This window comes from Rhinolophus hipposideros (assembly GCF_964194185.1).
Source record: "Rhinolophus hipposideros genome assembly, chromosome: 11".
Classification (NCBI taxonomy): domain Eukaryota; kingdom Metazoa; phylum Chordata; class Mammalia; order Chiroptera; family Rhinolophidae; genus Rhinolophus; species Rhinolophus hipposideros.
The window spans coordinates 136,044-257,939 of record NC_138057.1 but is presented as its reverse complement, the minus strand read 5'-3'; the positions used below and the strand labels follow the sequence as shown (position 1 = coordinate 257,939).

General features: G+C 39.3%; 2 protein-coding genes and 1 pseudogene across 4 annotated transcripts; 2 read left to right on the top strand and 1 right to left on the bottom strand.

Moving 5' to 3' along the window:
* Positions 1-617: 617 nt before the first annotated feature.
* Positions 618-99,985, bottom strand: MFSD14B (major facilitator superfamily domain containing 14B). 2 transcript variants are annotated; one of them, XM_081067018.1, is made up of 12 exons: positions 99,559-99,985; positions 80,190-80,285; positions 43,206-43,268; positions 27,353-27,480; positions 25,184-25,298; positions 12,467-12,685; positions 10,687-10,800; positions 8,574-8,645; positions 7,052-7,164; positions 5,500-5,597; positions 3,193-3,335; positions 618-2,500 (listed from the first exon to the last, which is right to left on the bottom strand). In XM_081067018.1, exons 1-12 carry the CDS (start codon positions 99,652-99,654, stop codon positions 2,249-2,251), a joined length of 1,509 nt encoding a protein of 502 aa, XP_080923144.1. In that variant the 5' UTR covers positions 99,655-99,985; the 3' UTR covers positions 618-2,248. The 2 variants fall into 2 exon arrangements, with proteins under 2 accessions (XP_080923144.1, XP_080923145.1); XM_081067019.1 differs by having other exon boundaries at positions 99,637-99,966.
* LOC308505212 (large ribosomal subunit protein uL15-like) lies at positions 77,046-79,295 on the top strand (the record flags this gene model as incomplete). Its single annotated transcript, XM_081067020.1, has 1 exon — positions 77,046-79,295. The coding sequence occupies exon 1, from the start codon at positions 78,849-78,851 to the stop codon at positions 79,293-79,295; it is 447 nt and encodes a 148-aa protein (XP_080923146.1). The 5' UTR covers positions 77,046-78,848.
* LOC308504909 lies at positions 88,677-89,324 on the top strand (annotated as a pseudogene). The gene has a single exon. The product of its transcript is annotated as an uncharacterized misc_RNA (transcript).
* Positions 99,986-121,896: the final 21,911 nt, after the last annotated feature.

The window sequence follows — 121,896 nt, the reverse complement described above, 5'->3', positions numbered from 1 at the left end:
TGCTTTCTTAAGAAAATAAAAAACAGTTATGATCTGTTTTTGAAGGGAGATTTTGAAAGAAGTTTGTTAAATGTTAAGTGAAATAAGTCAGAAAGAGAAAGACAAGTACCATATGATCTCACTTATATGCGGAATCTAAAGAAAAGAATAAGTGAATGAACTAATCAGAAACAGTTCTGGGGACAAAGAGGAAAAACTGAGGGTTGTTAGATGGGTGGGGTATGGGGATAAGGGGTAAGGTAAGGGGTTTGGAAAATAGTCGGTAACCACAAGATGGCCACGGGGTTTTGAAAATTAATTTGGGGAACGTAATCAATAATGTTGTAAAGATTTTGTCGGGTATCTGATGGACACGTGTCCCATTTGGGAGACCACCTCAGGGATGCTGTAGATGCCTGATCACGGCACTGTACACCTGAAGCTGAACAATAATGAATGCCAACTATAATTTTATATACATAATGTGATGGCTCGGTGCGATGTCGGAGGGATAGTGGATGGGGGGATGGGGGGTGGGGGGTCCACAGTGCGAGGGATATAAATGATGAACGTCTAAGTATTACCGTGTCTTGTGCACCTAAAAGTAATAAAAAAAAACCCAACATATACTTTGCATTAGCTCAAGGATTAGCCACTTATTTTAGTTCAAAGCCACCCAAAAGAGAACCCAAAGATCAATGGTACTATATGGTTTAAAGAAACACAAAAGATATAAAAGTATCCATTGCAAATTTATTTTGCATTATTATGCATTAGGAAGCTTAACTTAAAAACCAACTGCATATTAAAAAGATATGTTATCTCTGTTCATAGCAGAACAGGTTTCAAAATATATTTTCTTTTAAATGTATTCAGTCAGTACATAATCTTTTATAAAAGTTGTATATATATTTTTTCTGTCAACACCTTCATTATATTTATAAATACAAGATTTACACAGCACTCCATCAAAAAACAATTAAAACTCCTTACAAATATCTACATATATTTCATACCTATAAAACTTCCAAAGGAGTGCTCTGTTAAAGGTAGGCCTTAGTTAATGGTTCATTTACTGGTGCAGCAAAATACATATAAATCTGTAAAGTTTTCTTTGTCCATAAAACATCTCGAAAAATTAGCAAGACACTTGTGAAACTGAGCTTCCTAAACCACCATATGTTAGATAAGAATTTGATATGCATATTTCCATGAGATTCAAAAATCAGACAGATAGTAGAAATAAAGACCTACTGAAAACAAACGCATACTACACAGAGCAGTTAAGGCAGGAGTATGATGAATGAGAAAAATTGAGAAGTAGGATACAGGAGATGTGGAAGGAAAAAATAGTAATAATGCATTACGAGAGTCTGAACTTGGGTATAAACCCCACTGGCATCCAGTTAGGAACCCTCATCCTTACTTAGGAATGTTCACATTGTTGAAAACTTTCTCAGACATGCCCTCCCAGTTCCATGTTGCCACCAGAATGCTTGATGTGTTTTCTTCGGTAAAATCACCTTGGATAAGACTAAAACACTAGGTCTAAATCTGAATTGCTAGTTCTTCATGATTTAAATTTATAAGAAAGATTTCTCTCCCTGGTAAAGGTTATCACTGATCAATATTATTAATATCCAGAGGTATATATGCTGAATTTCATTCTAGCCAAGACTATTAAGACAAGTAAAGGAAAGTAAAACTAGGTTTTTGTTTGACTTTTGAACAAAGGTAATAGATCCCTGATACTGAGTGACTTTTGGAGCAGCCACTCATAAATACTTATGGGCTAAGTGGGCACTTTTCAGAGAAACAGGAAGGAAGAAAAGAAGAAAGGATTCTTTATCTCAAATCTTGCCAGAGACGAGTCTTACTACAGTCCAGCACCTTCTACTGAAAAGGACATAAGAAGACTGCTGTCACTCTTACTCTAGAAGTATTAAAGGAAAGCTATCCTTTCTAGCAGAGAGATGACTTTTTCTATTTATGCGTTTCAAAATTTGGACTCCAATAACTTTGAGAGTTGCATACTGCTTGCAGGAACATATTTCAAATCTTACCTTGTTCTAATATACAAACCGGAAGAAAAAGAATGGAAGAAAAGGAATAGGAGGAGGAAGAGGAGGGAGGCAGAGGGTTGTTTATCAAGGTTGGCCCTGAGAGGTACCACTAGCATCTCCCCTTCAGCACCAGAGAGTCTCCATGTGGTGTGGCTCCCCAACGGCTCTCAGAGACGGCATGCGCAGCATCTCCTTTTCTGTCAAGTTCATAGCTCAGTGCACTGGTTCCCAGGCTCCTCGAAGGAAGTGAGCTCCCAGATGCTGTTGTCTCGCAGCAGTGGCTCAATGTCCTCATCAGTGCCCTGTTCTGGGCTGTTGGTCAGGTTGCAGCTGATGCTGTTGCTATGTTTTTGAATTCCACCACCTTTAGTGTATTCAGGGATGAATAATGCAACCAGAAAAGACATAAGAACTATACATGCCCCAAATAAAAACGGCGGGCCTGGGACGACAGCTCCCTTAAGGATGCAGGAAACAAATGCAGATGAATTTGGTTAGTCTTTTCAATCCAACATTAGTTCTGAAGGACATAAAAACCATACCACCTCAAAGTGAATCATTTTCTCATAAGCAAATGTTTCATTTGGTGTCAAGGCAAATTCTTCTAGGGTCTAGTGTTTACAACATGACAGAGGACAACTAATCACTGCTTTTTTTTTTTTTTAACCACTTTTCAAGTTTCACCAAACCTGTAAATAACAGTTGTTTACCTCTAATCTCATAATGTGTCTTCAAATCATGTATTCTGCACAATAACATTAATTACAATTTTGTACAGAAATCTACACTAAAAATCACTTGGAAGGAGGGAAGAAATACCAAAAAAACAATAGAAAAAGAACTCTTATCTAGCTCAATTTCTACTTGGAATCTTAGGTCATTTTGTCTTTTATTTGGCTTGGGTTTTATCAGAGTAAATTGTGTAGGTGAAAAGAGAATCTGAACAGAGTTAAGACAAATCTTTTACATAAGGTATTAAATCATTGAAATGATCCCTCTCCAATCCCAGGAAGCACACTGAACACGCACTTATTACTGTCAAATACAATAGTAATATTATACAAATAAGAACATTCTCCAAATTTAAGGTCAGATTTTGCTATAGTCAGACATAATCACTGTTATGAAACTAGACTCATCCCCAGCTTACCTGCAGGGCAACGTTGTTAGAACTCAATTTTGGTTCCAACTCAGTCAGCTCCACGTGAAACATGTAGAATATGAAGCCGTACAGCGCTGGCCCCAGGCCATTACACAGTCCTCTTATTCCAGTTATGATCCCTTGGGCAACTCCTATGTTAGAACAAAGAACAAAGCCAGTCTTCTCTGAAAAGCATCTCAAGACTGGACTTAACAGTACTTTCTTGTGATACACTGATTCAGCGGGGCTAGGTAGTCCATGCTAAGGAAAGTAGGTCAGGGATTTCACCCATCATATTTTCACTCACTGCACAAATAGTTTTTTGGTTTTACTGTGTCCTTTAAATGTTGTCACTCTGCCCTAACATCTGCAAGGAGGTGAAGTGACAGTACTGTTTCTGAAATCCCTTAGGGGCTGAATTCCTCCCGTAACAGCTAGATCTTCCTATAAATGGGGAATAACATGAAAAACTTTTAATATTTTCCATTTACAGGCAGTTTCCACTTTTCTGTGGATCAAGATTTTCCCACTCTACTCATTTAATGGCACTTTTACAAAACCAATTTGCCCTTTGCCTCCTCAGTCCCTGTGAGCCCACAGCAGTCCTGGTGCTTTGGTCTCAGCGCCTGCAGACTCTGTCCCTCATGGTGACCTCTGCACGATGACGTGATGCATCTTCCTGCAGACTTGCCATGAAAAATCCCACAAGTGCCAATTTCTAGATAGCTCTGGTTTCTAACATGGCAGGTAAAAAATTAGCTTGAACCATATGAAGTACATGTTTGTAAGTCAAAGATGGTCAGAGATAATTCAACCTAATACAGTGTGTTGTAATAAGTTTGTATGCTGACATTTAGAAACATCTGTATTAACATGTAATACGCATAAAAAGAGTAATGAAAATTTACGCCATGAAAGACAGGACAGTATTTGTCTGATACCAAGTAGTGCCCCTCCTCCACAGATGGCCTGCCTTCACTTCAGTCACCACACCTCCCCAAGGACGTGCAGCCAGCTGAGTTACCACAGCCAGGGTGACACACAGAATTTGTGGTCAAGTGACATTATTTTAAAATGTGGATATGAATAAGATGGCTAATTTCTGATGTGGAAAAACAGCTGCAATGAATAAACTGTCTTTTCCAATCTAGTTTTTTATCGAAACTTTTTAAAGGGCTCTAAGGCATTTAAATATTTTTTCCTTCTAAAATTCACTATTTCCTGACTACAGTAAGTTGAGCCATTAAGAGATGAAGAAGGAAAAGGATTAATTCTGGTAGTGAGAACTGCCTGATAGGGAAGCCAGAGGCACAGAAGGATGAAGAGTATAGAGTAGAGTGCTATTCCCCACAGTCATCTTAATTTTGTCTTCACTCTGCATCCAATTATCAATAACTACACAAATTTACTTTTTCTTTTATTTTTTTTCAATTAAAGTTTATTAGGGTGACAATTGTTAGTAAAGTTACATAGATTTCAGATGTACAATTCTGTAATACATTATCTATATATCACATTGTGTGTTCACCACCCAGAGTCAGTTCTCTTTCCATCACCATATATTAGACCCCGTTTACCCTCTTTCTAGAGCCCTCTCCCCCTTTAACCTCTGGTAACCACTAAGCTATTGTCTGTGTCTATGAGTTTTTGTTCCTTCATTTGTCTGTCTAGTTCTTTTGTTGTTTTCAGTTTTATATAACACATATCAGTGAAATCACATGGTTCTCTGCTTTTTCTGTCTGACTTATTCTGCTTAGCATTATAATCTCAAGATCCACCCATGTTGTCACAAATGGTACTATTTCATCTTTTCGTACCACTGAATAGTATTCCATTGTGTATATATACCACAACTTCTTTTTCTTTATCCTCTGAAAGAATCATTTCCTAAATTAAGCTAATGGACTTTGAGTGATTCCAAATTAAAGAAATTTTAGTGATTATAGTGATTAAATAGAGAGCTCATTGTTTTACTAACTAATCTATCATTATTTAACAGACAACTGTTAAAATTTGATAATAGTCTAGCTAATTCTAATGGTATCAAAGGAGTCAAAACTGAAAGAATAAAATAGATTCTAATTCTCAGTATTCTGAACTGTTGAGTCCAGATTTTAAAAATAGGAGTATAAGATCAGAGCAGAAGTAAAACAGAATTTTCCTACTATTTGCCAAAGCAAATAGGTATGACTATTGGGAAGGGACCACATGGCTGCCACCTCCTGTTGTGCTGATGGGAAGAAAGGCTCAGAATTGCTCGTGCGTTTGGCCGGTATGTCTCAGCTGAAGGAGGAAATGAGGGAACAGTGAGCTCACCTTGCTGGTCTGACTCCGCATTCCGAGAGATGAGGGCACTGACTGCTGGAAACGTGATACTGGACATGGCGGCCACGGTCCCCGCTGCCCACATCATCCTGCAATGATAGGACAAGTGGCAATTCCATGGCAGGCCAGTCCCACGGAGCTTGCTGCTCAGAGTACAATCAGTGGCAAAAGACAACATGCTTTCGGTTTTCTACATGTTAAGTTGTATTTAATTTTTCCTCTTTAAAAAATTGATTTTTTTTTAAACGTGGAAGGTTATAAATCACCCTATTAATAGTGACTACTTCATAGGCTGGGAAAGTTTCATATCTTTATTTTATCTTTCCTTTTTCAAATTTGTTTTTCTTCCTGGCTTCCCTGTTACTATCTTTAGATGTAAGCTTAATGAAGTTTAAAAGGATTTCTTGTTTCTATAAACACCGCATTTTCCTCAGCAATTTCCCAGTTTCTCTTTGTACTTCTCAAAGGCTCACCCCCCCATTACCTATGTGCTACCCCTCAACAAAGCGTCATGTGCCATCAATAGAAAAACACACACAACAGAAACCTGAAATGCAGGAGACTTCCTGCAGACTTCTAAGCCTGATTCCTTTAGACTTTTGTCCTTTTCTCAATGAAAGAGACTTAAGTGTGTGTCAGTATTAAATGAGCGTGAGGAAAGTGAGGCCCCTCCTCAGGGATAGCTGACATGTACATCCTTACTGAAAAGGAAAAACTTCTCAGGTTGATAAAATCTTTTTAACCTAGTACAAGCTTGACAGAATCAGCTATTGAATCAAATTCATAGAACCAAAATCTTAAAGAACAAGAATAAGCCACCGACCTCTAAAGCATTTCTAGTTTCTCTAAATTATGTCATGTATGCCAAACGAGGACCAACTCTAATATTTAAAATGAAGATGTGAACTTTGGTATTTGGTGACCAGACACATAGGGAAACCTGCCACATAACAAAACAGCACTCAGGATTCTTTTTTATTTCTTCTGATTCCAGGGTTTATTTGGCCCTTCCGGTTTATGGGAATCCAATATGCTAGCAGTAGTAACTGCCTCAGGGTACACACGATTTTGGATGAGATCTTAGGATTCATCTAAGACCCGTTAGATGAATAAAGACCTCTTAGATGAATAAAGGTCATGTCACAGGCACGAGGTCTCTCAGCTAATTACAGCAGTGAACCCTTCTGTCATTTTTCCCCTTGTCTTTTTGTTGTTTTTGACTATATATGATGTCCCCCAAAACTGACAATGTTTCAAAAGGTAGACATAAAACTTTTGTTTTGGGGGGTTCGCAGGAGGAAGCACATACATTTAATTAAGTAACAACTCACTGAAAGCTGCTGAAGTGAAGACAATCTTTACAAATAACCCTAAATTACCTAGCTCTGCCATTCCCCAAATTAAGTCTAAACAGTTTTTGAAATGTCGTATGCAGCAAAGCAGTAAAATAACCCTTGCTTCCTTCACATCTCTCAACCCACTTGAGCTCCTCTAAAATATGCATCTGTCTGTTAGTTCATGAGAATCCATGGGAGAAACTTACCAGGCCTGAGATCCAAAACCATACCAGGCTAATTGGAACATCTGAAAACCCAAGCCAAGAAGGACGGTGTTCTTATTCCCTAATGATTTCATTAAGATGGTAAGAAAGACTGTCTGCAAAGCAAGGGAGACAATCCTGAGTAACCACGTGAACACACAGATTTGATGACAGCTCTGTGAAGGAAGCCCACCGTTGGTCACCAGGGACCAGTAAGAGTGCACGGCCTGACTCGTGACACTGGAAACTGTGCAGTACTGAGGTAACACTAAAGCAGTGGAACTTCAGGGGCTTTCGAACTGGCCTGGAGCACAGGGTCTTCAGCCTCCTCCCCCAAAACTTGTTTATCTGGTGCTTTGCTAGCACTTCCCCAAAAAGGTCACCACACATAGCTGTTCACGCGTTATTGTGATTGAGAGGGACATGGCCTCTGTTCCTTCGGAGAACCACCGATCACCTAACTACCAGTAAAGAGCAAGCCCCTGCTGAATATTTATAGGATATGTGGGATTTTTCTGGAGGTTAGCAAATTAAGTAACTTGGATTGATATAAATTTGATTACAAATACCATATACTTTGCTAAAAAAAAACTAGTTGAGATAGTCTGAGAAGGCATAGGATAAAAGATGAGTCTGGACTAACTGACTAACTGGAGTTAATATAAAAACCCCAAATGACAAGCAACTTGAAAGTTTAACATAATTTACATTTGCTGATACTGTTTAATAAAAGAAAGAAAAGTTCTTTGCCCTGATGCATTTCTATGAGCCTTGTCAATTCTAACATTTAGGCAAAACAGTTCTGTAGGATTCTCACTTCTCCTAAGAGTTATCACAGAAGAGAGCTTCATTTGGCCTCCAAGCTTTAAAGTAGCACATACAGCCTCTAGGCAGTTGCATATCATATAGTGAATGTATTTAAGCATGTCAGTGAATTAATTTAAAGACATATAACCTGCCTTTTGTGGTCCTGTATTTTAATAGATGAGGAAATGTTTAATGTTCTTTACTCATTACATATATGCTAATACACTGATTTACCATATATTTCTTCAGTCCTGGGAATAACAGAGGTTGGAACAGTTACTGATTTGCATTTTTGCTTTTTACTTCTACTTACTTTTTAACATTAAAATAATATTGAAACATTCTCCTGGTTAAGTAAATTGTGCATTATCTGGAGTGAGTTAGATTATTGTTGGAGGTTATAAAAGCAAGTATTTGCTGAATAGACCCAGGAGAGGTAACAATAAGCATTCCAAAAAGTACTGAAAGGTTGTATTAAATTCCTAACTCATAACCTCAACATTCTATTAAACATGGAATAGTTCATTGGACCACATCCGCAGCTCACTGGGTTTGATACTGTACCATAGACGTGCAAGATGTGGCTGTGGCAAGGGAGGAGGGGGCGACTAAGCTAGGGTGCAGGGGATGTTCGTGACTATTTCCTTGCAGCTTCCTGTGACCTACAGAATAAAAATGTTAAAAAAAAAAAAAAAGGGATGAGTAAAGTGCCACTCACCTGAGCCACAATAGATAGAATTCCTACCATAGCTATGAATGCTACAATTTTAACAGATCCGAAACCTATGACCTGTGGAATAGAAAACAAACAAGAACACTTTTATAATGTAGGTACTATAAAACTAATAAATGTTATATTCTAGTAAAGCTATAGGATAAAATAGTTGAAGAAAGTTCATAACACCTTGACAATGACAAATTAAGGCAGTGCTGAAAGTTGAACCTATTTAACCAGTAAGTTAAAAGAAATCATTACAAGAAGGCACAATTTAACAAATTTTTAAGATAGTATTTTTCATTATAGGCCTATCTATTGCTTCATATCCCTCACCATCCCCAACTCACCAAAAAACAAATATAGAGGGTGCCAAAAAAAATGTATATACATTTTAAGAAAGGAAAAATCTGTATTAAAATTATGCTGATGGTAACCACTTTGAATACCGCTTGTAATTGCAGAAGACAAACAGTGACTTGTATTCATCTTTCGTTATCTGTATATATTGAGTTTCACAATTTTAATACAGCTTTTTCCTTTCTTAAAATGTAATACATTTTCTTGGCATTCTCTGTATAATGTTATTAAGCATTAGAATAGAGAAAAAACAATCTGACTTTTGAAACTGCCTATACAGAATTTGCTCATTAGCAAAGTCAGTGACTCTCAACTTTGGCTGCACATTAAAGTCATGTGGGCAACAGAGAAGAAGCGAGGAGGGGAATGGGGAGGGGAGCAATAAGACTCTGGAACCCATTAGTTCAATTAAATTAGACTCTGGGCCAAAACACAGATATGTTTTAAAAAACTTCCATTGTTATTCTAATGAGCAGCCAAAATTAGACGGCAATAATTTCTAAACTTCTTACCTTAACAACAGTTCTGAAATGCTGAAAACTCTTAGTTTCAAATATCAAGTTTTTAAAAAAGTTAAATTATTTTTCCCTCTATTGAAATTCTATGAGATTTAGAAAAAAAACCTTAAAAATTATTAATAAAACAGACTAAAAAGACAATAGAAAACATCAAGGAAACTAAGAGTTTGTTCTTTGAAAAGATAAACAAAATTGACACACCTTTAGTTAGACTCACCAAGAGAAAAAGAAAATGGACTCAAATAAAATCAGAAATTAAAGAGATGTTACAACTGGCACCATACAAAGGTTCTAATACGCCAGCAAACTGGATAACCCAGAAGAAATGGATAAATTCCTAGAACCATACAACTTACCAAGACTGAATGATGATGAAATAGAAAATCTGCACAGACCAATTATTAGCAAGGAGTTTGAATCAGTTATCAAAAATCTCCCAACAAACAAAAGTCTAGGTGCAGATGGCTTCACTGGTGTCACACTCTCAGGAAAACTATGAGAACGGTGAACTTAACAAATTTCATTTAAAAATATCTCCAGAAATAGAGGAATTTATCTGAGGAGGAGGCCTGTCTGTCAAAGTGGAGTAAACCATTAGAAAGACTTCCAGTGAAATCAGGAACAGACCAGGGCAGAATTGCTATGGAAGGCAACTCAGGTCTCGGCAATCTCAGAGACATGAAACAACAGCTGGAGAAAGGACCTAAAAAAACAACAACGATAAAAACCCCCAAAACATCCCCTTAAGTCAACTGTCTTTTGGGGGAACATAGTAAAGTGTAAATTTTTAAAGAGACAAAAAGCAGAGGAGAGAAAAGGGTATTCTGATTATTGCCTGAGATCTCCGTGGCATCCAGTGATGACGAGCTATGGCCTACCGCAGATGGCTCAGCAAGCTGGCTGTGGCCTGGCCCCGGGCCAGGGCGTTTTGGAGTAAACCTTCCCTGTCTGAAATGTGATGGATACTATTAAAGATTTAAAACATGATAAATTCTGTTTCTGCTAGTTTTCTTTCTTCTCAAGGAAGTTTTTTCAGAACAAACATTTCACTGTATTTTAAAACATCAGTGCATTAGAGGTTTCCTGACTACTAATTATATGTTAGCACCTATATTTATAACTTGAAGCAAGTTCACACACTTTTTTTCTACACATTGTTTTTCCCAAAATACCTTTAGACAGATGCCAATTTTTTATTTTCCTCATGTTCAAAAGTTAGTTAGGTACCTACTACCCACCTGCCTGAGATAGAGAAAAAAACTTGAATACTGTCCAGCTTCAGGAAGGTAAGAAAGAAACACGGTGATACAGATTAGTAAGACAGTAGAATCTTTTCCAACTTTCTTCAGTGACTAGGAAAAAGCACAAAGAGAAACGCATAAAAAGCAAATAGACACTAATGTCACTGATATTCTGATACTGGCATTATTGTTTTGATCTATTAAGGTACGTAACAGAAGTTGAATGGATCATAAAAGAAGTGAACCTTAACATTAAATCTATCACCATATCTCTACGGAAGGTAGAAGTTCGAATTTCTGAGATATTTGCTTCAAAAATTACAGCTTAAAATACACACACACACACACACACACACACACACACATGCACACGTAACAATACTGGTTTACAACCTGTAACAGACCTTAAACATCCTACGAACAGACCCTGAAAACACATTGCTCCAGAACCTTTAATTTCATATCTCTGTTTCATTCATAATATAACTTCTTGAAAGCCATAAATAGTATAGGGTTTTCATTACACATAAATTCACTCTACTCTTTAAAATGTTAATATGCAATTTCCAGTAAACTGGTCAACAAATTAAGTATGCTCTAGCCATGGGGTCAGTGAGAAGATTCTCTAACCAGCAACAACTTTTTGAATACTATAACCTTGTCCAAAAATCCTTCTTACATTCCTTTCCACACAGGATTTCTGAGCAGACCAAAATGTGCACTGTTGTCTAACAAGTGGAGAGTGCTGCAGTGCATTCCAGGTCATCAGAACCTTTAACAGTAGCAAAAAGTGCTAATGTCTATTGAGAACTTGCTACGCACCAGACACAAGACTATCTAATTTGCATACCTTCACTGTAATCCTCACAACAGCCCTGAAAAGTAAGCCACAGTAGTTTCACTTCACAGAGGAGTTTCCGTGTGTAAGCTGACCACTACGTGACAAGAAGGTGGGAGGCCTGACCAGCTCCCAGATGTCCACCTGGTTTCCTTCTTTCCTGATGTGGCACAAACAGCTGTGGCACAAACAGAATGGGCAGGGTCCCCAGGTCATGCCCTCAGGGGGCTTTGTTGAAAAGAATTTCTGATTAGTTTTATTACATGTATTTTTCCTAAAGGTAAACTTGGGGGATAAAAATCAAAAATCAAACTCTGGTTAATTTTTTCCTGCATGTATTTTCTTCAAGAACAATTTCAAACCAGATAAGGTGGGAGGAGATAAGATTCTTCTTCTAAGTACTTTTCCTAGTTGTTAATGGGATATCCCCCATATCAAAACTCCCCATAATTATAGAAAACAAAGAACCTACTCAATCTGCAATATACAAGTTCAGCCTCTGGTCCAAATGGATATATATTAACAACTTAGAAAATAAACACTTTAATAAGGCCAAATCCTTTTGTCCTTTTTGAATTTAAGTGAATAAAAACAACCACTTCAAATAGATACCTTCATTTATTTTATTAAAAAACATATAAAAAGCACCAAGCAGAAAGAAAAAAAAGATACTTCCCTCCCTCATTAGGGATTAACTGGACAGTTTTTCTCTCTTCCCTTATAGTAGCCACATGCTTGATTTGAGAAATATCAATTCTCTATGTTCCTTGGTGCGCAGTCTACATCAGTCCCTTCCTTGCCATTAAATGTTTTCCATTTTTACTGGAGAAAGAAATGGATCAAAAATTGCTGGGATGCTTAAGGTTGCAGAAATGTTCTTTGATTAGCGTGGCTTAGAAAAATACTTAGGAAAGCGAAAGTTTTCTTATTTTTATTTACCACAAATGGGTCTGCTTGTTTCCAAGAAATCTGAACTCCCCAGGAGAGTGGTCTCATTTTCTCTGGGAAAGATTCTGGAACAGCAAATAAGATGAAGCAGATGTCCAGAAGAGCCACCACTGTGGCCACTAGCACAACGAGGCTGTCTCCGTAACTGGCGGAGAGGTAAGCTCCAATGGCCGGGCTGCTGACCAGACTGGCTGCAAAGGTGGCTGAGACCTGTGGAAAAAGCACACTGTCACCCAGGGTTCCATCTGCTGCAGGTACACACCTACAGCCATTCTTCCCTGGCTTTAAAACAAGACAAAAGGAATGTGTTGCACACACATTTCAAGAAAGAGAATTAAAGTAATTTTGTTTTAAGAATTTGTGCAACAATTATTAACTAACTGGAAAGCTACAAGAGTGAAATATAATAATGTTATTAAACTTAAAAATTGTGATAACACTCCTCATAAATAAAACTTACATGCTTTATTTAGTCTCCTTTAATTGGGGAACGGGGATGTGGGAAGACAGGTATAAAAAAAATTCCTGCAGCGTTTAGGATAAAATTCTACAAATTACTCAGGAACTGTGCTTGATTTCATCTCCCCAAAACATGCACTGTTTGAGCTTCTGGTCAAGATGGCAGAGTAGGTAAACGCTGTACTCTCCTCCTCCCAGGACCACATAAAAATTACAATTAAATTACAGAACCACCTAAAGACTACCTGAACAGAAGTCCTATAACTAAGGATATAAAGGAGAAGCCATGACAAGACTGGTAGGAGGAGTGGAGACACAAAATGGGCTTGTCCCACACCCACATGCGGCAATTAAAAATCAAGAGAGATATTTCAGCTGTGGTCATCCCCCCGAGAATCAATGGGTCTCAACCCCACACCAGGCTCCCCAGCCGAGGATTCCAGTGCCGGGTAAAGAAGTCCCCATAACTTCTGGCTGTGGAAACCAGAGCGAATGCAGCTGAGTGAGACAGAGGGCTGCTAGAGTCGCAGGCGTTCCTCTTAAAAGTCTGGCAAACAGACTTACTCACTGACAGACTCCCTCTGAGCTCTAGCGCTGGGGCAGCAGCTACAAAAGTGAAAAGAACATAATGGGAGTTAATGAATCATTGGCTTAAGGGCAAGGGCTGGATGGGCAATTTTTTCCTGACAGAAGTGCTCACAGACTCCACTGTTCCTTTGTTGAGCCCTCCGCGCACCCAACTTACAGGCACAGGCAGAGTGAAGTCTGGGTCTCCAGCAACCTGGCTAATGCCATTCGCCCCACCCTGATGATTCTCTGATAACTCACCCCACCCAAACAAGGGTTCTGCCCAAGTGACTTCCAGTGGCTGGCTTTTCCAAACAAAGGAACGGCATAGACTCCAGCTGTAGACTTTCCTAAAATTTCTGAAAGGTTCAAAAACATCAAACAGGCAACATCTGGACTTGGTGTGTCCTGTACCTCTTGCTAAGTGTGACACTAGTGACAGTCGGCCTTGGTTCACAGCTTTGACTCTCCCAGGTGCCGCGACCTCATCACAGGCAGCAACCTTCTGCAAATCATTTTGTAGCTCCTACCAGGTGGTCCCAGGCACAGGCAGACCTGACCTCGGCCTGTACCAGTGCCCTTCCCAAGATGCCCCGTAACCAACACACTCAGTGGAGGCCAGCTTCAGACCACACCAGAGCACCACCCAACCACCTCCACAAATGGTTCACCCAGCTCACTGGCTGTAGTCCCGGCCTTCCCTCACAGCCAATCATCCTGAGGGCCAATCCCTTCCAACAACAATCAAGGCTCAACCACAACAAGAGGGCACACACAATCCACACAAGATATAAATGTGGAGCACCCAGCTCAACTGACCAGGGAGACTGTGCCACTAGGTCCCACAAGACACCTACTAGACAAGGCCACTGTACCAAAACCAGGAAACACCAGACTACCAGCACATGGAAACAAACATAAGGAGTGAGCCTAAATGAGGAGATGAAAAAGCATGTCCCAAATGAAAAAAACAGGACAAAACTCTAGAAAAAAAACTAAACAAAATGGAGACAGCAATCCACCAGATGCAAAGTTCAAAACACCAGTTGTAAGGATGCTCAGTGAACTTAGAGGAATAATAGATAACTCACTGTGAATTTTAACAAAAAGCTAGAAAATATAAAAATGGGATAATAAAAACATAAAAAATAACCAGTCATAAATGAAGAATACATTAGAGGAAATCAACAGATTAGATGATGCATAGGCTACAATAAGCAATTCGGAAGACAGGGTAGTGGAAAACACCTAATCAGAACAGAACAAAAAAAAGAAAGGAAAAATAATGACAGTTTAAGGGAGCTCTGGGACAACATCAAGCATAACAACATTTGCATCATAAAGAGAAAGAGAAAAACACTTATTTACCTAAAAGGGAGCTCCCATAACCTGTCAGCAGATTTCTCAACAGAAACTTTGCAGGTCTGAACAGATTGGCAGTAAAAATTCAAAGTGAAGAAAACTAATGACCTACAACCAAGACGACTCCACCCAGCAAGGCTATCATTTAGCATTGAAGGAGAGATAAAGAGCTTCCCAGTTGAGAAAAAGCTAAAGGAGTTCATCACTACCAAAGCAGTACTAGAAGACACGTTAAAAAGACTTCTTTAAGAGGAAGAAGACAAAAGAACATAAATGTGAATAAAATGGAAATAATAACATATCTATTAATAATCAGTTCAAATGTAAATGGATTAAATGCTCCGATTAAAAGATATAGGTTGGCTGAATTGATGAAACAAGACTCATACATGTGCTGTCTACAAGAGGTCCATTACAGATTGAAACACAGACTGAAAGTAAAGGGATGGAAAAGATATTTCATGCAAATGGAAATGAAAAAAAGCTAGGGTAGCAATACTTGTATCAGATAAAATAGACTTTCAAACAATGGTAGTAACAGGAGACAAAGAGGAACATTTCATAATGATAAAAAGATCAACCCAAGAAGAGGACATAACCCTTGTAAACATTTACACACCCAACCTAAATATATAAAGCAAATATTGGTGAACATAAAGACACAGAGATCAATAGTAATATAATAATTGTAGGGGACTGTAACACCCCATTGACATCAATAGATAGATTATTCAGACAGAAAATCAACAATGAAATAGCGGCCTTAAATAACACATTATATCAGATGGATTTAATTGATATTTGTAGAACGTTTCACTGTAAAGCTGCAGAATATACATTCTTTTCAAGGGCTCATGGAACACTCTCCAGGAAAGACCACGTTAGGCCACAAAGCAAGTCTCAACAAATTAAAGATGACTGAAATCATATCAAGCATTTTCTCTGACCACAGTGGTTTGAAACTGGATGAATTAGAAGAAGAAAATTGAAAAGCACACAAACACATATAGGTTAAATAAACAATGAATGGGTTAACAATGAGATCAAGAAAGAAATCAAAAGATACCTTGAGAAGAATGATAATGAAAACACAATGACCCACAATCTATGGACACAGCCAAAGCAGTCCTAAGAGGGAAATTCATAGCAATACATGCATACCTCAAGAAATGAAAAATGTCACAATATCTTTCCAAAGGAACTAGAAAAAGAACAACAAACAAAGCCCAAAGTGAGTAGAAGGAAGGAAATAAAAAAGAGTAGAATGGAAATAAATGAAATAGTCTTTAAAAAGTACAAAAGATCAATGAAACCAAGAGCTATCTTTTTAAAAAGATAAATAAAATTGACAAACCTTTAACCAGACTCATCAATAAAAAGACAGGACACAAATAAATAAAATAAGAAATGAAAGAGGAGAAGTGACAAATGACATCACAGAAATACAAAGGATTACAAGAAAATACAATCAACAATTATATGCTAACAAACTGGTCAACCTAAAAGAAAGGATGACTTCCTAGAATAATACATCCAAGACACGAAAAAACAAAATCTGAACAGACCGATAACTAGTAACAAAATCGAATCAGTAATCAAAAAATGCCCAACAAACAACAGTAAATTTTAACAAACATTCACAGATGAATTAACACCTATCCTTCTCAGACTAGTCCAAAAAATTCAAGAGGAGGGAAGGTTCCAAAGCTCACTTTACAAGGGCAGAATTACCGATTCCAAAACCGAAAAAGATATTGAGAGAGAGAGAGAGAGAGACAGAGAGAGAGAGAGAGAGACAGAGAGAGAGAGAGACAGACAGACAGAGGTTGAAATACAGTCCAATATTCCCAATAAATATAGATGAAAAAATCCTCAAGAAAATATTAGCAAACTGAGTTCAGCAATACATTTAAAAGATCATACACCACGATTTATTCCTGAAATGCAAGGTTGGTTCAATATCCACACAATATCAATTAATGTCATACACCACATAATCAAAACATTATGAAAGATTATGAAAGATAAAAATCATATGATCATATCCACAGATGCAGAAAAAGCATTTGATAAAATGCAGTATCCATTTATGATTAAAAAAAAAAATAATCTCTCCGGGAATTAGGGGAACATACCTCAACATAATAAAGGCCACATATGACAAGCCCACAGCTAACATCATACACAACAATGAAAAGCTGAAAGCGCTTTCCTTAAGATCAGGAATAAGACAAGAATATCCATTTTCACCACTTTTATTCAACATAGTATTGGAAGTCCTAGCCACTACAAACAAACAAACAAAGAAATAAAAGGCATTCAAATTGGAAAGGAAGAAGTAAAGCTGTCATTATTTGCAGATGACATGATACTATATATGGAGAACCCTAAAGACTCCATCAAAAAAAGTATTAGAACTGATAAATTTAACCAAGTAGGTAAAAGACCTCTCTACTTGGAAAATTATGACACTGAAGAAAGAAACTGAAGAAATTACAAATAATAGAAGCACATACCCTGCTCATGGGACAGGAAGAATTAACAGTTAAAATGTCTACACCACCCAAAGCAATCTACCGATTCAATGTAATACCTATCAATATACCAGTGGCATTTGTTACATAAGTAGAACAAATCACCCTAAAATTTATATGGAACCACAAGAGACTCTGAATAGCTAAAGCAGTCTTGAGAAAGAATAAAGTTGAAGGTATCACGCCACCTGATTTCCAACAATACTGTAAGGTGATAGTAATCAAAACAGTAAGGTAGTGGCATAAAAACAGACAAATAGATCAATGGAACACAACAGAGAACACTGAAATAAACTCACATTAATCTATGACAAAGGAGTAAGAATATACAACATGAATAGACAATCTCTTCAATAAATGGTACTGGGAAAACTGTACAGACACATGCAAAAGAATGAAACTGGATCACTTTCTTACACCATATACAAGAATAAACTCAAAATGGAGTAAAGACTTAAATATAAGACTCGAAACCATAAAATTCCTAGAAGAAAACAGGCAGTAAACTCTTTGACATACTTCTTAGTAATATTTTTTGGATATGTCTCCTCAGGCAAGGGAAACAAACAAAAAAAGTAAACAAATGGGACTACATCAAACTAAAGAGTTTTTGTACAGTGAAGGAAACAAACAACCTACTGAGTGGGAAAAGATATTCACCAATAATACATGTAATAAGGGATCAGTATCCAAAATATATGAGGAACTCATAACTTAACACCAAAAAAAAAAATCTGATTAAAAAATGGACAAAGGACTTAACAGGCCTCTCCAAAGAAGACATACACATGGCCAATAGACACATAAAAAGATACTCAACATCACTAATCATCAGGGAAATGCAAATTAAAACCACAGTGTGATAACACCTCAGAATGGATGTCATCAATAAATCAGTAAACAACCAAGGCTGGCAAGGAAGTGAAGAAAAGGGAACCCTCATGCACTGTTGATGGGACTGTAAATTGGTGTAGTCACTATGGAAAACAGTAGAAAGGGTCCTCAAAAAATAAAAAACAGAGCTACTATATGACCCAGCAATTCAATTCCACTTCTGGGTATTTATCCACAGAAACCCGAAACACTAATTCAAAAAGACATATACAACCCTACGTGCACTGCACCATTATTTACAATAGCCAAGAAATGGAATCAATCTAAGTGTCCACTAACAGACGAAAGGATAAAGAAGATGTGGTTCATATATACAATGGAGTATTACTTGGTCATAAAAAAGAATGAAATCTTACCATTTGCAACAACATGGATGGACCTAGAGGGTATTATGCTAAGTGAAATGAGTCGGAGAAAGACAAATACTATATGATTTCACTTACGTGTAGAATCTGAAAAACAAATAAATGAATGAAACAGAAACAAACTCATAGATACAGAGAACATTTTGATGGTTGTTAGATAGGAGTGGGGTTGGGGAAATCGCTGAAAAACGGGAAGGGATAAAGATGTGCAAATTGCCAGTTATAAAAACAGGCATGCCATATAAAGTACAGCACAGGGAAACAGTAATATTGTAGTAACTTTTTAAAAAAATAACTATGTATGGTGTCAGATGGGCATGAGATTTATCGGAGTGATCACTGTGTAAGTTATATAAACGTCTTACCAGTATGCTGTACACCTGAAACTAAAATAACACTGTACGTCAACTGTAATTGAAGAAATAAAAAATTACTTTTAAAATATGCACTGTTTCCCAATTTTATTATTTGGTGATCATCTCATTAGCACTGAGAGGGAGGAAAATCCCTTGCATTCTTCTTTAGTTTTTTTACAATAACACACACACTCACACACACAAAGATTTTTTAAGAGAGAAGTCAAAGCTTTTTAAACAGACAGATCCCTGGGCTGTGGATTTCTGTCACGTTGTCACCCCCAACCTCCAGATAATACCAGAGACCACAGAGTCAACTGATTACACTTGTAACTTGAATTGATGTGGAGCCTCTTCATACTGCTTCCCTGTAAGTATGTAGAATGCTCCTTTTATTTTGGAATGTCATCTGAATGCTCAGAAGCTTAAATGGCAGCTTGAAAATTATAACCAAACTGAGTGTCAAAAGTATATTTATAAGTTGGTTACCTGAATGTCTAATGGATTTTAATAGAAACCACAAAAATCATTATCTATGATTAAAATACACTCCTGGTTAGCAATCACATTCTTCCTTACCCAACTGAAATAAAAAATACAATGTATTTGAAATTGCAATTATACTAAAAATAGTATAAAAGCCAAAAGTGAAATAAAATCATTACTAGGGAAAAGAAAGGTGTAGAAAATTCCAATTTCGGGAACAGAAATTTCATGGTTCAGTATTTATTAACTATCTACCATGTAGCACATGAATAAGAATACGGAGCTCCTATCTTTCAGGTCTTTCTACATTTCAAAAGATCCAGGCACTCACGTAACTCTATTATAAATTGCAATGACATGCAAACAGCTAAGAGAACATTACTGCAGTGTCCGCAGGTGCACAAAGTATCTGCACAAAATGGGTCATTCATTTATTCCTAAGTTTCCCATTATCTTAATCCTTTCTGCATTTTTGTATGTAAATCAAGAAGATACTCTATTATATAATGCACAAATAAACAGCAATAAAAAAGTTAAATAACTATCTTAAGTTAAAAAAGAACTTAACAAGAACTAGAACTAGAAGCCATTTTCCAATCTCTCAAATTAATCTTTCCCACTAAAATGTAGTCAAACTTACAGCTGCTAAATTTCAGCTGAAACTGCTTTTTCAAATTCCTCAGCATACCAAGTGTAAAGAATCTAAAGATCAGATTTTGTTGGGTATCCGATGGACATGTGTCCTATTTGGGAGACCACCTCAGGGATACTGTGGATGCCTGATCATGGCACTGTACATCAGAAGCTAAACAATAATGAATGCCAACTATAATTTTATATATATAATGTGATGGCTCGGTGTGAGATCGGAGGGATAGTGGATGGGGGTAGGGGGGTTCACAGTGTGAGGGATATAAATGATGAACGTCTTAAGTATTACCTTGTCTTGTACACCTGAAACTAATAAATTAAAATTAAAAAAAAGAATCTAAAGATCAGAGTACACAGGAAAACTCAATCATTTATTTCATTATTTGCCAAAAAGGCATTTCTAATTCTGCTATCATAACTGTCTTATAGCCAACTAGACATATTCTAAAATATTCTAAAATAAAGATTGCTCAGTAACTTAAGATTTGGTCATTAAGAGCAACGGAATTAAATTATTATCTATATAACAATGATTAAATATGTAAGAATACATTTGATATATGAATACTGAATAGAAAATGACTGCCTTTTAGAAGCCCTCCACCCCTGCAATCTGAAAAGGATACAGTAGCTACTTCAGATGCCAAGGAGCAGAAAGAAATACTGATGATGAGATGAATGCTTATTATTTAATGCTGCCCTCCAAACCACTGTAAACTGTTAAATTCAGCTTTCCCACCTACGTGATGCACATTGCAACACTGCTCGGAGGAAGTGCTCTGATTATTTGCTGTTATTTCCATAATTTAAATATTTATATATTGCCATGGAGAAAACTGGAAATTAGCAAAGGCTGAAATCTTGATGAGATTTTTTTCTTTTAAGTCTTGCAAAACAGAGAAGAGACGAGCATTATTATTTACAAGTCTATGTACATTATTATTTACAAGTCTATGTATCTGAAGTGCCCAAAGCCACATAACCAACTTAGATGGCACAGCAGGTCGGGTGCTCTCGGACAGAGGGGCAGGCCCACCCTACTCCTAACACAGCTGATATCAGGTTCTTCAGGGCTCAAGATTCCCTCCTGTCATGTCTCCCTCTTACTGCACACTTATCCTAATCTTCCTTCCTGCATTCCCTAAGTAGATGTGCATTGAGGCACCTGGGAGATCAGTTTATTTTCTTCAAACACACATATATATATATATATATTTCTTCAAAAATAAATAAATATGTATTACAGCATATATATAGACACTTTGCTCAGCGTTGCCCAAGCAGTACTTCACTGTAATCAGAAGTGTCTGGACGCTGACGGGAACCACTTTGAGCACCTCTTGTAATCGCAGAAGTCAAGTGTAACTTGTATCATCTTTTGTTATCGGTATATATTGAGTATTACAATTTTAATACAGTTTTTCCTTTCTTAAAATGTGCACACATTTTTCTGTATGAATGTATGTATGTATGTACATATACAGCAATAGTGAGAAAAATAGAAATTCAACGGGGAAATCTCTGCTTAATATTGAACTATATAATAGTGAATATTCTGGGAGCCAATTTAATCATGTGGAGTAGGGAAATAAAAGTAAAAAGGTTAGTTACCAAATTTCAAATCTTACATGGGGGTAGAGAGCAGCAGTGGTTTCCTAATTGTTCTATTTGATCATATATACGAATATTACTCTCAAAGAGTTGATGCTCAGTAAGTATTTGTTGGATAAATAAATGAGCTCCTGAGATCTATGACCCCATCAAATTCTATGCAAAATGCTTAACACTCTTTCACTTAACACTCAATATGACTCTAAAGGTAAAGAAATCTAAAGGATGATTTCACCACAACAATCTCAATGAGCATTCATTAGTTAAGGTGACTATTCATTGCTGTGGTCTTGGGTTTACTGGAGGAGTTTCTGTAGGGTAAGGTACACATTTTTTTTTTTTTAAATTAGGGAATATTGGGGAACAGTGTGTTTTTCCAGGACCCATCAGCTCCAAGTCAAGTCGTTGTTTTCAATCTAGTTGTAGAGGGCGGAGCTCACAGTGACCCACATGGGAATCGAACCGATGACCTTGGTGTTATGAGCACTGTGCTCTAACCAACTGAGCCAACTGGCCGCCCCCACATTTTATATATTAACAAATTTCAAATCGCTCCTTAGAACCTCAGCTAGACTTGGTTGATATCTTGTATTAATTGGCAATAAATCCTCCTACATTTCTAAGATAGGTAGCCTGCAAGCTTTTTCTTTTTCTCTTGTTTTTCAGTTTTGTCATCTGAACATCTAAAATGTAAAGGAGTAAATATAAAGATTCCTGGGGCTATTTTCCTTTTATGGTATCTCACCTTAGACTTTGGAGTCAGACAGAACTGGGTATACTCCTAGTCCTGGGACCTTTGAATAATTACATAACTTTTCCAAATCTCAATTTCTTTCTCCATAAAATGAGGGTAAAAATATCTACATTATTGGGATGTTAGGGATAAATTAGACAAGTAAAACACCTGGCAAAGTTAGTTCATGGAATATAGTAGTGTTTAACACATATCAACTTCCTTCCTGCTTTTTGTTCTGTTCAGACTTTCAACTGATTGAATGAGAACATTCCACATTATGAATCACAGTCTGCAATCTGCTTCACCCCAAATTCACCAATTTAAATGGTAATCTCATCCAAAAACACAAGCCAAGACCCTGAGTCCCATGACCAAGTCCAGATAGCCTGATACTTGTGCCAGCAGCTTCTCTTACTGACTCCTCTCAACACCCTGATAAGCAGGCATTATCATAACTGCAATTAACAGATAAAGAACTGAGCTAGTGAGGGGTGCTACGTTATGGTCACTGGTTCCAGAACTCACTCTCTCAAATCTTTCTTTAAAGCCCTACTGCTCAGCACAACAGCATTTGTGAATGATTTTTCTACTAAAAGCAAGGAACAAAAATCTAATAAAATTGGAGAGAAACGAGTATCCCAATGGGTATTTCCTGCGATGTAAAGTTGCACAAGTGTGATAATCGAGGCTTTTGGCACCTCTCAACTCTCTGTTGACTAACCCTTAAGAGCCCACCTTGAACACCCAGCTTCCATGGAGGCTTCTAAAACGGACATCTCCAGAGTACTCTCTGTGCTCTTCCACAGTACTCTGGAGATGTCCATTTTAGGACATGGCATGAGAGACATTCAGGGGAGGAGGAAAGAAGGGAGACCAGGAGAGAGCAGGTAGTAGTAGCTAGAGGGGAAGTGAGGTCGAGGAGGAAGTTTTTAAACTACTGATGTCTCAAGTCAACAAAGTAAAAATTGCTGTTCTGATTTGTGGAACAGCAGTAATGACATATATATATATATATATATATATATATATATATATATATGTCCATCATTGATTTGTGCAATTATTCATTCAATCAGTCAACAAGGAATGACTACTTACTATCTTTCAAGAACTGGGATTTAAAAGAAAACGTAAGACTTGGGAAAGAAGAGAAGTAATCTGGGTTTCTGGCATTCAATTCCCCTCTGACCTATTCAACCTTCTACTGCAAACATTTTTCTTCTACGTTCTTACTGTAAACATTGTCAAAAACAGGAATGTGGAGTGAAGAGCACAATATACAATGGGAGGGCAGCATATAACACCCAAAACTGTGCCACTTCTGCATGTGGATTGTTTTAAGCTGAAGGCAATTAAAACCCAGAAGACTCAGGAAAAGCTTTATACTTCTCCTTTAACAGCCTAAAAATTTTTTAGGTATGAGAGCCTATGCCACAAAGAACTACGGTGTTTTCCTGAAAATAAGACCAGGTCTTATATTAATTTTTGCTCCCAAGACACATTAGGGTGTATTTTCAGAGGATGTCTTATTTTTTTCATGTACAACAATCTACATTTATTCAAATACAGTCATGTCATCTTCTGGAACATCGTCATAACGTACTAAACACATATGTCTGGCTGACGATCTTAACTGGGGCTTATTTTCGGGGTAGGTCTTATTTTTGGGGAAACACAGTATTACCAAAGACAACTTTTTATATCAGAAAAACTCATCTGCACAGCAGAGCAAATATTTGTTTACCAAACATTTGCTCTTTTAAACTTTCTGTGAATTGTCTTCTATTCCTCTGAAGCCCCAGAACCCTACCCCCTTTTCTCCTTAGCTCAGGATGGCACATAAGCCTCATGAGCCTGACTACCTTTGACTTGCTTATATCTCTGTGGGGCTCCTGTATGTATAAAATGAAATTTGTTCTTCTCTTGTTAATCTGCCCCATGTCAATTTAATTATTAGGCCAGCCAAAGAACCTAGAAGATGAGAAGGGGAAATTTTTCCTCTCCAACAACATCAACAGGTTCACGCAATGAACGCATGCCCTCTTTCTCCCCTGAACCAGTTGAGTAGCTCTCAAGATCTGACCTAAAAAACCTTCAGCCTGCTCTCTTCTCCTACATGACCACAATGCCATTATCATGCCTAGGAAAATTAGAAATGAGTGTCTAACACTCAATTATCCAAAAAAAGAGGTCTCCTATAACTTTTTGAATGCATTCAACAACTGCTTGCTGAATGAGTGTAGTCCCTTTTTTGCAGTACCATGTCCCAAATAAGTGACTGAGACACACAACCAGCAATATAACAACAATGGATTAAAATGGCTGACATTCTAACACCTCTGCAATTCGAATTAGGTGCACAGTCTTCTAATCTTAGCACATGTTTACTGTTTAGGGTTTGTCAAGAGATCGACTAACAGAAATAAATCAAATCAACTTTTTAAAAACTTAGGAAGTAACAACTCAGACATTCCTGCCAATTTCCAACCCTAAAACCAGAGAATAAATTACTAGAAATTTCGATCTTGCTATTTTTAACTTTTTGTAAGTCTTTTTTATTTCAATTGCTTCAGATTTTCTTTGATCTAAGTCAATATTTACTACTTATTTTAAACCTCAGTTTTCAGTGAATTTTTAATAGAATGTTAATTATTTTTCTGGTTAAAAAACCAAATCTATTATCTTACCCATCCATAAGCAGTACTTCGTTCTTGTTCCTGAGTTACATCAGCGACATATGCAAATATCACAGAGAACGTGACTGAGAAGACTCCAGAAACGGAAATCATTGCAAAATACCACCTATAAAAAGATTATTTTAATTACCCACAAGAGAGGTAGTGTACATACATTAATAGAACCAGAGCCAAACATATGTAGATTATAAACCAAGAAATAAATTGAAAAATATGCATGTATAACTATATTTAAGGACATAAAGAATAATTTTAAAAATTATAATCAAGATGGAGAGCAAGAAGTAGAAACATACTAATTTTGTCATTGCTCAAAGGGTGCCAGAACATGCAATTTAAAAAATGAGAGAGATGGGCCAGCCCAGTGGCTCAGGAAGTTGGAGCGTTGTGCTCCTCATCCCAGAAGGCCGCCAGTTCGATTCCCACTTGGGCCAGTGAGCTGCGCCCTCTACAGCTAAGACTGTGAACAATAGCTCTCCCTGGAGCTGGGCTGCCGTGAATAGCCAGAGCTCGGTGGGCTGGCGTGAGTGGCCAGCAGTCATCGTGAGTGACTGGCAGCCGGGTGGAGCACAAGGCTCATAATACCAGCATGGGCCAGGGAGCTGTGCCCTACAACTAGACTGAGAAACAATGGCTTAAAAACCGGGGAGGGTGGACAGGGACAAAAAAAAAGAGAGAGCAAGTAATAGTTTTAAAGAAAGCAAAAAACAAGAGGAATAAAAACCTTCTACATTTTTCCTAGCTTTAGTTATGTAAAAGACATATATAGCAAATGACTTTACAAGAGCCACACAAAAGCAGAAAGCATAACAAAAAATATTAATGTAATTAAGACCAAAAATTTCTATCATATGCAGAGATGATTTTTTAAAAATCTAGTTAAAATACTAGCAAACAGAACGTCACAGAACAAAAAGTAGGTTTTATCCCAGGACTTAACGATGTTTCAATATGAGAAAACCTACTAATGTAATTCATTATAGTAACAGATCTAAGGAGAACAATCAAATGATCTCCATTGATGCAAAAGGCATCTAATAAAATTTGACATCCAATCTTGATTTTAAAAAAGAAATCTCTAGATATAATAGGAATGAGTATTTTTTCAACCTAAAAGCTAGTTTAACACTTACTGATAAAACATTACATTTCCTTTATGAAGAAAAGTCCACAATCATCACTTTTATTTAACATTATTCATTAGCCAATACAAGTAGCAAAAGCAGCAGCAAGAAAATTGGAAGGGAAGACATGAAATCATTTAACAATCTAAAGAGAATAATTTCAAGGTATTCAGAGGACATAAAAAAAGCCTAATTCATTGAAAAAGCATAACCTGTTCTTGGACAGAAAAACTCAATACCAAAAAGTATTTTATAAAAATTCATCATCTGAGAGAAAATAAATGATCCATTACGGGTACCTAACAAATGTGACAAACGTGGACATAAAATTCTGATCAGATAATCAAATGAGAATATTTTCACATGAATCCCTCCCCCCATGTTTTAATTGCATTGAAAACAAACCCTTCCATTCTAAGGTGTGTTCTTCACATTGCTAAGATCAGCAACATGAATTTTGGCCAAACTACATCCTCCGGACTCTTGCAAAACAACTAAGTTACAGCTCAGGTACAAATTCCAACCCATCTTTAGTAACTAAATAGACTTGGTTACATGCTAAATAGTCTCTTCCTATTCATCATGAAAAACTGAGATCAAATTAAAATTCACATGATTTATAACAGGCTATTGGCCTTACTCGAGTACACATAAAAGTACTCCTGCCTATTGATATAAACTATGTTCATATCAGTGCCCTAGACCAATGGGCTGACAAAAACAATAAATTTGCAAAGTCAACTGAGCGACAGCAGTGAGTAACTGACCAATCCTGTAACTGACCTCATGGCAACAACACCTTTTATTTCTATTTCTTCACCTCAGTAACTTATCTTAGACTTAATTCTATAATCTCTTCATTTCCCCATTTATAAAATAAGCACGATGGTAACTGCCCAATCTGGCTTTCAGTATTACCAAAGAGATCAAATGAAAACACAGATACAACTGCTTTGAAGTGGTTCAGTGCTCTACAGATGGATTATCTGTATGTGACACCAGGCAGGCAGTCATGATGAGAAGCTGAGCTACTTACCACGGACTGATTCTCATCAGTGGTATTGGGAAGCAGGTAAAGAAGACGGTGCAAAGGAGAAAGGGCTTCCGCCCCCACACATCAGACAGAGCGCCTATGAGCGGGGCACTCAGAAAAGAGAGCAGGCCCTGGAGAAGAAAAAGGAAGCAAAGGTCAGATTTATGATGTGATCCCCCAATACTTATAATTCTCATTTTCTAAATGAATTTCTAAATGCTCCAGTTCATTGTACTGGCTCCAAAACAAAATAATTTGAAACATTAAGTATAAACTGTCATTCAAAAAAATTCTAACAAAATTTCTAAACATACTGTTAACAAAGGGAAAAAAGGGGTAAGAGCTTGTTTTCTGGGAGAAACTGGAAAACAGAGGTGATATGAAATACATATATGCACAGTTGGCCCTTAAAATGGACATACACCAAGCATATGGGAGAAGCCAGAAACTTAATTCATTTTAATGAATATGGATAGCATATCTATTATATGCAAAGCTCTGAATTAACTGATGCAATGGAGATACCCAAATGAATACACACCTACTCTCAAAGCACCTATAAGCAAATAGGGATAGACAGGGGAAATATACATACAACAAATGTCCATAAGAAAAGTTAAAGTTCTATCTGCCTGGTGAACTTAGGAAGGAGATAATGCAACTAGACAACAGAACTGAGGCCAAGGGTCAGAACACCACACATAGGCAACGTCAGTAAAGAAACTCACATTTAGTACTTCCCCACTATTTGCCAGTCAGGCTTTTGGCTGGCCATGCTCATATCAATTTCCTGTTTCACCTCAGGGCCCTCTGAGGTGGCCACACACCTGACCCTCAGACCCTGTGGGTGCCACAGTCCTCACTTTACATGCTCTGTCTGCACACACAACCACCACCACCTTTATTACCAACAGCTTTCCAATCTCTGTCTTCTGAGCTCTGTGCCTACAGCCAAATAGACTTCTTTACTTGGACATTTAACATGCACAGGGGTCCCTTTACAGTAGTCCCTCCCTCATCCATCCGGGATGTCTGAAACCACAGATAATACTGAACAATGGATATACCATGTTTTCTCCTATACTCACATAACCATGATAAAGTTTAATTCATAAATTAGGCACAGTAAGAGACTAATAAGAATAAATAATAAAATAGAATTATTACAAAAATATACTGTAATAAAACCTATGTGAATGTGATCTCTTTTTGTTAAAATATCTTATTGTACATTGTGGATATTCTTGACAAAGGGATAATGCATGTGCCAGGTGGGACAGCACATGATTTCATCACGATACTCAGAATGGTGCGTAATTTAAAACTTATGAATTGTTTACTTCTAAAATATTTCATTTAATATATTCAGATTGTGTTTGGCCACAGAACTGAAACTGAAGAGAAACTGCAGATAAGACAGGACTACTGTAAACCTGACCACACCCTCACACTTCCCACTGTGGCTAAGAAGCCCTCCAAAGCTTTTTCTCCATCCCTCCACTCCCCAAGACTATTTTCCAGATCATTCCCTCTTAATAACTTCTCTTTGTCCATCTCTTGCTGTGACACACTTCAGCACTGCTTACCTGGATTAAAATAAAGCCATCTCCTTCCTCACTGGCCCCGACACTGGTCCTACTTCCCCCTACTATGTCCTCCACATTGCCCAAACAGCAGCCTTGATTAGTGGCAAACCTGAGCAATTTGAACCCTTGTTTAAAATCCTGCTAAGGTCTCCATTGCGTAGAGTTTAAATTTTTCAGCATGTACTTATCTATCGGTAAAATAATGAGTGTCTGAATTTTGCTTTTAAATACTACAGATAAAAATGGGTGGGAGAAAACTGGGATACATGAGACAAGGGTGGGAAAATGATAAATAATGAAACTGTGTGATGAGTACATGGGTATTCATTATTTTCTACCTCTATGTATTGAAATTTTCATGTTTTAAAAATTCTTCAGCATAACATATAAATAGGACCCTACAGAATCTGGCACCTAACACACACCCTATACTTTGCTATATGCAATGCCTGCATGCACTTCCCACACTTTGACCTGGTAAACTACTAGTCATCATTTTTATTTTCTTAAAAACTCTTATTAAAAATATAGTTAGAATGTAATATTAGTTTCAGGTGTACATAATATTCAACATTTATATATGTATTTAAAGAAGTGATCACTGTAAGTCCAACAACCATCTGACACTGTACCACACTATCACAATATTATTGACTATATTCCCTATGCTGTACATTACATCCCCATGACCTATTTGTTTTATACCTGGAAATTTGAACCTCTTATTCCCCTTTACCTTCCCCCCTTCAAAATTTTTTAGTTACAGTTGACATTCAATATTTTATATTAATTTCAGGTGAAAAGCACATGGTTAAACATTTATATAATTTAAGAAGTGATCCTCTTGATTAGTCTAGTACCCACCTGGCATTATAATAATTATTACCATATTATTGACTATATTCCCTATGCTTTACTTTACATCCGCATGACTATTTTGTAACTACAAATTTGTACTACTTAATCCCTTCACCTTTTTCTCTCACCTCCTCAACCCCCCTCTCATCTGACAATCATCAAAATGTTCTCTGTAGCTACTGTGTTTCCCTGAAAATAAGATAGGGTCTTGTATTAAGTTTTGCTCCAAAAGACACATTAAGGCTTGTGTTCAGGGGATGTCATCCTGAAAAATCATGCTAGAGCTTATTTTCTGGGTTAGGTCTTATTTTCAGGGAAAGATGGTATGAGTCTGTTTACGTTTGTTTGTTTTGTTCTTTAGATTCCACATATAAGCAAAACCACATTGCATCTGTTTGTTACTGTCTAAGATACTCCATTCAGCACAATACCCTCCAGGTCTATCCATGCCGCCACAGATGGCAAGAACCCATTCCCTTCCGTGGCCAAGCAATTATCTATTGTATATACATACCACCTACTCTCTACCCATTCACCCACTGATGACACCCAGGCTGCCTCCACATCTTGGCCATTGCAAACAATGCTGCAATGAACATATGGACGCACAGGTCCCTTCGAAGTAGCGTTTTGGGTTTCTTTGGATAAATACCAAGAAGTGGGATTATAGGGTCCTTCTTTCTCTTGTGTTACGGCCTTTGTTTTAAAGTCTATTTTGTCTGGTATAAGTACTGCTACCCCAGTTTTGTTTTTTTCTCAGTTCCATTTTCATGAGATAATTTTTCTATCCTTTTACTTTCAGTCTGTGTGTGTCTTTCAATCTGGAGTGAGCCTCTTGTAGACAGCATATGTGAGGGTTGTTTTCTTATCAATTCAGCCACCTATGTTTCTGATTGGAGTATTTAATCCACTTATATTGAAAGCAATTGCTGATAGATATGTAGTTATTGCCATTTTATTATTCATGTTTATCTTTTTTTTTTTTTCATCTTAAAGCAGTACCTCTAACATTCCTTATAATACTGGTTTGGTGGTGATAAACTTTAGCTCTTTCTTGTCTGGGAAGCTCTTTACCTGTCCTTCAATTTTAAATGATAGCCTTGCCGGGTACAGTACCCTTGGTTGTAGATCTTTGCTTTTCATCACTTTGAATATGTGCCAAACCCCTCTGGCCTGCAAAGTTTCTGTTGAGAAATCAGCTGACAGTCTTATGGGAGCTCCTTTGTAGGTAACTATTAATAACTGCTTTTCTCTTGCTGCTTTTAGGAGTCTCTCTGCTTTTAACCTTTGGCATTTTAATTATGATGTGTCTTGGTGTGGGCCTCTTTGGGTTCATCTTGTTTTGAACTCTGCGCTTCCTGGGTTTGTATGTCTATTTGCTTCATCAAGTTAGGAAAGTTGTCAGTTGTAATTTTTTCAAATAGATTCTCAATCCCTTGTTTTGTCTCTTCACCTTCTGGTGCCCCTATAATTCAAATGTTGTTATGCTTAATGTCCTAGAGGTCTCTTAAATTATCCTCATTTTTTTGAATTCTGTTTTCTTTTCTCTGTTCCGATTGGGTGTTTTCTGCTACCTTGTCTTCTAAATTGTTGATTCAATCCTCTGCTTCATCTAGTCTGCTGGTGATTCCTTCTAGTGCATTCTCCATTTCACTTAAGATATTCTTCACTTCTGACTTGTTCTTTTTTATGTTTTCTGTGTCCTTTTTTTATGCTTGTTATTTGTTTGTTGAAGTTCTCACTAAATTCCGTGAGCATCCTTATAACCACTGTTTTGAATTCCGTGTCTGGTAGGTGCTTGGCTCCATTATGTTTAGTTCTTTTTCTGGAGTTTTCTCCTGTTCTTTCACTTGGGATGTATTTCTTTGTTACCTCATTTTGGCTGCCTGTCTGTGCTTGTTTCTATGTATTAGACAGAGCTGTTATATCTCCAAGTCTTGCCAGGTGGACTTAAGTAGTAGGGATCCTATGGGGCCCAGTGGCACAGTGTCTCTGGTCACCTGAGCTGGATGCTCCAGGAGTGTTCCTAGTATGGATTGTGTGTGCCCTCCTGATTGATATAGTTGAGACTTGATTGATGTTGGCATGTCAGTGGGTGGTATTTACCCTCATGGCTGACTGGCTTTGGGATTTGGCCACATCCACAGCTTATGGGCTGCAGTGTGGGGGGCTTACCCAGTGAAGCAGGATTCACCCCAGTGGGCTGGTTCCTGTTGAGCCCACCCTTTGTGTGTGCCACTTATGGGGCTAATTGGGTGGTGCTCTGCTGTGATCGGAAGCCAACCTCCAAGTATGGTGGTTCTGGGGCCTCCTGGGAGGGGCTCCAGTGCAAGGCCAGGTCAGCCTGTGACTGGCTGGGGACTCCCTGGTAGGAGCTACAAAACAATCCACGGTTGGTCACTGCCTGTGCTATACCTGGAGGTGCACAGGAGAGGCCACACTGTGAACAGAGCACAGCTCCCACCAGTACCAGGACTGGGGTAGCTCCACAAAAAGCCAGGACACTCTGAGGCCTGCTGCTACCTGCCAGCTCCTGTAAGGTTCAGTTGCTCAATGAGTCAGCAGTGGGGAGCAGCAGCTCTTACCAAGCCAATCAGATTCAGGTTTGGCCTGTGGAGGAGAGCTCAACACAGGAAAGATGGTGCCTGCCTGCTCACTACACAGGAAGAGGGCCCTACACAGGGAAAATGGGAATGAATTGTCTCTCTAGTCCTCACCCCAAAGTTACACAACTCAGTCTCTACCCATATGTCTTTAAAGCCCCCAGCATTACCATCCCTCTGCTAGAGCCCAGGATGAGTACCTGCCCCGGCCCTTTAAGAGGTTGCCTGGGTTTCTCACTGCCAGAAGTTGTGGGGGCTCCTCCTTCTGACACCTGTACACCAGACTGGGGAGCCTGGTGTCGGGGGCTGGAGTCTCTTGCTCCTTCACGGGGAACCTGTGTGGCTGAGATGTCTCTCCTGATTTTCAACCATGAGTGTGGGCCCAGCCCATTTCACATCTCCATCCCTCCTACCAGTCGCAGTGTGGCTGCTTCTTTACATTCTTAGTCAGAAAACTTCTGTTCAGCTAAACTTCAGATGGTTCTCCAGGTCGATTGTTCTACAATTTAGTTGTAATTTTGAAGTGTTCACGGGGTGAGGCAAGCACAGTGTTTATCTACTCTGCCATCTTAAATCTCCTCCCCCTTCTCTCTAGTCATTCTTCACAACTCTAGGGAGAAGCATCTCCACCTCTATATACTCTTAGATACATAGAATTAAACACACCAGTTTTGGGGGAGCACAAGACAAACTTCCCCACACCTGGTGTATGTCACTTCTATTGTAATTGTAATAACTCCATTGCAATTATTTGTTTTTTGTCTATCTTCTCCTTTCGATTAAAAACTGAGATTAAGGTCAAAGGAATGGTTTCTTTTCATCTCTGTACCCTTGGGGCCTATCACAGGGCCTGGTAAATATGGGCTTTCATTTGGTGAAATGAATAGAACTTTTATGAGCAAATCAACTCACAGTAGTTTCCATAGTTGGGAAGAAATGAAATAGGGTTCCAATCCTCACCAGCCACCAGTACACCCGGAGCCCATGGCCAGCAGGCATGTAAAGTGAAGTAAGGGGAGTGAGAGACTCAGTGGAGGGCATGCAGGCTGAAGAGAAAAGCTTTGTGGCCCCTCTGAAATAAAATATTAATCCTTGTAATTTCTAAGCCACAGTGGATTTCCATGACATTCAGTATGTTCTTATGTCAAGAGAGTAACAGATCAGGCTGGTGGCTCAGGTGGTTGGAGAACTGTGCTCCTAACACTGAGGTCACCAGTTCGACTTCCACATGAGCCAGTGAGCTGCGCCCTCCATAGCTAAGATTGTAAACAACAGCTCTCCCTGGAGCTGGGCTGCCATGAGCAACCAGAGGTTGGTGTGTGCTATCGCGTGCGCGAGCTGTTGTGTGCTGCTACGGGCTACCACGTGCCGCCATGAGTAGCTGGCAGCCAGCGTGAGCTGTCACGAGCTGCTGTGGCCAACCGGCGACCGACTGCCTCAGTAGGGGGGAGTGCAAGGCTCAAAATACCAGCATGGGCCAGGGAACTGTGTCCTACACAACTAGACTGAGAAACAACAGCTTGAACCGGAATGTGGGGGGGAGGCAGATGAAGGGGGAAAAAAGAGTAACAGATCAAGAATTAAATTACTTCCTTTAACTAAGAAAGAGCTAAATGACTACAGAAGCAGGGCTCAAATTCAGGACCTGTGACTATCAGTTTCATGAAATTTAGAAAGGAAAAAGTTTTATATTGCTTCAAAATTCTCTAAAAATATCAAATACCTGAGTACCTGGGTAGTACAGAATGGGTCAAGAAAAATTTTTAAAGAAATTTAAGAGGACAAAGCTGTAGAAATTACCACCACCACCACCAAAAAAAAAAAAAAAAAAAAAAAGCAGCAACAAAATTTTTCAAACACAAAGAGCCCTGGGGAAGTTTTGGACAGTTCTGATCAGATTTTACACAATGCTTTAAAATATGGAATGTACACCATTTTTAAACAAAGAATATGAGAAGGACAACCATTAAAATTATATTTAAAACAATGCACTTTTTACAGAAAAAAATATTGTCTTCTAGATTAGAGATTTAAATTGTAATTTAATCCATTCATTAAATAATATTACTTAAATCAAATTCTTAGTGACCATAATAGATACTGAACATACCCTCTGGAAAAATGTACATTTATAGTAAGATGCTAAAATATTCTTTGGAAAACTGAAAAATCAAAGATTTTCTTCTGTCTCAGAGTTACTTCTTCACTACCCAATCTGGTCCTAGATCCTATCAGAGTTATATTATTACAGCAGTAGATTGAGAAGGACATTTGTACTTTGATTGATTGGGCAAGTACATCAAGCCTAAACATGCAGAGCACAATTAACAAATGAGAACAAAATGTTTAAGAATTAAAACCAGACTAACATCAAAGCTCTATACTTTATCAGAAATACAGTCAATTCTCATTATTCACAGTAGTTTATGCTCTATAAGGTTACCACAAACACCAAATTAGCAAATTCAATGCACCTGGAAAAACACAAAACTCTGGTCACATATTTTCATCAACCAATTAATACATAACCTTGGTTTATGTGTTTGTATTTAAAGGTATCTTGTTTAATATTTATTAACATTCAACTCTCAGACAATAGCACTATGACTCATGCCTAAATGAGGCTTATCTACAGTAACAGTATTTTTTCCATAAGGTACACCACAGTCCTCTTGCACTTAGAAATATTAGATAGCACTTCAGTACTACACTGGGGGACACCTTAAATAGCAAAATCAGCAACAAAAGGCACAAAAATGCAAAAAATGTAACACTAAATACAACAGAAAAAGGACACATGTTTACAGTATGAAATCTGAAATAAGAAGACAGAAGGTTGCCTTCAACCTCTGCTTGGGAATGTGTGGTTGGGCAACTCAAATTCCTCCCTTATCTCATGTATGAATGACCACAAAAGCACTGTATTGATTCCGTCCCATGACAAATTTTCAGTATTCCTTAATAAGCAATGAGGAACTTGCAACGTGTTACCCCCAAATTAGATTCATTCATTTTGATTTTTCACACAGTATTTTACTTATAACTTTTATCTCCTCATTTCTTAAAAGTAGATCAGAGAGAAAATCTCACAACAATGGAACTGTAGTTTTTAGTTCAATAACTGAAAAACACAAATCTTTTCACATAGAAACAATATTAAAACAGGGGCCATCTTCCTGACCTAGAACCCACTGAGACCCTGCACAGTACACAGCTTCCCTTTCCAGGGTGCATACCAATCCGTCCAACAGGGCAAATGTGAAATGTGACACATAAAGTAATTTAACTAAAATCTGGGAAACCAGGTTTGTGAAGCAAGAGGAGGGTGAAAGAACAGCTAGTAACAGAGACTTAAAGGAAAGAACAATATAGACAAGAGGACTGGGTGTTTTTATTTTTATTTTTGAGGTGGGGAGAGAAGTAAACAAGATTCAGTGAAAGAAACAAGCAGATAAGAGAGCAATTACATTTATTTAATTAAAATATAACAGGCAGATTTCCAGTCAAGATGGTGGAGTAGGTAAATGCTGTGTTCACCTGCTCTTAGGACCACATCAATTACAACTAAATCACGGGACAACCATTATTGAGAAGCACATGAGGTCTAGCTAAACTGAAGCCCTACAACTAGAGACATACAAAAGAAGCCACCTAGTAGGAGGAGTAGACATATGGAATGGGTTGGTCCCACACCCGCATGTGACCTTTAAAAATTCGTAGGATATCTCATCTGCAAAGTCCCCCCAGGAGGAGGAACGGGTCCTAAACACTCCCCAGCCCAAGGTTCCAGTGCTGGGGAGAGAAGTTCCCATAACTTCTAGTTGTGAAAACCAGCAGAGATTGTGGTTGGAGTCCCAGGTGCTCCTCTTAAAGGGCCCGTGCATAGACTTACTCGCTGATGGACTCTGAGCTCCAGTTCTGGGGCAGCAGCTCGAACGGCGCCAGGGACATATGGGGGGGAAGTGAGTTGTGTGGCTTTAGGGTGAGGGTTGGAGGCGCAGCTTTCTCTTGGATAAAGAAGCTGGCAAAAACCATTGTTTCTTTGAGTCTTCCCTCTCCCTGTGTGCAGACACAGGCAGATGCCATATCTCAGTTTCCATCAAACTGGTTATCACCTTTTGTCTGCCCCACCCTAGTGATTCCCTGAAACCACATCCCACCTGACTTTCGGGCACACCAAACTGCTTCTGATAGCTTTTCCGTATAAACAGCTGGCCTTGGCTCACGCTGAAGACTTTTCTAAAATCTTTCAAAGGTTCACAGAACCCAAACAAGCAGCACATGGCTTCAGCATGTCCTGTACCTCTGGCTAATCAGCCCTAAGCTCGGTGGTAGTGACAGCTGGCCCTGCTTCACAGCTTGGCCTCTCAAGGCACCTCCAAGCATAATAGTGCAAGTGGTGGCCATTTCTGGACAGCTTTGTGGCTTCTGCCAGGTGGCTCAGACAGGGCACAAGTTCAGACTGTGCTGAACTTGGCCTGCAGTGGGTCCCCTCCCAGGAAGCCCTGGGGTTAGCAGGCCCAGGGGACAGCTTCAGACTGACCTGGAGCATCAACTAGCCGCCTCCACGGATGATGCACCTAAAGGGAAGACTGGGCAGGCACCAGAGCCCCATTAAAGTAAACCTTGCTCCATAGCTCCTCCACTGTAGTCACAGCCAGTCCTTACAACCAATGAGCCTACGGGTCACTCCTTCCCGTTGACATGCAAACAGCAACCAAGGCTCAACTATAAGAGGAGGGTACACAGAACCCACACAAGGGACACACCTGGAGCACCTGGCACTGGTGACCAGGAAGACTGCACCATTGGGTCCCATGGGACACTTTCTTCATAAGGGCACTCTACTAAGACAAGGAGACATAGCAGCCCTACATAGAAACAAACAGAGGGAGGCAGCCAAAATGGGGACACAAAGAAACGTTTCCCAAGTAAAAAAACAGAATAAAGCTCCAGAAAAAGAACTAAACAAAATCTACCAGATGCAGAGTTCCAAACACTGGTTATAAGGATGCTCAATGATCTCAAGGAGAACTTCAGCAAAGAGATAGGAAACATAAAAATTGAGGTAGAAAACATAAAAATGAACCAGTCAGAAATAAAGAATAACTGAAATGAAAAATACATTAGAGGGAATCAACAGATTACACGAAGCAGAGAATCGAATCAGCAATTAGAAGACAAAGTAGCAGAAAACACCTAATTAGAACAGCAAAAAGAAAGAAGAATTAAAAAAAATTAAAATTTTAAGTGGCTTCTGGAACAACACAAGCATACAAACATTCACATCATAGGGGTACCAGGAGGGGGAGAGAGCAAGGAATTGAAAAACGATTTGAAGAAATAATGACTGAAAACGTCCCTACCCTGGTGAAGGAAATAGATATCAGCCCAGGAAGCACAGAGAGTCCCAAATAGATGAATCCAAAGAAGCCTACACCAAGACACATCGTAATTAAAATGCCAAAGGTTTAAGTCAAAGAGAGAATCTTAAAAGCAGCAAGAGAAAAGCCGTTAGTTACCTACAAGGGAGCTCCCATAAGACTGTCAGCTGATTTCTCAACAGAAACTTTGCAGGCCAGAGGGATTGGAAGGAAATATTCAAAGTGATGAAAAGCAAGGACCTACAACTAAGATTACTCTATCTGGCAAGGATATAACTTAAAATAGAGGGATAGATAAAGAGCTTCCTAGACAAGAAAAAGCCAAAGGAGTTCCTCACCACCAAACCAGTATTACAAGGAATCTTAGAGGGACTTCTTTAAGACAAAGAATAAATAAAAATATGAATAATAAACGGCAATAACTACATATCTATCAACAATTACTTTAAACATAAAGGGATTAAATGCTCTAATCAAAAGATATGCTGACTGAATGGATAAGAAAACAAAACCCTTACGTATGCTGCCTACCAGAGACTCACACACAGACTGAAAGTAAAGGGATGGAAAAAGATATTTCATGAAAATGGAAACAAACAAAAAAAGCTAGGGTAGCAATACTTATACCAGACAAAACAGACTTTAAAACAAAGGCTATAACAAGAAACAAAGAAGGACCCAGTAATCCCACTTGTTGATATTTATCCGAAGGAACCCAAAACGCTGCTTCAAGGGGACGTGTGCATCCATATGTTCATTGCAGCATTGTTTACAATGACCAGGATATGTAGACAGTCTGGGTGTCAGTCGATGGATGAATGGATAAAGAGGAGGTGGTACATAAATACAATGGAATACTGTTTGGCCAGGGAAAGGAATTGGTTCTTGTCATCTGCATGGACGGACCTGAAGGATATTGCGGTGAGGGGAGTGTCAGACATAGCAAGTTGCAATGTGATTTCACTTGTATGTGGAGTCTACATTAAACAAAACAAACAAGCAAAACAGAAACAAACTCATAGATACAGAGAACATTTTCATAGTTGCCAGACAGGAGGGAGATTGGGAATAGGTAAACGGGGAGAAAGGATTAAGTTCAAATTGGTTGTTAAAAAGTAGTCATGGGGATGTAGGATACAGCAAAAGGAATATACTGTAGTCAATATTGTCATAACTATCCCTATGTGTGGTGTCAGATGGGTACTAGATTTGTTGGGGTGATAGGTGGGAGGGGTTGGGGGTCAAGGTGAAGGGATTAAGAAACACAAATTGGTAGTTACAAAATAATCATGGGGATGTAAAGCACAGGTTTTACAATATAGCCTGTGCTATACATAGGCAATGATATAGTAATAACTATGTATAGTGCCAGGTGGATACTAGAATAATCAGGGGGATCACTTCTTAAATTATATAAATGTCTAACCACTATGCTGTACACCTGATATTAATATAATATCAAATGTCAATTGTAATTGAAAAATTAAAAAAGGAGGGGAAAAGGTGAAGGGGAATAAGAGGTTCAAATTTCCAGGTATAAAATAAATAAGTCATGGGGATGTAATATACAGCACAGGGAATATAGTCAATAATATTGTGATAGCATGGTACAGTGTTAGATGGTTGTTGGACTTATCACGGTGATCACTTCTTAGGTATATAAATGTTGCCCAACTTTTGTGTGTACCTGAAACTAATATAATATTGTATGTTAGCTATATTTTAATGAAAAATCTTATAAATATATAAATAGCCTTTTCCTTATACTTCAAAGTACCAGTGCCACTACTTCAAATTGATTCCAAGAAAGCTCAACATGAATTTTAAAGTAATAATAACAGCTAGCATTCACATATGCCAATTGTTTATGCTTTCACACGAATATCTTACCCTTTGAGGTAGGTACTGTTAAGAGTAACTAACTAACCTACGGCCCTGGGTTCATAAGCAACAGAGGCAGGATTCAGCTCCGGTGTGAGACAGTTCTAGCACCTGAGAAGATGTACTTAAACCTTAGAACTAACTTCTCTCAAGTAGGTTGTTTTAACAATTTTATTTACAGATAATAAAAAGGACAGTCTTTATCTTTCTGTCCAAATTAAGAAAGCAAGAAAAGCAAGAATTATCCTCTCTCTCTCTCTCTCTCTCTCTCTCTCTCTCTCTCTGCGTCCGTGTGTGTGTGTGTGTGTGTGTGTGTGTTAGAGAGAGAGAGAGAGAGAGAGAGAGAGAGAGGAGCATTTTTTTGTATTTGCTAATCCCAAAGAGTAACCACGAGGGGACATTAAAGGTATCTTGTATTTTTGTTTTGTTTTGTTTTGTTTTTAATTCTTAAAAACATCAACCAACAATTTCTGTGTATGCTTATGCTAAGCAGCTACTATGCTAAACACTGCTTGATGATTTAATTCATTTAAATAGCACGATGGACAGTTCAGCAGCAACTCCTCAGACTATAGACTACAGAAACTCTTGACGTATTAAATGTCCCTGGAAGAACGTCCTGGAAGAGAATCCACGTGGTCCTCTCCTTGGTCAGACTTGATGGTCAAATCTAGCTTATGAAGCACCATATCTGCATGTGAACCCCTGTGGCCAAGTCCTGAGCTGGCTCACTGGGTCTTCTACTTTCTCCCTTTTTCCAAAGCCTCACTGTGATATCAAAACTAGACAATATTAAGACTGCCTATTTTAGAGCACCCTCTTTATACTGGTCACTCCAGGCATAAATCAACCCTGGACATCCTGCCCACTTAATTTTAGTTAGTTTGGGACACTGATGAAGATACCTAATCGTGTAATAAATATTACCCAGTGGTCAATCAAACCACAGTATCTCAATATGTCTGACAAAGTGGAGCCAAACTTCTATGGTGGTTAGTTTTATGTGTCAGCTTGGTTAGGCTACAGTACCTAGTTATTTAATCAAACTCTAGCGTGGGTGTTACTGTGAAAGTGTTTTGTGGATGTGAATAACAACTGCAACAGTTGACTTTAAAGGTAGCATTACCCTTAATAGTATGGGAGCCTTGTCCAATCAGATGATGGTTTTAAGAGCAAAATCTGAGATTTCCAGCCTGTCTGCAAGCCTGCCCTACAGTATTTCAGACTTGCTGACCCTACAATCATGTGAGCCAATTCCTGGAGAACCCTGACTGATACAACTTCTTACTGATATTCATGTAACAATGTCTACCACATGTTTCAATTCCACAAAAGTAAAAATTGCGTAGAAAAGTGATGGAAAGGTAAGACTTTGGGAATCTGAGAAGCGGGATGAAGTCTAAGGGTTTTTTCCTTTATAATTGTTAAGATAAACTGGTACTAAATTAATAATCATTAAAATATGAGGGGATTATTATAAAATAAAGTACATTCTTTAGAAATACTCAAACAACCTTTATTAAAAAAAATAAACAAGAAACTTGAAGTAGCCAGCAAATATATGTAAAAATACCCAAACTTACTTGTAATCAAAGAAATATTAATATGTATTAATATTATAAAATTAACAGTGAGACATCATTTTCAAGCTACCAGACTAGTGAAGATCTGAGAAGTAATACTTGTGTGAGAGCACGGTGACACAAGACACACACACTGCTGGTGAGAGTGTGAAATGGCACAATTGCTTTAGGAGATAATGTGGTATTATATATGCAAGACCTTTAAAAATGCCCAAACCTTTTTACTCAAGAGTATCACCTTATGAGGGGTGTAAATGTCTAACTATTACTTTGCCATTTGTCTTTTTAATTTTGATGATGATTTTGACTTACCAAAGTTAAAATATTTATGTAAATGACTCAATCTTTTCCTTTATGAATTCTTACCCTAAAAAAAGAAAATCTTTCCCCAAACCAGTACGAGAAATAGTCACCAAGATTTCCTTTCAATAGTTTTTGGTTTTCACATACTTTTCTTTGTAACATGCACCGGATTTAGCATACGAAGGTACTTTGCTAATAGCTATACATATGGCTCATTCAATCCTCATAATCACCCTATTAGAAAGATTTTTATCCTCACTTCAGGAATAATGAAACTGAGGCTAGGGAGGTTAAATTACAAGACTAAGGTAACATGGTTAGTACGGTGCGGAGCAGAGAAATAAAGCTAAAGCAATTTGAAGCCATATTCATTTCACTGTACTCACATGCATATTAAGATATCTTAATATAGCTATGCTTTGCTGTAGGATTATTATTGTACCCCCACCTCTGAAATAATGACCAATTACTAAAGTGTATTAATATAAGTCTTTGTTAAAATTTAGTAAGTTGAAGTTCAACCGTTATTGAAGTTGAGTAAGTCTTGTCCAAGCTTTTGAATCAATCCAAAACCCTTCTGTTTTATGCTTTTTTTAGAATAACACTGTAAATGTCTCTAAGTGAAAGTGTAGTATGCTGCTCGCCTTTAGGATGTAGACCTAATTGGTTTTATTTTGCATAATGAGACCAGAATATATTTTATTAGCTAGTCTACAAGACAATAGATCTATGGGGTAACTTTTCCAACAATCTATTGTAAGGATAATCTTACGTTATATTTTTATGAATGCTCACTCTCATGGGTTTAGTTTTTCTTTTTATTTACACTGCTTATAAACTACTGCCTAAACAACCACACACCGGATTCTTGATAACATTCCTCTTTCTTTCAATGAGTATTAAAAAACTTATTGTTTCATCCTTAATTTAAATTGCCTTGTTTTGCTTATGTTATCGTAAGCATTCTAAAATTCTTTTTGAAAATAGGCAAAGAATAGTGTTCCTTACAATTACATTGCTCAAAGCTGTGAATTCAATTCAGCAAATTATCAGAACATAATTTTTTTTTAAATTGAAGTTTACTGAGGTGACAATTGTTAGTAGACGCTATAGCCGTATGCTTTATGTTAATTTGGGACTGGACATACACTGTATTTTAACATTATATTTAAATTTTTAAAATGTATTGATTTTTTAATAAATAGCACATTAAAATTTAAACAAGAAATTAAGGTTAATTAAGTTAAGGGGTTGAGAGCTCAGAACGTTGTAGCTAGAATACCAGTCTTGCCAAAAGACTATGTACCCAACTAAATCTTGGTACTTCCTTTTTCTTCAATCTCAAAGTATATCTCAAAAGAAGACTTCTCAAAAGAAGAATTTTTATCTGTTGATAGGTGGAACAATTAGAAGTTAATAAAATTAAACCCTTTAAAAACTGCTGTCTACACGTTAATAAAAAGAAAGTACTGCTTTAACCAGTAAATCATTTTATGCCTGATGGATTTTTATTTTGACTCTGATAATCTAGCTAAAAATTTAGAGTTGGGTCTCCAGAACGAAAAGTACTTGTTTTTCTAAATCCCTTAAACTTCCAGAGTTAAACTAATAAGGATTCTTGGCTTCATTCACAAAAAAACATAAAAAATTGTTCTTACCTTTACACCTTGAATGAGACCATTCATGAGGAATGTGTGTTGAGGAAATGTTTCATGTAGAACCTACAAAAAAAGCAAACAAACGTCAAGACAAATTCAAAAGCAAATTAAAGGGAAAGATTTCCGCCTCTGTTAATGGCAGACTAGATAAATAAGATGAAACCCTGCAATGAAAAAATCTTAAGTATCAATGAAATATGAAAAATATCCTAAAAGTATGAAAAGATAACAAGATAGTAAGGCAGAAATCTAAGTAAGGCAAGAACGTAAAAAGATAATCTCAGCATTCAGTTGCGTTTGCTACAAAAGTATTTGCAGCAAAAATAAATTGTTAATTGGCTACCCACTCAACCACCAATTCTAAACAGGTCCACAAGGGTTATACACAACCAGATATGGCCCTGCAGCCCAGTTTTTATGCCACCTAGTGGCATAAAATGACCCTGAAGAGAAGGCAGAGAGGCCAAAAGGATTAGAACCGCAGCATGAGGGCCCATCTCTTCACCTGCAGCACATCACTTTCTGTTATGACCAGAGATTAATTCTCTCAGGATTAATCTCAGAATAAATCTTTCTTTTTTGTTAAAAAAAAATGTTGTCCAGGAAACGTTAAGCCTTAAATTTGGATTATTGTGATTCCATATTCCAGATGTCTAAAAGAAAAAAAATCTAAAAGAACTGCTTCAAATCTGTTAGGCTTCAATCTACCATGCATACATTGTTTTTCAAATATAATGACGAGCACATAATCAAAGGTGTAGTCGTACAACAGCCTAGCCAACTGTCCCTTCATGTCTTTCCTTAAGGAAAGAGTTTGTGAAATTGTGCCTTTCTGGGACTCTGTTCCATCCTTGTATTTACACCTTATGTCTCTCTGTCTGGTCCCCAAAAGATGGTTTGCAGCCAAAGACGGGTAAGATATCTCACGGGAGATACAACCTAAGCCAGGCAGAACCCAGTGGGGACCCCAAATGAGGTGCCTTGGACAGGTATGGGAAGGGGCCTTGCCTCCCCTTCCCCCTGCTTGGGAAAGTCTATTAACGGCTCTGGCTTTCCCCTTGCACCTGTTTCCACTTCTCTCAACAGAGTTGTTACAATGTGAAAGACTTGATCCTGAAAAGGTACATACTTTAGGTACAAAACATCCTGAGACCTTGTGCTTCAGCTGTTTACAGACAAAGGATGATTGGAATAAACATTTTCTGTTATGAAGTCTGAGCCTCACAGACGGTGTAAGAAACAATGTTGCTTTCTTGTAGTTGTAGACCCATCAATAAAAACCTCCAGCCAAGCTTTATTCTGGGCTCCAGTCCTGAGACCGAGAGACCCCTGGCCTTCTGAGAGATTTAACTGCAGTAAGTCTCTGTTTGTTTCTTGCTTAAAACTTAACCCAAACGGCCCCTTCTCGCAACCTTACTGTCCTTGTTGCGTGGGAGGCGACAAAAGGTAATCAGATACAAAAGGAAATGGGCAAAAATAGCAACAAACAAAAACAAAGACTCTCAAAGACTTCACATTTTGGAATTACCTAACACAAACTTTAAAATGAATATGCTTACTATGTTCCAAGACATAAAAAACAAGTTTGAAACTTTCAAACTAGAAACTGTAAAAAAGACCACAGCACATTGAAAAATAAATTTCCAGAATGGGAATAACATATTAACTTAAAGGAACTCAATGGATATGTTTAAAAAGATTAGACATAACTGAAAAGTGAATTACTGAACCCAAAAGTAGGTCAAAAGAAGTTATCTGGAAATACAAAAAGTTATCATGGAAATACAGAAAGACATAATATAAAAGAAAAAGCTAAGAGACAAAGAGGATCCAATAAAAATTATTTTAGGAACCAATGGCTGAGAATGTACTAGAACCAATGACATACATCAATGGAGAAATTAAAGTGGCCTAACAAATTCTAAGCAGTATAAAAGGAAATCCACACTCCAATCAAATTAAAACGACTGAAAATCAAAGAAAAAAATTTAAAAAGCAGCCAGAAAAATACAGACAGATTGCCTTCAAAGTAACAGTCTAACAGATGGTTTTGTAACAGTAACAATGGAACTCAGACAAGAAGCACGCTGTCCTATAATCTACGTGATGAGAAAACAAAACAAATGCCAATGTGAAACTGTATACTCAGTTAAAATGTCCTTTGAGGACAAAGTTAAATATATACATTTTTTTGACCTAGCAAAAACTATATTATAATTTACTATTTATAGTAATGAGTTTACTAACTTACAGACTCCAACTAATGAAATACAAAACCGGATACTTTTGGCAGAAGGAAGATAATCCTTTTTCCAAAAGAAGATGTAAGGTCCAAAAGTCAGAATAAAATAAAAAACAAAGTAAATGGGAAATATAAATGAACAGTGAGTGATGTTACAAAAGAAAAAGTTACAAACTTCCAGTTATAAAATAAATAAGTCACAGAGATGTAATGGAAAGCTTGGTGACTATAGTTAATAATACTGTATTGCATATTTGAAAGCTGCTGAAAGTACATGCAAGTTCTCATCACAAGAAAAAATATTTTTGTTAACTAGTATGTATGACGACGAATGTTAACTAGATCTATAATGGTGATAATTTCTCAATATAAAAATATCAAATCATTATGTTCTATATCCAAAACTAATGTTTCATGTCAATTATACCTAAATTTTTAAAAAATGAACATATTATGAATAACTTTATGCCACTAAACTTATACATTTAGTGAAGAAACTTGAAAAACATAAAACAGATACTAGAAGAAATAGAAAATCTAGTCAAATCTCATTTTAAAAAATTAAATGTAATTAAAAATCGTGGCAAAAATGAAAAACTTCAGCCCCAGTGAATTTTCCCAAATATTTAAATAAAAAAATATCAGTAATCTCATTCAAACTTTTGCAGAGAATAGAGACATTTTTAAAAATGTTAAAGACTTTTTATTTAAAAATATAGCTAACATACATTATGTCAGTTTCAGGTATATACCTTAGTTGCTCAACATTTGTATACCTAAAACAGTGATCACCAAGGTAAGTCCAGCAACCATCTGACACCATACCACGCTGTCACAATATTGACTGTATTCCCTATGCTGCATGTTACATTCCCATGACTTGTTTTATGCCCAGAAATTTGAACCACTACTTACCCTTCTCCTTCCCCCCTTTGTAATATTTCAATTATAGTTGCCATTCAATATTATTTTCTTTAATACAGCATAGAGGTTAGACATTTGTATAACTTAAGAAATGATTTCCGTCTCTAGTCTAGTACTCACTGGTCACTATACAGTTATGACCATATTATTAATTATATTCAGTACACTTTACATCCCCATGACTATTTGGTAACTACCAACTCGTCTAGTACCCATCTGACAAAAGACATAGTTATTACCATATTATTAATTATATTCCTTATACTTTACATCCCCATGACTACTTTGTAACAACCAATCTGTTCTTAACTCCTTCTCTTTTACCTACCCCCAACTCCCCTTCTGTATGGCAACTATCAAAATCTTCTCTGTACCTATGAGTTTGTTTCTCTTTTGTTTGTTTAATTTGTCCTTTAGATTCCACATGTAAGCAAAATCGCACTGCATCTGTTTCACTCTGTATGACATATTCCACTCGGCACAATACCCTCCAGGTCCACCCATGCCGCAGCAGATGGCAAGAACCCATTCCCTTCCCTGGCTGAGCAGTATTCCATTGTACGAGTGTATATGAGGTGTGATTAAAAAAAAATACAGTGAATGTTTAAATTAAAAAGAAATTTTACTACAGCAAAATGTGCTATATGTTTTATTTTCAATTTTACAGAATTAAACTACTTATCAGTTTAAGCATAAATGAGGTAAATATACATTTTATATTTTAAAGTGTTTAAATTCATTTACCTCAGTTATGCTAACACTATTATTCTGGATGAGGAAAAAGATATTGATTAATATTAGACTTTGATAAGTTTGCTTGTAATGCCATGGTAACCTCAAAAATGACAGGAATAGAACACTTCTAACAGGAGAAAAATTACCATAACTACTCAAAGAAGGCAAAAAAGAAAAAAAAGGAAAAAGAAAAACAACTTACAGACTCCATTTGTATTTCATTAGTTGGAGTCTGTCAACTTAGAACTATGGTACAAAGAATAAAATAATGCTGAATTCTAATATACTAAAAAGACACATTTCAATTAAACCCCCTCAAAATACTCTCCCTCACTTCAAACATACTTACACCATTATTCCTGCCACTAACTGGTGTATACTAAATACACCAGTTAAAAGGCAAAGAAATGTCCTCTAAGTGGGATTACTAGGTCCTCCTTTGTCTTTTGTTATAGCCTTTGTTTGAAGTCTATTTTGTCTGGTATTAAGTATTGCTACCCCAGATTCCCCACCCCCCACCCATGAAATTAAATTTTTCCATCCCTTTACTTTTAGTTTGTGTGTCTTTCAATCTTGAGACTCTTGTAGACAGCATATGTAAGGGTTTTGTTTTCTCATCCATTCAACCACCCTGTTATTGAATGAAGCATTTAACCCATTTACATTTAAAGTAATTATTGATAGATATGTAGTTATGGCCATTTTATTATTTATATTTTTGATTTTTTTTTTTTTGTCTTAAGTCCCTCTAAGATTCCTTGCTTGTAATATTGTTTTGTGGTCATGAACTCCTTTAGCTTTTTCTTGCCTGGAAAGCTATCTGTCCTTCGATTTTAAATGATAGCTTTGCTGGGTAGAGTACCGTTGGTTGTAGGTCCTTGCTTTTCATCACTTTGAATATTTTCTGCCAATCCCTTCTGGTCTGCAAAGTTTCTGTTCAGAAATCAGCTTGCAGTCTCATGGGAGCTCACTTGTAGCTTACTAACTAAGTGCTTTTCTCTTGCTGCTTTTAGGAGTCTCTCTTTGTCTTTAACAGTTGGCGTTTTAATTATGATGTGTCTTGGTGTGGGCCTCTTTGAGTTCATCTTTTTTGGGACTCTGCACTTCCTGGAACATTGTATGTCTATTTCCTTTGTGAGGTTAGGAAAGTTTTGCATCACATTTTTTTCAAATAGAGTTTCAATACCTTGCCTTCTCTCTTCTCCTCTGGTACCCCTATGATGCAAATGCTGGTATGCTTGATGTTGTCCCAGAGGTCTCTTAAACTATCCTCATTTTTCTGGATTCTTTTTCTTCTGTTCCAATTGGGTGTTTTCTGCTACTCAGTCATCCAAATCACCAATTCGATCTTTTGCTTCATCTAGTTTGCTGGTGATTCCTTCTAGTGCATTCTTCATTTCAGTTATTATATTCACTTCTGATTGGTTCTTTATTATAGTTTCTATGTCATTCTTTATGCTTGCTATCTCTTTGTCGAAGGTCTCATTAAGTTCCTTAAGCAGTTTTTTAACCATTGTTTTTAACTCTGTATCTGGTAGGTTGCTTGCCTCCATTTTGTTTAGTTCTTTTTCTGGAGTTTTCTCCCGTTCTTTCACTTGGGACATATTTCTTTGTTTCCTCAATTTGGCTGCCCCTCTCTGTTTGTTTCTATGTATTATGTATATCTGCTACGTCTCCCAATCTTGCTAGGTGACCTTAGGTATTAGGTGCCCTGTGGGTCCCAGTGGCACAATCTCCCTGGTCACGGCAGCTGGGTGCTCCAGGAGTGTCTACTCTGTGGGTTGGGTGGGGCCATCAGTTATAATTGGACCTTGATTGCTGTTGACATGTCAGTGGGTGGTACTGACCCTCAGTCACACTGGCTGTGGAGTTTCGCCACGTCCACAGCTTATGGACTGCTATGCAGGGGGCTTACCCCACTTAGGGGAATTCACCCCAGTAGGCTCTGGTACCTGTTGAGATCACACGTTGGGTGGGCCACTTGTGAGACTAACTGGGTGGTGCTCTGCTGTGATCTGAAGCCAACCTCCAAGTATGCTGGTTCTGGGGCATCTTAGGAGGGGCTCCAGTGCAGGGCCAGGTCAGCCATTGCCTGTGACCAGCCACGGACTCCCTGGCAGGAGCTACAAAACAATCCACGGTTGGTCACTGCCTGCACTGTACCTGGAGGTGCATAGGAGAGGCTATGCTGCAAACCGAGGATGGCTGCCACCAGTAATGGGTCTGGGGTAGCTGCACAAAAAGCCAGGATATTCCAAGGCCTCCTGCATCCTGCTGGCTCCTGTAAGGTTTAGTAGCTCAGTGAGTCAGCAGGGGGGAGCCTCACAGTTCACCGGGCCAATCAGATTCAGATTTGGCCTGCGGGGAATGGACTCAACACAGAAAAGATGGTAGCCGCCGGCCAGCTGCACGGGAGGAAGGCCCCACATGGATAAAGTGGTGACTGTCCCTCCAGTCCTCACCCTGAAGTTACACAACTCAGCCTCTCTCCATGTCTCCGATGCCCACGCAGGTCACAGTCCCTCTGCCGGAGCCCAGGGTGAGTGCCCGCTCGGGCCCTTTAAGAGGACGCAAGAGTTTCCCACAGCCTTTCATCCCATCCAGACAGTCAGAATCCCCACTGTTTTTCATAGCCATTTGTTGTAGGGGCTCCTCTTCCCGGCTCCAGTCTGGGCTAGAGAGCCTGGTGTGCAGCTGCAGTCCCTCGCTACTCCATGGGGAACCTCTGTGGCTGAGCTATCTCTCTCAATTTTCAACTGCCACATGTGGGTGTGGGCCCAGCCTGTTCTGCATCTCAGCCCCTCCTACCAGGCTCAACATGGCTTCTTCTTTGTATCTTTAGTAATAAAATTTCTGTCCAGCTAGACTTTAGATGGTTCTCCAGGTTGATTGTTCTATAATCTAGTTGTAATTTTGATGTGTTCACAGGATAAGGCAAGCACAGTGTTTATCTACTCTATCATCTTGACTCTCCCTCAAATTAATTTTTACAAAGCCAACAAAATCTTAATACTAAAACATGATGAAAACATTACAAGGAAATTACACACTAATCTCTCTTATGACCATAAATGCAAAGACACTAACAAAATACTAGTAAATGATACCCAACGATATATATAAGAAAAATGTATATGTACTTGGAGTGCCAAAAAAATGTATACACAGTTTAAGAGACATTATCTATGAATTACTTTTGGAAATTAAATTGAATTACAATAGCACTGTGTGGTATGATGTTCGCTCAAAAGATGGCATTAATAAAACGAATGCTCATGTCACCACGTGACACGCAGGACAGTTCAAGAAAACCACATTAGTACAGTTGTCAAGTAAGGAGTTCAAGACCATTTTGACGTGGTATTTGAAATTCGAGACCGCCGTGGAAGTAAACGACAATGGAGGTGTGAGTATGCAGCAGATCCTCCAACACGTCTAACAATTGCATGCATTTGTGATGTTTCAGACGCGTGGTACTGTGAAGAAATTGACACACTATGCACAGTGATACAAGTGGACACTTTGGTCAACATTGCTCAAGCAGTAGTTCGCCATAATCAGAAATGTCTGGACGCTGATGGTAACCACTTTGAGCACCTCTTTTAATTGCAGAAAGTAAACGTGACTTGTATTCATCTTTTGTCATTGGTATTTGAGGTCTGGCAATTAAGTTCACGCACTCATCCTAGAAAAAGTGCTACATATCTCATTGCTGAATATCACTATGGTCACCTTCAAAGTCCTCCCCTTGGGAAGCTATGCACCGAGGCCAGGGCCTAGTCCACCCTTCAAAGCAATTTTGGAACTCTTTCTGGAATGGCCATCAGAGTTGTTGTCGTATTACCCTTGATGTCCTGAATGTCATGAAAATGTCTTCCTTTCAGTATGTCCTTTATCTTCGGATAAAGAAAGAAGTCATTGGGGATGGGGGGCAGATCAAGTGAATAGAGAGGGTGTTCCAATACAGTTATTTGTTTATTGTCTAAAAACTCCCTCACAGACAGTGCCAGGTGAGATGGTGCATTGTCATGATGCAAGAGCCATGAATTGTTGGCACAAAGTTCAGGTCGTTTTTTTTTAAAGATTTTATTGGGGAAGGGGAACAGGACTTTATTGGGGAACAGTGTGTATTTCCAGGACTTTTTTCCAAGTTGTCCTTTCAATCTTAGTTGTGGAGGGCACAGCTCAGCTCCAGGTCCAGTTGCCGTTGCTAGTTGCAGGGGGCGCAGCCCACCATCCTTTGCAGGAATCGAACCGGCAACCTTGTGGTTGAGAAGCCCCGCGCTCCAACCAACTGAGCCATCCGGGAGGCAGCTCAGCTCAAGGTGCCATACTCAATCTTAGTTGCAGGGGGCAGAGCCCACCATCCCTTGCGGGACTCGAGGAATTGAACTGGCAATCTTGTGGTTGAGAGCCCACTGGCCCATGTGGGAATCGAACAGGCAGCCTTTGGAGTTAGGAGCATGGAGCTCTAACCGCCTGAGCCACCGGGCCAGCCCCTCAGGTCGTTTTTGTCTAACTTTTTCAAGCAGTCTTTTCAGCACTTCAAAATCGTAAATTTGGTTAACTGTCCAGTTGGTATAAATTCATTATGAATAATCTCTCTGATATCAAAAAAGGTTAACAACATCATTTTGACTCTTGATTTGGACTGACGAAACTCTTTTGGTCGTGGACAACTGGCTGACTTCCCTTGTGCACTTTGATGCTTTGTTTCAGGGTCATAGTGGTACACCCAAGTTTCATCGACCAACTGGCTGACTTCCCTTGTGCACTTTGATGCTTTGTTTCAGGGTCATATTGGTACACCCAAGTTTCATAACCAGTGATAACATGGCCCAAAATCATCCTGCCTCTCCCGAAGGTCTGAGCAAACTTCGACTCTCCTTTGCTTTTGTTCATCTGTGAGTTCTTTTGGGACCACTTTTGCACACACCTTTCTCATGCTAAGATTTTCAGTTAAGATTTTCCTGTTTCACCCTTGATGTTTACTTGGTCTACTATATTTCTCACAGTAAGGCGAAGATTTTGACACCCAGTTTGATGAATTTTTGCCATGTTTTCATCAGTTCTGCTCGTTACAGGCTGCCCTGACCCCTCTTCAGTGATGCGTTCTCTCCCTTCAGAAAAACAATCCATTTGTACACTGCCGTTTTCTTCATGGCATTATCATCAAACTTGGACTAACATGTCCCTAATTTCACTTTCACTCTTGCTAAGTTCAACAAGAAATTTAATATTTATTTGTTGCTCTAATTCAAGCTCAGACATTCTCGTGACAGTACACAAGAACACACAACAATAATAATGAACGCCACTCAGCAAGACAGCATCACACATCGACACAAAAACAGCTGTGAGATTGAGACACTGACATATCAAGGTTATGAAATCTTACCAAGCTGTTTGTACAGTGCTACTAATATAAGGGCAGTGGAAAGTTCGTGAACTTAATTGTCAGACCTCATATATTACAATTTTAATACAATTTTTCCCTTTCTTAAAAGGCGTATACATTTTTTGGCACCCTCTGTATATGTACATATGTGTGTATATATGTACATATACATATATGCATGTATACATATGTATATACATCCATATATGTGCATGTACATATGTATATATATACAAAACAAATGAGTGAGATTTATTCCAAGAATGCAAAGGTGGCTTAACATTAAAAAATCAATATAACTGACCACATAAGCAGAATAAAGGGAAAAAAATCTAATTATTATGCAGAAACTTCATTTGATAAAATTTAACACTTATTCGTAACAACTTTAACAATCATAACAACTCTAAGCAAAACAGTAACACTAAGAAACAACATTTCTCTGAAAAAGAATATCTACAAAAACAAATCTATAGCAAACATCATACTAAGTGATGAATTTTAGATTGCTTTCTATCACACATCATCTATCAGATAAGGATGTTGATTATGATTGCTTCTATTCAATGCTGTACTGGATGTCACAGTCAATGCAACGAGGAAAGGGGACAAAAAAAGGGCTGAAGGAGTTAAAAACTGTTATCATTCACAAAAGACATGACTGTGCATATAAAAACCTACAGATTAATCCTAAAACTATTAGGATTAATAAATGAATTTAGGAAAATCTATTGACACAAGGCAAAAACAGTTTTATGCATCAGCAACAAACGGAAAGTTAAATCTTTAAAACTACATTATTTACAACAGCAGGAAAAAACATCAAATACCTAGGAATAAATCTAGTGAAAATCTCTGCACTCAGCAATATAAAACATTATTTCAAGAAATTTTTAAAGAATAGATAAGAGATACAGGACGTAGATTAGAAGTCTCATTATTGTAAAGATGTCAGTTCTCCCCCAATTAATCCATAGTTAATGCAATCAGTCAAAATCCCCAGCAAGTTATTTTACATTATTATATTATATTGAAAACCTGATTATGGAGACGTCATCAACATGGTGGCGCCTCTGTAAAGCTGCCCTGGAATTTACAACTAATCAAACAACAATAACTCCACAAAGGACTCCCTGCACAGCAGACAGACAAGACGAAGAGGCCCACTACTGAATTCACCTATAGGTGGGAGAATCATGTGAGAAGGGGAGGAGGGAAGAAGGAAGTGCGGAGATGGAGCTGCGTGGGCACAGGACACAGACCTAGCTCAGTGCTCCGAGCTCGCTGCATCCCAGAACTACTGCAGCTGCAGGAGAGGGAAGAACTCGGACTGCTAGGGCTCCACTTATGGCGCACAGGGCTGAGGAGGCAGCATATAACACGGCTGAACCCAACGCTCATGGCAGAGACCTCAGAGAAAAGACTGAGGGAAGAAGGCTGAAAAAGGTGGTTTAAGCCCTCACTGCCGAGCAGAGAACGGAAGGCTAAGGCACTGAGACTAGCCGCCCCCTCCCTACCCTCCCAGAGCCCGCCCCGCCCCAACCTGCCCGGTGCTAGAAGCGGAACAGTAGCTGTGTCAGATCAAACGGATAGAATATTTGCTGTTCTGAGAACTGTGGTCCGCAGACACAGATTCGTAGCCCAACTAGTTCCAACAAAGGGGAGGGTGCTACAGAAGCGGGACCGGCTGTGGTGGTGGTCGGTGGTCGCCACAATTGCTCTGGGCCACCTCTCACAACTCACCCCGCCCCTGGCCCCACCTATCTGGGCGGATCCCTGCAGGAGTAAACAGAACTGCTGAAACATACGAGCTCTGAATCTGGTGCAGAAAGAGCTTTGGAACTTCAAAAGCTCTCCGCACCGAACAGGGACGTGGCGCCCTATAACCCAGGAGAACTGTTAACAGAGGAGAAGCCCGTTTCCCAGGGAATCCCCCCATTGTGTGAGAAGCTGGAATAGTGCAAAGAAAACATAGCACTACTGTATGAGAGAGGAAAAAAAAAGGCTGCAGTCGGAGAGAAAATATAACATTCTACCAACAAGTATTGGAAAACAAAAGAAAGACCTCCTCCTATCAACCTGTTGCAGAAACCACTCCTGTAGATGTCTAGGAAGAGAAATAATAAATCACTAATTGCCATGAATAACCAAGGCAACAAGACAGCGCAGCAAGGGAAAAGTCTCCAGAAAAGGAACTTAAAGATATGGAAATATGTGACTTAAATGACATAGAATTGAAGATTGCAGTTCTGAAAAAACTCAACGAGATGCAAGAAACACACAAAAAGGCAATTTAGCTCAGAAACGCAGTCAAACAACAACATGAGCATTTTACGAAAGAGATTAAAATTTTAAAAAAGAACCAAATGAAATTTGTGGAGATTAAGAACTCAATAGAAGAAATTAAAAATGAAATAACCAGCTTAGGTAGTACAGTTGACCACATGAAGGAAAGAATCAGGGACATCGAAGATAGAAACCTGGAAAATACACAGATGGAAGAAGAAAGAAACTTGAGACTTAAAAGAAATGAAAGAACTCTACAAGAACTTTCTGACTCTATCAAAAAGAGCAATATAAGAATAATGGGCATACCAGAAGGAGAAGAAAGAGAGAAGGGAACAGAGAACATATTCAAACAAATTGTTGATGAGAACTTCCCAAACTTGTGGAAAGAACTGGATCCTCGAATCCAAAAAGCAAATAGATCACGTAATTACCTCAATCTCAACAGGCCTTCTCCAAGGCACATTGTATTGAAGCTGTCGAAAATCAAAGACAAAGAAAGAATCCTCAAGGCAGCCAGAGAAAGAAGACAGTAACCTACAAAGGAAAGCCCATTAGATTATCATCAGATTTTTCAGCAGAAAGTCTACAAGCCAGAAGAGAGTGGAACCAAATATTCAAACTATTGAAAGAGAGAAACTATCAGCCAAGAATAATATATCCAGCAAAGATATCCTTTAGATATGAAGGAGGAATAAAGACCTTTCCAGACATACAGAATCTGAGGGAATTTTCTAATACACGACCTGCACTACAAGAAATACTAAATGAGGCCATTCGACCACCATCAACAGGGACAATTTGAGGCAACATAAAAAGAGGGAGAGTAAAGGCCTGAACCGGAATATGGGAATGGAGAAAGTAAGCGTGCTGAAGAAAATGGAATACTCTAAGTATCAAACTCTTTTTTTACATAAACTTAAGATTAACCACTCGAAAAAATTCCAGGACTGAAATATATACTGCAATAAAAGAAGAAACAGAGGGAAACATCATAGAATACCACCACACAGAAATAAAGACAACAAAAAAAAAGAGAAACAATGGAGACACAGCCTTACCAGAAAACTAAAGATAGAATGACAGGAAATCTTCACGTACCAATAATCACCCTAAATGTCAATGGACTAAACTCACCAATAAAAAGGTACAGAGTAGCAGATTGGATCAAAAAACTAAACCCAACCATATGCTGTCTTCAGGAGACACATCTCAGCTACAAGGACAAGCATAGACTCAAAGTGAAAGGGTGGAAATTGACACTCCAAGCAAATGGTACCCAGAGAAAAACAGGTGTAGCCATAATGATTTCCGATGAAACAGACTTCAGGGTGAAAAAGGTAACAAGAGACAAAGATGGACATTTCATAATGGTAAAGGGGACTATACAACAAGAAGACATAACTGTCATCAATATTTATGCCCCCATTAGGGAGCACCAAAATATTCCAAGCAACTACTAACAGAACTAAAGGGAGAAATTGACCAAAACACATTTATACCAGGGGACTTAAATATATCATTGATAGGTATGGATAGATCATCCAAACAGAAAATAATGAAATAGCAGCCCGAAATGACACATTAGATGAAATGGACATAATTGACATATATAGAGCACTTCCTCCTAAAACATCAGACTACACATTCTTTTCTAGTGTACATGGAACATTCTCAAGGATAGACCATATATTGGGACATAAAATCAGCCACGGCAAATTTAAGAAGATTGAAATCATACCAAGCATATTCTCTGATCACAAGGCTTTGAAATTGGATTATCAACTGCGAAAAGAAAGCAGGAAAAAACACAAATACATGGAGATTAAACAACATACTTTTAAAGAACAACTGGGTCAAAGACGAAATTAGAGGAGCAATCAAAAGATACATGGAAACAAATGACAATGAAAATACATCCTACCAAAATTTTTGGGATGCAGCGAAAGCAGTTTTAAGAGGGAAATTTATATCATTACAGGCCTATCTCAAGGAACACGAAAAATCCCAAATAAACAACCTCATGTTATACCTTAAAGAACTAGAAAAAGAAGAACAAGTGAAACCCAAGGTCAGCAGAAAAAAGGAAATAACAAAAATCAGAGCAGAACTAAATGAAATAGAGAACAAAAAGACAATAGAAAAAATTAGTGTGACAGAGAGCTGGTTCTTTGAAAACATTAACAAAATCGACAAACCCTTGGCTAGACTCACGAAGATAAAAAGAGAGAAGACACTAATTAATAAAATCAGAAATGAAAAAGGAAAAGTTGTCACGGACACCACAGAAATACAAAGGATCATGCAAGAATACTATGAAGGACTATATGCCACCAAATTTAATAACCTAGAAGAAATGGACAAGTTCTTAGAAACATATAGCCTTCCAAGGCTGAACCATGAAGAACTGGAAAATCTAAAGAGACCGATCACCAGTAACAAAATTGAATCAGTCATCCAAAACCTTCCCAAAAGCAAAAGTCCGGGACCAGATGGCTTCACCAGTGAATTCTACCAAACCTTCAAAGAGGATCTAATACCAATCCTGCTGAAACTCTTCCAAAAAATTGTAGAAGAGACAGTACTCTCTAACTCATTTTATGAGGTCAACATTACCCTGATACCAAAACCTGGTAGGGACAACACAAAAAAAGAAAACTACAGACCAATATCTCTGATGAATACAGATGCTAAAATCCTAAACAAAATTCTAGCAAATCGAATACAACAATGCATTAAAAAGATTATTCATCAGGACGAAGTGGGGTTCATCCCCGGAGCACAAGGATGGTTCAACATCTGCAAATCCATCAATGTGATACATCACATAAACAAAATAAAGGACAAAAATCTTTTGATTATATCAATTGATGCAGAAAAAGCATTTGACAAGATACAACATCCATTTATGATTAAAACACTTAATAAAATAGGTATAGAAGGAAAATACCTTAACATAACAAAAGCCATATATGACAAGCCCTCAGCTAATCTCATAATTAATGATGAAAAACTGAAGCCCTTTTCTCTACGTTCAGGAACACGACAGGGCTGTCCCCTATCACCTCTGCTTTTCAACATAGTGTTGGAAGTCCTTGCCAGAGCAATCAGACAGAGAAAGAAATAAAAGGCATCCAAATTGGGAATGAAGAAGTTAAATTATCACTCTTTGCAGATGACATGATGCTATATATAGAAAACCCTAAAGACTCTACCAAAAAGCTGTTAGAAACAATCAACGAATACAGTAAAGTTACTGGCTACAAAATCAACGTACAAAATTCCATTGCATTCCTATATACTAACAATGAAATCTCAGAAAAAGAAATACAAAAAACAATTCCCTTTGCAATTGCAGCAAAAAGAATAAAATACCTAGGAATAAACTTAACCAAGGATGTGAAGGACCTATATGCTGAAAACATTAAGACATTTTTGAAAGAAATTGAAGAAGACACAAAGAAATGGAAAGACATTCCGTGCTCACGGATTGGAAGAATCAACATAGTTAAAATGGCCATATTACTCAAAGCAATATACAGATTTAATGCAATCCCCATCAAAATCCCAATGGCATTTTTAAAAGAAATAGAACAAAAAATCATCAGATTTGTTTGGAACCACAAAAGACCCCAAATAGCCAAAGCAATCTTAAGAAAAAATACTGGAGGTATCGCACTCCCTGACTTTAGCTTGTACTACAGGGCTACAATAATCAAAACAGTATGGTACTGGCAGAAAAACAGACACATAGACCAATGGAATAGAATTGAGAACCCAGAAATAAAACAACATAAATATGGACAGATATTTTTTGACAAAGAAACTAAAAACACACAATGGAGGAAAGACTGCCTCTTCAATAAATGGTGCTGGGAGAATTGGATAGCCACGTGGAAAAGAATGAAACTGGACTGCTATCTGTCACCATGTACCAAACTTAATTCCAAATGGATCAAAGACTTAAGCATAAGACCTGACACAATAAACTGCATAGAAGAAAACATAGGTACTAAACTTATGGACCTTGGGTTCAAAGAGCATTTTATGAATTTGACTCCAAAGGCAATGGAAGTAAAAGCTAAAATAAACAAATGGGACTATATGAAACTTAAAAGTTTCTGCACAGCAAAAGAAACCATTGACAAAATAAAGTGGCAACCGACTGAATTGGAGAAGATTTTTGCAAACAATGCCTCCGATAAGGGTCTAATATCCAAAATATACTAGGAACTCATAAAGCTCAACAACAAAAAAAACCAAACAACCCAACTGAAAAATGGGCAGAGGACCTGAAGAGACATTTCTCCAAAGAGGACATACAAATGGCAAATGAACATACGAAAAAATGCTCAACATCACTAATCATCAGAGAAATGCAAATAAAAAGCACAATGAGATATCACCTCACCCCAGTTAGAATGGCTATCATCAACAAAACAAATAGTAACAAGTGTTGGAGAGGCTGTGGAGAAAAAGGAACCCTCATACACTGTTGGTGGGAATGCAGACTGGTGCAGCCGTTATGGAAGGCAGTGTGGAGGTTCCTCAAAAAATTACGAATAGAATTACCATATGACCCAGCAATCCCTCTTCTGGGTATCTACCCCAAAATCTGAAAACATTTATCCATAAAGACACGTGTGCTCCAATGTTCATTGCAGCTTTGTTTACGGTGGCCAAGACATGGAAACAACCATAATGTCCTTCAATAGATGAATGGATAAAGAAGTTGTGGTATATATACATAATGGAATACTATTCGGCAATAAGAAAAGGTGATATAGGAACATTTGTGACAACACGGATGGATCCTGAGAGTATAATGCTAAGCGAAATAAGTCAGACAGAAAAAGCAGAGAACCGTATGATTTCACTGATATGTAGTATATAAACCAAAAACAACAAAAGAACAAGACAAACAAATGAGAAACAAAACCTCATAGACACAGACAATAGTTTAGTGGTTACCAGAGGGTAAGGGGTTGAGGGGAGGGTGATGAGGGTAAGGGGGATCAAATATATGGTGATGGAAGGAGAACTGACTCTGGGTGGTGAACACACAGTGGGATTTATAGACGATGTAATACAGAATTGTACACCTGAAATCTATGTAATTTCACTAACAATTATCACCCAAATAAATTAAAAAAAAGAAAAAGAAAAGCTGATTATAAAATGCATATGCATACAGAAAAGGCCTAGAATAGCCAAGTTAATATTGAGGAAAAAGAAACCAATGTATATAAGTTTTAGAAGATATTAAGATATTGCTATAGACTTTAACACAGCATGGTATTGACACAGGACTTAAACACAAATAACATACTAAAACCCAAAAACAAATCCGTACTAAAACCCAAAAACAAATCCATATGTATATGGCTGACTCACGACAAAGTTGACACATACAGCGGAGAAAGGAAGGTTTTTTTCAATAAATGATGCTGGTTCAACTATATATTCACATGGAACCAAAATGAGTCTTGATCTCTACCAAACACAATGATTTTTTTTCTAGATGGATGGTAGATCTCTGTGTTAAAAATAAATCAATAAAACTTTGGGGAAGAAAAAAGTTTCTTAAACAAGATTTTAAGAAAATACTGACCATAAGGAAAAAAATTAATAATTGAACTACATAAAAATTATAAACTTCTATTCATCAAGACAGTACTAAGGAGTAAAAGATAATAGTAATAAATATGTGTCTTTACACACACACATACATATATGTAAAAAAAGAACTTGTACACAGAACATATAAAGAGGTTTTACAAATAGCAAGAAAAGAACAGACAACCCAATTATTTAAAATGGATGAAACGCTTGAATTGACACTTTATAAAGGTATTTACATGGCCAATAAACATATGTAAAGAGGGTTAACTTCATTGATCACTAGGAAGACAACAAATTACAACCACATTGTACGCATCAGAATGGTTAAAATGAAATACCAATTGCCAGTGAAGATGTGAAGCCTGGCTGGTTGGAGCATAAATTGTTTCAACCACTCTGGAAAATGTTTGGAAGTGTATACTGAAGTTGAATGAAACCCTGCAGTTTTACTCCTAGCTGTATATTATAAGAAACATGCATACAGTGGTACCTGGGTTTTCAAACGTAATCTGTTCCGGAAGACTGTTTGAGCTCTGAAACATTTGAAAACAGCTAACAGTTAGGCCTCAGGATCTTGCACTCAGTGGAAACCACGTGATATGTTCGACTTCTGAGGCGTGTTGGAAACCCGAAGCATTTACTTCTGGGTTTATGGCCTTGGTAAATCGAAATGTTCGTCAATGGAGATGTTCAAAAACCGAGGTACTACTGTACACATTCACCAGAAGACATATACAAGGAATATCACAATAGCAATATTTGAAATAGGCAAAAAGTGGAAACCCAAATGTCCATCAACAATAGAATGGATTTCAATTGGTATGCTGAAAGGTTTCACAGGACTCAGAAACTGTTACACTCAGTTACAATTTATTACAGCAGAAGGATACAGCTCAGAACCACAAACTTTGCCTGAGTTCTGTAGTGCAATGAATAAATGCTTCTCAAGTTTGTTGTATGCATTTGGTTGAATTCCAGAGCACTGAAATGGTTATTTTTGACTGTTTTGCTGAGCTTTATTAGGAAAGACTACCTTATACTGTCATGTAAAAAGTCAGTCAAAAGTCTGACAACAATATTTTGAAAAAAAGAAACATATGAATTTTGCCTCAGAGACCTCTGAGACATTATCAAGTGTAAAAAACATATATATAATGGAAGTCCCAAAAGGAAAGACAGAAAGGGCAGCAAAAATATTTGAAGAATGTCCTCTTTGGAGAAATGTCTATTAAGGTCCTCTGCCCATTTTTTAATCGGATTGTTGGGTTCTTTGTTGTTTTTTAAAAACTAAGTTTTATTGGGGAATATTGGGGAACAACAGTGTGTTTCTATAGGGCCCATCAGCTCCAAGTCATTGTCCTTCAATCTAGTTGAGAGAACATCTCACCTCCAAGTCCAGTTACTGTTTTCAATCTTTAGTTGCAGGGGGCGCAGCCCACCATCCCAAGTGGGAATTGAACCGGCAACCTTGTTAAGAGCTTGTGCTCTAACCACCTGAGCCACCTGGCCGCCCCTGTTGGGGGATTTTTTGTTGAGTCGTATGAGTTCCTTATATATTTTGAATATTAGTCCCTTATTGAAGGCATTACTTCTCCCACTTGGTTGGTTGTCTCTTTTATTTTGTCGATGGTTTCTTTTACTGTGCAGAAGCTTTTTAGTTTGATATGGTCCAATTCATTTATTTTAGCTTTTACTTCCCTTACTTTTGAAGTCAAATTTAAAAAATCCTTATTGAACCCAAGGTCCCTAATTTTGGTACCTATGATTTCTTCTATATAGTTTTATTGTTTCAGATCTTATGTTTAGGTCTTTGATCCATTTTGAGTTAATTTTGGACACAAATGGCTAATAGACATATGAAAAAATTCTCAACATCACTAATCACCAGAGAAATGCACATAAAAACCACAATGCGATATCACCTCACACCAGTTAGAATGGCTATCATCAACAAGACAAATAGTAACAAGTGTTGGAGAGGCTGTGGAGAAAAAAGAACCCTCATACACTGTGGGTGGGAATGCAGATTGGTGCAGCCACTATGGAAGGTAGTATGGAGGTTCCTCAAAAAAATTAAGAATAGAATTACCATATAACCCAGCAATCCTTCTCCTGGGTATCTACCAAAAAAACTTGAAAACATTTATCTGTAAAGACGTATGTGCTCCAATGTTCACTGTAGCTTTATTTATGGTGGCCAAGACATGGAAACAACCAAAGAGTCCTTCAATAGATGATTAGGTAAAGAAGATGTGGTATATATACACAATGGAATACTATCTGGCCATAAGAAAAGATGAAATAGTGCCATTTGCGACAACATGGATGGATCTTGTTATTATTATGCTCAGTGAAATAAGTCAGACAGAAAAAGTCGAGAACCATGTGATTTCATTGATATGTGGCATATGAAAAAGAATAAGACAAACAAATGAAAAAAAACACTCATAGACACAGACAATAGTTTAGTAGTTACCACAAGGTAAGAGGGAGGGGGATGAGGGATCAAATATATGACGATGGAAAGAGAACTGACTCTGGGTGGTGAACACACAATGTGATATGTAGATGATATATTACAGAATTGTACACCTGAAACCTATGTAAATTTAGTAACAATTGTCACCCCAATAAACTTTAATTTGAAAAAATATATATTTGAAGAAATAATGGCCCCAAACTTCCCATATTTCATTTAAAAAGTATTAATTAGATCCCAGAAGCTAAACAAACCCCAAGTAAAAGTAACACAAAGAGAGCCCACACTAGGCGGCCTGGGCCGGCCGGTGGCTCAGGCAGTTGGTGGAGCATTGTGCTCTTAACCCCGAAAGCCGGTTCTATTCCCACAAGGGTCAGTGAACTGCGCCCTCTACAGCCAAGACTGTGAACAATGGCTCTCCCTGGAGCTGGGCTGCTGTTCAGCTCTGCCGTGAACAGCCAGAGCTCGGTGTGAGCTGCTGTGTGCTGCCGTGAGCTGCTGTATGCTGCCACCGGCTTCTGTGTGCTGACGTGTACTACCACAAGAGGCTGGCAGCCATGAGTGGCTGGCAGCTGTGAGTGGCTGGCAGACCGCATGTGGCCAGCAGTCGGCATGAGTGGCTGGCAACCATCGTGAGCAGCCGGAAGCCTACCAGAACTGCTGTGAGAGGACGACCAATGACCAGCGACCGACTGCCTCAGCCGGGTGAAATGCAAGGCTCATAATACCAGCATGGGCTGCACCCTACAGCTAGACTGAGAAACAATGGCTTAAAAAAAACGGGAGGGGGGGGAGGAAAAAGGTGGCGGGGGGCAAAAAAGAAAAAAGATCTACACTTAGCCACATTATGGCATAGTCAAATCATTGAATGACAGAAAATCTCTCAAGCAGCAAGAAAAAAAATGAAATCACTATGTACAGCAGAACTAACAAACAAACTTATTCTGTAAAGGGACATACAGTATATAGTAAACATTTTAGGGTACATGGTCTGTGTTGCAACTACTCAACTCCTACTCAACTCTGTCACTGTAGCACAAAAAAACCCCCTATTCAATGGGGTATTTTCGTGATCCAACAAAATTTTACTTATGGATACTTACATTTGAATTTCACATAATTTTCATGTGTCACGAAATACCCTTTTGATTTTTTCCAACCATTTAAAATTGTAAAAACCATTCTTAGTGCACAGACCACATAAAAACAGGCAGTAGGCTAGATTAGGCCTTGTGGGCCCTATTTTTCAGACCCCTGATATAAAAAAAAACAACAATACTTATTAACAGTTGACTTCCCATCAGATACAATGGATACCAGAAAGCAATATGACATATGAAAAGTGCTAAAAAATCTATTAAAAAAATCAGTATGCACAGCAAATGTTTTATATACCAAATTTTTAGACAGAGACCCACCAATTATTACCTTATATTTCCATGTCAACTCTTATTATTATTGTATTAAGTAGGAAATCAGCATTGTCTTTTGTGAGCCTTCACAAGTTAACTGATATGAAAGTATGCTACAGAATACAACATAACAACAACACACAAAAATAGAACTAAAATAAATGCCAAGCAAAGGTCATTTCATCCACTTAGTTAATACTCATTATCCCAGAAGTGCCAAAAAAAATGTATACAAGTGGGAAGGAACCAAAATGGCACAGTAGGTAAATGCTACGTTTACCCTTTCTCACAACCATATCAAAATTACAACTAACCTACAAAACAACCATTATTGAGAATCACCTAAAACCAAGCTGAACTGAAGCCTTTCAACTAAGGACGTGCAGAACAAGCCACCTCCAGACTGCTAGGAAGGTCAGAGACGTGGAATGGGCTGGTCCCACACCTGCGTGTGGCCATTAAAGATTGGGAGGGCTATTTTCGCTGTGGGGGTCTCTCACGATTCCTTAGAAGGGCAAGAGATCCCAGCCCCACTCCAGCCCAGGGTTCCAGTGCCGGGAAGAGAAGTTCCCATAACCTCAGGCATGAAAACCAGTGTAGAGTGTGACTAAGTGAGACTGAATATAGCTGCACTCGCAGGTGCTCCTCTTAAAGGGATTACACGCAAACTTAGCCACCAACGGAATCACTGGCTCTGAGCTCCAGCGCTGGGGCAGCAGCTGGAAAGATGGCAGGGACAAATGGTGGGGAACTGAGTTGTCTGACTTGGGTCGGGGGCTGGAGAGGCAGCTTTCTCCTGGACAGGGGAGCTGGTGGAGGCCACTGTTTCTTTGTTGAGTCCTCTCCCTTCCCAGCGTGTGAACACAGGCACCACCATATCTGAATCTCCGCAGTTCATTTTCCACACCCTGGCGATTTGAGACCCCAACTTTCGGGCAAATCCAGACCGCTTCCAGTGGCTTTTTCATGCAGACCTCCTCCATTGCTTAAGCTGCAGGCATTCCTAGGTTCTCAAAGGTTCCCGGAACCCAGACAAGCAGCATCTGGCTTGTGCGTGTCCTGTACCTCTGGCAGCCCTAAGCCGGCACAAGCAACAGCCGGCCCAGGTTCATGGCTTGGCCTCTCAGGCACTTCCAAGTACAGCATGGGCGGCAGCCATCTGCGGATTTCTTTCTGACTCCTGCTGGGGGGCCCCAGGTGGGGAACGGGTTGTGGCTGAAGAAGACCTACAGTGGATTCCCTCCAAGGTAGTCCTGGGGCTGGCACCCCCAGTTGCCAGCTTCAAAACTAGCTGGAGCTGTAGGGTCATCCCCTGCACAACAATTCTTCCACTATAGTCTAGACCAGTCCTCCCAATCAGTGAGCCCAAGGGTCAATCCCTCACATTGATGTGGAGTTGTCAACCAAGGCTCAACTACAAAAGGGGGGCACACACAACCCACACAAAAGACACATGTGGAGCACTTGACTCGGGACCAGAAATACTGTGCCACTGAACCCTACAGCACACGTACTACATAAGGCCTACTACTAAGACCGGAGAACAAAACAGCCCTACCTAATACATAGAAACAAACACAGGGAGGCAGCTGAAATAGGGAAACAAAGAAACGTGCCCCAAATAAAAGATTAGAACAAAGTTCCAGAAAAAGAACTAAGCAAAATGGAGATAAGCAATCAGACGCAGAGTTCCAAACACTGGTTATAAGAAAGCTCAATGATCTCAGGAAAAACTTCAACAGAGAGATAGGAAGCATAAAAATGGAAATGGAAACCATGAAAAAGAACCCGTCAAAAATAAATATACAATAATGGAAATGAAGAATATATTACAGGGAATCAATAGTAGATTAGATGAAGCAGAGTATTCAACCAGAGATGTAGAAGATAAGGTAGCAGAAAATACCCAACCAGAACAGCAAAAAGAAAAAAGAGTCTAAAAAATTAAGGAGAGTTTAAGGGGCCTCCGGAACAAATTCAAGCGTGCCAACGTTTGCATTATAAGGGTACCAGAAGGAGAAGAGAGAAAGCAAGGAACTGAAAACCTATTTGAAAAAATAATGATAGAAAACTTCCCTAGCCTGGTGAAAGAAATAGATATTCAAGCCCGGGAAGCACACAGAGCCCCAAACAAGATGAACCCAAAGAGGCCAACACCAAGACACATCATAATTAAAATGTCAAAGGTCAAATACAAAGAGAGAATCTTAAATGCAGCAAGAGAAAAGCAGTTAGTTACCTACAAGGGAGCTCTCATAAGACTGTCAGCCGATTTCTCAACAGAAACTTTGCAGGTAAGGGAGTGGCAGGATTATTCCAAGTAATGAAAAGCAATGGCATACAACCAAGATTGCTCTATCCAGCAAGTCTGTCATTTAGAACGGAAGGACAGATAAGGAGCTTCCCAGACGAGAAAAAGCTGAAGGAGTTTGTAATGCAGGGTCTCTGCTCCCACTCCCCACACAAGAACGCAGGATATGGTGAGACCAAAAAGGAACAACAATGGAGCTATAGATAAAGGAGTCATACCACTATATTCTCGATGGCAGCTGGTCAAGACACAAAGGCAAACATCCGCCAATACCCCAACGAGGGGTCTCCCTGCACCCCCATCTCTCTGGCAGCGAGTCAAGACACAGGAAGTAGGATCAACACAATCCACAATCCACTTGCTAACCGCACTTGCTAGCCGCAATCCGCAATCTGCTTCTCTGCCAACCAATCCACCCCTCTGCTAACCACAATCTGTGCTTGCTAACTTAGCCACGGCAGTATTATCAGTGTCTAATGGCTAACTAGTAACAACTGATGGCCCCCCAGCCACAGTGGATGGCCATCTGATTACAGCTGATGGCCATCTAATAACCGAGCCAGCACCTTTCCACATGAGGCTGACAGCCTGGAAACTGCTCTCTGGGACTTTGTCCCCACACTCCACCCCTCCAGGGTCTTGCCTCACAATCTATGCAACAAGCATCTTTCGCCAGGGGCCCTGTGCCAGGAACCCAGCTCATGAGGAAAAGCTTCAGTCGAGTTCAAGTAATGTCCCAGGGGGTGTCCCTCAATGTCCACCTACTTTTTAGGCACAGTCAGGGTTTCTCAGGGTACCATGCTGGAACAACAGTGGCTCACAACCAAAGTGCTTACATATTCTCAATGGCGGCCAGTCGAGACAGGAAGCAAACATCCGCTTGCACCCCAACAAGGGGTCTTCCTGCACCACAGTCTCGCTGGCGGCCAGGCGAGATGCAGAAAGCAAACATCCGCCAGTTCCACTACATGGTGGTACGTTCCGAAGCAAACAGTCATGGGGTCCATCAAATCAGGGATGGAAGGCAATCCCCCATAGTCCACAGTCATTCACCAGGGCTGTGTGTTGGCCTCACAACGTGTGCCCTCTCCACAGGGCGAGGAATCCAAGTCTTCCCCAATCTGGGGGTGAGGGACAACCATGACCTCACCTGCATCCTCCACTAAGGACTCAGCAATTGTTTCCTCCTGGACTACAAGTCCCGCACATGGGCTGCTTCAGCAAGTACTTCCCATCCCACATGGCTGCAACAACCTTCGCTTTCTCTGGCCTATGCTCGTTGGAGAACCATCCATGTCTTCCCACCCCTCCACGGGGGTCCAGCTCTCTGGCAACTGCATGGCTTCTATGCTGGTCAGAGAATCGTCCACGTCTTCCAACCCCTCCACGGGGGTCCAGCTCTCTGGCAGCTGCACGGTTCTTTCTATGCTAGTCAGAAAGCCTTCCACATCTTCCAACCCTCCATGGGGGTCCAACTCCTGAGAACAGTGGCCACCAGGCACCACACACTCTGTGTGTGTGTGTGTGTGTGTGTGTGTGTGTGAGAGAGAGAGAGAGCCACATGTCCTCCTGCCCAGAGTCAGACACCATTCCTACCTGGCCAGAATCCTGCTCGCCATGCCAGGTATCTGAGTGGGTGGTGGCCCCGGAATAAGATGTCCGCAACCCTCGGAGCCTACAGGAGCAGCAGACTACCAAAAAGCAGGTGACGCCTGCTATGGCCAACAGGGCAGCGTGCCATCCAGAGGCTCAAGAGGACCACCAATTCACCGAGGGGTCATGCTTCTCCCAGGCATATTTCGTTTCCTGCTCCTCATGGGCTTCCAGAGACTGAATTTTCATATGCATAAAATGCTCCACCACCCTTCGGAGAGTTTTGGCCGGCACTGTACCCTGCTCGCTGCACCATGTGTCATGCAGGGTCTCAGCTCCCACTCCAGGAGGATGGACACAGAGTAAGGTGAGGCCAAAAAGGACCAACAACAGAGTCATAGATAGGGGAGTTATACCACTATATTCTCAATAGCGGCTGGTAGAGACACAAAAGCAAACATCCACCAGTACCCCAACGAGGGGTCTTCCTGCACCCCCGTCTCGCTGGTGGCCAGGCGAGACACAGGAAGTAGGATCAACACAATCCGCAATCTACAACCTGCTTGCTAGCCGCAGTCTGCACTTGCTAACTGCACTTGCTAGCTGCAATCCGCTTCTCTGCCAACCAACCCACCCCCATGCTAACTGTAATCCGCAGTTGCTAGTTTAGCCATGGCAGTTATTATCAGTGGCCAGTAGCTAACTGGTAACAGCTGATGGCCACCCAGCCACAGTGGATGGCCATCTGATTACAGCTGATGGCCATCTAATAACTGAGCCAGCACCTTTCCATGTGAGACCAAGAGCCTGGAAACTGCTCTCTGGGACTCTGTCCCCACAGAGTTCATCACCACCATACCAGTATTACAAGGACTCTTAGAGGGACTTTTTTTAAGATAGGAGGGGGTTAAGGACGGGTGAAAGGAGAAGGGATTAAGAAGTATAAATTGGTTGTTACCCAGTCGTCATGGGGATGTAGGGCATAGTATAAGGAATATACTCAATAATATTGTAATAACTAGGTATGTGCCAGATAGGTACTAGATCTATCAGGGTGATAGTTGGGAATGGGGTTAGGGATAGGGTGAAAAAGGTGAAGGCATTAAGAAATACAAATTGGTAGTTAATACAGTATGGGGAATATAATCAACAATGTTATACAGATCACGTAAAGTGCCCGATGGGCACTGGACTTATCAGGGGGATCACATCATAGACTGTGTAGACAGATGTCTGACCAATGCACTACATGACAAGCTGAAGTAGAATAATACTGAATGTCAACTATAACTAAATATATAGGTATATATAGTCACAGGATGTGGAGTACAACATAGGGAAGATAGTCGATGGTATTGTAACAGCTATATAAGATGTCAGAGGAGTAGTAGCTTGAGGGAGGGAGTTATCACTTTACGACGAGTTAAAATGTTTAAGTATTGTGTTGCTTTGTACACCTGAAACTAATTTTAAAAAATGGAATAAAATAAATAAATAAATAGATAAATAAATAAAAATATATACAAGTGGACACTTTGGTCAAAGTTGCTCAAGCAGTAGCTTGCCATAATCAGAAGTGTCTGGATGCTGATGGTAACCAATTTGAGCATCTCTTGTAATTGCAGAAGTCTAACGTGACTTGCATTCATCTTTTGTTAATGGTATATATTGAGTATTACATTTTTAATAGTTGTTTTTCTCTCTTAAAATGTGTATACATTTTTTTGGCACCTTGTGTATATATCATAACAGTAAACCGTGTAAGGGAAAGCAAAGATTTAATACATTGTGATCATATATTATAGATACTTTTAGTGAGTGTTACACACCTCATTTTAATAATTATAAGGCACATAAGAGAGCAGGTTCTGGTACGTTGGTCAAAACACCATTAGAAAACTATCAAAACCGTAAGAATTTGTGATTCCAGAAAACAAGATATTCTCCATGTGATGACAGAACTTCACTTCCTTTTCAAGTGGAGAGCAAACCACCCCCCAAAAAAGATGATGTATTATTCCAGGAATGCCTGGCAAATAGTCATATCCCTACTGACCTCAATTCCTAAGAGGAAACACTCATTAAGTGAAAAAGTTAAAGGACTGAACTGCAGAGCAAATAAGAGGCTGACAAGATAGAATGAATATGTGTTTGTTGAATGGGTACACATTTTGAGATAAGGAATAAGAGATAGGAAAACGACTGTAGCAAGAAAGTGTTTAAAGAGCATTCTTAGATTACTAGATCACCACATAAAGAGGATAGCATAGTGGGAAATATTGAGTCCTTCAATTTCTAGCAGGATTTCAAAAAGGTCAACTTGCAAAAGAAAATCTGCAAATTGCAAGAATAAAATCCTTCATTAACAGGAACTAACATTAAGTATATCTTTATTGAAATAAGTGCTTTACTTACACATATCTGAAGACATTTAAATTAGTTTAATAAGATTACAGGTACTTTATTTAATTAAAATAAGATCAGGCTCTCTAAGAGGATGTGTTTTTGACTAGAGGCAGGGATGTAAGACAAGAGAGAGGTCATTTTCACGTACAAACTACTACTAAAAGGTAAGGCCACTGTGTGAGGTCAATTTTACAAAACTGCTTCAAAAGCCCCAAGAATTTTAACTGACTGGATGGAGGTTTTCAAATTTCTGAAAGGGTATCAGAAATATTATTCTTCATTTCCATTTGAATTCTTACTAAATAAAGAATGATTACACAATTACTTCTTTATTGAGAAACCTGCTAAACCACAACAGATTATAAGCAACTGGTTGCATGAGAAAAATACTATTTGAATTTTGACTTTTTATTTTTACCTGCAAGAATCACTTTCTTGAACTATGAAAGTATTCAGATATTATACCCTAGAGGGGGTGAGGATCTTTTCAATTACAGCTGACATTCAATATTATTTTATACTAGATTTAGCTATACAGCATAATGGCCAGACCTTTATATAACTTATGAAGTGATCACCTCAATAACTCGAGTATCAACCTGGCACCATATACAGTTATTACAATATTAACTACATTCCCTCTGCTGTACTGTACATCTCTGTGACTATTCTGTAATTACCAATTGTACTTCTTACACCCTTCAAGTTTTCCACCTAGCCACTGAACCCCATCCCATCTGATAACCCTCAGTTTAGTTTGTTCTCTGTATCTATGTATCTGCTTGTTTTGTTTGTTCATTTTTGTTTTTTAGATACCACATGTAAGTAAAATCATATATTTTTCTTTCTCTGTCTGACTTATTTTACTTAGTATAATACATCTAGGTCAATCCATACTGTTGCAAATGTAAGATTTCATTCTTTTTTATGGCTAATATTCCATTGTGTGTGTGTGCGCGCGCGCGCGTGCAGGGGTTATGAACACATCATATCTTCTTTATCCAATTGCCTGTTTATGGACACTAAGGTTGCTTCCATATCTTGGCTATTGTAAATAACGCTGCAATGAAAACAGGGGTGCACATATCTTTTCCAATTCGTGTTTTGGATTTCTTGGGATAAATACCCAGAAATGGAACTGCTGGCTCATAATGTAGTTCTATTTTTAGTTTTTTGAAAAACCTCCATACTGTTTCAATGGTGGCTATACCAATTTGCAATTCCACGAACAGTGCACGAGGGTTCCTTTTTCTCCACAACCTTGCTAACCTTTGTTGTTTGCTGATTTATTGATGATAGCCATCCTAACAGGTGTGAGGTGATATTTCATTGTGGTTTTAATTTGTATTTCTCTGATGATTAGTGACACTGAGCATCTTTTCATATGTCTATTGGTCATATGTATGTCATCTTTGGAGAAATGTTTATTCACGTCCTCTGACCATTTTTTAATTGAATTGTTTGTTTGTTTTGGTGTTAAGTTGTATGACTTTATCAATTTTGGATATTAATCCCTTATTGGATGTATCATTAGTGAATATCTTCTCTCATTTGGTAGGATGTCTTTTTGTTTTGTTGGTGGATTCCTTTGCTGTGCAAAACCTTTTTAGTTTGATGTAGTTCCGTTCGTTTATTTTTTCTTTTGTTTCCCTTGACAGAAAAATATTACTAAGAGCAATGTCAGTGTACTGCCTATGTTTTCTTCTAGGAATTTTATGGTTTCAGGTCTTACATTTAAGTCTTTAATCCATTTTGAGTTTATCCTTGTATATAGTGTAAGAAGGTGATCTAGTTTCATTTTTTGCATGTCTATGTCCAGTTTTGCCAACACCATTTATTGAAGAGACTGTCTTTGATTAACTGACCATATAGACATGGGTTTATTTCTGGGCTCTCTATTCTGTTTCATTGATCTATGTGTCTCTTTCTATGTCAGTACCATGCCGTTTTTATTACTGTAGCCTTGTAGTATACTATGATACCAGGTAGCATGATACCTCCAACTTTGTTCTTTCTCAAAATTGCTGAAGCTATTGGGGGTCTTTTGTGGTTCTATATAAATTTTAGAGTTATTTGTTCTACTCCTGTGAAAAATACCATTAGTATTGTGATAGGGATTACAATAAATCTATAGATTGCTTTGGACAGTATGGACATTTTAACGATGTTAATACTCCCTATTCATGAGCACAGTATGTACTCCCATTTTTTGTACCTTCTTCAATGTCTTATAATGGTCTCAGTACAGGTCTTTTACCTACTTGGTTAAATTTATTCCTAGATATTTTTAAATGCAATTATAAATGGGATTGTTTTCTTAATTTCTCTTTCTGATAGTTCATTATTGGTGTATAAAAATACGTCCAGTTTCTAAATGTTAATTTTGTATCCTGTTACTTTACTGAATTCATTTATCAGCGCCAATAAGTTTTTTGATGGAGTCTTTAGGGTTCTCTCTATATAGTATCATGTCATCTGAAAATAATGACAGTTTTACTTCTTCCTTTCCAACTTGGATGCCTTTTACTACTTTTCTTGTTTGATTCCCATGGTTAGGACTTCCGATTCTACATTGAATAAATATAGACATCCTTGTTTTGTTTAATTTGTGGATATTGAGCCAATTTTAATTTGTGGATATTGAGCCAAACTTGCATCCCAAAAATGAATCCCACTTGATCATGGTTTATGATGTTTTTAATGTATTGCTGAATTCGGTTTGCTAGTATCTTGTTGAGCATTTTTGCATCCATGTTCATCAAGGGTATTGGCCTTTAATTTACTTGTTTTTCCTTTTCTTTATTTTTTTAATTAAAGTTTATTGGGGTGACAATTGTTAGTCAATTTACATAGATTTCAGGTGTACACTTCTGTATTATATCATCTACAAATCCCATTGTGTGTTCACCACCGAGTCAGTTCTCCTTCCATCACCATATATTTGATCCCCTTTACCCTCATCTACTACCTTCCCCCCTTTCATTTCTTTCTTTCTGTTTTCTTTTTTTCTTTTTTGTAGTATCTTTGTCTGGTTTTGGAATCAGGATAATGCCAGTCTCATAAAATTAGCTTGGGAGTCATCCCTCCTCTTGAATATTTTGGAAAAGTTTGAGAAGGATAGTGTTAATTATTCTTTAGATGGTTGGTAAAACTCACCCGTGAAGCCATCAGGTACAGGATTTTAGTTTGATGGGCATTTGTGATTACTGATTTGATTCTGTTAGTAGTAATCGGTCTGTTAGTAGTAATCGGTCTGTTCAGACTTTGTTTCTTCTTGACTCAAGACTGGAAGACTGTTCTAGTAATGTATCCATTTCTCCCAGGTTGTCCAATTTGTTGGCATATAAATGTTAGAATTTTCTTAAAATCCTTTGTATTTCTGTGGTATCAGCTGTCACTTCTCTTTCATTTCTAATTTATTTATTTGGGTCCTTCCTCTTTTTTTCCTCGATGAGTCTGGCTAACGGTTTCTCAATTTGGTTCATCTTTTCATAGAAGCAGCTCTTGGTTTCATTGATCTTTTGAAATTTTATTTTTTATTCTATTGCATTTATTTTCACTCTTATATTTACTATTTCTTTCCTTCTACTCACTCTGCGCTTTGTTTGTTCTTTTATTATTTATTTTAGGTGTAAGGTTATAGTTTATTTGAAATGTTTGTTTCTTGAGGTAGGCTTGTATTGCTATGAGTTTCCTTCTTAAGACTGCTTTCGCTGTGTCCCACAGATCTTAGGTCATTGTGTTTCCGTTTTCATTTGTTTCAAGGTATCTTTTGATTTCTTCCTTGATTTCATTATTAACCCATACATCGTCTAGTAGTATGTTAATTAATCTCCACATGTTTGTGTGTTTTTCAGCTGTCTTCTTGTAATTCATTTCTAATTTCCTACCATTGTGGTTGAAGGAGATGCTTGATAGGATTTCAGTCTTCTTAAATTTACTGAGACTTTTATGAATTTGACTCCAAAGGCAAGGGAAGTAAAAGCTAAAATAAATGAATGGGACCATATCAAACTTAAAAGCTTCTGAACAGCAAAAAAACAAAACAAAACAAAACCATCAACAAAATAAAGAGGCAACTAACCGAATGGAAAAAGATTTTTGCAAACATTGCCTCCGATAAGGGGCTAATATCCAAAATATACAAGGAACTCATGCAACTCAACAACAAAAAAAAACAACCCAACTGAAAAACGGGCAGAGGACCTGAAGAGACATTTCTCCAAAGAGGACATACAAATGACAAATAGATATATGAAATAATGCCCAACATCACTAATCATCAGAGAAATGCAAATAAAAACCACAATGAGATATCACCTCACCCCAGTTAAAATGGCTATCATCAACAAGACAAATAGTAACAAGTGTTGAAGAGGCTGTGGACAAAAAGGAACCCTCATACACTGTTTTGGTGGGAATGCAGACTGGTGCAGCCGCTATGGAAGGCAGTGTGGAGGTTCCTTAAAAAATTACAAATAGAATTACCATATGACCCAGCAATCCCTTTTCTGGTTATCTACCAAAAAAATATGAAAACATTTATCCATAAAGACAAGTTTGCTCCAATGTTCACTGCCAAGACATGGAAACAACCAAAATGTCCTTCGACAGATGAATGGATGAAGAAGTTGTGGTATATATACACAATGGAATACTATTCGGCAGTCAGAAAAGATGAAATAGGACCATTTGTGACAACATGGATGGATCTTGAGATTATAATGCTAAGTGAAATAAGTCAGACAGAAAAAGCAGAGAAGCATATTATTTCACTGATATGTGGTATATAAACCAAAAACAACAAAAGAACAAGACAAACGAGAAACAAAACCTCATAGACACAGACAATAGTTTAGTGGTTACCAGAGGGTAATGGGGTAGGAGTGTGGTAGATGAGGGCAAAGGGGATCAAATATATGGTGATGGAAGGAGAACTGACTCTGGGTGGTGAACACGCAATACAATCTATAGATGATGTAATACAGAATTGTACACCTGAAATCTATATAATTTTACTAACAATTGTCATCCCAATAAACTTTAATTGAAAAAAAAATTTACTGAGACTTGTTTTTGGCCAAACATGTGGTCTATCCTGGATAATGTTTCACATGCTCTTGAAAAAAATATGTATTCTGCTGCTTTGGTGTGACCTGCTCTTAAAATATCAACGAAATCCATCTAGTCTAAAATGTCATTTAATATTGCTGTTTCCTTATGAATTTTCTTTCTGGATGATCTGTCCATTGATATTAGTGGGGGTGTTAATGTTCCCTACCATGATTGTATTACAATGGATCTCTCCCTTTATGTTGGTCAATATTTGTTTTATATATTTAGGTGCTCCTTCATTGGGTGCATAAATATTTACAAGGGTTATATTCTCTTGTTGAATTGATCCCTTTATCATTATGAAGTGTCTTTGTCTCTTGTTATAGCCTTTGTTAATGTCCATTTTGTCTGACATATGTATTGCTATCCCAGTTTTTTTTTTAATTAAATTTATTGGGGTGACAATTGTTAGTAAATTTACATAGATTTCAGGTGTACAATTCTGTATTACATCATCTATAAATCCCATTGTGTGTTCACCCAGAGTCAGTTCTCCTTCCATCACCATATATTTGATCCCCCTTACCCTCATCACCCACCCCCTTATCCCAGTTTTTTTTTCATTTCCATTTGCATGAAATCTTTTCCATCTCTTCACTTTCAGTCTGTGCCTGTCTTTCAATCTGAAGTTGGTTATTGTAGACAGCATTATGTAGGGATCTTGTTTTTTTATCCAGTCAGCCATCCTGTCCTTTGACTGGAGCATTTAATCCATTTACATTTGAAGTGATTATTGATAGGTATGTAGTTACTGCCATTTTATTATTCATATCTATGTTATTTTGTTTCCTTGTTCTTAAAAAGTCTAACATTTCTTATAATACTGATTTGGTGGTGATAAACTCCTTAAGCTTCTTCTTGTCTGGGAAACTCTTTATCACTCCTTGGATTCTAAATGATAGCCTTGCTTGATAGAGTAGTCTTGGTTGCTTTTCATCACTTTGAATATGTGCCAAACCCCTCTGGCCTGTAAAGTTTCTGTTGAGAAATCAGCTGACATCTTAAGGGAGCTCCCTTGTAGGTAACTAATTGCTTTGCTCTTGCTGCTTTTAAACTGCGGTTGCCTTTAACCTTTGGTAATTGAATTATGATGTGTAGGCCTCTTTGGAATCACTTGTTTGGGACTCTGCACTTCTGGGGCTTTTATGCCTATTTTCTTCACTAGATTAGGGACGTTTTCAATCATTATTTCATCAAATAGGTTTTCATTCCCTTGCTCTCTGTTTTCTCTTTCTGGTACTCGTAGGATGTAAATGTTGGTACATTTGATGTTTTCCCAGAGGTCCCTTTTTTAAATTCTTTTTTCTCTTTGAAATTCTGATTGGGTGTTTTCCACTATCTTGTCTTCTAAGTAGCTGATTCAATCCTCTGCTTCATCTAATCTACTGTTGATTCCTTCTAGTGTATCCTTCATTTCAGTTATTGTATTCTTCATTTCTGACTGGTTCTTTTTTGTTTACTATCTCTTGTTGAAGTTCTCACTGAGAATCACAAGTAGTTGATCTATTCTTCCCCTAAGTTCATTGAGCACCCTTATAACCAGTGTTTTGAACTCTGTATCTGATGGATGGCTTCCCTCCATTTCATTTAGTTTTTTCTGGTTTTGCTCTGTTTTTTCATTTAGGACATGTTTGTCTCCTCCTTTTGGCTGCCTCACTGTTTGCTTCTATGTATTAGGTAGATCTGCTACTACATCTCCCAGTCTTGGCAGGGTGGCCTCAGGCAACAGTTGATTTGTGGGGCACAGTCGCACAGTCTCCCTGTTCACCTGATTCAGGTGCTGCGGAAGTGTCACTTGTGTGGATATTGTGTGCTCCCTTGTTGTAGTTGACCTTTGACTGCTGTTGGCTCGTCCATGGGTGGGGCTGACCCTCGGACTGTCTGGCTGTAGAGCACTGGCTATGAATACAGCAGTGGCTAACTCCCACAAAGCAGGATTCACCCAGCAGGGCTCTGGTGCCTGCAGAGATCATTCTTTGGGAGTGCTGTTTGTGGAGCTAATCAGATGGTTGGTTCTCTGTTGTGGTCTGAGATGGGCCACTGGGTGTGTCGAAACTGGAGCCTCTTGGGAAGGGATCCAGCATAGGCGGAGGGCAGCCGCTGTCTGCCTGGCCCAGGGCCACCTGGTAGGAGCTACAAACGATCCATGGTTGGCAGCTGCCTGTGGTGGGCCTGGTGGTGCATGGGTGAGGCCATGCTGTAACAAGGCCGTCTGCCACCTACACCGGCCACAACCAAGACCAGCTGCAGCCTGCCAGGGACCTTGGAGAGTTTTTAAGAAAGCTTTCAGTGCAGACTGAGGATACCCATAAGACATACCTGCTGAAGTAACGAAGGGCAGTGCAAAAATTGGCTGGAATTGGGTATCAGGGAGTGGACTAGCAGTGTTCACCAGGTAAATGCAGATTCAGATTTGGTGTTCACCTGCCCCTGCAAGCTGTGTGGGGGGAATGTTCAACATAGGGACAATGGCAACATTCACTCTGAAAACACACAAATCGGTTTCTCCCTGTATGTCATATCTGGTGTCTTTCAAGCTGCTGTCCCTTCGCTGGAGCTTAGGGAGAATGACTGTGAGTGTGTCTATGCGTGGGCTCTTTAAGAAGATGCCTGTGTTTCCAGCAGCCCTCCGTCTCACCAGACCAGACAGAATTGCCACTGTTGTGGGAACTATTCTTCCTGGCACTGGATCTCTGGGCTGGAGTGCCCATTGTGGGGCTGGGATCCCTTGCTCCTTGGTGGGGACTTCTGCAGCTTTATACAGCTTAGCTATCCCCCACCCCCAGTTCTCAACTGAAACACGTGGTTATAGAACAGCTGATTTTGTATCTCTGCCCCTCCTACCGGTCTCAATGTGGCCTCTTCTTTATAACCTTAGTTATAAGAGTTCCATTCAGCTAGTCTTCAGGTGGTTCTCCTGGTTGACTGTTCTACAATTTAGTTGTAATTTTGATGCGGTCACGGGAGCAGGCACGCACAGTGCTAACCTACTCCACCATCATGACTTGCTTCTGGGTGAGGATTTTAACCACCAATGATACTTGAAGAACAATTTAAGACTGCTGAAACTTAAGGCCAATTAAAAAATATCTTTATTCTTTTTTCGTCTCGGCTATCGACATGCCCTCCAGACTGAGGAAGACCCGGAAACTTAGGGGCCACGTGAGCCACGGCCATGGCCGCATCGGCAAGCACCGGAAGCACCCAGGAGGCCGCGGTAATGCTGGTGGCTTGCATCACCACAGGATCAACTTTGACAAATATCACCCAAGTTACTTTGGGAAAGTTGGTATGAGGCATTACCACTTAAAGAGGAACCAGAGCTTCTGCCCAACTGTCAACCTTGATAAACTGTGGACCTTGGTCAGTGAGCAGACACGGGTAAATGCTGCCAAAAACAAGACTGGAGCTGCTCCTATCATTGATGTGGTCCGATCGGGCTACTACAAAGTTCTGGGGAAGGGAAAGCTCCCAAAGCAGCCTGTCATCGTGAAGGCCAAATTCTTCAGCAGAAAAGCTGAAGAGAAGATTACGGGTGTTGGAGGGGCCTGTGTCCTGGTAGCTTGAAACCACACAGGAAGTTCATTAAAACATCGATGTTTTTCTCAAAAAAAAATATATATATATATACCTTTATTAAAATTAAGTGTTAGATAGTTACTAGGCACCTAAAATCTATACCCCAATCTTTCTTTAGCATCTTCTTTCCTCCAATCACACCATATATCAAAGATCTAAGTTCTTTCTAAGAAATTCAATATAGTCTCTGCAAAGAGATAGCTGTAGGTAAGCCACCCAAAATGAAAATTTGGACAGTCTTACATGAATTATCACTTTCATTGTTACACAGTACTTACCAATCTCCTACTTACTATGTTCTTAATTCAAAGGCCATACACCCATATAAAGTAATTTATGAACTTCAACAAAGCTTTATGATAATTTCTGCCTAAGGTATCTTAATGACCTTCCTAAATGTCATGTTTCCCCGAAAATAAGACTTACCCTGAAAATAAGCCTCAGTTAAGATCGTCAGCCAGACAGACGCATTTAGTACGTTATGACAATGTTCCAGAAGACATCATGACTGTATTTGAATAAATGTAGATTGTTGTACATGAAAAAAATAAGACATATCCTGAAAATATGTCCTAATGCATCTTTTGGAGCAAAAATTAATATACAACCTGGGAAACATGGTATATATAGTTCATTCATTCTGAACCAAGATTCTGGTTCAGTGGGAGTGCCTTACTACCAGGAATATTTAATGAGCAACTCAAGTGTTTTGTTGCAGGTGGTTATGTCCACACAGTGGAAACAAACCAATGGAATAAGCAGTCTTAAATCACTATCAAGAGCTACTCTCAAACACATACTTAGACATGTAGCCCTATGGACATATGCTTAAGAACTTCTCTTTGACTCTCATAAACTATGACCCAGTTTAATAATACTTACAGTTAACATTGGAGTTGTCAATAGGCCCCATGCAAAAAATTCAAGGAAGATGACAATAGCAGCATGGTATACACTTGGTCGGCCAAAACCTTGTAGCTAAAAAAAAAGAAAGTTATTATGAAAAATAATGCAAAGATTTAAAAAAATCCGTTATCCTAAAATGGTAGGTAACACACCCACTAAGACACACACACAGTATAAACTTAGGATCTATCTTTAATAGTTGAGATAAAATTTCATTCTATTGTATCCTTGACTCTTTCGTCTTCCCTAATTATAGAAAGTACCAAGATTATAGACTTTCTACTCAGCCCATCAATACAAATCACTGGAGCTTTAGTAAAATATCACCTGGGTCCTTAAAGGTGTCAATATCCAGCTGTCTGTTTCTGTTTTAAGACAGTGCCTATTCTGCTGGTTTTCTGCAGTTTGTGACTTCTGGAGATGAAATCTAAAATTCCCCTTAATTTAATGGTTTTGACTCTGTGACAATGCTTATTACAAGATAAGGTACTCTGCTAGCATTTGGTAGAAATAGAAATAATACTTACAAAACTTTGTAAAACTCGCACCATTCTTATGTTTATGTGAGTATTTTTAAGTCATCAAAAGGTAAAAGTACATCTGCATGGTTTAATTAGAATCTAATCAGGAGTAAATGATCAAACAAATTCAGACTATGGGCCATTCTACAGGACTAGTCTGTTTAGGGAGACAAGAGTCATAACCAAGTGGGGGACTGAATCCTGGATGCAAAGGGAACAACAGGAAAAAAACTTGAGTATGGACTATATATTAGATAATCACTAGTACTGGTACCAAATTCTCTGGATGGTCTTGATGTCTGCAAGTTACTGTTAAATGGATTGGCAAGAAAAAGATAATAATTAGTACATATGTATTTTCTGAAGCAAATGTTACAAAATGCTAATTGCTGACTTTAGAAGAGAATATGATAGCTCATTTTATTATTCTTTTAAGTTTTTGTAGTTCTGAAATTTTTCAGAAAGAACCAAGAATAATTTTAAATGCCATTCAATGAGACATTTGCAAAACAAAGGCATTTTACAAGGTTTAAAAGAAAAAAGAAACACAGGCACCTAACAACTCAAAAAACAAAAAAAAATCAAAAGGCCTTTAACATAATACAACCTTCAAAGAGCACGTTTTCAATAGCCCTTTACCAAAAGAATAGTGAATGGAGATGGTTAGTCACTATTCAGCCTCAGCCTATGACTAAGCCTATTAGACCTAGTGTCAGTCCTTCCAGCAGATGGATCCAGAAACCTTGCCAAATGTCCTTGGCCATGCTCTTGCTTTCTGGTTCTCCCCCATGGAATCCTCTATCATCTCTTAACACGATCACAGGGGAACTTGCCAGAGTGCCCCATTTAACTGTAAATCAGATCATGTTGCTCCTTTGCTCCATCTTCCACGACTCTGACTGTATTTAGCCACACATCATCTTACACATCCACCAAGGTCGTACACATCCCTATCTCCATGTTATCCCCTATTGTTTTCTAGAGGATTTCTAACAAACTTTATGATTCCTTTTATTGTCTACCTCTCCAGGAGTGGAAATGTAAATGCCATGAAGGAAAGGATTTTTGTTTTGTTCAATGCTGTATCCCAAATAGCTTTTCTCTCACCCCACCACAGTAATAAGCACTCAACAAAATATATGTGAGATGGAAAAAGGCACTCTTCTGGGACTAATGTCTTTCCTCTGGTCTTTTAAACAGCAAAACCCAGAACATAGAAAAAAATTTGAAACAAAGAAGCCAGTTTTTTCAACAAAAGAAATGATATAGGTAAAGAGAAAGAAGGGAGAGAGAGCTATGTTAGTATATACATTCAAAGAAATTTAAGAAATACTAACCTTGTGGGCTTTGGGTTTTGACTCAGATAAACTAACGGAAAAAAGGCAATTTTGAGTCAATCATGGAAATTTGAAAATGGACTGGGTATTAAATGATAACAAAAGTAGAAAAAGTGGTGGGAAAATAAATCTTAAAAAGTAAACAGGAAATAAATGTTATGGTTTATGGACCTTTTTTCACTCTTCTAGGGACATAACAAAACATTACTGTTTCCAGTTTGGAGGTGTTGTTGTGTAAGAATGTGATACTTACTGTTGTCAACCACCTTAAGATCAGAAGAGGTCAATCCTGAAAGACCAAAATGCAGTATACAGGGAAGAGCAGAGCACATGAATATAATGAGCCCACCAGATCCTTCGTTATATTAAACTGCTAAACTAAGCTCACTATTTCTGGTCTTCCGATTGTGAGCAATAATAAGTCCCCTCATCATCAAGTACATCGTTACATCATGCACAATGTTAACCTATTGAAAATGAAATATCTTAGTTTGAATTTTATGGGTAAGCTAAGGAACCAAAACTATAACTGTGTAAAGTGATGGCTCTATTATACTGCTAAGCAGAAAGAGAATTTTTAAAAATATTCTAATTGAAAACTAGTACTCCACAGTTGGAAAGTGCAGCCACAAGATTCAGTCATCACTACAAACACATATGTGAAAAGCATGTTTCACTATAAGCTCTCAATATTTTAATAATTCACACATTTTCTACTTTATACCTACATCATTTATATCAACCTGGGTAGTAAAATATTCCATCAAAAATAAAGCTTTCAGAAAGTTTCTAATATAAACACAAGAATGAAGAAGACAAAAAGTTTTAAAAACCAAATAAATGACTATACCGGAAAGCTTTGCTTCTCTTCCTCCAAACAATATTGGAATATAAGTAGGAAAAACAATTTTATTGCTTATTTCTCCAGGTAAATAACCTCTCCACAAAAATTATAAAATTTTTTTCAGCAGAACATTAAATAATTAGATAAATGAGATGGCTTTCATGTTGGACTGACTAAGCATTCATTAAATATTCGTAAAATAACTGTTTTTCACTCAACTTTTCAAACCCTTCATTTACCAGCCACCACCCACTTAAAGCAAAACAAGGCACCAAGAACTTTTTCAAAAATATTCTTATCTCTATCAACATTCTTTAAGAATGAAAATAGTCAACTCCGACTAATTAATTCAACACATATTTGTTGAGCTCTACTATATGGCAGCTAGATGCTGGGAACCATGGTAGCAATAGAAGAAACTATCCCTAATGCCATTTCATGGAATGTAAAATTAAGAATGGAAATAAACACTCTGAAGGACAAGGACAGTCTATTATGAAGGATCCTGAGCTATACCCAAGCAAATATTATTCTGTAACAGCAAGAGAAAAAGTGGCAAGCACTGATCAAAGCGCATTACACATACTATGTATCATTTTATCCTCACTATAATCTTATCTTTTGAGATATTATTATCCCCACTTTTCCAGACGACAAACCTCAGATGCGGCTGTGCACCACCTTGGTGGCAGCCTTGATCAGCACACCGCACAGCTAGTACTGCATCACCAAGGGCCCTGTCGGCTACTGAGTGGCCGGCCCTGCCCCACGAGCTGCAGCGCAGAGGGGCCTGCAGCAGCCCTGGCAACTACTGCTGGTGAGCAGCGAGCCACACACTGCACTGCAGCCTCTCTTGGATGGCTCTCAGGGACCTGCAGGCCTGAGGAAACTGGTGACTGGCGGTAGTGTTCTCAGTGTGTTTTAGCAAAGTGGTCACAGACCCAGCACCTGTGCAAAGAACCAAAAGTGCATTAACTTTGTAAAAATCACCAGCTACACCCTGTAACTCCCAGTAACTCAGCCCCACCCACCTAGGGCTGCACTGCCAGGGGCACTTTCAACACCAAGTCAACCAGTCTTGCCTGCGTACCTAAGGAGGCTCCTTCAATGCCTGGGCCTTATGGGCAGCCGCAGGTGGCAGCAGACATAGGGGGCCCTGGGCCTTTTGCTAAGCTGCCCCAGGCACAATATTGGTGGCCTCACTTCACAGCAAGGCCACCCACACATGCCTACAAGTCCAGCAAAGGCAGCAACCAACCACATATACCATGTTTCCCTGAAAATAAGACCTAACCGGAAAATAAGCCCTAGCATGATTTTTCAGGATGACATTCCCTGAATATAGGCCCTAGTGCGTCTTTTGGAGCAAAATTGAATATAAGACCTGGTCTTATTTTCGGGGAAACATGGTAGCAGCATAGCTCCTATCAGGTAATTCTGGGCCAGTCACAGGCAAGGCTAAAACAGGCTTGCAAGGGAGCCCCTCCCAAGAGACACCAGAGACAACATGCCCAGAGGCCGGCTTTACACCACACCACAGCACTACCTGGTTAGCCCCACAAACAGCACACACAAAGGGTGAACTCAACAGGTACAACAGCCAGCATGAGCTAATCCCACTCGGAGGGCTCAGCTCCCACACAGCAGCTTGTAGTCAATCCTCAGTCAGCCTGGGAGTCAATCCCACCAATGTGCCAAAAACAATCTAGGCTCAACTACAATAGGAGAATACACACAACACAACAAGATACACTCCTGAAACACACGCACAAAAGACCAGATAGATGGTGCCACTGGACCACACAGGACACATAGTACATAAGGCCACCCAACAGAGACTGAGAGATAGATATAGGATAACTACCTAATACATAGAAGCAAACACAAAGCAGCAGCCCAAATGAGAAAACAAAGAAACATGTCCCAAACAAAAGAACAGGAGAAAATTCCAGAAATAAAACTAATTGAAATGGAGGCAACTAACCTATCAGAGACAAGAGTCTAAAACACTGATCGTAAGAATGCTTAAGGAGTTCAATGAGAATTTGAACAAAGAGATAGCAAGCATAAAGGGCATAGAAACCATAAAAAAAAACCCAGTCATAAATAACGAATACAATAACTGAAATAAAGACTACACTAGAGGTGTCTCTTTGATAAGAGCACTAATCTCATTTATGAGGGCTCCACCCTCATCACCTAAGCACCCCCAAAGACCTCACCTCCTAACCCCATCACATTAGGTATTAGGGTTTCAACATATAAATTTCAGGGGGAGAGACACAAACATTTAGACCATACCAAAAGCTTTACACTTTTTTTGGAAAAATTTGAACACCACAGTTCAAATATGTATTTAGTCTTGTCTACATAATTGGAGTATATGCTCTTCTAGAGAATGATGGGGACTTACCTCACTCCGTCCAAAGGACCTTGTACATATGAATGTTAATAAACATGTATTAAACTCCAAAAAACCCATAAAAAACCACATACTAGAAGGAATCACCAGCAGATTAGATGAAGCAGAGGATCGAATCAGCGATTTAGAAGACAAGGTAGCAGAATACACCCAATTGAAATAAAAATAAAATAAAATAAAAGCCAATGAATACAGCTGAAGGGAACTTTGGGACATCATGTATAATAATACTTGCATCACAGGGGTACCAGAAGGAGAAGAAAAGGAGCAAGGGCTTGAGAACCAATTTGAACAAATAATGACTGAAAAACTTCCCTAACCTGGTGAAGGAAATTGGCATACAAGCAAGCCCAGGAAGTGTAGAGTCACAAACAACATGAACCCACACAGGCCCACACCAAGACACAACACAGTCAAAATGACAAACGTTAAGACAAAGAGATAATCCTAAAAGTTGCAAGAGAAAGACATCTAGTTACTCAAAAGGGAGCTCCCATAAGACTATCAGCAGATTTCTCAACAGAAACTTTGTAGGCCAGAGGGAGTGGCAGGAGATATTCAAAGTGATGGAAAATAAGGGCCTAGAATCAAGACAACTCTACCCAGCAAGGCTATTGTTTAAAATTGAAGGAGCGATAGGAGCTTCCCAGACGAGAAAAAGCTGAAGGAATTCATTACCACCAAGCCAGTGTTACAAGAAATGTTAAAAGGATTTCTTTAAGCAGAGGAAGAGAAAAAAAACAACCAAACAAAATTAAAAATATGATTAATAAAATGTCAATAACTATGTAACTATCAATAATCATTTTAAATGTAAATGGATTAAATGCTCCAATAAAAAGACATAGGGTAGCTGAGTGGACAAGAAAACAAGACCCATGCATATGCTGTCTACAAGACACCCATCTCAGATCAAAAGACACACACAGACTGAAAATAAAGGGATGGAAAAAGGTATTTCACAAAAATGCAAACAAGAAAAAATCTGGGATAGCAATACTTACATCTGACAAAAAAAAAGACTTTAAAACGAAGACTATAATAAGGGACAAAGGACATTACATAATAACAAAGGGATCAATCAAACAAGAGGACATAACTCTAGTAAACATCTATGAACTGAACATAGGAGTACCTAAATGTCAAACAAATATTGACCAACATAAAGAGAGAGATCAACAGTAAAACAATCATAGTAGAGCTTTAACACCCCACCACACCAATGTACAGATCTTCCAGATAGAAAATCAACATGGAAACAGAGGCCTTAAATGACGACACTAGACCAGACGTAATTAATTGGTATTTTCAGAGCATTTCACCTCAAAGTAGCAGAACATAAATTCTTTTCAAGTGAACATAGAATATTTTCCAAGATAGACCACATGTTAGGCCACAAAACAAGTCTCAATAAATTTAGGAAGACTGAAATTACATCAAGTGTCTTCTCTAACCACGATCGTATGAAACTAGAAATCAATTACAAGAAATGACTGAAAAAACACACAGACACGTGGAGACTAAATAACATGCTACAAATTAATGAGTGAGTCAACAACGAGATCAAGGAAGAAATAAAGATACCGTGAGACAAATGAAAATGAAAACACAGGACTTAAAATTTGTGGGACAGCAAAAGCAGTCCTAAGAGGGAAATTCATAGCAATGCAGGCCTAACGAAACACACAAAAACTCCAATCAACAGTTTATCTTTACATCTAACTGGGAAAAGAACAGCAAACAAAGCCCAAAGAGAATACAAGGAATGAAATAACAAAGATTGCAGCAGAAATAAATCAAACAGAGACTAAAAAAGCAATACTAAAGATCAATGAAACCAAGAGCTGTTTTTCTTGAAAAGATAAACAAAATTAACAAACCTTTAACCAGACTCAAGAAAACAAGAGAGAGGACCCAAATAAATAAAATCAGAAATGAAAGAGGAGAAGTGACAACTGACACCACAGAAACACAAAAAGTTTTAAGAAAATACTATGAGCAGCTACACACCAACAAATTGAACAATGTGGAAGAAATGGACAAATTCCTAGAAGCATACTATCTTCCAAAGATTAATCAAGAAGAAACAGAAAATCTGAACAGACTGATTACTACCAACAAAATTGAATCAGTAATCAATAAGCTCCGAACAAACAAAAGTCCTGGACCAGATGGCTTCACAGGTGAATATTACCAAACATTCAAAAAAGAATTAACACCTATTCTCCTGAAACTATTCCAAAACACCCAGGAGGAGGTAAGGCTCCCAAACTCATTTTATGAGGCCACCATTACCCTGATTCCAAAACCAGACAAACACATTACAAAAAAAGAAAATTATAGGCTGATATTCCTGATAAACATAGATGCAAAAATCCTCAACAAAATATTAGCAAACCAAATTCAGCAATAGAATTAAAAGATCATACATCACAATCAAGTGGGATTCATTCCTGGTATGCAAGGTTAGTTCATATCTGCAAATCAATTAATGTGATACATCACATAAACAAAATGAAAAATAAAAGTCATATAATCATATCACTAAATGCAGAAAAAGCATTTGACAAAATCCAGCATCCATTTATGATAAAAACTCTCAGCATAGCTGGAATAGAGGGAATATATCTCAACATAATAAAAGTCATATATGACCAACCCACACCTAATATTATACTCAATGGGGAAAAGCTAAAAGCATTCCTCTTAAGATCAGGAATAAGACAAAGGTGCCTACTTTCATCACTTTTATTCAACATAGTACTGAAGTTCTAGCCACAGCAATCAGACAACAAAAAGAAATAAAAGACATCCAAATTACAAAGGAAGAATAACATTGTCATTATTTCAGATGACATACTATATACATGGAGAACCCCAAAGATTCCATCAAAAAGTTATTACAACTGATAAATGAATTTAGTAAAGTAGCAGGATACAAAACTAATATTCAAAAATTGGTTGCATTTTTATGCACCAACAATGAACTATCAAAAAGAAAAATTAAGAAAACAATCCAATTTACAATTGCACCAAAAAAAAAAAAATACTTAGGAATAAATTTAACCAAGGAAGCGAAAGACCTGTATTCAGAAAATTATCATACATTGAAGAGAGAAATTAAAGAAGATACAAATAACCTCCGCTGCCATCGGACCAAAGAAGATACAAACAACCTCCGCTGCCGTCGGACCCTGAGCCATCTGCAAGCTCCTAACTATTGCTCCAGGTTCTTTCGGGTCTGCGTGTCTGTTGTTCTCAGTACTCGGCTAGCCTAGAAAAGGAGGAGGAAGCTATCCAGAAATCCCGCAGGACAGGAAAAGGAGGGGATATCTAAACATGGAAAACTTCTGCAATTAAAATGAAGCAGCGCCTGAGAAGCAAGTAAAGATGGAAAACCAAGAAGAGCCACAGGATGAGGGAAAGCTAGTAGCAGCTCGCACTCTGGAAGATAAGGAGAAGTCAGAAAATGAGGAAAAGAGAAAACAAGGGAAAAAGAGAAAAAGAAAACAAGGGAAAGACAGAAGATGAGGAAATACTTAAAGATAAAGAAAAGCCAGAGGAGGGAAAGACAAAAGAAGAGGGAAAGTCAGAGAACGAGGAAAAACCAAAAGAAGGAGGAAAACCAGAGAATGAGGGAAAGCCAAAAGAAGGAAAACGAGCCACGGAACCAAAGACTGCAGGAAAGTGCCCAGCTGGGGATGATGTACCCAGAAAAACCAAAAGAAAAGCCAACAGGGGCTGGCGCAGTGCCTCAAGGAATACAAAGAGGACACTCATGATATGCATTTGAGCAATGAGGAGATAAGAGAATTTGACAAGATGGCTAGGGTAGAGGTTGAGGTGAAGAAAACCAGACAGAAATTGGGGAGGTTTATGCAGTTGCAAAAAAGTTTACAGGACCCCTTCCACTCGAGGGGCCCAAGGAAACTCAGGGGTTGGCTGCAGGCCCCACAAAGGGGCTTTGAAGACATTCTTTTTGTGTAGTGTTCCGGCAGGCATTTGCCAGGCCCTGGGCTTTAACCTTTTGCTAATACTGTGCTTTAGGTGTCACTCTCATTATCCAGCTGCAGCCCTCTGTTACAGTAGCAGATTTTCATCCGTTGCATGGAAAAATGTCTATGGTGCATTGTAAAATTAAAAAATTTGCAGAACCATAAAAAAAGATAGAAACATATATCACACTCATGAATAAGAATATATTTAAAATGTCCACACTACCCAAAGGAATCTATAGATTCAATGCAATCCCTATCAAAATACCAATGGCATTTTTCACAGAACTAGAACAAATACTTCTAAAATTTATATGGAACCATAAAAGACCTAAACTAAATAGTCATGGCAATCCTGAAAAAGAAGAACCAAGCTGGAGGTATCATACCACCTGATATCAAATTATACTACAAGGCCATAGTAATCAAAACACCGTAATATTAGCATAAAAACAGACACATAGATCAATGGAACAAAATAGAGAGCCCAGAAATAAATCCATCCCTGTATGGTCATTATTTAATCTACGACAAAGGAAGCAAGAATTTACACTGGGAAAAGGCAGTCTATTCAATAAATGGTGCTGAGAAAACTGGACAGATACACGCAAAAAAATAAAAATAAAACTGACCATCCTCTTACACCATATATAAAAATAAACTTAAAATGGTTTAAACTTAAATGTAAGTCCAGAAACCACAAAACTAGAAGAAAATATAGGAAGTAAATTCTCAGACATTACTTTTAGTAATATTTTTACTGATATATATCCTTGATCAAGAGAGACAAAAACAAACAAACAAACAAGTGGGACAACCTCAAACTACAGTTTTTCACAGCAAAGATAAAATTCAACAAAACAAAAAGACATTCTACTGAATGGGAGAAGATATTTGCCAATGATACATGTGATAAGGAGCTAATATCCAAAATTAATAATAAACAACACCGATAAAACAATCCAATTTACAAAATGGGCAGAGGACCTGAACAGACATTTCTCCAAAGAGGACATACAGATGACCAATAAACATATGAAACGATACTCAACATCACTAATCATCACAGAAATGCAAATAAAAACCACAATGAGATACCACCTCAATCCTGTCAAAATGGCTATCAATAAAACAACAAACAAATGTTGGCAAGGATGTGGAGAAAAGGGAAGCCTCATGCACTGTTTGCAGGATTGCAAATTGGTGCAGCCACTATGGAAAACAGTATGGAGGGTCTTCAAAAAATTAAAAATAGAACTACATTATGACCCTGCAATTCCAGTCCTGGGTATTTATCCAAAGAAACCCAAAATGCTAATTCAAAATAATATATGCACCCCTATGTTTACTGTAGTGCTATTCACAATAGCCAAGATATAGAAACAACCCAAATGCCCATCAATAGATGATTGGATAAAGAAATTGTGGTACATTTCCTCTGGCTGAGCAGCCCGAAGCCGGCACTAGTGGCGGCTGGCCTTGGTTCGTGACTTGGCCTCTCAAAGCGCTTCCAAGCACAGCACGGGCAGCAGCCACCTGCAGATTTCTTTGTGGCTCCTGCTGGGTGGCCCTGGGTGGGACACCGGCTGTGGTTGAACTTGATCTACAGTGGATCCCCTCAAAGGTGGTCCTGGGGTTGGCTCCCCCAGGGGCCAGCGTCAAAACAAACTGGAGCATCACCCAGCCACCTCCTAGAATGACACACCCAAGGGGTGGATTAGGCAGATACGAGTCCTGCTGCGGCAGATCCCGCTCCATAGGATCAGCCCCTGCACCACAAGGGTCAGTCCCTCCTATTGATGAGCAATTATCACCAAGGCTCAACTACAAGAGGGCACACACAACCCACACAATGGACATACCTGGATTGTGTGGCTCAGGGGACCAGAAAGACTGCACCACTGAACCCCTCAGCACACTTACTTCATAAGGCCACTCTACCATGACCGGAAGACATAGCAGCCCTACCTAATACATAGAAACAAACACAGGGAGGCAGCCAAAATGGGGAGAGAAAGAAACACGTCCCAAATAAAAGAACAAAACAAAGCTCCAGAAAAAGAACTCAGTGAAATGGAGATAAGCAGACACAGAGTTCCAAACACTGGTTATAAGGAATGGTCAGTGACCTCAGGGAGAACTTTAACAGAGATATAGGAAGCATAAAAATGGAGATGGAAACCATGAAAAAGAACCCGTCAAAAATAAATATACAATAATGGAAATGAAGAATAAATTACAAGGAATCAGAAGTAGATTAGATGAAGCAGTGGATTCAACCAGTGATGTAAAAGATAAGGTAGCAGAAAACACCCAACCAGAACAGCAAAAAGAAAAAAAGAATCCAAAAAAATTGAGGAGAGTTTAAGGGGCCTCTGGGACAATATCAAGCGTGCCAATGTTCACATTATAGGAGGACCAGAAGGAGAAAAGAGAGAGCAAGGAATTGAAAACCTATTTGAAGAAATAATGACAGAAAACTTCCCTAACCTGGTGAAAGAAATAGACATTCAAGCCCAGGAAGCACATAGAGCCCCAAACAAGATAAACCCCAAGAGGCCAACACCAAGACACATCACAATTAAAATGCCAAAGGTTAAAGACAAAGAGAGAATCTTAAAAGCAGCAAGAAGAAAGCAGTTAGTTACCTACGAGGGAGCCCCCATAAGACTGTCAGCTGATTTCTCAACAGAAACTTTGCAGGCAAGAAGGGAGTGGCAGGAAATATTCCAAGTGATGAAAAGCAACGACACACAACGAAGATTACTCTACCCAGCAAAGCTATCATTTAGAATTGAAGGACAGATAAGGAGCTCCCCAGACAAGAAAAAGCTGAAGGAGTTCAACACCACCAAAACAGTATTACAAGGACTCTTAGAGGGACTTCTTTAAGACGGGCAGGGGTTAAGGATGGGTGAAAGGGGAAGGGATTAAGAAGTACAAATTGGTTGTTACACAATAGTCATGGGGATGTAGGGTACAGTATAAGGAATACAGTCAATGATATTGTAGTAACTATGTATGGTGTCAGATGGGTACTAGATCTATCAGGGTGATAGTTGGAAAAGGGATTTGGGGCAGGGTGTAAAAGGTGAAGGCATTAAGAAATACAAATTGGTAGTTAATACAGTATGGGGAATATAATCAACAATGTTGTAAAGATCATGTAAGGTGCCAGATGGGCACTGGACTTATCAAGCACTTCACAGACTATGTAGATGCCTGACCAATATGCTACATACTTGAAGCTGAAGTAGAATAATATTGAATGCCATCTATAACTAAATACATATATATATATGGCCACGAGAGGTGGAGTACAATATAGGGAAGATAGTCAATGGTATTGTAACAGCTATATAAGATGTCAGAGGGGTAGTAACTTGGGGGGGTAATTATGAGGGGTTTAAATGTCTATTATGTTGTTTTGTATACCTGAAACTAATTAAAAAAAAAAGAAATTGTGTTACATTTATACAACGGAGTATTACTCTGCCATAAAAAGGAATGAAATCTTACCATTTGCAAAAATATGGATGGCCCTAGAAGATATAAAGTTAAGTGAAATAAGTCAGACTGAGAAAGACAAATACTGTATGATCTCATTTATATGTGGAATCTAAACAACAGAACAAACAAACAAACAAAACAGAAATAGACTACCTGTATTTGCCGGCGTATAAGACGATTTTTTGGCCCCGAAAAATATGCCTCCAAGTGGGGGGGGTCGTCTTATACGCCAGGTACACTTCAGATAGACTGCCCATAGTGCTTGCCCCGTGCCATAGTGGCCTCCTGATGCCCGCCCACTTCATTCCACATACCGTTCAGGCATCAACAGCGCTGCTGGGTGTATGCTCGGCTGTTATGCGATTTTGCTGTTATGCGATTTTACCACACTCGCAAAATCGCACACAGCCGAGCATACACCCAGTATGATAGTGCAAAATCGCGAATCGCGATACCATACTGGGTGTATGGTCGGCTGTGTGCGATTTTGCGAGTGTGGTAAATTCGGGTTACCGTATATTTCTTTACATATGCATTGAAGATTCGCGATTTTGCGCTATCATGGTGCCTGTTAGAATGTTGAAGAGCTCGCACTTGCGCACTAGTGAGGTCCCAGGGAGATGCTGATGCAAGGGTGGACCAGACTGCTATAGTGACAGGGCGGGCAAACAGGGAGCAGGGACCAATCAAATCAGGCTTTGTATACAGCCAACAGCCAACCACAATACTGCACCATTGTACAGTACAGCATAGAAAATGTCGACCAGTCAAACCCCTATCATCCCTATCATGGCACCAGCCAAAAGAAAGAAGTATGATGCAAATTTTAAACTGAAAGTTATTTGGTGTGTGGAAGGTGTGCGGAAGAGGGGGTAGTCTTATACGGCGAGTATATAACAAACTCTGTATTTTGAGTGGAAATGTTAGGGGGTCGTCTTATAGGCCCAGTCGTCTTATACGCCGGCAAATACGGTAATAGAGAACGGATGGTTGCTAGATGGAACAGCGGTTGGGGCGAATGGGTGAGAAAGGTGAAGGGAATAGGAAGCATAAATTGGTAGTCACAAAATAGTCACAGGGAAGTGAAGTACAGAATGTGGGAGATAGTCAATAATGTTGCAAAAGCTATGTATGGTGTCAGATGGGTACTAGATTTATGGGGGAGGGAATCACTTCATAAATTATATAAATCCTAACCACTGCACTGTACACCTACAATTAATATAAAATAATATTGAATGCTACTATACACACATGGTTACGGGATGTAAAGATGTAAAGTACAGCATAGGGAACATAGTCAATGGTATTGTAATAGATATATACGATGTCAGAAGGGCAATAGATTGGGGAGGCGGTTATCACTTTGTGAGGAGTGTAAATGTCTAATCATTATGTTGTTTTGTACACCTGAAACTAATAAAAAATAAAAATAAAAAGTTATAACTAAAAAAAATTGAAAGTAAAAGATACCTTTCAAAAACAAAAAAAAACCCACCTTGGATGAATATAATTTAATTAATTTGCCTAAGTCAAATGCTTAAGCTGGTATTTGACCTGCCTGAGTAACTGCCTAAGCTGGTATTCCTATTCCATCTAGAGAGTCACATACCTCCAGAGTGGGTGTTACTAACCACTGTATTACTTACATTGCCTTTGTTAGAGAGCCCCAATTTCTCAACAAATAGAATTAGCACAGATATGTTTCTGGCAGGTAGCCTGAACTGTAGCAACCTGAGTAAGAGGTAAAAGGAGTCAACTGTAGACAGTTCCTCGGGCAAAGCAAAGTGCAGACGTTTACTTACTCATCCATTCCTCTCCCCACACTAAGGAGACTGGCCTGGCTTGTGTGCACCTGGGCAAAAGGACAATCTCTACTAACCCCCGCAGCTGCTTTCTCAATCTGACCTGAAAAGTTCAGATGAATTAGAGCATATGGCTTTTGTCAATCAGGTCATCTGCTGTCAACTGGAAAAAGATAAAGTTGAAAGTTACCAGTTGTCCCACACATGATCCCAACAGTCAGTGACTTGCCAACATAGAAGCAAAAGACAGAGAGAGATTGTCACATACGTCAACTGAATAGAATTGAGAGTCCACAAATAAACTGATTATATCCAACTGATTTTTGGCAACAGCGCCAAATCTATTCAATGGGGAAAGAACAGTCTCATCAACAAATAGTGCTGAGACAACTGAATTTCTACATATAAAGAATAAATTTGGAACCCTACCTCACACCATATAAAAAAATTGACTCAAATGGATGAATGAGTTCAGCTAAGACAATAAAACAAACTCCTAGAAGAAAACACAGAAGTAAATCTTGGATTTAGTAATGGATTCTTACACATGACTCCAAAACTATCAGCAACAAAAGAAAAAATAGATATCGGGCTTCATCAAAATTACAAACTTTAAGTTGGACTTTATTATAATTTAAAACTTCTATGTATTAAAGGACACAATCAACAGAGTGAAAAGACAATCTGTGGAGAAAATATTTGTAAAGCATGTACCTGATAAGGAGCTAATATCCAAAATATATAAGGAACTTCTGCAACTCAACAACAAAAAATCCAAATAACCCAATTTAACAATGGGCAAAGGACTTGAATAGACATTTCTCCAAAGAGGATATACAAATGGCCAACACGCATATGAAAAACGCTCAACATCAGTAATTATTAGATGAATGCAAAATCAAAATCATGAGATATCACCTCACACCCATCAGGATGGCTACAATCCAAAACAAAAACATAACCAAAAATAAAACAACAGAAAATAACAAGGATGGTGAGGATGTGGAGAAATTAGAAGCCTTATGCACTGTTGGCGGGAATGTAAAATGGTGCAGACATTATAGGAAACAGAACGGTGGTTCCCGAAATAATTAAAAATAGAATTACCCAGTGATGCCACAATTCGATTTCTGGGTAGATATCCAAAAGAATTGAAAACAGGGTCTCAAAGACGTTATCTGTACACTTACGCCAGCAACATCGTTCACCATAGCCAAAAGACAGAAGCAACACAAGTGCTCATCAACAGATAAATGGAGGAAATGTGGCATATACATAAAATGAAATATTCAATCTTAAAGGAAGGAAATCCTGACGCATGCCACACATGCCTTCAACAGCCTTGAAGACAACATGTGTCAACAACAACAACCTCAAGGATATCATGTCTAAGTGAAATAAGCCAGTCACAAAAAGATAAAGTCTGTGATTTCACTTACATGAGTTATCTAGAGTAGTCAACCTCAGAAACTGAAAGCAGAACGGTGGTTACTAGAGTGGTAGTTATTAAGGATCGAGTAAATAGGGAGTAGCCGTTTAATAGATACAGTTTCAGTTTCACAAGATGAAAATGTTCTAGAGATTGGCTGTACGCAATGTAAATATACTTAATACTAATGAACTGTACACTTAGAATGGTTAAAATTGTAAATTATGTTACGTGTATAATATAACAATTAAAACTTTCTTAAATCAACTGTATTTACAAATATTGGCAACAATTGTGAATTTAAGTTTTCTTAAGAATTCACACTTACCTTACATTTACATTACATGTATAATAGAATCAAAAAATATGAAGTAGGGAATAATCGGACAGACGATGTGAAAGAACTGTATACTGAAAACTACAAAACACTGCTTAGAGGAATTAAAGAAGATCTAAAACTAATGGAGAGATGGAGAGACACCTTGTTCCTGGATAAGAAGACTTGACAGTGTTTTCAATTCTTCCCAAACTCACATTCAGTGTCAATACAACCCCAATGAACACACCAGCCGGCTTTTTTTTTTTTTTTGTAGAAACTGACAAGCTGATCCTATAATTCTAAAATGCAAAGGACCCAGAATAGCCAAAACAATTTTGAAAGAGAAGAACAAGAATAAGCCTTGTTTCAAGTCTTATTATGAACCTCCAGTAACAGAGATTGAGTGAGTGGCATTGATGCAAAGATAAACAAATAGATCAATGAAATATAATAGAGAATCCAGAAAAGACTGACACATATATGGATAACTGGATTTTGACAAAGCTACAAAAGAAATTCAGTGAATAGAAAAGATTTTTCAACAAATGATGCAACAATTGGTTATGTATATGCAAAAAAATAACTTCCATCCATATGTTGCATCACATAAAAAATTAATCTACACCTCCCTTTACCAGAAGGCAATAATCCCTTGGAGTAAATACTTGACTCCCTTTTGTTATTTAGGTTGATACATCTTTTTGACAATGTCTTTTTCAGGTCAATAACATCTCTGCCAAAAAGTTAGGAAAAACGTGTCAGCCAATTTCCTGTACATGGGCAGTCTTCCCCTAGATTAGTATCATCTAAAAACCTGAAACAATGAAATCAAGCTTTAAGGAAATTCCAACACATTAAAATGAAATCAAGTCCTAGGGACTGGAGAAAATAGCACCTGGAAGTGATACTACCCAGAAACTGCAAGCAGGAAAGATGCATAATCTGAGGGTACTGGCTTATGACGTGAACATACATGGTTAAAAAGCATTCACTACCTTCACAGCCACCACACATTCCAAATAGCACCAGTGACTGGACTCTGCCACCTGCCCATACTAGTCATCTCACTAAGTACAGCAAGCACCAAGAAAACTCATTTTCAGTATTCACTGTAGTTTATTAATACTGACTTTATGCACCTTCACAGACAAGGAAAGATTGGACAGGAAATCTACTTGTGCCCTAATTAGCATCAGGAGCCACAGAAGAAATCGGGAATAAATTGTCTAGGTTTCTTTGAGTAAACATCCCTTTAAAGTTCCTGCTTTAAACACATAAAATCAGCAATTTTAATTTTTCGGTTGGGTTCCAGTTCCAGTATAGATAAATGAATGGGAGAGAAGTGGTCACTTATACATTCTAACCAATCATTCTTGCCAAAAATATTGAGAAATAAGAACAATAACAGCTAATATTTATTGAGGACTTATTAGATGTTAGGTTTCAGTAACCCTCACAATCCTCTGAGGCAAACACTTATTAATTCAGGGAGAGATTATGTAACTTGCCCAAAGTTATACAGGTAATAATTGGTGGGAACTGGGATTCCAAGCATGCTCATCTAATCACTGTGCTATCACGCTTCAACCTACCAGGTTATTTTTCTATCCTGTAAGCCAAGGGGAGCCAATGAAAAAAATTAAGGACAGCAGTAATGATCATATTTACATGTTAGCTCACACTAATCTACACTGTGGAGGGCAGACCAATTGTGAGATAAGAAAGAGTCTCAAGAGACAGTAAAAAACTAGGTCAATAATGCTGAGGAACTGAACCACAGGAATGTAGAGAGAATAAAACCTTAACTGGTAAACTTAGCTAGACTGAGTAATGCACTGGATGTGGTAGATATGAGAAGGGATGAAGGAGGCTACCTTTCAGATTATCAGCTTGGGCCACTGATTATTGATTACTGTTTATCAATTCAAAGAAGACAGAAGGAGGAGCTGTCAGTTTGGTTTTGTTGGGATCGAAGTCTACCTTTTACCCAATCAGAAACAAAAGGAAAAGTTCAATTCTAAAGAATTTCCCTCCCCTCACCAACACAAACTTCCCATTTTCCAGAAATCTTATCTTTGAAATGAAGACCCCTAATGCTTTTGCAAAAATAAGGAGTCACTTGGGCAGGGAGGGGGCCTTCAACCTTACTAAACCTTCTTTTTACACATTAGGCATTGAGTGGCAAGGCTGTGTCAGTACCCTGCCTGATGCAGACCGGTTCTGGTAGAACCTGGATTATAAACCAGCTCTGCTGGCTCCTTCTACTTCACCTGTCCTCCCATTTCTACTAATGGGGACTCACTTCACCAAATACAATCATTTAGTATTCGTTAAAAGCAAATTTTGATGTCAGCTAAAAATATGAGGCCTACTGCATATATTTAATTTTCCTGAAATTTCTTTTTTTTTGAAAAAGTTTCCTTAGTGTTAGAGTTCCTATTCATTTCAACGTTTCTATATTTCCTGTTCTAAATCGACCAAAAATGAGGGTCTTTAAGAAATGACAACGAAGCTTAGCGTTCTACCATAAAAAAATTATAGCGCCACTGACAAAACCTGTTCTGCCGAACCGAGGCCAATTAAATTAGGGCTTTAGACGCCATCTGAATCTCACGTGAAACTGGAAAAAGAGACCGGCCTGAACATGCTCCTCAGCCGGGCCCTGGGATCGACAGCCTCCTCGGAAATCCTGTCCCGAGACCGCTTAGCAATGAGGAAGGAGTAGGGAGGCTCTACCCAGCCTCCACCAGCAACTTCCCTGTGGAGCGCCGAACGCCGGTTCTAAAGGCTTCCCACACATCTAAGTAGGTTTGGCCACAAATTGCACCACGAGAACGGCATCGACTGTCTCTTTCAGAAACAACTAAATTACTTACATTCACGGCCCCCTGTCTGGCGACAAGCAGCGCTAGGAAAGCCCAGTAGATGAATTCGGCTGGCTCACCCGGAAAAAGACGGGCTTTCCAAGAGCGGGAGCCTCTGCCCCCGAGCCGACGCGCACGGTCAGCGTCTTCCGCACCCCCCGGGCGCCAGAGTCCGGGCCCCAGAGTCCGGGCCCGGCAGCAAGGCGGCCTCGGATCCTGACAGCGACCCCGCCCAACCTCCCGACTCGAGACCTCGAGCTGCGCCGAGCAACACCGAGGCACCCCGCGCCCGCGCTCACCGAGCTGCCGCTCGCGGCCTGCGCGGCCCCGCGCTTCTCCGGCATGGCTCCCGCCTCGGGCTCTGATGCCGCCCTCACCTCCGGCTCGGCGCTCATGCCGCGGCCCTGCCCACGGCGGCTAGGGGCGCTCCGGGACGACCGCGGAGCGGCAGAAGCGGTGGCGGGGCTCGCGCCCTCATGAGCTCCGCGGCGGCCGGAGGGTCGGGCGGCCGAGGGTGGAACCGGGGAAGAGGCGAGAAGAGGAGAGAAGCTGTAGGGCCTGCCAGTCGCAGCTCCCCGCGATGTCAACGACGGCCTCCGGAGGTCTAGAGGGTGCACCTCGCACCGCAGCTCCCGCCTTAAGCTCCGCGTCGGAGACCGAAAGCAGCCAGCAGCGGCCTGCCCACCTCAGACCCCGCCTCCACGTCTGCTCGCCGGCGTGGCGTGCGAGCTCCGCAGCGCCGGAAGTACGTCATTTGCCAGGGACCAGCCCTGCTCTCTTTTCTGACACAGAATCGAGTCGGGCCAACCCGGAGTCTTAGATGTACGTGGGTTTGGTAGTGACGGCTCCTCTGGTTTTGATTTGTCGCCGAATTGCCAAACGAATGATTCCTGATGTCCCCATTAAGTCTATAGGTGGGCACGTTCTAACACGGAAAGAGAGCCTCCCTCTCCCGGTCTGGAATCCCGAACTGGGGAAGTGCCAACCACGATATTCTGCTCCTCTCCAAAATCTAAAGAGAAGCTGAAGGAGAGCTTAACTGGGCTGTGGGATGTGTGGAAACGGCAGCCTTAAGAAACACAGGTCTCTGTTCCAGTCCAGACCTACGTACCAACACGGTGAATGTGAATTGATTACTAAAAGTCACGGACCAATACTTACCTGGCAGGGGAGATACCATGATCACGAAGGTGGTTTTCCCAGGGCGAGGCTTATCCATTGCACTCCGGATGTGCTGACCCCTGCGATTTCGCCAAATGTGGGAAACTCGGCTGCATAATTTGTGGTAGTGGGGGACTGCGTTCGCGCTGTCCCCTAAATAATAAAAAAAATAAAAAAGTAAAAGTCACAGACCCTCGCCTGTAAATTGGGGACAGTAGCGTACTTTGGGTAAGGTGTCGTCTGGAAATCAGTGGTTCCATAAATATTGTTATGATTACTGGCCAGTAGGACCAGTGCGATGCCGTATCTTATTTTGCAGTTGGCCAATCCAACTTTCAAAAGGAAAGCGATTTGGTGAGTCACAAAGCTAGGGTAACAGGATCTGCTCCACAAATTTTGAGTTCAAATATAATCACAATATTTTTTTCCTATTAGATATTTGAACATTCAGTGTCTCCTTGAAGACCTTATATTTTCTTCCTTATTAAAAATAGCCAGGTGGACTTAATTCTCCGGAGAATGGAGTAAGTCGGATCAGTCCACTATTGATTTGCATCTTGTGTGATGTTGCAAACAGGTCGTGCACAATCGTAAAGATTTTTATGTGCTCTGCTATAGTGTATCCTCTGGGTAAGTCCCTCCCGGGCCCTGGGCTGGAATAACCTTGGTGTTTTAGTAAGCTCACGCTGCCATAACAAAATACCATAGAGTAAGTGGCTTAAACAACAGAAATTAATTTCTTACAGTTCTGGAGGCTAGAACTCTGAGCTCAGGGAGCCAGCAGGTTGCGTTCTAATGAGAGCTTTCTTCCTGGCGTGCAGATGATCACCTCACTGTATCCTCACATCAGAGAAGGTGAGAATAAATTCTCTGGTGTCTCTTCTCATAAGGGCACTAATCTTATCATGAGGACCCCTGCCCTCATGACCTCATCTAAACCTAATTACCCCCCAAAGACCCCATCTCCAGATTTCATCACACTGGGGTTAGGGCTTCAACATAGAATTTTGGGAAGACACAATTCAGCCCATAGCACTTGGTGTACAGTTATACCTTAACTTACACTCACTGTTCAGACATTGCTTCCCAAACTACATTGATGTCCAAAATTGGCTTTTCCTGAAAGAATGCAGATGTTCTTTTCTTGAACTCAGGTAATCTACCTAGATTGCTCCTTATTTGGGGGACTTCACTGCGACTAGGCGTTGACTGCAGACTCTTTAGTCTTCACTATGAAGACTGACAAGATTTTAAAAGTCACCAGCCTTGAATCGAGAGTAGGAAATTCCCCCCACAATATCTCAGACAGCTTCCCCCTATCCTCTACTTAAATATAGACAGAGTACAGAATATGTTAAAGATACCCAATCCATTTATGGGTAGCTGTCATTTTGGGGGAATTATGTCCTTTAATTGAGCCAAAGACTGCCTACCTCTTTCAGCCATGCTTTGATTCTGGTTCTGCTGTCTATACCTATACAAAAATATCTAATTTCACTTGCTTAAAATGCAAAGATGAACCTCTCATCTTTTCCAGTTATCCTTCAAATACATTTTGTGAAAATCCCAGTTAAAATGCATTAAAAAAATACAACATTGTAAATATTTGATGATGGCATTGTGAGGTCTGGGCCCTTGATCTTGATAGTCATAGAAGTAACTTTTAAGAGATAAACTGTTTATTGTATTATGTTGATAGTTGTACCAAAGGAATTAAGTAGATCATTATCCTTATCTTCTAATTAAGCCGGTACTAATCAAGATTGTAGACCCAGGATTCCATGTAATTAATTCATCATCCTCGGCTGTAGAAAAGTAATGGCACTTAATGAAAGATATGTGTGTACCTTGTTTCATACTGGAGTGTTTTAGCTATCCCCATCATTTGAATTCATATTATTAATAAAAAGATCCTCCTCAGGATGTTTATAGATACCAAGAATAAGAGATTTTCCCCTGGTAACCAATAACTTTATTAAATAATAATAACTTTAAATGTTTTCTTTTTTGTCAGGTTTTCTCAAGTTTTAACATGCTAATGATATTCTGATTTTCCAAGAAGAAACTATAGTAAGCAGTATTTTCTATACTTACTTGGACACAACATTTTTATTCTTGAAACAATGGTTAATACCTTGCACTTGCAAATGTGTAAGATACAGTTTGGGAAGTGCTGCCTTTTTTTAATTGATTCTGAAAGATGTATGAAATATAGAAAGATATACATAAAATACTGTAGCATAGAAAAATAAAACAATAAAATGGTTTGATCTTTTTTAAAACATCAATTAAAAAAAAGAATGAAAGTGTTCCTATTAACAATTGGCCCAGGAGGAACGTGAGTGAAGAGACCATCCTTTATGCAGCAAATGTCGCTATTCCACAGTTGCCCACTGTCAGCTCTGCTCAGCTGAGAATCGCATCCTTGAGTGAATCGGCAGGAGGCCAGGCTCCTGGGAAGCTGGCCATGCCTCCCTGCAGCCCTGAGATTCCTTTCAGCCAGGCTAACTATAGCGCCAGTGCTGGCTGCTTTTGTAACTTGCAAAGAGGTCCAGCAGATGGCCCTGGTGGGTCCCGGTTTCTCTGGTAGATCTTATTGTCCCTGATGGATCCAAATGCTTCTGGGATAACCTGATTTTCTTGTTGGATTCAGGTATCCCCGGAAGACCCCAGTGTATCTGGTGGATCCCAGTGTCCCTGGTGGATCCCAGTGTCCTTTGCAACCTGGTGGACCTGGAGAACCCCAGTGTTCATAGTGGACCCTGGTATGCCTGGTAAATCCAAGTATCCCTGGTGGATCTTGGTGTTCCTGAGGACCTGAGTGCCCTTGTTGGATCTTGGGGTTTCAGGAGAACCTCAGAGACCCTGGTGTCCCTGGAGGAATACGGTTTCACTGGTAGATTTAATGTCACAGGTGAATTTTGGTGTCCTTTTTGAATTCAGATAAACCTGAAGGACCCCAGTGTTTCTGGTGAATTTCAGTGTCCCTTGAGGATCTTTGTGTCCCTGGCAACCTGGTGGCTCTGGAAGACACCATTGTCCCTGGAGGATTCAAGTGTCCCTGGAGGACCCCAGTATCCCTAAGAGACCCAGTGTCCCTAAGGGATTCTGGTATCCCTGGAGGATCCATGTGTCCATGGAGGACCCCAGTGACACTGATGGATCCCCGTGTCCCTGGTGAATGTTGGTGCCCCTGTTGGATACATGTGACCCTGGTGAGCTCTTGGGTTTTTGGTGAACCATTTTATCCCTGGTGGATCCTGCTGGTGTCCTTGGATGACCATAGTGTTCTGGTGGAACCTGGTTTCTCTTGTGGATTCAAGTGTCCCCAGTGGATAATGTTGTTTCTGGGGGATCCAGAAGTCCCTGGAGGACAGTAGTGTTTCTGGTGGACCCCGGGATCCTAGGAGGATACCAGTATCTTTGAAGAACCTCAGTGTCGCTTGTGGACTGTAGAATCCCTAGTTGATTCAAATGTCTCTTGTGGATTTTGGTGTCCCTGGTGTATCCATGTGTCCCTAAAGAACCCAGTGTTTCTGTTGGATCCTGGTGTCCTTGGTGGATCTTGCATCCTGGTGAACCTTCAGGACCCCATTGTCCCTGGAGGATCTAAGACTCCTGATGAGACTGTGATCCCTGGAGGATCACAGTATCCCTGGTGGGTCCTGGTGTCTCTGGTATATCCCAATGTCCCTGATGGATACAAGTTTTTCTGGTAGAACCCAATGCCCCTGGTGAACTCTGGTGTCCCTGGTAGATCTGCATGTATCTGAAGCACCCTGCTCTCCCTCGTTGATATAGTATCCCTAATGGACTCAAGTGACCCTGGAGGACTGCAGTGTCCCTGGTTGATCCAAGTATCAGTGGAAGACCCTGGGTTCCCTGGTGGACAATGGTGTCTCCAAAGGATCCCAGTGTTCCTGATTAAACTGTGACCATTCTGGATCCTGGTGTCCCTGGTGGATCCATGTTTTTTTGGGAGGACTTTGTGGTGCCCCTGGTGGATCATGCTGTCCATGGCTGATCCATGTGTGCCTATTGGATCCTGGTGTCCCTTTAGGATGTGTTGTCCCTTATAGACCCTGATGTCCCCGGTGAATCTTGGTGTCCCTGGTGGATTTTGGTGTCTTTGAAGGACCCCAGTGTCCATGGTATCCTAGTATCCTTGTGGATCCCAGTGTCCCTAATGGATCCTAGTTTCTCTGGTGCAACCCTATGTCCTGGTGACACTGGTGTCTGGTGCATCCAAGCATTCCCACGAGAACCTGGGTGTCCCTGGTGGATACTTGTGTTTCTCGTGCATCTTCGTGTTGCTGGTGGATCCATATGTCACTGGTAATCCCAATGTCCCTTTTGGTTCTAGGTGTCCCTGGAGGACCCCATATTTCTGGTGGATCCTAACATCCCTGGAAAATCCCAGTGTGCCTAGTGAACCCTGGTATCAGTGGGAAATTTAAGTGTTCCCAAAGGACTTTGATATGCCTGGTGGATCATGATGTCTCTGGTAACCTTCAGTATCCTTGTGGACACAGTGTCCCTGGTGGATTTAATTGTTAGTTTAAAATCCTGATGTTTCTTGTGGTTCCATGTCTCTAGAGGACCCCAATGTCTTTGGTGGATCCAAGTATCCCTGGTGGATTCTGGTGTCTGTGGTTCATCTAGGTGTCCTTGGAAGATCCAGATTATCTGGAGAACCTCGGTGTTCCATGATGGATCCTGGCGTTCCTGGTAGATTCAGGTGTCTCTGGTAGATCCTGGTGACTGGTAGATCTCAGTGTCCCTAATAGATCCAAGTGCTTCTGGGGTATTCTTGTGTTCATATTGGATTCAGGTGTCCCTGGATGATGCCAGTGTCCCTGGTGGATCCCGAAGTCCCTGGTGGATCCTGGTGTCCCTCACAACCTGTTGGACCCGAGGACCCTTGTATCCCTTGTGGATTCAAGTGTCCCTGGAGGACCACTGATGTGCTTGGTGGATCTGAAGACTGTGGAGGACCCTGGTGTTTCTGATGGATATTGGTGTCCCTGGTGGATCCAAGTTTCCCTGGAGGAACCCAATGTCCTGGCAGATCCCAGGGTCTCAGGAGGACCCCTATATCATGGGAGAACCCCACTGTTTCTGGTGGAATGTGGATTACCCAGTGGATACATGTGTCACTGGTAGATTTTGTTGTCCCTGGTATATCCAGATGTCCAAGAAAAACACCAGTGTTTCTGATGGATCCCTTGTGGATCCTCGTGTCATTGACAACTTGGTGGCCCTGGAGGATACTGTTGTCCCTGGAGGATCCAAGTGTCCTGGAGGACCCACATGTCACTTAAGGTCCCCAGTGTCCCTGGTATATATTGGTGGATCTGGTGGATCCTGGTGTATTTGGTAGACCCTGGTGGCTCTGGTGAATCCAAGTGTCCCAGGAGGACTCTGGCATTTCTAGAGGACCCCAGTGTCCCTGATGTAACATGGTTTCCCTGGTGGATTTTTGTGTTCCTGATGGATTCTGGTGTCCCTTGCAAACTGTTGGCCCAGAAAAATCCTGTTGTCCCTGGAGGATCGAAGTGTCCCAGGAGGACACCTATGTCCCTGGTGGAACATTTTGTCCATGGTGGAACCCAGTGACTTTTGAGGACCCGACTGTCCCTCATGGACCCATGACCCTGGAATACCCATTTCTCTGGTGGACTGTGGTATCCCCAATGGATCACGGTGTCCTGATTGACCCTGGTGTCTCTGGTGGACCTAGGTGTTTCTGGGTGTCCTGGTGTCCCTGGTGGATCCAAGAGTCCCAGGAAGACCCTGATGTCCCTGGAGGATACATGTATCTATGGAGGGCCCAAGTGTCCCTAAAGACCCTGGTATAGCTGGTTGAACCCAATGTCCCTGGTAGATCCTGGTGTTTCTTGCCACCTGGTATTAATTAAGGACCCTCATAACCCTGAAGGATCAAAGTGTCCCTGGAAGATCAGAGTGTTCCTGGATGATGTGATGTTTCTGGTGGATCCTTGTATTCCTGGTGAAGCCTGGTTTCCTGGTGGATCCTCTTGTCCTTCAACCTGGTGGTCCTATGGAACCCTAGTGTTGCTGAAAGTTTAATGTGTCCCTGGAGGATCCCAGTGTCCCTAGTGTATCCAGGTATCCCTGGAGGACCCTGGTGTCCCTGTTAAATCCAGAGGTGGCTGGAGGACTTGGGAGTTTCTGGAGAACTCATGTGTCCCTGGTGAGACCCAATATCCCTAATAGATACATGTGGCTCTGGTGGATCCTGGTGGATCTGTTAGACCCAGTTTCTCTTCAAGGATCCCAATGACCCTGTGGATCCCAGTGTCTCTGTATCTCTGGAGGATTCCTGTGTTCCTAAAGGATCCTGGTATCCTTGGTAGATCTTGTTGTGCCTGGTGGATCCAAATGTCCTTATTAGAGCCTCACATCTCTGATGGATACAGGTGTTTCTGGAATTTCCTAGTGTTCTTGGTTGATCCCAAGGTCCCAGAAAGATCCTTCTGTTTCTGGAGGACCCCAAAGTCTCTGGTGGACTGTGGTGTCCCTGATGGATCCAAGTGTCCTTGGTGAATTTTGATGTTTCTGGAGGATCAAGGTTTTCCTAAAAAGCCAAGTCACTTTTAGTAGATCCCAGTCTTCCTGGTGGATCTTGGTGTTCCTGATGTATCCCAATTTTACTGGTTGATCCAAGTGTACCTGTGCATTTCAGTGTCCCTCTTGGTTTCATGTGTCTTTGGAGGACCACTGTGTCCCTGGTGGACTATGGTGTCCCTGATGTCTCCAAGCACCCATGAAGGACCCTGGTGTCCCTGATGGATTATGGTGATCCTGATGGATCAAAGTGTCCCTGGAGGACCATGGTGTCCCTGGTGGATCCTATTGTGCCTGTTGGTTGTCTGTGTCCCTGGTGGATCCAGGTGTCCCCAGAGGACTACAGTGTCACTGGAGACTCATGGTATCCCTGGGAAACTCCAGTGTCTCAGGAAAATTCTGGTGTTCCTTATGGTCCCTGGTGTCCTGGTGGATCCAAGTGTTCCTGGAGGACCCTGGTGTCTCTGATGGCTCCAGTGTTTTTGATGGATCCTGGTTTTTCTGATGGACCCTAATGTCTTTGGGGAACCATTTTGTTCCTTGTGTATTCCAGTGTATCAAAGGTACACAATGCCTTTGGAGAACCTTGGTGTCTTTACTGGAATCTGTTGTCACCAGTGGATCTAAGTGTCCCTGGAAGATCCTGGTGTCCTGTTAAATCCAATTGTCCCCATTGGATTCCACTGTCCCTGCAAGAACCCAGTGTCCCTGGTAGATCCCACAGTTCCAAGTGTTTCCTGGGTTTTCTCTCCACTGGTGGCTCTGGAAGACCCCAGTGTTCCTGGAGAATCCTCATGTCCTTAAAGGATCCCAGTGTCCATGGTATACTCTGTTGTCTCTGGTGGATCCTGGAGTCCTTGGTGGAACTTTGTGTCTCTGGTGTATCTGAGTGTTCCTTCTGATTCCATGGTGTTCTTGGTGACCCTTTTGAATCCAGGTGTTCCTGGTGGATCCTACTGTCCCTGTAGATTCTGCTGTTTCAAGTGGATCTCAGTGTACCTTGTAACATGGTAGTCCTGGTATACCCTCATGTCCCTGGAGATTCTCAGTGATCCTGTTGTATACAGGTGTCTCTGGTGGATCCCAGTGTCCTTGGTGGATCCAATGATCCCAGGGAGACCCTGATGTCCTTGGGGAGGGACCCTGGTTTCTCTGGTGGATCAAAGGGTCCCTGGGAAACCCGAGTGTCTTAGAGGATTCCAGTGTCTCTGGTGGATCTGGGGTACATGAAGGACCCCATTGTTTCTACAGGATCACCTATAGGTGTCCTTGGTGGATCCTAACCCTAATCCTAACACAATACTTAACCCAAACCCTAACCCTAATTTTAACTTCAAAATTAACTCTAACCCTACCCCTAAACTTTACCCTACGTTAAACCTAATACTACCTCACCCATTAAGACTAGCTATTACCTGTAAGACTAGCTAATGGTAACTTTAACCCTAACTCTAATACTAAATCTAACTTAACACAAAATCCAACCCTCACCTTAATCTACCCATAACTGTAACACGAACACTAACCCTATTCTGAAACCAAATCCTAAACTAAGTTTTAACCCTGACCCTAAAGCCATACTTAGACCTAACCCTAACCCTAACTTCAATCCTATTATTACACCTAACCATTCCTCTAATCTTAACTCTAACCATAACCCAAATCCTAAACTCTAATTCTATTAATAATTCATACCCTAATTGTAATTGTAACTGTAACCTTAATTTTCTAACATTAAACTTAACTCTAACATTAACCATAAAATAACCCTACCCTATCCCTAAACTTAACCTAAACCCCAACCTAAACTCTAACCTCATCCTTAACCCTAACCGTAAAACAAACCATAACCTAATGACAAACACTAACCTAACACTTTACCTTAAAACTGACTAACTTCAAACCTACCTCTAAACATAATCTTAATTATAAATCTAACCACAATTATAACCCTAACACTATTCTAAAACTTAACCCTAACCCCGACCCTAAATTCTAAGACTAAACTAACACTAACCATAAATCTAAGGCTAACGCTAATTCTATATATTAACCCTACTCTAACCATAACCATAACCATAACTTCTAATCCTAACCCTAAATCAAATTCTAACACTCTCCCTAAAATACACCTAACCATAATTTGTAAACCTAAACCCTAACCCTAACAAAAACGTTAACCTTACTACTAACTATAACCCTATAACTAACCCTAACTTTAATTCTCTATATTAATCCTAACCCTAAAACTCTACCCTAACACTAATACTAATTCTAACCCTAAACTTATCACTAACTATAGCCTTAACCCTAAAGCTAACACTAATTGTAACCCTAACCCTAATCATATCCTAAACTTTTATACACAAACTTAACCCTAAACCTAAGGATAACCATAACCCTAAAACTAATTATAAACCTATCTCTAAAACAAACACAAACTGCAAACTTATCTAAACCCTAACCGTCACCCAAACCCGAACTTAACTTCTAACACTAAACCTAAACTTAACTCTACACCTAGTCTCAAACCGAAACCTAACCCTAACTTTACACTGACACGATTCTTTAACCCTAACCCTAACTGTAATCCTAACCCAAACCTAAACCTAACTTTTACCTTAATTTTGTAACCCTACCTAATCCTAACCCTAACACCATCCTTAACCTTAACATTAACTTTAATTTCAAACCTAATCCTAACCATAATCATAACCCTTATTCTGCACAAACCCTAACCCTACCTCTCACCCTAACCTTAACCATAATCTATAATTGTAATTTTAACACTAACTCAAACTCTACTGCTAATCCTAACCCTAACCCTAAACCCGACCCTAACCCTAACTTCTAACCGAAATGCTATCCTAACACTAGCCCTAACCTAAACCCTAACCTAAAGCCTAACCTCTAATCCTAACCCTAAACATAAACTTAATCCATTCCAACCCTAACCCTGATTTATACCTAACCATAACTTTTTGAAGCTAACATAACACAAACCTTTACCCTAACTCTAACTGCAACCCTACACTAACCTCAACCCCAAGCTGAACTTTAACGCTAACTTTAACTTTCTAACCCTAATTGTAACCCTAACCCTGTTCTGAACTTTAAACTCAAACCCAACACAAATGCTAACCCTAATTCTAAATCTAACCTAACAATAACCCTAACCCTAACACAATCTTTTTCCTAATGCTATTTCTAAATCTTAACACTAACCCTAACCCAAACCTTAACCTCAACGATGTAATTAAACCTCAATTTATCCCTATAGCTAAACTCAATCCTAACATTAATCCTAACCCTAAATCTACAATAACCCTAACCCTAACTTAATCTTATAATTTTAACCTTAACCCTTACCCTAACCCGAATTCTAACCCTATCCCTAACCTTACATTTCTAACACTAACCTTAGTCCTAACCGTAAACTAAGCCTAATCATAACCGTATTCCCAAGCCAAACCACCTTTAAACCTAACCCTAACTATTACCTGAACACTAACTTTAACTTTAACCCAAAGGTAAAACTCTAACCTCAAGTAGTAACCAAAACCCTAACCCAAGTCCTAATCCTGACCCTAATCCTAAACCTAACCTTAACTTTCTAACCCTAACTTCAATTCTAATCCTAACCCTATCCTTAACACTAATCCACCCTAACCCAAAGCGTAACCTGTCTTTTATCCTAACCCTAACCATAACCCTTTACCTAGCCCTAACACAAATACTAATCCTAACCCTAACCCAAATTCTAACCTAACATCTAACTCTAACTCTGACCCTAATCCTAACACTGACCCTAATTCTAAACCTGAACTTAACTTTTAACCATAACCTTAAGTCTGCATGTACCATAATGATAACCCTAGCACTAACCATAAAGTAGTCAATAACCCTATTCCAAACCCTAACCAACCTTTAGTGCTAACCCTAACCCTAAACTTAACCATTAAACTTACCTAAAAAAAACCAAACAAACCCTAACCTAACCTTACCCTAATCATTAAACTTACCTAAAAAAAAAACCAAACAAACCCTAACCTAACCTCTAAAACTAAACTTAACTTTAACCCTATACCTAAACTCGTTACTAACTCTAAGCCTACACCTACACTCTAAGCTTACACTAACCCTAACACTAAAAATCAGCTGAACCCTACCCTAACCTATAATTGTAACTTTAACCCTAACAAAAATCTTACCTTAATTTTAACCCTAACCTTAAACCTAATCCTAACCTTATTTTCTATATCCAACCTTAATCCTGATGATAATACTAATCCTAACCTTATTCCTACCCAAATCTGAAACTTACCTGTAATCATATCCCTAACCCATAACTCACCCAAAACCTAACCCTAAGTGTAATCTTGCCATAACCCTAAACCCAATTTTAACCCTAACCCCAACCCTAACCCTACACTAACCTTAACACTAATTCTCACACCTAACACTAAACCTAACCTTTAATGATAACTTTAATCCTAAACCTTACTTTAAGCTTAAAAAATCCTAAACCTGGAGAAAAAAAAAATGGCGGCGTGAGGTGAGCCTCTGTAACGCTCCCCTGGAATTTACAACGAATCGGACAACAATAACTCCACAAAGGACTCCTTGCACAGCAGACAGGCAAGACGAGGAGGCCGACTACTGAATTCACCTCCAGGTGGGTGAATCGCGCGAGCAGGGGAGGAGGGAGAGGAGAAGTGCGGAGACGGAGCCGCGCGGGCGCAGGACACAGACCTAGCTCAGTGCTCAGAGCCCGCTGCTCCCGGATCTTCCGCACCTGCAGGAGAGGGAAGGACTCGGACTGCTAGGGCTCCGCTTACGGCCCACAGGGCTGAGGGGGCAGCATACAAAACCGCTGAACCCAACGCTCGCTCACGGCAGACCTCGGAGCAAAGACTGAGGGAAGAGGGCTGAAATCGGTGGTTTAAGCCCTCACTGCCGAGCGGAGAACGGAAGCCTTAGGCACGGAGACTAGCCGCCCCCTCCCTACCCTCCCAGAGCTCGCCCCGCCCCCACCTGCCCCGTGCTAGAAGCCATAAAGTAGCAGTGTCGGATCAAAGGACAGAATATTTGCTGCTCTGAGAACTGTGGACCGCAGACACAGATTCGCAGCTCAACTAGTTCCGGCAAAGGGGAGGGAGCTGTGGAAGCAGGACTGGGTGTGGTGGTGGTCGCCGCCATTGCTCTGGGCCACCTCTCACAACTCACCCCGCCCCTGGCCCCACCTATCTGGGCGGATCCCTGCAGGAGTAAACAGAACTGCTGAAACAAACGGGCTCTGAATCTGGTGCAGAAAGAGCTTTGGAACTCCAAAAGCTCTTCGCATACCTATCAACCTGTTGCAGAAGACACTCCTGTAGATGTCTAGGAAGAGAAATAGTAAATCAGTGATTGCCATGAATAACCAAGGCAACAAGATAGCTCAGAAAGAAAGTGAAAAGTCTCCAGAAAAGGAACTTAGAGATATGGACCTTTGTGATTTAAATGACAGAGAATTCAAGATCGCAATTCTGAAAAAACTGAACGAGATGCAAGAAAACACAGAAAGGCAGTTTAATGAACTCAGAAACACAATCAAAGAACACCATGAGCATTTTACAAAAGAGATTGAAATCTTGAAAAAGAACCAAATAGAATTTCTGGAGATTAAGAACTCAATAGAAGAAATTAACAATAAAATATCCAGCTTAGGTAGTCGAGTTGACCAGATGGAGGAAAGAATCAGTGACATCGAAGATAGGAACCTGGAATTTACACAGAGGGAAGAAGAAAGAGACTTGAGACTTAAAAGAAATGAAAGAACTCTACAAGAACTTTCTGACTCCATCAGAAAGAGCAATATAAGAATAATGGGCATACCAGAAGGAGAAGAAAGAGGGAAGGGAACAGAGAATATATTCAAACAAATCGTCGATGAGAACTTCCCAAACTTGTGGACAGAACTGGATCCTCGAATCCAAGAAGCAAATAGAACACCTAATTACCTCAATCCCAACAGGCCTTCACCAAGGCACATTGTATTGAAGCTGTCTAAAATCAATGATAAAGAAAGAATCCTCAAGGCAGCCAGGGAAAAGAAGACGGTAACTTACAAAGGAAAGCCCATTCGATTATCATCAGATTTTTCAGCAGAAACTCTACAAGCTAGGAGGGAATGGAACCAAATATTCAAACTATTGAAAGAGAGAAATCATGAGCCAAGAATAATATATCCAGCAAAGATCTCCTTTAGATATGAAGGAGGAATAAAGACCTTTCCAGACATCCAGAAGCTGAGGGAATTTTCTAATACACGACCTGCACTACAAGAAATACTAAAGGAGGCTATTAGACCACCATCAACAGGGACAAATTGTGGCAACCAAAACATAAAAAGGGGGAGCGTAAAGGCCTGAACTGGAATATGGGAATAGAGAAAGTAAGCAGACTGAAGAAACTGGAATACTCTAAATATCAAACTTTCTTTTACATAAACTCAAGGGTAACCACTCAAAAAACATCCAAATCTGAAATATATACTGTAATAAAAGAAGAAACAGAGGGAAACATCATAGAATACTACCACACAGAAATAACAGACAACAACAAAAAGGCAAAGAAACAATGGAGATACAGCCTTACCAGAAAACTAAAGACAGAATGACAGGAAATCCTCACATATCAATAATCACCCTAAATGTAAATGGACTGAACTCACCAATAAAGAGACACAGAGTAGCAGATTGGATCAAAAAACTAAACCCAACCATATGCTGCCTACAAGAGACACATCTCAGCTACAAGGACAAGCATAGACTCAAAGTGAAAGGGTGGAAATTGACACTTCAAGCAAATGGTACCCAGAAAAAATCAGGTGTAGCCATAATGATTTCCGATGAAACAGACTTCAGGGTGAAAAAGATAACAAGAGACAAAGATGGACATTTCATAATGGTAAAGGGGACTATACAACAAGAAGACATAACAGTCATCAATATTTATGCCCCCAATCAGGGAGCACCGAAATATACCAAGCAACTACTAACAGAACTAAAGGGAGAAATTGACCAAAACACAATTATACTAGGGGACTTAAATACATCATTGACAGCTATGGATAGATCATCCAAACAGAAGATAAATAACGAAATCGCAGCCCTAAATGACACATTAGATGAATTGGACATAATTGACATATATAGAGCACTTCATCCTAAAACATCAGACTATACATTCTTTTCTAGTGTACATGGAACATTCTCAAGGATAGACCATATATTGGGACACAAAATCAGCCTCAGCAAATTTAAGAAGATTGAAATCATACCAAGCATATTCTCTGATCACAAAGCTTTGAAATTGGATATCAACTGCAAAAAGAAAGCAGGAAAAAACACAAATACATGGAGATTAAACAACATACTTTTAAAGAACGACTGGGTCAAAGAAGAAATTAGAGGAGAGCTCAAAAGATACATAGAAACAAATGACAATGAAAATACATCCTACCAAAATTTTTGGGATGCAATGAAAGCAGTTTTAAGAGGGAAATTTATATCATTACAGGCCTATCTCAAGAAACAAGAAAAATCCCAAATAAATAACCTCATGTTACACCTTAAAAAACTAGAAAAAGAAGAACAAGCGAAACCCAAGGTCAGCAGAAGAAAGGAAATAACAAAAATCAGAGCAGAACTAAATGAAATAGAGAACAAAAAGACAATAGAAAAAATTAATGTGACAAAAAGCTGGTTCTTTGAAAAGATTAACAAAATCGACAAACCCTTGGCTAGACTCACTAAGATAAAAAGAGAGAAGACACTAATTAACAAAATCAGAAATGAAAAAGGGGAAGTTATCACGGACACCACAGAAATACAAAGGATTATCCAAGAATACTATGAAGGACTATATGCCACCAAATTTAATAACTTAGAAGAAATGGACAAGTTCTTAGAAACATATAGCCTTCCAAGGCTGAACCAAGAAGAAGTGGAAAATCTAAACAGGCCGATCACCAGTAACGAAATTGAATCAGTCATCAAAAACCTTCCCAAAAGCAAAACTCCTGGACCAGATGGCTTCACCAGTGAATTCTACCAAACCTTCAAAGAGGATCTAATACCAACCCTGCTCAAACTCTTCCAAAAAATTGAAGAAGAGTCAGTACTCCCTAACTCATTTTATGAGGCCAACATTACCCTGATACCAAAACCTGGTAAGGACAACACAAAAAAAGAAAACTACAGACCTATATCTCTGATGAATACAGATGCTAAAATCCTAAACAAAATTCTAGCAAATCGAATACAACAATGCATTAAAAAGATTATTCATCACGACCAAGTGGGGTTCATCCCCGGGGCACAAGGATGGTTCAACATTCGCAAATCCATCAATGTGATACATCACATAAACAAAATAAAGGACAAAAACCATATGATTCTATCAATTGATGCAGAAAAAGCATTTGATAAGATACAACATCCATTTATGATTAAAACACTTACTAAAATTGGTATAGAAGGAAAATACCTCAACATAATAAAGGCCATATACGACAAGCCCTCAGCTAACCTCATAATTAATGGTGAAAAGCTGAAGCCCTTTGCTCTACGTTCAGGAACACGACAAGGTTGTCCCCTATCACCTCTGCTTTTCAACATAGTGTTGGAAGTCCTCGCCAGAGCTATCAGGCAAGAGAAAGAAATAAAAGGCATCCAAATTGGGAATGAAGAAGTTAAATTGTCACTCTTTGCAGATGACATGATGCTATACATAGAAAACCCTAAAGACTCCACCAAAAAGCTATTAGAAACAATCAATGAATATAGTAAAGTTGCTGGCTACAAAATCAACGTACAAAAGTCCATTGCTTTCCTATATACCAACAATGAAATCTCAGAAAAAGAGATAGAAAAAACAATTCCTTTTGCAATTGCAGCAAAAAGTATAAAATACCTAGGAATAAACTTAACCAAGGATGTGAAGGATTTATATGCTGAAAACTATAAGACATTTTTGAAAGAAATTGAAGAAGACACAAAGAAATGGAAAGACATTCCGTGCTCATGGATTGGAAGAATCAACATCGTTAAAATGGCCATATTACCCAAAGCCATATACAGATTTAATGCAATCCCCATTAAAATCCCAATGGCATTTTTTAAAGAAATAGAACAAAAAATCATCAGATTTGTTTGGAACCACAAAAGACCCCGAATAGCCAAAGCAATATTAAAAAAAAAGAACAATACTGGAGGTATCACACTCCCTGATTTTTCCTTGTACTACAGGGCTACAATAATCAAAACAGCTTGGTATTGGCGGAAAAACAGACTCATAGACCAATGGAATAGAATTGAGAACCCAGAAATAAAACCACATAAATATGGACAGATAATTTTTGACAAAGAAGCTAAAAACATACAATGGAGAAAAGACAGCCTCTTCAATAAATGGTGCTGGCAGAATTGGATAGCCACGTGCAAAAGAATGAAACTGGACTGCTATCTGTCACCATGTACCAAAATTAATTCAAAATGGATCAAAGACTTAAGCATAAGACCTGACACAATAAACTGCATTGAAGAAAACATAGGTACTAAACTTATGGACCTTGGGTTCAAAGAGCATTTTATGAATTTGACTCCAAAGGCAATGGAAGTAAAAACTAAAATAAACAAATGGGATTATATGAAACTGAAAAGCTTCTGCACAGCAAAAGAAACTATTGACAAAATAATGAGGCAACCAACTGAATGGGAGAAGATTTTCGCAAACAGTTCCTCTGATAAGGGGCTAATATCCAAAATATACAAGGAACTCATGAAACTCAACAACAAAAAAACAAACAACCCAATTGAAAAATGGACAGAGGACCTGAAGAGACATTTCTCCAAAGAGGATATACAAATGGCAAATAGACATATGAAAAAATGCTCAACATCGCTAATCATCAGAGAAATGCAAATGAAAACCACAATGAGATATCACCTCACCCCAGTCAGAATGGCTTTCATCAACAAAACAAATAGTAACAAGTGTTGGAGAGGCTGTGGAGAAAAAGGAACTCTCATACACTGTTGGTGGGAATGCAGACTGGTGCAGCCGCTATGGAAGGCAGTGTGGAGGTTCCTCAAGAAATTACGAATAGAATTACCATATGACCCAGCAATCGCTCTCCTGGGTATCTACCCCAAAAATATAAAAGCATTTCTCTACAGAGACACGTGTACTCCAATGTTCATTGCAGCTTTGTTTACGGTGGCCAAGACATGGAAACAACCAAAATGTCCTTCGATAGATGAATGGATAAAGAAGTTGTGGTACATATACACAATGGAATACTATTCGGCGTTAAGGAAAGATGATATAGGAGCATTTGTGACAACATGGATGGATCTCGAGAGAATAATGCTAAGTGAAATAAGTCAGACAGAAAAAGCAGAGAACCCTATGATTTCACTGATATGTGGTATATAAACCAAAAAGAACAAGACAAACAAATGAGAAACAAAAACTCATAGACACAGACAATAATTTAGTGGTTACTAGAGGGTAAGGGGGTGGGGGGTGGGTGATGAGGGTAAAGGGGATCAAATATATGGTGATGGAAGGAGAACTGACTCTGGGTGGTGAACACACAATGGGATTTATAGACGATGTAATACAGAATTGTACACCTGAAATCTATGTAAATTTACTAACAATTGTCACCCCAATAAAATTAATTAAAAAAAAAAAAAATCCTAAACCTAACTCTAATCTTAACATTCTAACATTAATCTTAATCCTATTTCTATTCCATTCTCCAATCCTAACACAGAATTTTTTGCTAACCCAAATCTGAAACTAACCTTTAACACTAACTGTAACCAAATATATCTAACCCTAACCCTAACAATAACCTCAACCCTAACACTTTAACACTAATACTAACATTTTAACTTTAACTCTCTAATCCTAAACTTAATCTTAATCCTAACACTAACACTAAACTTATTCCTAACCAGAAATCTAAACTAACAGTTAAACATAATGGTAACCATATGCAACTGTAAACCTAATCTTAATTTTAACTTCATCTCTAATGGTAATCCTAACCTAACCCTAAACCTATTCTTAAATCCTAACCTTACACTAAAAACAGCCATAACCCAAACCTAACCCTAAATTTAATCCTAAACCTAACCCTAATTCTAACCATAACCCTAATCCTAATCCTAAACCTAACCTTAACTTTCTAAATTTACATTAAACTCTAATCTTAAACCTAACGCTAAACTTGAACCGTAACCCTGTCCATAGTTTAAACCCACACCAAATCTTAGCTCTAACCCTGTCCCTAACCCTAACAATAGCAACCATAAACCTAGCTCTATATCTAACTTCAACCCTAACCCAACACTAAACCTAACACTAAACTTACCCGTAAACCTAACCCTAATTCTAAACCCTTCCCTAACCTTAACACTAACATTAGTTAGTGTTAATCCTAAAACAAACTTTCACACTAACCCTAGCACTAAACTATAATTGTATATTTACCCTAACCCTAACCTAATCTTAATCCTAACACTGATTGATGTAACCCTAAACTTAACTTTTTAACTTTAACCTAACCTATTTTTAGGTTAATCTAAACCCTAACTATATACCTAATCCAAATCCTAAAGTAACTTTTAACCCTAAACTTATCAACATACCAAACCCTAAACCTAACACTAACTTAAACCTTGATACTTGCCCTAAATATAAACTCTAATCCTAACACTTACCCAACCCTAAACCTACGTAACCCTAACCTCAATCCTACCCCTAACCCTAACTCTACACTAATCCTAACCCTAACTCTCACTGTGAACCTAAACCTGACACATAACTTTAAGCCTAAAAATAAACCTAACCTTAATTCTAACTCAAACTTTAAACTTAAAACTAACCTTAACTTTATAAATCTAACCTTAATCCTAACTCTATATAATCCTAAAACTAACCTATTCTTAACCAAACATTAAATTAACCTTTAATCTTAACCCTAACCCTAAAACAAAGTCTAACCCTAAACCTACACCTAAAACTGAATCTAACCTAATCCTAATATTTTCTTTTTTAAATTATTTTTAATTCTTTTTTATTTTTCATTATAGTTGACATACAGTATTATATTGGTTTCAAGTGTATAACATAATGATTAGATATTTATATAACTTATGAAGTAATTACCCAATAAATCTAGTACCCATCTGACATCATACCTAGAGGGTATTATGCTAAGTGAAGTAAGTCAGACTGAGAAAGACAAATACCAAATGACCTCACTTATATGTGAAATCTAAAGAACAAAATAACTAAACAAATAAAACAGAAACAGACTCACTTTTCAGAGAACAAAGTGATGGTTGCCAAAGGGGAGGGAGATTGGGTAGCTGGGTGAAAAAGGTGAAGAGATTAAGAAATACAAATTAGTAGTTACAAAACAGTCACAGGGATGAAAGGACAGCATAGAGATTATCGTCAATAGTGTTGCAACAACTATGTATACTGCCAGATGGGTAATAGACTAATCAAGGATCACTGCATAAATTATATAAATGTCTAACGACTATGCTGTATACCTGAAACTAATATAAAATAATATTGAATGTCAACTGTTTCTAAAAGAAATAAATAAGTTAAAAATACTGTAGCCACCCAGAGCTCGCTGTGCCACTCCCCACTCACAGCCTCTGTGCCTCGTTCCACTCCAACATGGCAAAAATGCCCTTCAGAAACCGAGTGGTGCATCAAATCTCTGCTGTTTTCCAGAAGTACCGTATTTCCCCCAAAATAAGACCTTGCCAGACCTTCAGCTGTAATGCGTCTTTTGGAGCAAAAATTAATATAAGACCCGGTCTTATTTTACTATAACATAAGGTCGGGTTTTATATTATATAAGACCCGGTATAATATAATATAATACAATGTAACATAATATAATGAATACCAGGTCTGATATTAATTTTTGCTCTAAAAGATGCATTAGAGCTGATGGGCCGGCTAGGTCTTATTTTCAGGGAAACACAGTATGCTGGAAGGATGGTAACAAGTCCCATCTTTCCAAGAATGAGTTGATAAGCTTCATAAATACAGAACTGGCTACCTTCACAAAGAACCAGAAGGACTCCAGTGTCCTTGACCACATGATGAGGAAATTGGACATCAATTGTGATGGGCAGCTAGATTTTCAAGAATTCCTTAATCTTATAGATAGCATGGTGATAACTTGCCATAATTCCTTTCTGGTTCACAGAAGTGTATTTGAGGAACCCTTGGAGCTGGCCTCCAGACCTACACCTTTCCTTCCAGCCTCCTGATCATCATCACTCCTCACAGATCACACGCACCCTGAGCCCAGCACACCCACTACACCATGCAGCCCACTCCTTCTGGTAGTAATAAAACAGTATTATTTTTTTAAAACAAAACAAAAGAAAAATATTGAATATTCCTTATGTTATACTTTATATCCCCATGACTATTTTGTAACTGCCAATTTGTACTTCTTAATCCATTCACATTTTTCACACACACCCAAAGCCCCCTTCCATCTGGTGACCATCAAATGTTCTCTGTATCTGTGAGTCTGTTTCTGTGTCTGTGACCACCACGATTCCCACTTGACTGCCACACGATTGCTACATGATTCCCCTCTGATTGCCACATGATTGTCATGCGATTCCCACATGACTGTCACATGATGACCATGTGATTTCCACTTGACTGCCAAGTGATTGTCACATGGTTCCCATGTGACTGCTACGTGATGGTTATGTGATTCCAACATGACCGTAACGTGATGGCCATGTGATTCCCATATTACCATCATGTGGAAGCCACATGATTCCCTCATGACCACCATGTGATTGGCATGTGATTCCCACATGACCATCATGTGATGGCCAAGACAGGAGGAAGTAGTGCAAAAAGCAGAAACCAAGATTAAGTGAACTGGATCTCGAGCAGAGGTATTACTGCCAGCACCAGTCAAAGGGGTGTGGGATCCAAACTGTGGGGGTTGCACAAATACAACAGGAGAAACGACCTGTAGGGCAGAAACAGTGGACTAGTTGAAGACATATGTCTAAATTCTCTGGCCCCCGGAGTCCCCAGAAAAGTTCACAGAAGTAGAGAACGCTGTTTTGTGAGGACAGGAGAAGAAAAGTTCAACTCAGGGTGCTGGGAATGAGCTTACGCAAGACTAAGTAAACACAAAATTCCCTGAAGTCCTCCCTGTCATTCATTTTGGGCTGTCCTGGGGCAGAGAATGGAGGGGGTGAGAGAGAGAGACACCTGCATGAGCACAGCCAGAAAGACTCAGTCCTCACTAATAGGAAGTGCCTGTCTCCAGTGCTTACATGACAGACCTTGGTTATGACACAAACAGACCACTCCAATTTAAAATAACTAATTCGGGTAAGACATTGATGCAGAACAAGGCCAGCATGAGTTAGTAGGAACCTAGGGCAGTAAGAACTGTAACTCCCAGAATCCTCTGGGGGAGTTTTTGCCTCATGAGGTAGGTTTGAAATAGAGGGCTGCATGGAGTAGAACAGGGCATACTGTAGCCAAGACACTCAGCCTCTCCTGCCCAGTCCAGCCCCTGGCACTATTGGCTTTAAATATTGTAGAAAATTAAAATAATTGACAGCAATAGCACAGAGGCATGACAGGTGCTTAGGTCCCCGCTTCTCGCAAATAGTAAAAGTCCTAAAATATGCTTTAATGATGCAAAAATGTATAATATATGAACATAAAAATGTTTTAAAAAACTAGTTGTTGTCCAGGGTGGCCTGTGAGGCTTCTGGTCCCGCTCTCCACATGAACAGCAGGATAAGGCTAGGCCAAAA

What these genes read in the sequence shown, in the direction of transcription:
- MFSD14B (XM_081067018.1), bottom strand. Translation starts at nt 99,654, where the DNA reads ATGAGCGCCGAGCCGGAGGTGAGGGCGGCATCAGAGCCCGAGGCGGGA. An exon ending in GAAGTACTGCTTATGGATGG is followed by an intron (nt 12,686 to 25,183) that starts GTAAGATAATAG and finishes CTTTTTCCACAG; the next exon opens with GTCTCAGCCACCTTTGCAGC. An exon ending in CTAACAACGTTGCCCTGCAG is followed by an intron (nt 2,501 to 3,192) that starts GTAAGCTGGGGA and finishes TGCATCCTTAAG; the next exon opens with GGAGCTGTCGTCCCAGGCCC.